This window comes from Choloepus didactylus, chromosome 18 (genome assembly GCF_015220235.1).
Source record: "Choloepus didactylus isolate mChoDid1 chromosome 18, mChoDid1.pri, whole genome shotgun sequence".
NCBI classification, from domain to species: Eukaryota; Metazoa; Chordata; class Mammalia; order Pilosa; family Megalonychidae; genus Choloepus; species Choloepus didactylus.
The window spans coordinates 11667807-11790675 of record NC_051324.1 but is presented as its reverse complement, the minus strand read 5'-3'; the positions used below and the strand labels follow the sequence as shown (position 1 = coordinate 11790675).

Below are 122869 nucleotides of genomic sequence, written 5' to 3'. Positions count from 1 at the left end.
GCACAGATCTTTTGTAGACACATGCTTTCCTTTCTCTTGGATAAATACTTAGGAAAGCAATCCCTGGATCAAGGGGGAAGTGCATGTCTAACTTTATAAGAAACTGCCAAGTAGTTTTCCAAAGTGGTTTTCCCATTTAACACCCCCTCCATATATATATATATATATATATATATATATATATATATTGCCTTTGTAACATTTAATGGAAGCATATTACAATGTCACTGTTAACCAGAGAATCCAGTTTGCATTGATTATATTTTTTCCCCAATATATTATCCCTTTTGCAACACCTTGCAAGGTTGACATTCATTTGTTCTCCCACTTGTCAAAACATTTTTATATTTGTATATTTAGTGGGCATCGTTTACCACTCTAGGTTTCACTAAGTTTTACAGTCCCAGTTTTTATTATCTAGCTTTCCTTCTGGTGCCATACATGCCCCAGCCCTCCTCTTTCAACTTTACTCAAAGACATCTTTGTTCAGTGTAGTTACAATATTGTGCTACCGTCACACACTATTGTGCCATGCATTTCTGGATCTATACAGTCAATCCTGTTGAACATTCTATACTCGTTCAGCATCAAATACCCAATCTCCACCCTCTTTGTATCTCCTGATAAACTGTGTTTTCAGCTTTAACCCTCAAAGTTTTCCCATTAATGTTAGTTCACATTAGTGAAACCATACAGTATTTGTCCTTTTGTTCCTGGCTAACTTTGATCAATATAGTGTCCTCAAGGTTCATCCACATTGTTAAATGTTCCATGACTTTGTTCTGTCTTACAGCTGCGTAATATTCCATCATATGCATATACCACAGTTTGTTTATCCACTCGTCCATTGATGGACATTTGGGCTGTTTCCATCTCTTGGCAATCGTGAATAATGCTGCTATAAACATCAGTTTACAAATGTCCATTCGTATCTTAGCTGTCAGTTTCTCTGAGACCCCCTTCTTTTTAAGAAACTTTTTATTTTGGAATAATTCCAAACGAACAGGACAGTTGCAAAAATAATATGAAAACAAAACAGAGAATTTCAATATACCCCTTAACCAGAAACCCATATGTGCCAGTTTGAATGTATTATGTCCCCCAGAAAAAGCCATATTCTTTGATGCAATCTTGTGGGGCAGACAGAATAGTGGGGATTAAGTTGGAACGTTTGAATTAGGTTGTTTGCATGGAGATGTGCCCCACCCAGCTGTGGGTGGTGACTTTGGTGGGATACTCCCATGGAGGTGTGACCCCACCCATTCAGGGTGGGCCTTGATCAGTGGAGCCATATAAAACATGCTGACTCAAAGAGACTGAACAGAGTGCAGCTGGGAGTGATGTTTTGAAGAGGAGCAAGCTTGCTAGAGAGGAACGTCCTGGGAGAAAGCCGTTTTGAGGCCGGAGCTTTGGAGCAGACGCCAGATGCCTTCCTAGCTAACAGAGGTTTTCCGGACGCCATTGGCCATCCTCCGGTGAAGGTACCCGATTGCTGAGGTGTTACCTTGGACGCTTTGTGGCCTTAAGACTGTAACTATGTAGTGAAATAAACCCCCGTTTTATAAAAGCCTATCCATCTCTGGTGTTTTGCATTCTCCAGCATTAGCAAACTAGAACACCATATTTACCAACTTTTAACATTTTGTCACATTTGCTATATTTCCTTCCTTCCTTCCATCATCTTTCTGTTTTCTAAATATTTGAGAGTAGTTTGCATACATTATGCTCCTTTAACACTTACTGCTTCCATGTACGTTTCCTGACAAGGATATTCACATATGTAACCAGATTAAGCACAACTATCAAGTTCAAGAAATTTAACATTGACATAAAGCATGCAGTCTATATTCCAATTTTTTTCAATTGTCCCAGTAATGTCCTTTTGGGCATTTTCTCCTCCGTTATTAGATCCAGTCCAGTATCATGTATTTCATTTAATTGCCATTGTCTCTCTTTTTTTAAATGCAATTTTATTAAGATATATTCACATACCATACAATCATCAGAACTGTTCAATTGTTCACGGTATCACCATAAAGCTGTGCATACATCACCATAATCTTCTAAACATTTTCATTACTCCAAAAAATAAAAATAAAAACAAGAATAAAATTAAAAACATAAAAGAACACCCAAAATATCCCATACTCCTCCTCCCCTCTATTATTCATTTACTTTTTGTCCCCATTTTTCTGCTCATCTGTTCATACACTGGACAAAGGGAGTGTGAGCCACAAAGTTTTCACAATCGCACGGTCACACCATGTAAGCTAGTTAGTTATACAATCATCTTCCAGAATCCAGGCTACTGGGTTGCAGTTCAACAGTTTCAGGCATTTCCTTCTAGCTTTTCTAATACACTAAAAACTAAAAAGGGATATCTATATAATGCATAATAACCTCCAGAATGACCTCTCATCTCCATTTAAATCTCTCATCCCCTGAAACTTTATTTTGTTTCATTTCTCTTCCCCCTTTTGGTCCAGAAGGCTTTCTCAATCCCATGATGCTGGGTCCAGGCTCATCCCCGGGAGTCATGTCCCATGTTGCCAGGGAGATTTACACCCCAGGGAGTCATGTCCCATGCAGCGGGGAGGGCAGTGAGTTCACCTGCCGAGTTGGCTTAGAGAGAGATTGCCATTGTCTCTTTAGTCTCTCTCTTTTCTAAAAATTGGAGTAACATATATCCACCATAAAACTGCCTATCCCAACCTCTCCCAAGCATACAATTCAGTGCATTATTCACATTTGCAGTGTTGTGCTGCCCTCACCACCAGCCATCACCAAGATTTTTCATCTCCCCAAATAGAAACCTTGGGCCCTGTTCTGGTTTGCTAATGCTGCCTTTATGCAAAATACCAGAAATGGATTGGCTTCTATAAAGGGGATTTATTAGGTTACAATTTACAGTTCTGAGGCCATAAAAGTGTCCAAACTAAGGCATCAACAAGAGGATACCTTCACTGAAGAATGACAGATGATGTCCTGAGCACCTCTGTCAGCTGGGAAGGCACGTGATTGGCATCTGCTGGTCCTTGCTCCCTGGTTGCATTTCAAAACAGCTTTCTCCAAAATGTCTCTGGGCTTGTTTCTCTTAGTTTCTCAGAACAAACTCAGGGCTAGCATCTCCAAATGTCTCCAAGCATCTGCTTTCAACCGCCGTCCCCTAAATGTCCCTCTCAGCTGCTCTTGGGGTGTTTTGTCCTCTCTCAGCTTCTCTAGAGCAAACTCTGGACCAGCATCTCAAAGCATCAGCAAGTATCTGGGCCTTGGCTTAGCATATCCCAGGGTGTTTTCATCTCTCTGCTCTCTGTGCGAGCTCCCTTTAAAGGACTCCAGTAAACTAATCAAGACCTACCTTGAATGGGCGGCGTCAAATCTCCATGGAAACATTCAATCAAGAGGTCACACCCTAATCAAAAAGATTAATCAATCTGCCCCCACAAGATTGCATTAAAGAATATGGTTTTTTGGGGGGTATGATTTATCCAAACTGGCACAGGACCATAATGGATTAACTCCCTATTCCTCCTCTCCCACCTCCCCCTGCCCCTGGTAAACTGTAGTCTACTTTGTCTCCATGAATTTGTGTATTCTAGTTATTTCATATAATTGGAATAATACAGTATTTGTTCTTCTGTGTCTGGCTTATTTCATTCAACATGTTGTCTTCAAGGTTCATCCATTTTATAGCATGTATGAGAACTACGTTCCTTTTTACAGCTGAATAATATTCCATTGTGTGTGTATACCACATTTTATTTATCTATTCATCTGTTGGTGAACACCTGGGTTGCTTCCACCTTTTGGCTATAATAATATCAATATAATATAATATAATATAATATAATATAATATAATATAACATAATATAATATAATATATATAATATAATATATACAAACATTGGTATACAAATATCTATTGGAGTCCCTGCTTTCAGTTCTTTGGGGTATATATCTAAAAGTGGGATCACCAGGCCACATGGTAATTCTACATTTAACTTTTTGAGGAACTGCCAAACTGCTTTCCACAGTGGCTGCACCATTTTACAGTCCCACTAGCAACACACGAAGGTTCCAATTTCTCCACATCCTTGTCAACACTTGTAATTTCCTTTTTTTATATAACAACCATCCTTGTGGTTTTGATTGCATTTCTCTGATGACTAATAATGTTGAACACTTTTTTTCATGTGTTTAATGGCCATTTATATATCTTCTTCAGAGAAGTGTCTATTCACATCCTTTAAATAGGATTGTCTTTTTGTTGTTGAAGTTTGGAAGTTCTTTCTATATACTGGACATTAAACCCTTGTCAGATATATAATTTGCAATTATTTTCTTCCATTTTGTAGGTTATCTTTTTACTTTCTTGATAATGTCCTCTAAGACACAAAAGTTTTTAATTTTGTTGAAGTCCAATTTATCTATTTTTTCTTTTGTTACTCAAGCTTTTGGTGTCATAGCTAAGAACACATTGCCAAATACAAGGACTTGAAGATTTACCCATATGTTTACTTCTATGAATTTTGTGGATTTAGCTCTTATATTTAGTTGCTTATCCATTTTGAGTTAATTTTGGTATATGGTGAAAGGTAGGGGTCTTACTTTTTCTTTCACATGTAGATTTCCGGTTGTCCGAACACCATTTATTGAAGAGACTGTTCTTTCCCCATTGAATGGACTTGGCATCTTTGTCAAAGATCAATTGGCCATAGATGCATTGTTTTATTTCTGGGCTCTCAATTCTATTCCTTTGGTATATATATCTATCTTTATGCCAGTACCACACTGTTTGATAACTCTTGCTTTGTAGTAAATTTTGAAATCGGGAAGTATAAAATCCTCCAAGTTTCTTTTTCAAAATGCTTTTGGTTATTTTGGGTCCCTTGGAATTCCAGATGAATTTGTGGATTGCCCTTTCCATTTCTGCAAAAACTGCTGGAATTTTGATAGGAATTGCATTGGATCCGTAGATTACAGAGGGCAGTACGGACATCTTAGCAATGTTAAGTCTTCCAATCCATGAACATGGGGTGTCTTGCTATTTATTTAGGTCTTCTTTTATTTCTTTCAGCAGTGTTTTGTAGTTTTCAGTACACAAGTCTTGCAACTCATTGGTTAAACTTTCTCCAAGTGCTATTGTAATTGGAATCCTTTTGTCTATTTCCATTTCAGTTTATCCTTTGCTGGTGTATAGAAACACAACTAATTTTTCATGTTAATCATTTTTTTGCATGTTACTCTTGTATCCCACAGCTTTGATGAATTTGTCTATTAGCTCTAATAGTTTCCTTGTGGATTCGTTGGGATTTTTTATATAAGGGATCATGTCATCTGTGACTAGAGATAATTTTACTTCTCCCTTTCCAGTTCGGATGCTTTTTTTTCTTTTCCTTGCCTAACTGCTCTGGCTAGGATTCCAGTACAGTGTTAAATAGCAGTGATGACACTGGACATCCTTAGGGGGAAATTTTTCAGTTTTTCACCACCAAGTTTGATGTTAGCTAGTGTTTTGGTTTGCTAAAGCTGCTGGAATGCAATATACTAGAAATGGGTTGGCTTTTACAATGGGGATTTAATGATTTACAATTTATAGTCCTAAGGCTGTGGAAATGTCCAATTCAAGGAATCAACAGGATGATACCTGGACTCTGAAGACAGGCTGCCAGCATCTGGAGCTCCTCTGTAAAACGGCAAGACACATGGTGACATCTGCTGATTCTTCTCTCTCAGATTTCGCTGCTTCCAGCTTCTGGCTTCAGTGGTCCTCTCTCAGCTTCTGTGGATGTGTCCTTATCTCTCTGCTTCTCTTAGCTTACATATGTGTTTTATTCTCTTATAAAGGACTCCAGTAAGTGAATTAAGATCCACCTCCAATGAGGTGAGTCACATCTCAGTCGAAATAACCTAACCACAAGGTCCCACTTACAACAGGTCTGTACCCACAGGAATGGATTAAAAGAACATGGCCTTTTCTGGGGGACATAATGCTCCAAACTCCCACAGCTAGGGATTTTTCAGAAATATCCTTTATCATGTTGAGCAAGTTTCTTTGCATTATTTTATTTTAACATATCCTAATATACTTGTAAACCAAGAGAAGGAGGATTTATTAGAAAGATGCCGAGGTAACTCATCCAGTCAAAGGAAGGGTTGGGCAACCAGCCTGGAAGAGGAGACAGCAAGTGTGGCCTCAGGAATTTCCGGGCCGGGGTTGGAATGGTGAAGGCTCTTGCTTGACTCTACTTGTCATCGTGTATCAGTTGCATTCTCTCTCTCTCCTCCTCAGTGACAAGAAATGAACATGGCTGCTCATGCATCCAAAGTTCATCTCCTGTGTCTCCTTAAGCAAAGACTGATTTCTTGCGTTCCTATTTGACAAAATTTGCTTGGTCTGGCTGGGGTCAGGTGTCCTCCCCTGGACCAATCAACCCTGGCCAGAGAGTGGGCTCTCGAAGTTTCTGACGGTTCCCATGTGGTCACATAGTTGAAAAAGAAAACTCGTGCTCAGTAGAAGGGAGGGTGCTGGGAAGATAAAGCACTCATTCCTTCATTTATTCGTTTACTCATTTGTTGAATAAATATGTGCAGAGCACCTACTATGCACCAAGCTCTATGCTAGACACCGTGAACAAAGAAACCCAGTAGGGTCTCAGCCATCAGGGAACTGGGTTCCACTGAGGGAGACAGTCTGCAAGCACCTCCCTGCCCTGGCTCGGGGGAACCCACTTCCACTGCAGACAAGGGAAACAAGGGGCGCTCTTTTTGTGCATGCAGAGGGGGCCCTCCACAGGCCGGTTGGGAGCTGTTTCCGCCGAGAGGGTAACTGAGGGTCTGGTAGGCCCGGCTGCCAGGGCGGCTGCAGCTGCTCCGAGTTGTCAGCCAAGAGCCAGTAGATGAAGGGAGTGGTTTCCTGTTGAGCCCAGATCTTTTGAGTCTGGCTTGTAAATTGAGGAGGTCCCAGAAACAGAATTTTCAGACAGCTGGCGGAAGGCCTGTGGAATGTTAATTACAAAAATGCAAACCCCAGCCCCGACCAGCAGGCCCGCGCCTGACTCTTCCCGTTGGCAGGAAATTGCAGGCCCGCAGGCAATCTTCACCCTGAGCAGAGGGTGAGCAGACGGGGCTCCCTCTGCCGCCAGCGCCAGTGGCTCTGGACTGCTGGGGAGTGTGCGCGTGCGTGTGTGTGTCTGTGTGTGTTGGGGGAATCCTCCAGGGGTGGGATTTCGGATGGTGCTGCCTGGTGCTGCCTCTGCAGGAGAAGCCAGGCAGCAAGCTGGGGCCCGTGGGATCCACTGGTCTGAGCAAAATCTTGACCCACAAGTTCACAGTCCCTGCCGGGGACCCTTAGCAAAGTGCTCTCCTGTGGGGTGTGATATACAGCTGGGACCAATGACCCTGCAACAGAGGGGCTTGAGGATCAAGGGGTGAGGATCTCCCCTCGCCTTCCTCTCAATCCCCACCCCCGTGGGGACCCAGGCCCCCTCCCCTCCATAGTGATTTCACTTAAAAGTCATCAGACCTCCCCAGGGGAGGGAAAAATGTATTGCTAACAATGCAGTGAAACTCGTCTCCTTCTCTGATCACTGTTGATAATCTCCACAGAGTTGTGTCACAAGACCCTGCCAAAAGCCTGTTCTCACACCCTCCTGTCCTATACCCTTGTAAACCAGCCCCCTGGCACCCTCTGCTTTTGGAGTGCTAATGTCCATCTTTCCCGGCTCCCCCCCCCCGCCACCAGGGAACAAACCACATCTCCTGTAAGTAGGTCCTATTAAATTCAGGTCTAACTCCTTGCCTGGCAAGTTCTGGGTCCTGCAACTAAGCTGGGTTGTGACACCCCCTCCACCACTCTCCTATACACAGCCTTTTGGTCCAAATGTGGTTTTGCCTTATTATTGTATTTTACATGATGTTGTGTGTGTGTGTGCGTGCATGCGTGCACAATGTATTGTTTATATATGATGCAGTGATGGTGGTTCAATTGAGGACTTCATCCTCGGGTTTGAGAATGGATGCGACTGTACTTAAACCAGATGACAAATGGACTCTGAGGCAGAGAGGTTTTTAGTGGGGTTCTGCTACAGTCACTCGTGGGAGCCAGACAAGTTTCAATCCTGCTGGGATACAGTGAATTCTCAGTTATAGTAGGTGAGAATGGGATCGTGACGTGATGGTGTCTTGGGCACAGTGTGTAGGAAGCGAGGCAAGTTCATCGGGACTGAGGGCACTGCACATGGCCCATGGGGTCCACCATACCCTCCACCCAACCCTGTGACCTTTCCCTGTCTGCCACCCCAGCCTCGTGGAATCAGGCAGGCAGCAACTGGAGCAAAGGCTGTATTTGCTGCATCTGCAGAGAGAAGCCAAGAAGTTGATTTGAGGCCAAGACCATGGTCAAATTATGCAGAAGCTACGAGAAAGTGCGGGACACTGATTACGTGCTTCAACTTGGCGGGCCTGGGCTGGGGGACCGGATCCACCCCTGGGGAGGGTAGTGGGCACGGGCGACAGCGCCCTCTACAGCCCCCCGGGCCTGGGAAAGTGAGGCCGGAGGCAGGCCCCATTTCCTCACCCAAAATACACCACTGTTAGGGGAGGCTTGCCGGAGGGAACCGCCTTTTCCCCACCCCCTTATCTTGCCCGGACACTCCCCGTTGCCAGTGCAACTCCCATCACCACCAGTGCGCATACATTGTTGCCAGACACCGTTACGGGAGCAACTCTCGCCCCTTTTCAATCAACCTCCGCGCCCTCTCAGAACCAATCCAAGCCTTTAACCTCTACAGCTACCCCGCCCTCTAAACCGCCCGATATAAGCTTGTACTCTCCCCTAATAAACGCTCTCTCTTGGTTTTCTTCATCCTAAAAGAAACGTGTCCTGCCTGTTCCTTTCTCACCGCCCTCCATACTTTGCACGCCTCCCGCCGGGGACCTGGCCAAGTCCCCCGCCTCGCCCTCGCCTCCGGGAAAGAGCCCCCGCCGCCGGTACCCTCGGAGCAATCCTGGGAGCCTAGGATTTAGCAACCGGCCGCCACCCTCCCCCAGACGAGTCAACTGCGACCGCAAGAAAGCAAACAGAAACTACACACAGAGGCAGGAGAGACACAGAGCAGAGAGAAAAGGCAGGCTGGTTGGTAGCAAGGGGGGCGCAGACAGGGCCGACAGAGACCGGGAGGGGTCATCCCCAGAGCTGCCTGGCCCTCTGGTGGGGGTCCAGTTTGTTGCAGTCCATGTATAAATCTACTGTTAATCCTAAGTATCTTGCTTTTCTTAAGACAGATCTGAGAAGATGTTTCTTATAACACAAAAAAGCTAAGTAGCACAGTAGCCTCACTGCAGTGTCCATGGCTCCTGTGTTTTGCCCTTTTGACAGTTCTGGTGTCACTGTCTGTTTCCGGGTCTCCCCCGGAAACTCCTTGAGGCCATGTCCTGTTCACCACCATAATCGCAGCATCTGGCCCTGGGCGGGAACCCATATCTGCATTTATCGGAACTTGGGGCCCAGGCCTTACCCCAGAGGCCCTGGAATGAACAGCAGCACACAAACTCTTGAGTCAGAACGCACATCAGCCATCGGCAAAGAGAGGAATTGAGTACATGGAACCCTTCGCAGGGTCTGAAATAGAAAACAAGGAAAGATGAGGCAGTTAGTAGCGGAAGCAGAGCCTTGGAGGAAGTGTGAGACCTGGACACACCACGCGGACACCCTGGTCTTTGGTGCCCTTGCTTGTAACGGGGATGATTGAGGACCTCAAAGGCAGGGGAGAAGGACCCATCTAGTTGATGGACATGAAAGTATTTTCTGAAGCATGACAAACAGGTGTACCTGATCAATAGTTGATTGGTAAGTCCCGTGCGTGATTGTCAATCTACCTGTGTGACCGTGGATCTCGGCTTTGGAGTCCTCTTCTGTATTCAGGAGAGCGGTAATTGCTTTTCTAGATTAGGGTGAGGATGTAAAAGTACTTAGCTCAGCACTTACTTCCCGGTAAGCAATACCTGGATAACTTCTAAAACATACGCATTCCTGACACCCCACCTCCTCCATCTTCCTCAAGCTGGATTTGGGGGGGGGGGCATAGAGCCTAGGAATCTTCATTTTAAATAAGCATCCCAGATGACTGATTAGGGTGGGCTGAGAAGGGGACTTCAAGAGACACTAAAAGGATTAATTAAAGTAGCAGGGGAGAGAACAGCACTATCATCTGTGGCCACAAGGTGGCAGCAGGGAGACACAAGCAGAAACCTGCAGCTCTGGCTGGTGCCAGCACCCAGGGGGGCTGGAGGTGGGCAGACCCCAGGGCCAAGTTGTGGAAGGAGGTGGGCCCTGTACTGTGGCATTGTCTCCTTCGCCAGGTGAGGTTTCTGTTATTGTCCCTGTCCCACTGCAGGGTCTTTATGGGAGACTTTTTTTTGCCGGCAGGAATTGCATGAGTGTGACGGGAACTGGGCTGTGGGTGATGACAGTGTGCGTTCCACGTGGATGAGTGTGTGAGGTGAGCAGTGAGTCACGACCCAGGTATGTTCATCACGCAGAGTCACCTACATGGGGCAGCTTACTCAAAAGACACCAGTGCATGTCAAAAGCAGGGCCCCTCCACCCCACCCCACCCCTCGCTGCCAACCTGGTGTTCCAGGTGCTGTGGAAGGACCCGCCCACCTGCACCAGTCAGGAGAGAGGCAGGTCTGTGGCTGGGAGCAGCCTGAAGAGCAGGCAAAGGATGCTGGGGCAGGGCAGGGGTAGGGGGCAGGGAATGAAGGAGGCGGCAGCTGTTTCTGGAAGCAGCCAAGAAAGATGTCCTTGGCTGCAGTAGGGCTAGGTAGAGGATTGGGTGACAGTCCCCTAACCCAGTCCGGAACTAACAGCTTCCTTCCCCTCCCACATGCCCTGGCCTGTCCCCCTCCACACCAACAAAGCTCAGAATAACCCAGAGAGCCAGACAGCAGGATGGCAGGGGCTCTGCTCTGCATCCTGCTCTTCTTGGGGCTCCTCGGTATGGACCGGAAGGCAGGGAGGCAGTCGGGGACGCACACACAGACATAGAGGGCTTATGGCAAATCAGACCAACACAGAGACAAAATATTTGGTCCACAGGCACAAAATCACTGATTCAGGAGACAGACCCTGAAAAACACACAGCTTCAGAGACAGACACAGGGATTTGGGGTGGGGGTGGGGGTAGCTTAGGAATCTGGGAAGCAGCCCCAGAGGAGGCAGGCAGGACAGGCCCTGTAGCCGCTTCATCTCTAACGAGCTCCCCCATCCCCAGACAGGGGCGAGGGGGAGAATGAGGAGTTGCGTCTTTATCACCATCTCTTCGACAACTACGATCCACAAAGCCGACCCGTGAGGGGGCCCGAGGACATTGTCACCGTCTCCCTCAAGGTCACCCTGACCAACCTCATCTCGCTGGTAAGACTCCTCTCCAGCTCCCCCAGCCCCACCCCTGGCCCTGAAATCCCGCATCCGTCACCCCAATCTCCCTTTCGCAGAACGAGAAAGACGAGACCCTCACCACCAGCGTCTGGATCGGAATCGTGAGTCAAATCTGGGGAGCAGCGCAAGGCTTGCCCATGGGCCCCCTCGCTGCTCTCCGGCATCAGGTGGGCGCCGCAGGGCAGACGTCTTACGCCCCGTGCGCCTTAGGATTGGCAGGATTACCGACTCAACTACAGCAAGGCCGACTTTGGGGGCATAGGAACCCTGCGGGTGCCTTCCGAACGCGTATGGCTGCCAGAGATCGTGCTGGAAAACAAGTGAGGACCTGGCCGTTCGCCGGGCCTGGAGACAGGGCCAGGGGCCAGGCCTGGGGGGTTGGGGACGGGGGTGGGGGGACGGGGCGGGCTGCCTGGAGGGGGCGGGCGGCGCGAACCCGTGCTGAAGCTCGGTGTCCCGGGCCGCGCAGCATCGACGGCCAGTTCGGCGTGGCCTACGAAGCGAACGTGCTGGTCCTCGAGGGCGGCTCCGTGAGCTGGCTGCCCCCGGCCATCTACCGCAGCACCTGCGCCGTGGAGGTCACCTACTTCCCCTACGATTGGCAGAACTGCTCCCTCGTTTTCCGGTGGGAAGGGGCCCTCCGAGGCCGGGCGGATCGAGCAAGAGGCCTGGAGTAGGGGGCGGAGCCAGAACGGGAGAAGCCGCGCCCCTGGGGGCGGGGCTTCGCGCCGGGGCGGAGCCAAGAGTGGGAAGGGGGTGGGGCCACCGAGCCGGGTTCTCAGCAGAGAGGGGAAAATGCGCGGTGGGGACCCGGCCTGCGCGGAGGGGTGGAGTTTATTGGGGAGCAAGCCCAGGCTCGGCCTTAGGCATGGGCCGAGGTCTGAGTTTCTGCGGCCCGGGCCGGGGCCCTGCCTCCGCAGCTCTCAGACGTACAATGCCGAAGAGGTGGAGTTCATCTTTGCTGTGGACGATGATGGCGAGACCATCAACAATATCGAGATCGACACTGAGGCCTACACCGGTGACGTCCCCTCCTGGTCCGAAAAACCCGCTTCCAGAAGGGATCCAGAATGGGGCCGCACAGACTAACCATCCCGGGAATTTGACTTTGGCAACCGGGCTTTAGCTCGCCCCTTCCCGAAATCATCCTCGATGGTCCAACTCGTCCTGCGTCTTGGCTTGCGGTCTCTCCCCGGGAATACCCTTTTCGGCCTGAACTGCCCCCATCCTGCCGGCCCATGGCTCAAGCAGTCCAGGCCACCCGCCCAACCCTCCCGGTCAGGACAGAGGCAAACTCCTCCCCCGCGCGGGGTTGCAGGCCCCGGGGGCAGATGTGGGGAGCAGGGCAGGGCGCCCCACCCGCAGCAGGCTTGACCGCGCCTCCGGTCCCGCAGAGAACGGAGAGTGGGCCATCGACTTCTGCCCCGGGGTGATCCAGGAAGGTGACTCCGCGGACGGCCGGAAGTACACTGACGTCATCTACACGCTCATCATTCGCCGGAAGCCCCTCTTCTACGTCATTAACATCATCGTGCCCTGCGTGCTCATCTCGGGCTTGGTGCTGCTCGCCTACTTCCTGCCCGCGCAGGGTGAGGAGTCACCCCCACCTTAAGCCCGGGCCCGCTCCCGGGGCCGGGGGCCGCACTCACCGAGCGCCCCCTCCAGCCGGCGGCCAGAAATGCACGGTCTCCATCAACGTCCTGCTCGCCCAGACCGTCTTCCTGTTCCTAATTGCCCAGAAGACCCCCGAGACGTCTCTGAGCGTGCCGCTGCTGGGCCGGTGAGGGCGGACCGGGTCCCTGCGGGGACCACGCGGGGGCGTGGCCACTGTGGGGGCGGGGCGAGCCTCACAGTCGAGGGGGCCGGGACCAAGATCAAAGGACTCTTATGGGACAAGTTTTATTTGGACGCGAGCTGGGGCGGGCACAGTGGTGGAGTCTCCAGTCCCCCGTCCCCCGCACTGCTGCTGGATGCCGCCTTGAGGTCTCCAGAGTATCTCTGTTGGGGGACGGTCCGGCTCAGTGGCTCTCCATCCCCGCACCCTCTGGTCCTCAACCCACCTCGCATCTGCACTCACCGGTTCCCCGGGGGGCCCGAGGCCCAGCGGGCGTCGCCACTGTTGTAGGAATGAGGCGGAGCCCTGCAGACCCCGTCCGGACAGGCAGAGCCACGCCCCCTGGAAGAGGAGCCGGGCGCTGGCGCCGGCCACAGCCCCCGCCTGTCGAGCCTCCTGCCCTGCGGCCTGGGCTACCCTGGCCAGCGCTCGACCCGGGTTCCCGGGGTCTGGAGCTGGGTCCGGGCTGCCGTCGTCGCCGTCTAGTCGCCGCGTCTCCTGTTGCAGCCACAGGGCTGAGATCTGTAAATAGGGGTGCACCGCCAGTTAGCAGGGATGCAGAGATCCCTGCTCCCCGCTGTCCTATCCCCCTTCCTCAGCTCCCCACCTCCAACAAGGTGGCGCCGAAGTTCATGACGCTGGCTGCGGCTTCTCTTAACACCAGCCCCAGGGTGGGCTCCGGGGCGGGCGGCTTCTCCCGCTGCTCCCGCTCCTTCAGCTCCCGCGGCTCCAGCGTCTTCAGCTCTCCGAATCTCTGCTCCAGATACTCATGGGCCGAAGCCAGAGCGAGTTCCAGGGAAGACAGAAGAGGGGGCTGGAGGGCCACCTGGAGAAGGAATAGGAGCTGTGGAGTCATCGGGTCACAGGGCAGGGGTCACCTGCCCAGAGGGTCTCGAGGTGCCAGCCTTGGGAGAGGCCATTGGCGTCGCCTCACCTCGGTGGAGCTGTGGAAGTGGTAGACCCACAGCAGGGTGTCCAGGGAGCTGGGGATCCCCTTCATGGTTGTCCCCGGTGGTAGGAGGGGGAGGAGGGCCAGGGGACGCATCTGTCCCCGCAGAGGGGAGCAGCTAGAGGCTGCGACCGCAGCCTCTATGGAGTGAAGAGGTGTTTGTGAGGTCAGAGGACGAGCGGTGCCCTAGTGGCCTGGGGGGGGGGAGGCTGCGACTACAGAGGAGTCGGGAGTGAGGTGACGTCACGCACCCCGGTGCCTCCAGGTACCTAATTTTCGTCATGGTGGTCGCCACGCTCATCGTCATGAACTGCGTCGTCGTGCTCAACGTGTCTTTGCGGACGCCCACCACTCACGCCGCGGCCCCGCGGCTGCGTCACGTAAGCGCGGGCGGGCGGCCGGGGCTGGGGGCGGCGAGGGAGCGAGCTCACAGCGGCCCCGCCGGCCCCCAGGTTTTGCTGGAGCTGCTGCCGCGCCTCCTGGGCTCCGGCCCGCCCCCGGAGGCCCCGAAGCGCAGCTCGCCCCCGAGGCGAGTGTCGTCGGTGGGCATCCTGCTGCGCGCCGAGGAGTTGATCCTGAAAAAGCCGCGGAGCGAGCTCGTGTTCGAGGGGCAGCGGTACCGGCACGGGGCTTGGACGGGTGAGCCAAGGGTCCCGGGCCGCCCAGTGGGGCGCCCGCGGGAGGCAGGCTTCCGCCCACCCACCCCCGGGGTCCCCCCAGCAGCTGCTCTCTGCCAGAGCCTGGGCGCCGCCGCCCCCGAAATCCGCTGCTGCGTGGAGGCGGTGAACTTCGTGGCCGAGAGTACGCGAGACCAGGAGGCCACCGGCGAGGTGAGGCGGGCGCCAGGGAGGCCCCCCCGCTTCCTCCAGGGCCGCCGCCCTCGCAGCTCCCCTCCCAGACTCGGTGTGTTGTACCCGTCCGCCCCGCAGGAGGTGTCCGAGTGGGTGCGCATGGGGAAGGCCATTGACAACATCTGCTTCTGGGCCGCGCTGGTGCTCTTCAGCGTGGGGTCGGGCCTCATCTTCCTCGGGGGCTCCCTCAACCGAGTGCCCAGCCTGCCCTTCCCCCACTGCATGCGGGTCTGAGCCCCCGCTTGGGGCTCCGCCTTCCACACCCGCCTCCAGGAAGAAGAAAAACTGCGACCACTGCTCCATTAGGTTCCCTTCCCGTTGCTGATGATAAATCTGCATTGTCTTCTCAAGTGCGGCGGTCTGCCCACCGCACAGGGGCGGGCTTTTGGGTGCCAATCCTCCAGAAAGCAGGGATCACCCTCAACCCAGCCTTGCGGCCCTCCCAGCATTCCTCGGCCCCTCCCGCACACACCTGCAGCACTTGGAACTTCTGTCTTTAGCCATTTGATAGCCAGGCAGTAGGAACCCTTTGGAGGATGTCCCCCCACCCTCACCTCCCGAGGCTGGAGAAAGGAAGACCCTTCCTTCTCTGGCCTGGCCCTGCTGGGGGGGCAGGGACCCCACATGTTCACAGGTTTGAGGATGAAGATGCCTTGACCCTCCATCAGTCACTTCTGGGTTTTCTTGGCCGAGCAGCCCCCACCCCACCCCATCTTGTCCCCTTCATCCCAGCTGTGCGCCTGGCTCTCCTCAACTAGTATCAGGGATTGTGAGACACAACAGAATAAAATGGGGCCCAAAATGGTGGGAGCTGGTTGAACTTCTTTATTAACAAAGGGTATCTCCAAGGCCACTACATTGAGGAGGGGGACAGGGAGGGGAAGGGGCTACTTGCTGCTCACACTATATACAGATGCAAGCAAGGGGGTGTGGAGGGCGAGAGCTCCCTGCTTCCTCCCTCCACCGGGGAAGGGCAGAGGCTAGAAGAGGAGATGGGTGGCTGGAAAGGGGAATGTTTTGGCTGGCGGGGTCCCCTCTCCATTCCCTGGGGTTTGGGGGGAGGGGAATCATTAAAGTGCTTTCAGAAAATGAGGAAATGGTCCCTGCCCCTGGAGTGGCTGGTGACCCCTCCCCCAAAACCTAGGGCCCATTGACCCCCCCCAGGGTCTGGTACATTCAAGGGGGGAGCCGGCTCCCCTGACGTGCAAATGAAGGGGCTCAGGGCCCTGCCCAGTCAGCAGCAGTGGGGAAAGGGGTCTGAGCCCCAAGCACTCTCCTCTTAGGTGGAGGAAAGGGGAAGAGCTGGTCCCACTCAATTCCTGGAGAGGGAAACTGTGCCTGTCCCCCCCAAATTGGGGGACAGGCACAGCTTGGGGAACAGAAAATGTTGGGGAAGAGGATGGTCACGTGATCACAAAAGCATCAGGGGTCAGAGGTCACGTTCCCAGCAGGCTCCAGTGAATCAAACCAGTAAAAGCAAAAGCCCAAGGAGGGGACAGAGGGGCGGCCTGGGAAGTCTGGCTGTGGGGGGAGAGCCGGGTCCAGTATGGGGCAGCCCCAGCCCAGGGCCCCCGTCACCAGTTCATGATGCAGTTACGGTTCAGAGTCATGAAGTAAACTTGGCTGCTGCCCCCGGAGCGGACTGAGGCAAAAAACACCTGGGGTGGGGTAGAAGAGGAGGTCACTGGGCTGGGGTGGGGGCAGGGGACTCAGTGGCTGGGAGACGGAAAGAGGGTGAGGGAGAATGTGCCACGTGTGTGTGACACACAGAGAGGGACTCATGGAGTGACCCCCACCCCTGCTGAGATGCAGAAGTGTTTGGAGAAGAGGGTACAAAGGACGCCCGGGTGGCAGAATCCGGGGAGTTCTCAGGAGTGGAAGGGGCAGGAAGGGCAGGCTGTGATTGTGCTCTGCTCCCAGGGGAGCCCCTTTCAGAAAGATACCGCTGCCCCCCTCCCCCAAACTCGGTCCAGGGCTCTGGGGCCAGGGGAGTTGGTCCAGCCAGCCTGGGGCAGGGGCCTCCCACCTTGTCATTCCGCTCACACAGGAACTTGAGCCTCTGGGCTCTTTTGTGCATGAAGACCCCGTCCAGGTGGCCAGTCTCCACCGAGCGGATCTCAATGGCTTTCTCGCCCCAGCCCATTATCTGGTTGGAGCAGATATAGGCTGGGGGAGGAGGGAGTTGGGGGCCGGTGAGTAGGTGGCAGGCCACACCCCTAACCCCGCCCAGGGCAGGTGGCGTGGAGGGTGGGCACCTCACTCACCCACAGAGGTGGGCATCTCTCCCCACTGCAGCACCACGTCCTTGATGATGCGCCCGTACGTGTTGACGTACACGCCCTCGTCCTCGTAGCACAGCAGCATCTCCAGGCCGTCGGTGTTGGGGAGAAAGATGATGGCGTGGGGAGTGATCTGGCTCTGGATCTGGCAGGAGAAGGCGCAGCAGTCGGGTCCCCAGGTCGGGTGCTGGACGGGGTGCCCCACCTGTGCCCACGGTCCTGCAAGCATACGTGCACGGGGATGTAGATGTCATAGCTGTTCCCCGAGTCCACGTCCACGGCGTGGAAGCCAGCACTGGAGCCGTAGATCACCTTGAGCCGCTGTCCCTCCTCCACTGTCAGGTCGACCAGCAGAGGGCGGTGCGGGAGGTCAGCAAAGGACTGCAGAGGAGACAAGGGCCAGGGGCTGAGGTGGGGGAGCCTCCCCTGGGACCAGGGTTGGGGGACCGAGGCTGTGATTACCTTGAAGGCCATGAATTTGTGGTAGGGTTTGGGGGCCCAGGCGTACACCTCCACAGAGTTTTTCAGAGCGATGACCAGGAACTTAATGCGCTCGTACTTCACTGGGGGAAGGAAAGAGCAGGCATGCAGGCCCTTCCCTTCTCAGGCTGCCGGCTGCCCCCTCAAGATCTGTCATTCCCCCACCTTAGTGGCTTTCCTGGCCATTAAGCCCAGGTCCTCCCGGGTGCCTTCTACTCCTGAACAATGTGCCCAGCCCCCACTGGCGTGTCCCCCTCACCGACGCGGTAGTGCCCGCAGCCCTCCATGTCCCCCACGGTGGTCCAGCCCTGCTTCTTCTCCACTTCTGGGTCGTTATGTAGAATCTTGTTCCGGAGCCAGGACAGGTAATACACTCGCAGTTTATTCCTTTTCCCTGAGGAGCAGACACACACACACACACACACATTCCTTCTCTCGGCGAGGTCCAGCTCCCCCCTTTCTGCCATCCTTTTCCTGCCAACCACAAGTGGTGAGGAAGTGTGGCCCCACCTCTGGCCCTCGGACCAAGGCTGCCTTCCCCCCAGGCTGAGAATGGTGGCAGAGCCGAGGAGCCGAGTCTCTCCCTGCTGTCCTCTTCCCCAGACTCCACTCAAGTACCTGAGATGGTGATGAGCAGGTTGAGTCCTTCCAGCACATCCATCTGCTGGAAACGTCGCCGCCCGATGAGTCCATACACCTTGCCCTGCCCACTTCGGTCCAGCAACATCAGCCCGTTCTCCGTGCCCACCAGCAGGTTGACCCCTGCAACAGGAGCCCTTGGGCAGATCAGAGGCGCAGCCAGGCCCTCACCTGGCGTGGCGTACAGGGGCCCCACCTGAACCCTTCCTTCACTCCCCAGTCCTGGCTTACCCCAAAGGGCTGCGCAGAGGATCTCGGAATTGAACCGCTTCTTGTACTTCCGAATCTCAGGGGTCTCACTGTGGGCTCGGGTGTTGGTGGGATTCACGTTGACCACAGAGCCCTTCCGCACATCGTACTGCAGCTGATCGAGCCGGCCACCCTCTCCACCCACGAGGGCTGAGGAAGAGGAGGGAGCAGGGGAGGACAGAGGACGGTGGGCTGTGGCCCACAACCCCTGTCCTTTCCTACCCCCACTTGGTCTTGGCTCCTCAGAAATTCCGAAGGAAAGGAAAAGCCTGGAGAGAGGAGGTGTGCAGGGGGTTGACACAGAACACTGAATTTGAAGTCAAAAGGCCAGGCTCAAGTCCTGGTTCTGCCAATCATTGGTTCTGAACCTTTGACCAGTTCCCTTGGCCACTCTGAACATATTTCCTCTTCTGCGAAAGGGGTTTCAGAAGCTCTTCCTTGCCTCTAAGCAGATCAGGCGCTAAGGCCCAGAGAAGAGGGCCTGGGCCTGTGCTCTGTCAAGCAGGGCTATCAGAAGCTGCAGGAGCACCAGCCTGGGCCCTGAGAGCACATGGCCGTGCCTCTGAGCCAGCTGCTTGGCAGATCCATCCTCCACTCCTCACCTGTGATGGGGATGGTGTCCCCACTGCCTCCAGGCTGGTAGATCCCTAGATCCACAAACATCGTGAACGAGCTCTTGCCGGGGGCTTTTACCAGCCCGCGAGACTGGTACTACGAGGAGGGAGGGGGCAGCAGTCAGGCAGCAGAGCAGAGTTCCGCAAGACGCCAGCCTGTGGCCGGCCCCTGCTGTCACCTCCAGGCCCCAGTCCCCCCACTGGGAAACCCTGGCCCCATCGGCTCACCAGAGAGCCTCCCCAGAACCTCCCCCAGGATCTCCGCCCAGGGATCTTCCCTTGCCCCATGGATCTGCCTCGCCCCTGCTTACGTCACTGCCTCCGTCCTTCGATGGGGGGCTTTGCCCTTTGCTGTTCTCGGTGGGAGAGTGGCTGGGCTGGACCACGTCGGGCAGGTTTGTGTAGCCGTTGCTGTCAGCATGCAGCAGGCTTCGCTCCTCCTCAGGGGTCTAAAGGAATGAGGGGAGGGGGTCACTGCTGGGGCCGAGGGGGGACAGGACAGGCCCTGGGGAAGAAAGGGCGACGGGGCGGGCGCACTCACGCGCTGGACCACCATCGTCCCACCCCCATACGGGGTCTGGGTCCCCGACATCTCCTCGACGTCATGGACCACCATGGTGCTGACACTGTCTGTGTCCCCGTCGCTGCTGTGGGAGAGAGGTGGGTCAGGAGCCCCCGGGTACCGTCCGCCACACAAGCACCACCAGAGGCAGGGGAGGGCCAGGGCCGGGCTCTCAGTGTCCTGGGCTCCGCTCTAGCTGGCGCTCCGTGCACGGCACCTGGGGAGGTTGGCAGCACCGAGGCAGAGAGGAACCTACAGGGGGCACCCCACGACTGACAACAGTTGGGGAGAGGTGGGGACACCAGCACCGCCCTCGTTTTCTAGGGAGGGGAGGATGAACTGACCGGCACTGGGGACTAGGGCTCCCCACTCCGGGAGAAGGGGAATGACCATCCCTCAGAGGGGCCACCCTGCCCCATCCCTCCTCCCTGCCTGCATCCCTTCTCTACCCCGGGCCTCTGATATGGGAAGACCCCCATACCGAGCCCCAGGGGTGTCTCTGCTCCCCTCTGATGGCTCGCCATCGCCTTCCTCCTCGTCCTCATCACTGCTCTCCACCTCCTCGCTGGACGACGAGTAGTCCATGGCCTTTTTGGGAGGCCGCGGGGCCTCGTCCAGGGTCCGCTCTTTGAGCAACACAAAATCCTGCAAGGGAGGAGATGCCTGAGGAGAGGGGGTGGTGCAAGGAGGCCAGAGGGGAGGCAGGGAAACAGGAGAGGGCTCCCGCGAGCCAGGCCCACCTCACTAACCTCACCAATTGCACGTTTATAGCTCTGGGAGGGACCACAGGGGAAGAAAGGCAGCCAGGAAGAGGCAGGAGAGAGGTTAATAAAGGTTAGTGCCATGAGAAGGGCCCGTCCCAAGTCCCACCCTTCCCCCTCACACTGGTTCACAAGTGCCCCGCCCCTGACGCCAGCTCCTGGGGCACCACATCCGGCCCCTACGCCCTGTACCAGGATGACTCACTGCGGGCCGGCCGGGCCGTGAGCGGTGGTCCTCAGGCTTGGCTTTGTTCCCAGGGGAGAGCACTGGGGAGCTGTCCAGTTTGGAGGAGGCTGGATAGAGCAGGGTGGGGGGAGGGATGTTGTGGACACCTGGCCAGGGGATGGGCCCATGGCCCACAGCCCAGCACAATTACACGGCCCCTGGGTCCCCACCTCGGCCTCCAAGAGTGACTCAGTGCAAAGTCTGTCAAAGGTAGGATCCACCTTGACCAAGTTCAGTCCCCAAGGCAGCCTGCCCTTGCCCTGGCGGGCTTACCTCCCACACGGTTTCGCTCCAGCGAGCCCGCCTGGGGGAGATGCCCATGAGAGGCCGGGAGGACACTGTCCGAGCGCTCCCAGCCAGGGTCGCTCCTCCTGAGGTCGGGGTTACTGTGGGAGGGGCAGAGTCAGGGTCAGGGAGACCGGGGCTCCCCTCTCCAGAGTGGAGCTCAACTGCAGAAGGGGCCATCACCAAGGTTGGAAAGAGCAGGTGGCAGAAGTGAGCAGGAGTGAGTGGGAACAACTCCATTACCTACAGGCGTTGGGCGGGCCAGGGGGCTGAGCAGGGGGCCCTGGAGGCTTGGGGGTCCCCCGCTCTGCCCGCCTTTGCAGATAGATTTGCCAGGCGGAGTTGCTGCGAGGTCTGTGGAGGGAGCACAGGGTGCCGGGGGGTGGGGGTGGGGGGCCAAGGTGACTGGACCGGGGCTTGCCCACCCCTGAGTGGGTAACCTGGGAAGCTCCCCTAGGCCCACCCCCGCTCCCGAGCCTGCCGCCCGACTCCACTGGGCGTTACCTGGCGCGGACAGCCTGGGCTGGCCGGGACCCTGCGGCCCCACTGGAGTTAAGGGCAGTGGCAATAGACGAGGTCCTCTGAGGCACCTGTGGAGAGAGGCAGCCGGAACCACGCTGGGCACCAGCACTTCACCCACCCTGCGCCCCTGCGAGGTGCTCTCCCAGTGTTCACGGGTGAGCACTCCGAGGTCCAAGACGTTCACTGACTTGCCCAGGGTCATGGAGCTGGGAAATGCCGAGCTGGGATTCTAACCCATAAAGTTTGTTCCTTGGTGCTCCCCAAACACCCTGGTCAATTTTCCATCCCCACACGTACCACTGGGATCAACACGACCCACTCGCATGCCTTCCAGGATCGGGGCCGGGCAGATGCTGTACCTTCCTCCCTTCCAACGCTGAGCCCCATCTCCACTTTGCCCACTTCCTTTATTCTCCCTCCTTTGCCTCCGCTTTGTCCTGGTTCCTCAGGGCTGTACTTACCTTGGGTGGAGCCTCATTATCTGGCCGGACCCAGGCTGGGGGGTTCGGGCTGGGGCCAGGCCCTTCCGAGGTGGGGTCTGAGTTCTGGCGGATGACAGCTCCTCGAGCACTGGGCGTGGCGGCGGGGCTGGGGGTGGCCGTGTCCGGGTCATGGGCGGCTGGGAAGGCAGCCAGGTTTCGGGTGGGCTGGTCCTGCAGGGACTGGGATCTGGGCACAGGTGCTGCGTATGGCTTCAGCGGGACCCGGTGTGCTACCAGGCTCTGCAGGGAGAGAGCGGGGAGGTCGGGAGCTTATGCTGGGGCCTGGGCTGCGGGAAAGGGACAAGATGCACCTCCCTGCCTCTGATTACCCATCGAAGGACAAGGGGCTCAGAGAGCGAAGCCCAGGGAGGCAATGGGAACAGACAGGAGCAGCAAGCAGTGACGGCCTCTGCCCTGTGTCCTGAGGCCTCTGATCCCGGCTAAGAGCTGAGTGTGAGCGTGTGCACGTGTGTCCGCCAGGGCTGTATGTCAAGGCAGGAATGGGGTGAGGCTCACCTTGTGTGGTCCCTCCTGGGGCTCCACCGGCCTCTGCATTGGAGGGGTTTGGGAAAGGGGTCCTGGGGGTCCAGGGGAGGCCTGGGGGATGGGGGGCTCAGGCCCTGTACTGCTTGGCTTGGTCTTGGCCAACGGAGAGTTCTGCTGCTTATTCATCCTTGTTCTCTCTTCCACCTGCGATGCCAAAGAGTGTCAAGCAGGTCAGCTCTTACCTCCCTGTTCTCAAAATGTAGGCCCCCACCTGCCCCAAAGGCTCCAGCCCTGCAGCCTGTGCTGTGTGTTGCTTTCCCCTTCTCGGGGCCTGCCACCGCGGTGCAGCTGCTTCTCAAGCACCCTGGCCCTGCAGAGTGAGATGCCGAGAATGCAGTCTGGAGGCAAGGGAGGCAGGTGGGTACCTCTCGGGCCCAGGCGGGTTTGTCGGCAGGATTAATGCCCCGGCCATAATGATACAGGGGCTTCCTGTCCCCAGGCGGGATCTGCTGCTGCTGCTGCTGCTGCTGCTGTTTCTGGAGCTGCTGCTGCTGCTGCTGCTGCTGCTGCTGCTGCAGGGACTTGAGGTAGGCATGCTCCTGCTGCAGCTGCCTCTGCAGACGTTCTGACTGCCGCTGCTCCTCCAGCTGCTTCCGCTTGTACTCCTGGGGCCAAGGGTGGGGAGAGAGGGCTCAGTGGAGTGTGGCCCTGGAAGCCAGAGCAGGCCTGCCCTTCCTTCTCTCCAACTGCGAGGGAGGAGACGTCTGCCCTTGGTGTCTGGGGAGGATCCCATACCCTGAAGTGTTCCCGTCCCATTCCAGCAAAGGAGCTGGAACAGCATCTTCCCAGAAGAAGCAAAGGGACCCCGTTACCAGCAGTAGGGCCTGTTCCTGGAGCAGCTGTTGCTGAAGGATCTCGAGCTGTCGCTGCTCCTCCTCTAGCCTGTGACGGATATATTCCTGGGGGGTGGGGGTGGGGGTGGGGGCAGAGGGCAGGGAAAGAGGAAGAGGAGGAGGAGCGGCGGCGGCGGCAGAGGCGTGGGAAGGGACCGCAGGGTGAGGATGAGGAGGGGAGGAAGGGAAGAGTAATAGAGAGGACCAGGAGGGATGAGCCCCGAAAAGGGCGACACAGCACAGATGAGAAAGAAGGAGGAAGCCAGGGCAGAGGAACCATGAGAGAAGGTGCCAGGAAGAGGGGCCAGGGGTGGGGGAGAGAGATGGGGATGAAGGCACAGAGACAGGAGGTGGGTAGGGGGCAGGGTTGGGGGTTGAAGGGTGGGAGAAAACAGAGAGAAAGAGTGAAGCTGGAAAAGATAGGAGGAATCTAGGGGTAAGGGAGAGAAGGGAAAAGGTCCTGGGGAGCAGGGGAGGCAGGCAGCAGGAGCGGGGGGCGGGGAGGCAGGGGTGTGTGAGGTGGGTGCTGGGTGCTGGGGGCGCCGTACCTGCTCCCGCTCTGCCTGCCGCCTCTCCTCCTCCCGCCGCAGGGCCTGCCGGTCCTCCAGCCGCCGCTGCTGCTCCTTCTCCTGCAGCTTCCGCTGCTCCCGCTCCCGCCGCTGTTGCTGCAGGCAGAGAGATGTGCCATGAGCCGGGGCCGCCTCCAGGGGCCTCCTGCAAAGGGGGGTCCTCCATGGCGGTGAGGGCAGGGCCCTTCCACACTGGGGGTGGTGGTAAGAGTGGCTTCCTTTGACTTAGTGTTACTGACCTACCTACCCCTGCACAAAGGTCCACAGGAGCTCGGCTCAGGAAAAACTGCTGGGCATGGGGTTGAGAGAGGCTGAGAGGCTGACCCGGATAACACCTTCCCCTGCCTGCCGGCCCGCCTCCCCAACAAACAAAACCAAGAGTCAACAACAAACCCCACACGTTCCTGGCCTCTCAGATCAACCTGTGCCTGGAAGTCTAGGGTAGGCTGTCATGCCGGCCTGTGGGCACGAGAGGGCACTAGACGCCCGTGCCCGGGAAAGCAACATTTTGATGAAAGGAAATCTAAAGGAGAGGAACTTGGCCCATCAGTCGTCCAGGTTGCACTTTGCTTTCACAATCTTTTGACCAAAGCATCTGCCTAAAACCAAAGTTATGCACAAGCTGTAAGGAGTCCTGACAGCTTGAGGGAACTTTGCTGGGCCTTTGTCTACAATGGAGGATTTTTGCAGCCTTTTCCAGGACGCCTTGTTCGATATGATTTTGTTACCCTGCTGAAAATTAAGTTTCTTTTGTTTGTTTTTAAAACCAAACAAAACAACCCTGTAGTTATTTAAAAGTAAGCCTTTCTATATTAAGTAAAACGAATTTCTCCCCACCCACCTCCAATTAATCCAAACTGACAAGACTGTACTTTAAAGAAAATTGAAACCAAAATAATCAAAAGTAAAACGAAGGAGTTTAGAAAGATCTTTTCCACATTCAGATCAGAAAGCCGCTTGGCAGAGCCAGATGCCCAGTGCCTGAAATGTTGGGGCAGCTCTCCCTCGCCACCTGGGAGTTCTGTTCCGTGAACTCAGATGTGCCCTGAGTGGATGTCTATGCAGAAACAAGGCTGGGGATGGTCTGGTCAGTGGGTACCAGTAGAGCTTTCCAGAAATCACTGATCTGGAGGGATGATGATGGCACAAGCAGCCCCACAGGGCGGCCAGGGGTGCGGGCACAGTAGGCCCAAGACTGGCCTGGCAGTGAGAACCTCTAGTAATGGGTGGTGGAGCCTTTCCATGAAAGTCCAAAAGGAAAGTTGCCGGGAGGCCCCAGCTCACTCCCTGGTCTCCTGCTGCCCTCCTGGAGCCGGGGATGGAACTACGGCCCGGCCAGTGGGCAGCCGAGGCAGGCAGTACCCAGGCCCTGGGACAGCTCACCTCCTCCACCCGCCGCCGCTCCTCCTTCTGCTCCTCTATGCGCCGCTGCCGCTGGTGCAGGAGGTGTTTGATGTGCGCCTCAGGGTCTCGCTGTTGCTGCTGCTGCAGCTGCTGCTGCTGCTTTAAAGCCTCTGAGTTGCTCTTGTTCTCCTGCTGGAGCCGGAGAAATTCCCGGCGTAGTGTGGACTCCCCGGGCACGTTCATGATGGAGCTGAGCCAGGGTGGCACAAGGGAACTTCAGGATTGGAACCCAGCCGCTTCCCACCCTCATCCCAGGGACCTGCCTGGGAGGGGATGTCCCTGGACCAACTGGCTGCCCCTGGTGGCTCCCAGGTCCTTTCCAGGCCCTCTCTTCTGCTCAGACTTTGGCCCTGCCCTCCTTTAATATCCCAGCCCACCCCTTCAGCCCCAAATCACCCTCTCCCTTCCTCCTTGCTCATTCATTCGCTCTGTCTCTCCTTAGCACTCAGGGATGCAGCTTATCCAGCTCTCTCCCCTTCATGCCCACCACCCCCAGGCCAAGTCCCTCAGCCAGCCAGCGATGGCCCCCAGCTCCCACCCCCATGTGCCAGGCCCACCTTGGTTCTCCCTCTTCTCCGTGGCTGTCATCTTCCTCTTCACTGCCGCTGTATTCATATTCCGTCTCCTCTGCAGGAGGGGAGATCACTGCTGTCTCTTCACCCAGTGCCCCAGACCCCACCCTGGGCTAGGAGACCTTGGGTGGGGATAACCAACACGGCATGTCTAGACCACCAAGCGCTGGGGTCCCCACCCACCTCCTTGGGTCTCAGGTTTGGGCCTGGACAGGCTGGAGAAGCCCCCCCAGTGGGTGGGATGTGGTGGAATGTGTATGTGCACTCACACACTTGGGGGCAACAGGAGACATCTGTAAGGACGTAAAAGGGCGACCCTCCTTCGGAGGCCAACTTTTGTCAGGTAGCAAAAGAGGAAAACCCCGTGGGGGTTGGAAGGCTAGGAGAGGAGATCCCCTAGGACAGGGGGTGCTGGGGCTGGATGGGGAGCAGGAGGGGGAGGCAGGAGGAGTCAGGGCTGGTGGAGAAGAGCAGGGGCTGAGGCGCCCCCCAAGGCCCACCGCCTCCCACCTTGCCCACTGACCCTTCTCGCCCCGCTTCTTTCGGGACCGGTCAATGTGGTCCTTGAGCTGGATGCGGACCTGCCGCTCCGTGGGCTGGTCGCGGATGAAGGGGAACTTGAGCAGCTGCTCCGTGGGCGGGCGGCTCAGGTAAGTCTTGATAAGACACGTGTCGATGAAGTCAATGAACTTCTTAGACCTGGAGGTGGTAGTGGCTCACACTGGGGGCCCCCTCGGAAGGAGGGGGCTGCAGGACGAAGAGTGTGGCTCACTCATCCCTTTTCTATGCCCCAATGTCAGGCCCAGGGTCTCCTGGCTGCAGCACTGCCCCCTCTTTATACTTCCTTCGTGGGCCCAAGCCGCCAGGACTAAATACTGAGGGTGTTAGGGTAGGGGTGGGGGCCTTGTGCAGAGACCTCCCTTCCTACGTACCAAATGCCCAGAGACCCACCATTTCTTGGACTTGAGCCTGGGAGGAGGGTTCCGAGGGATGAGGAAGAGGGCTCGCATGGGGTGCATGTCACACAGAGCTGCAACGCGGAAGAGACGGCGTCAGTCCCTCTGGCCTTGCCAAAAGCCTGAAGGACCTTCTCAACCTGCCCTCCCATGGCCACCGCCTCCCTACAGCCACTACCCGGGGCCCCCTTTCTCTGCCATCACACCCCTGCAGCCTCAGCACTTACGGGGAGCTCCTTCCGCCATCTCAATGGCTGTGATTCCTAGAGACCAAATGTCACTCTACAGAGAGGGAAGAAAGGACAGGTGAGTATTTCAGAGAACTCTGCGCAGTAAATCCTTCACCCACCAACCCAGGGCCACGCCCCTGCTGGGGGAGCGCTTGCCTCCAACCCTGCCCTGTCCTCCAACTCCTCCAATTTTCCCATCAGTACTTTCCTTGCCATAAAATGCTACTCTGCCCCTCACTGCTAACACTTTATTAACCCTTCATTCTTCTTTCCCCCAACCTGCTCAGTTCCCCAATATTTTCAATCTGCCCATCATCCCCATCTCACTTGGTGTCCGTGGCTGCCCCTGTGCTCCCTACTTCCCACCTCATACCCTGTAATCGTAGGTGGCATCGGGGTTTTCGTCACAGGCAATGACCTCCGGGGCCATCCAATAGGGGGTCCCAATGAAAGTGTTCCGCCTGCCCACGGTGCGGTCCAGCTGAGCACTCACCCCAAAATCCACTGTGAGGGCACGGAGGGAGGGGTGAGGATGGAGTCACATCTGCTCCCCTCGCCTCACACCCTGTATGCATGTGCCCCGTGACCACTGAGGTCCTTGTCCTCCCGGAGACTCCCCAGGCGCCCTGTTCTACCCCACCAACATTTTGAAGAACCTGGCCTTGTCCTCCTGGGTCTCGGGGGGAAACCAAGGTGAAGGGACCAGGGGACGGTGCTGTAACCAGACAGGCGGGGCCACAGCATCCACCTCCCCAGAGGCACCTGCACAGCCACTGGCACGTAACAGGCCACAGGCAAAAGGCTTCCCGAGTGATTTTCAGCAGGAGCAGGGCATCCCAGAGGAGGAGGAGGGAAAGGCAGGGGGCAAGCCTCCTGAGCAAACAGGAAGTTGGGCTTGAGCCACCCGAGGGGAAAAGTGGGCCTCTCATCTCTGTCCTGGAGGAAAGGGGGCCCAGGGGCCTCAGGAGGAGCCAGCGCACCTAGCTTGACCTCGGCATTCTCTGTCAGCAGCACGTTCTGCCCCTTGATGTCTCGATGGATCACCTTGTGGGCGTGGAGATGGGCTAGACCCTGAGACGGGAGAAGGGGGGAAATTAGCCTTGGTGTTAGAGGGGATGGGGAAAGGGTGAGGAGGCGGAAGGGAGCTGAAGGCAGGGGAGGCAGGTCAGTATGGACGAGGCTGGGAGGGCTGAAGGAGCAGACCCTCTCCACCCAGGGGTCCAACTGTCAGCTGCTGGAGCTTCCTCAGGGTGGTGACTCCCTGACAGTTCCCAGCAGGTGCAGGGTTACAAAGAGCTGGCAGAGCTCGGAAACAGAAGGGCCTTTGTTCCTCCAACACTCGGAAAATTCCCCAAGTCTAGGGATCTTCTCTCTCCCGTCAGACTTGGTCCTTAAGGAGGACACTGACAACCTCCTCCCCACTGCTGGGGAGGGTCTATGTCCACAATGAAGCTCCAGCTGGGGGGCACAGCCCAGGGCCCCAGCCCGTGCATTGGGGGATAGGGCTTGCGCTCACTCTGAGAATCTCCCTGCAGATGTAGGCGATACAGTCCTCCTTCAGGGCGTTCCCCTTTGTGTTCTTTACCAGGTCAGTCACAGAGCCAGCACCACAGAACTCCATCACCAGCTACAGTCCCGGGAAGGCCCCAGAAGGAAAAGTATCAGTCAGGCAAGTCCTCTCCCTCTCCCTGCTCAGGCCCCTGGAGGAGAGGGGCAGGGGACAGAGGACTGGGACTGGTGTGAATTGGAGAGCGAGGGGCAGGTGACTCCCCCACAAATACCACAGAACTTCCTGAGATTGGGAGAGAAAGGGGAAGGGAATCTAGTAGGGAAGGACGTGGCAGGCTGGGGCTGGGTTTAGAGCAGGAGTCTAAGGAACCCCCTGAAATTATAGTCAAGATTATGAGCTATGTGCATTTTCCTTGGGGAAGGGGCCAATGATTTCATCGATTTCCCTCTGGGATCTATAACCCCCACGTGGTTAAGAACTACTGCTCTGGAGGAGAGATGGGCTATGCCGTTTTTGCATAACCAGTGAGTCAGGAATGGTTTTTACATTTTAAAATGGTTAGAAAACAATCAAAAGAAGAAAAATATGTTATGACACGTGAAAATTACATGAAATTCAAATTTTAGTGCCTTAAATAAAGTTGTCTGGGATGCAGCCATGTCCATTCATTTGCATATCACCTTTGACTGTTTTTCTGGTTCAACAGCAAAGTCCAGTCGTGTGACAGAGACTTTACAGCCCTCAAAGCCTAAAATATTTACTATCTCGTCCTTTGGAGAAAAAGTTTGCCAACCCCTTATCTGGAGGCAAGAAAGAGGCCAAGAATCAGCCATTCTCCGGGTACGCTAGAGAGCGGCAGGAGGGAGCCAGGTAAGACTTCAGGAGAAGCTCCCCAAACAGACAGAGACAAGCCAGGAAGATGAGGGGCACTCCCTGTGTGCACCCTAGGGAGAGCACCACTGACTCAGAGGCGGGCGGCCAGCCCTCCTGGGGATGGGTGTGCCTGTCCAAGTGTCTTCTTCACTAGAAGTTTTCTAAAAGCAACATCCAACGCAGGAAAGGGCTGGGTGGCACACATATTTGCATATGTAATAGATGTTATTTGCATAGGCCCAGTTTGGGTCTGCCCCTTCACCAGCAGAGCAGGGGGTGGGGTGGGGGAAGACACGGACATGACTGTGCCAAACAGATCCGGAAGGGGGCGTCTGGTCCCCAGCGCCCAGACTCTGGTCCTCAGTGCTCTCCCATTACCCGCACAGGCAGGTAAACCTACCTGATGTGTTACTCATCGGTTCTTTGGGCATGTGTGTGTGTGAACCCAAAAAGACTAAGCGCCAGGGAAGCAGAACCTTGGCTCATGCTGACCTGTGCAAGGCACACAGAAGGTGCTCAATAAGTGCATGTTAGCCAGCTTCCTCCTGGGAGGAGAGACCCAGCAGGAGATCCAAAGCCCATGGCCATTGCCATGCCCCCGGCTGCCCTCTTCTTGGGCTGAGTTGAGAGCCATCAGGGGTGAGGCGAGGACGGGAAGGACGTTGGCACCAGGGCCCAGCTGGGGAGAGGAGGGACTCTTAGGAATGTCCCGGGCCAGGAGGGGATTTGGAGGAGGCCCCAAAGAGCTACAGCAGGCTCTGGCTAGAACAACCATCCCAGGGATCTGCACTGCCAGGGGGTGTCCAAGTCCTGAGGCCTCCCACAAATATTCTGGTTCTGTTGCTTTCCCAGGAGCTGTGCTCAAAGGCAGGAGAACTGATGGACTGAGCTCCCTGTGGTCTCTTCTAGCCCTTCCAGGATCAAACTGCTCACTATTTCCTAAGTTCCTGCCTGACAGCGTGTGAGGAACTGGCTATGGCCAAGGTTGGTTTGAATACCAGGGCCCCTGCCACCAAACACTCCGAGAACAAGATACTGCAATGCACCATCCTGGGCTGGAGTGTGGGCCCCATGTGAGTCATAAGGCCCCCTTGGATTCAGAGACGGGAGAGGCTGTCTACACCGCACGGTGGCAAGAAGAGACTCGGGGTCCTGGCAATGAGCTCCACAAGCAGCCTGGGGACAGGGGAGCATGAGAGGGGTGGGCAGGCAGGCGGAAGGGCACGTCTCACCCAGAGCTGGTCGTCGTTCCCAGGGGGGCTCTTCTTGATGAAGGCTCCGTAGTAGGTGGCAATGTTGCGGTGGTGAGAGTATTTTTTCAACATGTTGATCTCCTGTTTGATCTCTTCCTCCTCATCCTAGGTGAGGGGGCGGCGGTGAGCCTTGAGGTTTCCCCAACACCCCCTTCTCAGTATTCCAAGCCTCCCTCTGCCCAGGCTCCACTCCCTACCTCCGTGACATCCATGACCTTGATGGCAGCCAGCTGCCCAGTCTTGACATGTCGACCCTGCAGGACAGAGAGCCAAGCATGGAGGGATCTGAGTCTACACTCAGGGAGCAGAACGGCTGAAGGGACTGGTTCTGGGAGAGGCCACATCTTTCTTGCTGTTTTCTCTTAGAAAGTGCCCTTCATCATGGCCAGACACCTCAATTTATGTGTTGGTCATACAGGTATACAGAGGGAGAGTTCCTAAGCCATCATGAATAACAGAAAAACTACCTGGACTGTATTTTCAAGCTATAAGCGCAACAAAGATGAAGGGTCTCCTTCCATCAAAGCAAAACAACCCTCCAGAGCAATGAGGAGACACTAGGCTCTCTTCCAGCCTTTCTGTCTCGGGCTGTCTATAATTTGGAAGTTACAGCAGGGTGTAAAAGAAACTTCTCCATCCTGAGATGGAGAGTAGAGGGAGCTGGCTGGGGAAGGAGGCCTGGGAGGGAGGGGCTTCTGCATCTCTCTCTTCTTCTATACATGACAAAGAGTCTTATGCTTTCCTGCCCACTCCCCTCTAGACAGTTAGCCTCTCCCAGAGCCAACAGCATCCCCGTCCCCCAGGCTTTTTATTGTTGATAAGGAAAGAATAAAGGCAGAGCTGAGATTTTTAGAGAACTCAGGGAAACACACAGGAGCCAGCTGGCATTACCAGTCCTAATGGGAAGAAACTTCCTCTTCTAGAGCACGTCCCTGCCAATATCCCTCCCTCTGCCTTCGTCCTCCTGAAATTCCTAGCAGGAGCCACGTAAGGCCCAGACAGGAAAGGCCAAGGGTTCCTGGGGAAGAGCAGGGTGGTGGGAGGCAGCCCCGGTCGGGACGAACGTGGGTACTGCCAGCCCTTGAGTTATTTTTATCCTCAGTAGCCATTTAGGACCCCAAGCCCAGAGAAGCAGTAGAACACAGCAGAGCTACAATTTCCACGGCAACGACTAGGTGAGAGATGGGGGGGAGGGGGGGTGCCTGTTTCTCTAAAGCCTTCAAGTAAAGAAGGGGAAGAAAAAGGCAGGTGGGCCCAGTGACCCAGGAAACACAGGGAGATGCAGGGGGAATGTGTGACAATAAGATGCATCTTGTTTGGAGATAAAGTCCAGGGTGTGTGCGCCAGGGGGTCTCCCCAGCTCCAGGCAGCATCCACTTGGAAAACTCTTCCTTCCGATTGGGGCCCCTCTGCCCATCCAAGTGTGACCAGTGACAGGCCATCTGAGAGGGCTGGCCAGGCTGAAAGCTACAATCAGTGTCCAGGAAAAGACCATTTTGGTGGGGAGAGAAGCCCCCTCCAAAGCAGAAGGCCTGAGCTCTGGCTCCAGCTCTGCCACATGCCAGCTGTGGGTGTTCAGAAAGCCACTTCCCCTTGGCAGGTCACCATTAGGGCACCCCAACTCCAGGTCCTGGGTCTCTCTGTGGTCTTGAGAGGAGCCAAACTGCACCTCTTACTTTAGCTCTGACTCTGAACTCCCAGCTGAGCTCTGACATATGCATACTCCCCCCCCCCCCCCCAAAGCTCCAGGCTGCACTCCTGCTTTCCGGGCCCACACCCCAACAGGCTCCCCACCTGTTCTTGCCACGCCCGGGAATAGTGCTGGACAGAGGCCAGCAAAAACATCCCACTTCTTGCTGCTCTCTTTCCTTTTTACTTTTATTCTGCTCCCTCTCCCAGGTCCTCTCTTCCCTTTCCGAGGGTCCCCGACCCCTGTCATCTCCCAGAACTCCCCTCAAATCTCCAGACCTGAGCCCACGTCTCACAACCCCCAAGAGGGCCCAGTAGGTGTACAGGTGACACTTCTGCACCATTAGTCTCACCTTGTACACTTGTCCATAGGTCCCATTGCCAACGACCTCCACCAGCTCAAAGATTCCAGCAGGGTCCTGGGTGAGAGGGGAGGGGGGAGAAAAAAGAATGTGGTGTCAGGACTTGAGAAAAGGATTATGCAGCTGGAGCGGGGTGTGGAACAGGTATTCAGTCAGGATATGAGTGTGAAGAGTGGTCTATTTCTAGGGGGTTTGTAGAGGGAGGAAACCCTAATGGCCGGCTGTCCTGTCACGGGCTGGTTGCCAAGTTAGTGTTCTGTGGGGAGGTTAGAAGGAGGTGAGAGAAAACTAAAGCCAGAGCCTAGCTGGCTTTTCAAACCCATGTCCTAATTTCAAACTCAGTGGCAAACTCTGAGTTTGTTCCCTCATCAGTAAACTGGGGGTACTGGAGTACTGCCCTCCAGAGCTGGGGGGAATTCCAAATGAGGCAATGCCCATAAAATGCTTAAGATAGTACCTGGTACAGAGGGTGTGTTCAGTAAAAGCTCACTATCATTACTTGATTTTTAAAAAGCAGAGATGAGGAAAGCTAGCAGGGAGCAGGGATTTGAGAACTAACATTCTTCGATCCTTTTCTTCCCTTCTCATTCTCAGCAGACTTGGGGCTTCCAGGCCAGGGATTTGAGGCATTTGGGGGTAGCAGACAAGAACTCCACGGAGGGAGGGAGCAGGTGATAGAGAAAGGGCCACTAGGAGGGGGAGGCTGAGCTGGGAGAACTTTCAGGTCCTACTTTCCTAGTGGTGCCAGGAGGAGAAGGCCCAAGGGGCTCAAACAAAGCCTCCAAAGAGGCTCCTGGTCCTGGCAGGGCCTTTTTTTTTGAGAAGTGGAGCTGCAAGCCGAGAGAGAGAAACCACCCCAGGGCTGTCCACACTCCTGCAGGATGGTCCTGGGATTTCACAGGGCAGACCCCTCCCCAGCACCTGCAGAGACTGTGAGGGGAGGCAAAAGCGAGGATGGCACTTAGGAAATACCCTCTCCAGGCAACACCAGGGGCCTCTGGGCTGATAATCCTAAAAGCATGTGATCCCTGATTTTTTTTTTTTTTTTTAATATTAGAAATCTTTACTCAACTGCATTTAAGATACCACATTAATGCAAACTTGGACCATGATGGAAGCAAAAATAGTTATTTCAGGTTGTTTGCCCTTCTTAAACTTTGCTTTTTTTTAAATTCAGTTTTATTGATATATATTCAAATACCATGCAGTCATACAAAGTATACAAAGCGTTAGGGTTAGCGTTAGGGTTAGTTGTTCACAGTACCATTATATAGTTGTGCATTCATCACCAAAATTAATTTTTGAACATTTTCATTACACACACACAAAAACAATAAGAATAAAAATTAAAGTGTAAAAAGAACAATTAAAGTAAAAAAGAACCTGGGTGCCTTTTTTTTTTTTTTTTTTGCCCCCACTTTTCTACTCATCCATCCATACACTGGACAAAGGGGAGTGTGGTCCATATGGCTTTCCCAATCACACTGTCACCCCTCATAAGCTACATTTTTATACAAGCGTCTTCAAGATTCAAGAAAGACATGATGTGTTACTCATCGTTCTTTGTTGCATGTGTGCATGTGTGTGTGAACCCTGATAGTTTCAGGTATTTACTGCTAGCTATTCCAACTCATTAGAACCTAAAAAGGGTTGTCTATATTGTGTGTAAGAGTGCCCACCAGAGTGACCTCTCGGCTCCTTTCGGAATCTCTCTGCCTCTGAAGCTTATTTCATTTCCTTTCCCATCCCCCTTTTGGTCAAGAAGATGTTCTCCATCCCACAATGCCAGGTCTAGATTCCTCCCCAGGAATCCAGGGAATACCAGGGAGATTTACTTCCCTGGGTGTCAGATCCCACGTAGGGGGGAGGACAATGATTTCACCTGCTAAGTGGGCTTAGGTAGAGAGAGAGGGCCACATCTTAGCAACAAAGGCATTTGGGAGGAGGCTCTTAGGCACAATTATAGGCAGGCTTAGCCTCTCCTTTGCAGCAACAGTCTTCCCAAGGGCAAGTCCCACGGTAGAGGGCTCAGCCCATCAAACCACCAGTCCCCTATGTCTGTGAGCACATCAGCAACCATCAAGGTGGGGAAGCCCAACACTCCTGCATTCTCCACCAGCTCCTCAGGGGTGCTCTGCATATTTTTTTCATTGTTTTTGTTTTTTAATTAACTTTTTTTTTTAAATTAACTATATCAAAAAAAATTTTTTAAAACATACAATAAAAAAACATACAAAACAAACAATAACAAGGGAGTAAGAAAAAGACAACTAACCTAAAATAACCACTTTACTTTCAACATGTTCCTAATCTACCCCTAGAAAATAACCTAATATAGCAACATTTCTGTGAACTTGTTCCTATCACACCCACCAGAAATTAACAAACCATAGTCATTCCTGGGCATTCCCAGAATGTTAAATTTACCCACAATAGCTTATCTGTTCTTATTGGGTTATCATTCCCCCTTTATTAATTGCTCTCTATCGCTAGTTCCCCTACATTCTACATTATAAACCATTTATTTTACATTTTTCAATGTTCACATTAGTGGTAGCATATAATATTTCTCTTTTTGTGCCTGGCTTATTTCACTCAGCATTATGTCTTCAAGGTTCATCCACATTGTCATATGTTTCACGACATCATTCCTGATCCCTGATTGTGAAAACCAATACAGGATTTTTGAAAACAACAACAACAACAACAAACCGTCACCCACTGAGGAAGACCTTCAGGAGAAGTCTGGGCATGTTGTAGCCCAGGGAGACAGAACGTCCTCGTTGTACACTGTGTCTGTCCATTCCTCAGCGAGGGGAGCTGGAGGGCAGGCCCTGGAGTCCTGGCTCCCTGTACCCCCTGCCCCAGAGCTTGACCCTGATGCACTGTAATTGGACCTTTACTTGTCTGTAGATTCCCCAAGGAAAGGAATTGAATCCTCCTCGTTCACCAGGGTGTGCCCGGCACCCAGGCCAGGGCCTGGCATCCAGCAGCCTGAAAGGACATCCAAATCCTGCCTCCTCTGTCCTCTCCTCTCAGAGGGTGAAGGGGGTCCTTCTAGGTGCTCTGCAGGGGCCTATGCTGACTAGATCAAGAACTTCTTGGTTCTATGTTTAATTATGACGCTCTAGCTGAAGCTACTAAAACTTTTAACAGGTCCAAAAAACTGCAGCCCCACAGGAAAACGAGGAGTTTGTAGCTTGCAGTGGTGGCACTAAGGAGTGGTTCCTGAGGGCGGCAAGAGACCTGGAGGAAGTTTTGCTGCCATCTGAGATTCTAGACTTAGAGGCTCAGAGAACACAGTTCCCTAAACATCTCCCCAAAAGAAGAGCTCATCCATTCTGCGGCCCCTTATCTCTGACAGTGGGAAGTCCTTTCCTGCATCTAGCTCTCGTTTTTTTTCTCAGATGGTGGGAGACAGGAAAACGGAGATATGGTCATGATTTGCTGGAAGCTCCTAATCTCTAAGAGGGGAAATAAAATAAGATTAGCCTGTTAAGAGTCAAAATGGTACACCACCATCGCCTTGAATCTGCACAAGTAAATTTAATTTTATAATATTAACTCTCAATCTGTCTCCTCCCCACACGTTTGGGCAGCACTCAGGGATGAAAGAACAATCTCTGAGGTTAGAGACACTGGCTTCAGATATCGATTTTAGTGGTTTCGAGCCTGTTTCCTTATCCATAAGGTGAGGGAAACCACACCTACCTGAAAGGGCTGTTCTGAGAATTACGCTGAGATAGTGCAGGTAGCACACGGGCACAGTCCCTAACTCCACCGATGCCCCGCAGTGGCCTGCTCCTCTCCTCTGTTCAACAGCAGCGCCATTTTCCACACCAAAGTCCCACCTCTGCAGTATCTCCCCCTCCTCCTTCCTTCTCCACATCACAATTGCCTACTCTTGTCATTTCCCCCTTCAAAATGTCCCTGGTTTGTCTCTTTCTCTCAGTTACTGAAGCTGCTGCCCCAGACCAAGCCCTTCTCTGCTCCCTCCCGGAGCGCCTGCCTCACTACATCTTCTCTGCTGCCACTGACAGAGTTTACCCTCCTAAAATGGAGCTTTCCTAATTTTACTCTGATGCCCCAGAACCAGCATGGGCCCCCACTCCTCAAAGAAAGCCCAAATACCTCAGCCTGATTAAATTGCTCCATCACTAACCAACCAATAAAGATTTTCTGAGTGAGTGCTTGGCCAATGTTTACCCTGAACTGGACTAGATCCTAATCAGGGAAAATCCATAAGGCAACCTTATCTTATTTCATCCATCCATTATTTCTTGAGCACTAACTACATGTCCAACCCTGAATGAGGCATAATGGGGAGCTCAAAGATATATAAGAAACATTTATGTTCCCTCCAGGATCTTATGATTTTATAGATGACAAAGTACCCACACATGGATAGAAGGTGGTATATGATTATATGCCCAAAAAGCAACCGAAAGCACTAAAAAAAATGCATGGTATGGCAGAGAGAGCATTGGATTAGGAGCCTGAAAAGGGGCTTTCTAAGTGAGAACTTTGACATTCGCTGTGTGTCCCTGGGGCAAGATTTAACTGTTCTCTGGCCTCATTTTCCTCACACAAAGAGGGAACTGGATTGAGTAAAAAGTCTGCTTATGATTCCAGATGACAGAAAGGGCTTTGGAGGCTGGGTACATTTTCAGCTGGCAAGATGGGAATTTAAGAATGTGGAAGGCCCTGCCGGGCTGAGGGATAGGAGCTGGGATTTGGATGCTGAGTTTGAGATGTTAGGGAATGCATAGGAGTGAATGTCTATCAGGCAGTTAGAGACAAGGGTCTGGAGGTAAAGTTTCAGGGGTCATTTGTGAGTGTGAGAGGTGGAAATAGGAGATCAGACAAGAAATCAAGGAGAGTATCCAGAAAAGAAGAACACGAGTCAAACCTTTCATCTCAAAAGAATGGCCCCAAGCCACATATTAGAGAGCAGAAGGAGAACCGACGCCCAAGAGGAAATGGTCATGGAGGCCGCCCACCAGGAAGGACAAGGTGACTAATAGTGGTAAATGCTGCAGACTAGTCCCCTGCAGCACTGAGAGAATACCACTGTTGGAAAATGGGCCAAGGACTTGAATAGACACTTCTCCAAAGCAGATCTACAATGGCCAATGGACACATGAAAAGATGCTCTACATCATTAGCCATCAGGGAAATGCAAAACAAAACCCACGATGAGATAACCACTCCACACCCATTAGGATGGCTATTATTATTAAAAAAAAAAAAAAAAAGAAAAGAAAAAAAAAGAATATAGCAAGTATTGGCGAGGATAGAGAGAAATAGAAAAAAAAACCCACACGTTGTTGGTGGGAATGTAAAATGACATAGCTGCTGTGGAAAACAAGTCTGTCAGTATAGAATTACCCTATGACCTGGCAATCCCACTTCTACATATATACCCACAAGAACCGAAAGCAGAGACTCGAACAGATATTTGCACAATGTTCATCGCAACATTATTCACAACTGCCAAAAGATGGAAGCAGGAAGCAATCCAAGTGTCCATCAACGGATGAATGGATAAACAAAATGTGGGATGTATATACAATGGAATATTATTTGGCTATAAAAAGGAATGAAGTTTTGGTACATGCAATAATGTGGATGAACCTTGAAGATATCACATTGAGTGAAATAAGTCAGACACAAGAGGAAATATATTGTATGATCTCACTGATATGAAATAATTAGAATGAGCAAATTCATAGAGATGGAAAATAGATTACAGGTTACCAGGGGTGAAGATGGCAGTGAGGAATGGGAGTTAATTGCCAATTGGTAGAGTTTCTGTTTGGGGTAACAGAAGAGTTTTGCTAATGGATGGTAACATAACATTGTGAATGTAATTAACACCAATGAATTGTATACATGAAAGTGGTTAAAATGGGAAATGTTATGTTTGTAAATACATTAACAAAATACAAATTAAAAAAAAAAGACAAAGACCACTGGTGGTGGCACCTGGGAAACCACTGGTAACCTCTCCAGGAATTACAGCTGCGACAGAAGGCAGCCCGCGGGACTGGAGGCCTGTGGTGGGGAAGTGAAGGCAGTGGGGGCAGCACCCTGTTTGGAAAAGTATAACTTTTCAAAAGGAAGTAGCAGGGAATCAGATGATGACTACAGGAGGCAGCAGGGTCAGACAAAAGGGGTTTCAAAATAGGGAAGATCTCTCATGCTTGGGAAGGAAGAAGCCAAAAAGGGAGGAGACTGATGGTGCTCAGAAGAGAGAAGATAACTGAGAAAATGATATCTTTTATGATGTCAAATAAACATACATATTCCTTAGTACATAAACTACCTTCCACTGATTTACAGTACCGATAAAACACAGCAGTACTTATTTCTCTCTTATACACACACCCAAGGATACAGAATGCCCAAAAATGCACAACACAGCTCAAATATGATTCATGCATGGATTTGGCTCCAAACGTGGGCCCTTGAAATCCCGTGCTGTCCATGCTTGGTCACCCTCTCTGAGGGGAGCCACCAAGGCAGGTCTGGCCTGCCCCCCGCACACTGGTACAGCTCGGTGACACTGCTGCTGCACGCCTTCTCCAGCTCTTTCTCCTGAGGCTCCAATTCTTTGTTCTCAGACGTGGGAAGGGAAGGGAACATGGGGAGCTAATGAAGAGGGAGAAAGCAGGACAGGAAGAGATGAGAAGGAAAGAGACTGTGGTCTGTTGAGGCAAAGAGGAACGGAAGAAGGGGTAGCTCAGTAAATACTTGAGAGCCTTGACTTTGCTGGTTAAGTTGTAGGGAAGATCATCTGCTAAGTGGGAGTAAAGACCTGAATAAGGTAGAAAAGCTTGGGAGTAGATAATGCGCACGGTACTTTAGGATAGTGGTTTTCAAACTTCAGAATACACAAGAACCACCTGGGAAGCAAACTCCCAGGCCCCACCTCCAGAGATTCTCATTTAGCACCACAGGTCTGGGGTGAAGAACAGGAAACACCCGAGTGATTCTAATGCAGAGGTTGGGTGGGGTGGAGGACCCATTTTGAGGAACTCTGCTTTAGGAAGTTACTAGCAGGTGAGTGGAAGCTGTAGGACCATCTGGGAGCAGTAGGGATCTGAGTGAAGTCAGGCAGCCTGAGCACGTGGGGGCAGGGTGGCCAGCTCTAGGTGACCGGGACGCCTTCTCCTGTAACCGCGCTGCCACCCCACCTCTCTCCTCACTGACTCCCTTCCCAGGCACACAATACACGTCCATATTTTCCCAGGTTGATACAGCCTAAAACAAAACCCCACATTTCTTTCAGAAAGTTTTCCCTAGCTCCTCCAGGCCACCACGAGCTATCCCATCCATCAATTTCAACCTCAGTTTCACACATTAATCTCATCTCCACCAAGAGTTTAAGTTTCTCAAGAGTAAGACCAAGGATGTATATTTTTAAAAAGTAATCAGGGCAGTTAAGCAAGAAACAGAAATAAAAGGCATCCAGATTGGAAAGGGAGAAGTAACACTATCTCTATTTACAGATGATATGATCTTGTATAGAGAAAATCCTAAGAAATTCTTAAAAAAACAAAACAAAACACCCTATTAGAACTAATAAACCAGTTCAGCAAGGTTGAGGCTACAAAACTGACATACAAAAATCAATTGCATTCCCATACGCTACAGTGAATAATCCAAAAATGAAATCAAGTAAACAATTCCATATATACTAGCATCAAGAAGAATAAAAATACCTACAAAGTGTAAAACTTTAAAAACTACAAAACAATGTTGAAAGAAATTAAAGAAGACTTAAATAAATGGAAAGACACTCCATATTCATGGATCTGAAGACTTACTACTATTAATGTCTACAGATTCAATGCAATACTATCAAAGTGATCCCCACAGTCAATGTACTCCTCTCAATATCAAGATCCCAACTGGCTTATTTGCAGCAATTGACAAGCTTATCCTAAAATTCATATGGAAATGAAGGGACCCAGAATATAGAAAACAATCTTGAAAAAGAACAAAGCTGGAAGACTTACACTTCATGATTTCACAACTTACTATAAAGCTACAGTAATCAAGACCATGTGATACTGACGGACAGACATACAGACAGATCAATGGAATAGAACTGAGAAACTCCAAAATAAACTCTTATATTTATGATCAATTGATTTTTTTAATGCAGTTTTATTGAGATGTATTCACACACCATCAAACCCTCCGAAGCATACAATCACTGGCTCACATTATCATCACATAGTTATGCATACAACCACATGATCATTTTTTTTCTTTTTTTTCTTTCTTTTTTTTTTGTCAGTTGATTTCTGACAAGGGTCCCAAGCCCATTCAATGGGGGACGGGGGAAGAATACTCTTTTTTAAAAATAAATGGTGAGGGGACAATTGGATATACACATCCAAAAGAATGAAATCAGACCCCTACCTCATACCATATACAAAAATTAAAACAAAATGGATCACAGACATAAAAATAATACTCTTAAAAAGAAAACACAGAAGTAAATCTTCAGGACCTTAGAATAGGCCATGGGTTCTCAGTTATAATACCCTCAAATGAAGTAATATCAAAAGAAATGATGATAAAAAAATAGATCAGACTTCATCAAAATTTAGACTCTTGTGCTTCAAAGGGCATCATTAAGAAAGTGAAAAGTCAACCAACAGAATGGTAGAAAATATTTGTAAATCATGTATCTGATAAGGGACTTGTATCCAGAAGTAATAAAGAATTCTTACACCTCAACAATAAAAAAGATAAACAATTCAATTAAGAAAATGGGCAAAGGATCTGAATAGACATTTCAGAGATGTCTAATGATGTTGAGCATCTTTTCATGTGCATATTTGCCATGACATCATGACAATAGATGTCTTTTGTTCTCCTAGCTCCTATACTTACTTCTCCATAGCACATAAGACTCTTGTCTTGTGTTGGTGAGGATGTGGAGATATTGGAACCCTCACACATTGCTGGTGGGAATGTAAAATGGTACAGCTGCTTTGGAAAACAGATTTAGCAGTTCCTCAAAATGTTCAACATAGAGTTAGCATATATGACCCAACAATTCCATTCCTAGGTACGTATTCAAGAGAACTGAAAATGTATGTTCACATAAAAGCCCATACATGAAGGTTCACAGCAGCAATTATTCATAATAGCCAAAAAGCAGAAATAACTCAAATGATGAATGCATAAACAAAACATGGTATATCCATACAATGGACTATTATTTGGCCATAAAACAGAATGAAGTACTGACACAAGGTACAACATGGATGAACCTTGGAAACATTACACTAAGTGAAAGAAGCCAGACCCAAAAGGCCATATATTATATGATTATATATATTATATGACTCTATTTATGTGAAATGCCCAGAAAGGGCAAATCTATAGAGACACAAAGTAGATCAGGGGGTGGGGGGCGGGGCAGGGATGGGGAGGGACTGCTAATAGGTATGGGGTTTCTTTCTGGGGGTGCTGAAAATGTTCTGAAATTAAAATCATGGCGATGGTTGTGCTACTCTGCAAATAAAAAATCGCTTGGAGTTGTATACTTTAAAAGGGTGAATGGTATGTGAATTACATCTCAATAAAGCTGTTATTAAAAATAATAATGCTAAGAGCACCCACTATAGTGCTCAATATATTACTGTTGATTATAGTTTCCACTACAGGAAAGCTACCCTACTAACCTGGAAGGTTTGGGACCCCTCGAAGTGTTTCCATAGATATAACACATATGAAAAAGTACTGAGACAAAGGCAGAAAATAATAAAATAACTCACATGACCAAGTTAGTCAATTTGGTTTCTGGCCTTGGCTCTGGGGCTAACTGGAGCTACAAACTGGCTGTGTGTTGAGGGGCAAGTCATTTAAGCACTCTGGGTTCCCCTTCAACAAGATAAGAAACAAGTCCTTTCCAGTTCTTACTCGATGAGTCCAAATGCTCAAGTCCACGCTCCATGGAACTGCCAACCCTATGACTATTTATTGCTTCCTGATGGTGTTTCAGGAACTGTGCTAGGCTCGGGAATATAGTGGTGAATAAAATGAAGCCGTCTGGGCTGGAACGGTGTTTCCACTCTAGTGGGGAGACAGACATTAAACACTTCTACAAGAGTCTTATGTGCTATGGAGAAGTATAGGAGCTAGGAGAACAAACTTGACCAAGTCTGGGGAACCAGGGAAGGCTCCTCTAAGGCAGAGAGATTCAACCTGTGGTCTAAAAGCCTTCCTAGCACTCTCCTGAACAGTGAGGGCTATTTTCTGTCCCATCCCTCTGGCCCTTATCTTTATTACCTTATGTTATCTCCCATATTGTCTGTCTCAGCTCATCATTCACCCTTCCCACATCACGGTAGTAATCATAATAGGTAGCAATTTGGAGCATTTTCTTTGTTCCTGGTAGTGCTGAGTACTTTTGAAGTATGATCTCAGAATAAACTTTGAGGTAGGTACTGTTGTTAACACCCATTTTACAGGCAAAGGAAGTTTAGAACAAGCAAATGACTTGCCTAGGATTATATGCAGCTACAAGTGGTGGAGCCAAGGTTTGACCTCTAAAATTTGGTTCCAAGGCCTGCAGTGTGGTCTGCCCTGCTTACAGAAATTCCTGCCAAGGGAACATGTTTTGGAACATTTGGTCCTCTTTCTTGAGCCAGCCATAGCTTATGAGTTTATGACCCACGGGCAGCCAGTCCCAGACCGAAGAGTAAAGACGAGCCAGGGCAAATCTCCCCCTCAGCCATTCCAACTAAGAAACCCAGAGGGAAAATGACAGATAGCACATGCTCAGTCAAAACTGGAGAGGCCAGGATCGTTTTAGGTATAAGAAAGCAGAAGCTATTCATGAGCAGAGAGGGCTGGCTTATACATAGACAACCAAGAAGATGTAGAAGGAGAGCGGCTGGGAGGGGCAGAGAGGGAGATGGAGGTGAGAGAGAAACTGACTACTTGTTTCTTGCTGTCTGCAGGTGTCACCATGAATCCAGTACCACCCTACGGTTCCAGTTCCAAGAAACGGGCAATGTTGCAGTTCTTGTGCTCAGATTCCAATGAGATTCCTGATCTTAAAATAAATAAAAAATAGTATCAACAGCCAGGCCCCGCTCTAAGTGCTGATTTAATCCTCACATAACTCCATGAGGTAGAGATCTTTTATTGTCCCATTTTACAGATGAGGAAACTGAGGCTCTAGTGAAGTTAAGTAACTTGCCTAAGGTCAAACAACTAATTAAGCAATAGAGCTGGGATTCAAACCCATGAAGCCTGGCTCCAGAATCTATGCTACACTATAGCAGGTTCTCTGCAGCCAAACAAGCCAGACCACACCATCACCATTTAACTTTTTACATGACTATCTCTCATCTCCCCAAGTAGAACAGAGCTCCTCAAGGGTAGGAAAAATGTTCAAGTGCACCTGGGTATTACAGAGCATGAGAGTAATGCAGCCTTGTACTCACATGGGTGCCTGAATGAAAAATCGTGGCATTTTATCTGCCCAGCTATGAACTTATATCATACACAAAACTACTTTTGTTGTATAGTGAGCACATGTGGTAACAGTCTGTGGCTGCTTTCTTTCACTAACTAGATCTTTCATTACTAAGAATTCCTTATCTTCCCTTATTTTACATATATTAGAAATCTATAGCCCTCAGTTGATGAAGAGGCTATGGAAGGCATTATAAAAGTGCCGGGGTCAGTCACTGATGAATGGGACTCTGAAACAACTGCCAGACCCCCTCATACGTGCCAACAAATAGAGTGAAGTTAGAGTCACTGTACTTTGCTCAGGACGACGTCTGTATGACTTACAATTAATACGCACTGCTCTGTGCAGAAGTGAGGAGACAACAGTGGTGTCAACTGCAAAGACTTTCTTGGCAGGTGCGATTCCATGTATAACACAAGGGAACATGTTTCATACACATATTTACCCCTGACATACATGTAATCAATGCCATGCACTTGTTTCAGGGTTATCACCCTCGAATATAATTCAGGAACTGCCTGCAGTCTGCACCTCCTGTTCTTCTCACAGCACTAGGTGTGTATCTGAGTATGTACCATGTACTCAAACACTTGGTGATTTCATGTTTAAAGGCAGACAGAGCCTTTTGGTCAAGGAAAGTCTGTGGAAGAAATTGAGGATACAGGACTGGAAGGAGAGAAGAGGGGCAAAGCATGGTGGGCAGAGAAGACGATGCAGCCTGTGGTGGCCAGTGGGGCAGCAGTGAACCAGTTGTCTCTCCTTGATTATTTCAAGTGTGTTAATCTCCCCTGCCAGCACCCAAATTTCCCAAAGACACCTCCTTATGCTTCAGAATCCCCCCAGCCTTTGGCACATGAAGATGCTGAATAAATACTGGCTGTGCAATGCCCAGCCAGGACACCTCGACCCTTTCTGAGCCATCAGCAAACACCATGGTGGAGGGCTCATGGCAGTCAGCCCAGGAGGGGCCCAGGCACACACTGGCTTGAGCTCTTTCTTCCTTGCCCTGCCCACCCTCAAGGGACTCTCTGGGCTTCTTCCACAGTTCACAGCTGGAGAAAGGGCAAGGGGGGAATGAAAAGCGCAGCTCTGACGAAAAGCAAGGCAGCAGTAAGCCTGATGTAAAATACAGTAAATTATAATTATCCCTCACAGCTGGCACGTGGATACCTAGGAACGTACAGGAGAACTCTGCAGTCAGAGGAATCCAGGATGAAAGGGGTGGGTGACAGGATGGGCAAAAGGAGGCAAGCACTTTGGGTTTGGGGCCAGCTCTCTTGGAGGTGGCCCAGAGCTGGAAGATTTGAACCCTGGCCTCCAGTCCTCATTGCACTAATACTTCCTCTTCTCTCAGTGTGCCTCTCCCCTCGGTGCTTCAGATTGCTCATCACAAATGGGAACAGAATTCATGCTGTGTCTGCTGTACATGTGGATGAAATCCCTGGAGGGATAAAGTTTGTTTTTTTTTCCCCCAAGTGCGTTAACAAACTGTTATTATCAATATTAGCCAGCATCTTTATTAAGTGCCTGTCAAAGAATGTCTCCTTAAACTTAGTTCTACCCTCTGGGAGCTTATAAATCAGACACCAACACAGAGAGAAGAGAATGAACATGTGGAGAAGAGTTACACATGCTAAACTATGAGGGGGGAGATTGCCTGTGAAGCAACTGTAGAAGCAACTAGCACAGGAAAACGCAGCCCCACTTTTTTGCTCATCCCTGAGACTTATAATTATATAATTTCAGACCTGGAAAGAACCATTAAAGGTTCCAGGAGATGCTAGGAGGCTACTGGAATGGGAGAAAGAGGCGGAACCATAAATCCTGGTGGGCAGGGCTGGAAGTCCTTGGGATAGGGACATAAAAAAAAGTCCAGTGGAGACAAGGGGAGGACTGGTCCCTCCTGTGCCTCGAGCCCGGCAACAACTATTCCCTCGGATATGCCCCGGCAGGTTCCCAAAGCCAGGCGAGTACCATCCTACCCCCGGCAGGGAACAGCGCCAGCGGGTGGGGCTGCCACAGGGTGTGGGGGGACAGGAGGACAAGTCAGGGTGAGCCAACTATGAGACAGGGAGGAGGGAGAGCCTCCCTTCCAGCTCCGCACCTTAGAGAAGACAGGCCCACCCCTCCCTGCTGATTACCACCACCACCCACCCCCTGCTCCCACAGGACAGCTCAGAGGACAGGAAGGACTCAGAGAAACCTGGAATAGAGAAGAACAGGTGGGGGAAGGGGGAAAAAAGAACTATGGGCCCAGTAGGGAAGGGGAATGGGAACCTGTGGTCTAAACGGGGAACCAACAAGAGCTGGCATGAAAGAGCCTCCAGCCGACACCACTCTTGCCCTGGGAGAGAGCATGGCTGCCGGGCAGGGAGCCTCCATTTCTCGGATCCCATTTCAAAGGAGAGGGAGCCTGGGCCGGGCAGAGAGGCCCTCCCTCTCTCCTAGAAGAAAATAATAGGCCTGTTTTCCGGAGCTCTTCCTGTAATCCAGAAGGCCCTTGTAAGAGGAAGAGGGTGGTAAAGGCAGTGTCCAACCTACCAAGAGACGGCCTGGGGAAAGGGGTCTTTAACCTTCCATAGGCTCTATCAGCCCCCTCAAAGCCAACCCCCCAAAAATCTCCAGCAATTTAAGTACTAAGACAGTGACTGCCATGCAAAAGCAGCTTTAAAGCCCATCCCTTAGTGCCACTACCAACCATATTCTTAACCCTAAACTCCTTCTTTAGGAGATACACTGAAGCCACCACTGGGTGAGGGTCTAAGCCCAGAGAGACGGGGGCAGACAGGATTTCCCAAGAAGAGCCCAGGCCTTACCTGGCACTGGTGGAGAATATGGAAGGGGGTGGGGGCGGGCAAGTGGTCTTCGTGGAAAATGAGACATCCTTCAATCACTATGAGAAGCTAAAGAATGCGCAAGAACGAGAAGAAAATATGGAAGAGTATGTGTGTATCTGAGAAGGACAGAGAGAGTAGGTAAGTGTGGGTGTGCAAGAGAGAGAGAAAACAGGAGCAGGTTTGTGGACAGGGGTAAGAGGATTGGCAAGAGAAGTCTTATCAGGTGGCCTCCTCTGTCCCACCCAAGCAAAGAAACCAGACGCAGCCCCCAAGGACCCAAAGGGAAGCTAGAGAGCCAGGCAGCAGCCTTTCTAAACAGGATGCCTAAGTCAGTCTCCATCTACCCCAAAGCCAGCCAGGAGAAATATGTAGCATTACCTCCATTCCAACCCCAGAGGGCTCAGTGCGGAAAGCAGGCCGAAAGCCAAAGCATGAAAGACAGATGAAATATTCCTATGATGAGAAAGGAAGTACATAGAGGAAAAGGGGTTATCAGAGCATCTCTTAATTGAGCCAATAAACTGGAAGGAAGAGAGAACGGAGGGAAGGTTAAAACCCTCCTCAATTCCCTATTGCCCATCACATCCAATAATAAATTGGACTCTTTAATGAAGCCTTCAAAAAATCTCTTCCCAGCTTTCCTTACTCTAAAACTGACAGTCCACTCAGCTTTGGGTTAACCCCACCTCTCACACTGTGGAACCTAATCAAATCCCTTTTATTCTGATTATGCACTGTGATGTACTAGTCCTCTGTTTATCAACCACTATACATGTTTGAAGTGCTTTTATGGGAATGGTGGACAGGAGTAAAGGAAATTAAATCAAGTAGGCCCCAGGAGTAGAGGGGAGGGGGAAAAAAAAATCCAGGGAAGATATTTGTGTGCTGAGGGGTGGAGAAGGCAGGTGGTTTTTAAGTCACTCCTCCTGGGTCCTGCGCCCAAAGGACCTATAACACACATGGAAGGACACACACATACACACACACACACACACACTTGCCAATACACGCAGAGGCAGAAACAAGTTCAGACACAGCACATACATGAACATAAATACCATTCTCATCAGAGACCAGGCAGAGCAGAGGGGGCCCTGCCTAGAGCAAGCAGGCTACAATAGCTCCCCTCCTCCTTCACCAAGTCGATGTTGCCACCTCCATGCCTGGGTTCCCCACAGATCCAGCTGCCTCGGGCGGGGACCCCAGGGCGGTGGCTTGATCCTGACTGGAGGTCTTCACAGATGGACAGGCCCACAGGTGGGCAGCTGACACAGGGAGGGAGCTAGAGGAGAGAGGTTTTAGAGGGGAGGGCAGAGCAGAGAAAGTCAGGCTGGGTGTGGGGGGCGGGTGGGGGATGAGGACCAGAATTTGTGCAGCCATGTGCTGTTCTAAAATGGCCGCAGATGAGGCAGGGGACAGACGGTCCCTTCCTGATGCCACCCCGGGGAAGCGGGGAAAGGGAAAAGGAAAAAATAAATACCATCACAGTCAGAAATTTAAAAATAAACGAAAAAACCTAAAAAATAAACAGCTTGCTTCTGAGTTCCCACTTGCCTCTAGAGCCTTCTAAGGAAAGCAGAGAACCACAGGCCTGGGTCTGAAAACTGCTGGAGGTCATTCTAGCCATCCCCAACCTTGCAAAGACCTCCAGGCAGCCGAGAGGGCATCGCACCTTTCCATCCCTAACACTCACTTCCCAAGTCTCACCATAAGTAAGGCCTTTGCTTTAAAAATGTTACAAGCTGTCAGAGCAGCTTGATTCTGCCTCTTCTCAAGAGGTGTAGGGCTGATGTGTACTTTACAGCAACTACCTAAAAGGTTTTGGGAATCGGGTTCCATCAGTGGCCAGCAGGACAACCTCACTGCCTCACAACTGCTGCCACCCCCACCGCCCAGCACTTTGCAATCTACAAGGTGCATTCAGTCGTCATTCCGTGTGGGTCCCAGCCCTGTGGAGAAGCAGGGCAGGATGAGAAGTTAACTGTTTGTCAGGGTATAGCGAGAACTCAAGCCTGGTTAGTCTTCTGAGGGCAAACGCAAGTTGTCTTCTCATGGCACACACCGCACTGCCTCCCCAGAGCTTTGTTCCTTAGATTCCATTTGCCATCTGTGGGCCACAGTTTCTTCCTTGGGCTCTGATTTGATTGCCTTACAGAGGATTTTCCCAGGGATGGCATATCTGGAGCCCTAACAATTCCTGTCTTGGTGCATCTGGCTTCCTGCGAATGCAGGAATCAGGCTGAGAGACAGGAGCCCTGCACTCGACTGGATTTCTCTCCATTCTTCTAACACGACATGTTCTCCCCTCTGGGTCTTAGCACATGCCGCTCATTCTTCCAAGTACATTAATCTCCCCTCCTCTCCTGGATGCCTCATGCCCATCTTTCCGGACCTCTACTCGGACATAACCTCCTCCAGGAAGTCTCTCTGACTATCCCTCTGCTCCCGCAGCACCCTAAACTGCCCTTCCACCCCCACCCTGCTCCGTGGCACCAATTTTAGTTCTGTGATTGCTTCTTTACTTGTCTGTCTCCTCTGCTCAACTAAATTCTCAGTGTCTGTACTGTACTCAGTGCCTGCCTGTTGAATGGATATATGGATAAAAGAAAGTTAGTCTACTTGTGAAATCATACTTTGAAAGTTATCACTGTTATGCATATAGGTTAAAGTTCACAATAAAAAAAATAATAAGAGCTGATATCTGATTTTAAAAAAAAAAAAAAAAGTGCACTGGGGCCACACCATGCCAAGCCCTAACTAACAGTTGTCCCAAAATACCTAGGTCCCTACCTGAGATTCTACAAAAGCTTCACTCACTAAGTTTATCTCTCAGAAACTTAAATCCACCAGAGTGTTTCAATGCCAGACAAGTCCTAAAACCCAGAGACAATAGCCTCTTTAAGAACAACAACTAGATGCAGCCCCTTCCCCATAATGTGACACCTCTTTTCAATATGAACAAGTTAGGGTGGTCACTGCCTAGACACCCCAGAAGATCGAGAAAGTGATTAAAGGAGAGGAAGGGGTAGCAACAGACAAGACAGGATTTAACAAAGGATTATGAATACTGAATCTTTATATAAATATTTTTTTAGATGCTAGGGTATTAGAAAAGCTAGAAGGAAATAACTGAAACTGTTGAACTGTAACCCATAACATTCTTTGAAATTACCTATATAACTACTTGTTAAACTGTACTTTGAAAGTTATCACCTTTCTGTATATATGTTATATTTCACAAAAAGGAAACAACTGAAATTGTGGAACTGTAACCCATAACATTCTTTGAAATTTGCTAACTACTTGTTAAATCATATTTTGAAAGTTATCACGCGAATATATGTTAAATTTCACAATAAAAAATGTATTAAAAAAGAAAAACAAACAAAAATAAGTGTTATCTAGAAACACCTTCCCCTCCCCTTAACGCAGTGTTTTCTAACATTAGCTTTGGCTTCTCTCCATCCTTCCAAAATGATCTGTGAATATTCACTTAAATGCAATGCACTAGGGCAGCCAATAAAAGCTAATCCTTTTTTGTCATGTGAATTAGTGCCCCGTAATTTACTTGCTTAGTAAATATATATTACAGAAAGTGGACTTTCTTAAAGCAGGAAACTCCTAAGCAGTCAGCAAAAAACAAATGGGAACACTAATAAGGACAGTGGCACAAGAAGATGAAGGGAAGGCTTCCTGGAGGATTACAAGTTAAGTATTTCGGAAAGGACAACAAAATGGGCAGAGGCTGGCCTAGGTGAGAAGGGCAGAAGAGGGTCCAGCCTCACTAGGAGGATGAACTTACGGGAAGTTTAAAAGTGTAAGAGGATAACGCAAAGACAGACGTTCTTAGCTGAAGCAGAAAGGAAGAAGAACAAGCCAGAAGCACAGCAAGATGGGTTGACAGAGACTGGTTAACCGGTTACAAGGCACTAAGAGTCAGAAAGCCCAGGCACTGGTAGTGGGTCTTCATGTTAACTGGCAAATCAGCAAATCACTTACCCTTTCAGGGCCTGTTTTCTTCTCTACCCATCCCATCTTACAAGAATTTATGGATGTAAAAACATTTTGAAAACCAGATGAAGTGCTACAAATTTGCATAGAGTCATTAGGAAGAGCAAGGAAAACTGTGTCAAATGGTGATTTACTAAGACCATTGATGTCACTGGGATTTAGGGTGAAGGGTGGGCAGCTCAGGAGAATAGAAACAAGATTTAAAGTTAGGATTGAGAGAAAGGCAAGTGAGAGAGAAGGGAGAAAAAAGATCGACAGCATCAGAGGCAGGGCTGGAAGGGGCAGGAGGAGGGGCCGTCCCGTAAGGCAGACCCAAGATTGAGCAGGAAAGGGCAGAATGAGGAGCCAGGGGAGCAGGCAGGGAGACGTCAAGCCCGTTCAGGCTGCAGACACCAAGCTAACGGAGGAGAACAACACCAGTAATCAGGGGTTGGATAATAACAAGGTTTCTCACTGCTGGTTTTCAATTGTAGCACAAACAAATCATTATACTTCATTGCCAACCTCCTTCTGGGGGATTCAGGTGTCCACAAACCCAAGAGAAGTGAGTGGGGAAGGTTCACGACCAAGGAAATCCAGGCCTTGTCCCACCCCCATATCACTTCTAACTCCAGGGAGTGGTGGGGGACAATCAGACGCCATGAGGGGGAAATTTGGGAAGAAACCGATGAAAGTCTAGGGGGCTCTGAAGAGGGAACCTGGAAGGAAGAGTAGAGGGTGCAAAACTGAGTCAGCTGGGAGAGGAGCAGGCAAGGGTGGGGCCAGCAGACAGGGGGAGGAAGGACTGAATCATAGACTTAGAAAGGAAGATCAGGGTTATTCTCCAAAGGGTGGAGACCACATATTCTCTGGCCCCACCAAGGACCAGCCCAGAATAAATTGCAGCAGAAGGGACGTAGGTGAGATAGCAGGAGGAACTTCCTCACCAGCAGGCTGGAGCAAACATGCTCACCCGACTTTCCACCAGGCCTGTCCCTCCTTCTCTGTCTCCTGAGAAACCTTCCCTGACTCCATTCATCCCAACCCCAGGGCCTGGTTAACCGGTTTACGTATTCATTATATAAACACAGAGTGCCTGCTACGTACCAGGCACTGCTAGATATTAGAATATGGCCATGAACAAAATAGAAATGGTTCCTTCCTTCATGGAGCTTACAGTCCAGTCCAAGGAGCAGATATTAAAGACATAATGACACAAAGAACTACAGAAGTACAACTGTGATAAAGACTCTGATAAAAAACAAAAGAACTATCAAAGTGTAATGGGAAGACATGGGGAGGGGGCGGTTGTCGGGAAGGGCCTGCTGGGGAAGTGATATTTATACTAGGACCTAAAGGACAAAAAGTAAGAGTTAGCTCAGTAACGGCCAGGGTGGGGTGGGGTGGCCCGAAGGACCCAAAGGCAGGAAAGAGTCTTAAATGTCCTGGCAGGGCTGTGGGAGGAGCCGAGCATTCCCAGCCACCCAGTCCTGATTCTGTGCCTTTCAACAAAGCGCTCTACAGGTTTTTATACCAAGGTCCCATCTCTCACATCAGAAAGAAGCCCTGTGTCCCCACCAGAATGTCCCCAAAGGTGAGGCATGGCTTTTCTCCCCCAGGATGAGGAGTGCTTCCTCTGGGTGGGCCCAGAGCGAATACACAAAAGGGCGCACAGGCCTGGAGCAACTCCCTGCCGGAATTCCTGACTCAGGGGGCAGGACAAACAGGAGTTTCATGTTCAGATACAAGATTCTGAAGTTACTTTTATTCCCAGGGAAGCTGGAAGGCGTTCAGGAGGGTAGAGATGGCAGAAGGCTCGAGGACAGGGAACGAGGAGTCCGGCTCCCAGAGGTCCATGCCTACACCTGGGGGCCTGGTGACTCACCCACAGCCATAAGGATTGAAATCAATAGGCTGGATGGTTTTCTCTTTCTCAAACAGAACACTCATCCTGGAGGAGAGGAAGGTTGTGAGAACCCCAGGAGACACTCTTTCTGGGCACTTTCCTCAGTAAGAGAAGTGAGGCAGCTCCATCCAGCTAATGGACATTGAACAGGCCATGCCCTTTACATACCTTTTTATTTAATCCTCTCAAAACCCTATTAGGTGGGTCTTGTTACCCTCATTTTACAACTGATAAAAATAAGGCAGGGGGTATTAACTACTTGCCAAATGTCACACAGTCAAGAAGTGACAGAACTGGGATTTGAATCGGACTCTGTCTCCAAGGCCTGTGCTAACCCCTATGCTTTACTACTGGGGGGCAAGTGTTGATGGGGAGGGCCCCACCTCCCTCCCTATTCTCAAAACCCACAGGTTCCCTCTCTTCCCAGGGCAATCCTCACCTGGTTCTGACTGCTCTCCCCCCACTGCACTAAGACTTGGAGGCTCAGGAAACTGTCTTAGGAATGCACATGGACTAGAGTTCCCACTTCAAATAGCCCTTCAGGCCTTTCTCTGAATCTTCCCTTTATTTTGTGTCCTCCCACAGGGGCCCAGCCCCAGGCCCACACCCCAACAATGCCCCACCCTGAGACCCCTGCACAGTAGGTACCGGGGTTTCCCGGAGTGGCTCTGAGACAGCCACCCTCAGTCACCCCACCCTGGTCAGCTCCCCACACAGTCACCACCTGGTAAGTGCACCTTTGCAAACCACACATCTGATCTACCCACACGTTTGGGTCAGTGCTGAAAACAAACAGCACAGCACACAGTGGGCACGCAGAGACCTGGGAAGGGAGGGAAGAAAGTGGGGAGGCAGAGGACCCCTAGGTCAGGGAGGAAACTTAGAGACCATCAGGTCCAGCAGTTCTCAATCACCTGGGGAAACACAGGCATCAGGGCCCCACCCTGGATCCACTGAATCACCTCTGGGGCAGGCCCTGGGTATATGCAGGTTCCAGAAGCTCCCCACCTGGGTGATTCTGATTGTGCCTCTGATTAGCCACTATTCTTAGTCCCTAATCTTGCAGGTGAGGGAAGTCGGGAGAGAAGAGGCTCATCCTGTAAACTAGAGGTGGAACTGAAACAGAACCAGGTCTCCCAGCTCCCAATGCCAGGCCCGCTCCATGCACCATGCTGCGTCGGAGACCTATATGATGGCCCCTCAGTTGGAGGCCTACCTGGGGGCTCTCTAAAGAAGGGTCACTGCACCCCCCAGGGAGGTTATGGGGCCAGGGCAGGGGGTGTGGGCAGTAGATGGGGCATTCGTCACTGACTTGTGAAACACACTTCACCTGCACAGACTGCCCTGTGGGGCCCAGGCGGACTCAGCAGATGTGAGCCACTAGTTTCTGGTGGGGACTGGGTAAGGTGTGAGTATCAGAGACAAATCTAACTAGCTCTGAGACCTTGGCCTACTGCTGGCACCTTCTTTTTCCCCTTTAAACTTTTTATTTTTAAATAATTTCAAACCTACAGGGCAATTGCAGAAATAATCCAAAACCCACATTGAGAACTTCAACCTACTCACCCTGCCCCGTCCCTGCCAGATAACCAGATCCACCAATCTTAACATTTTGCCACATATCATTCAATCTGTCCATCTATCCACCTATCAATCCAATGTGGGCACCTCTTAATATGTTAGATGGCCCGTGGATGCCCTGCTTTAAACATAGGCACTTATATCCCACTTTTTACTTTTGTTAATGATGGTGATGACAGCAATATCCAGGCAGTGCATAATGCCAGACTACAGGATAACACCTAAAAAGGACAGTGTTTCGAGGGCTGAGTGACTGGAACATTCTGTCATTTAAACTTTGAGCACCAGGGTAGGGTGGACAAGCCTCAGTCCAATGAAAACAATCGACCTGATTCATCACACCTGGCTCAATCTAAGAAAAGAGCAGGCTTTCCATTGCAGCGAGAGGAACTGTGGCGAGAAGGGCCACGCAGTACTGGGTGGCCCTCGAAAGGTAATGCCAAATGTGTGGCCTCCTCTAAGGCCGTGCACAGGGGACAGAGAAAAGGTCCTATGATCCTCCAGCTTTCCCTCAATCCTTGGGACCCAACACTATTTTAAGGAAATGCAGAGGTCTCCTGCTGCAAGCTTTTGCCTGGTGAGCTCAGGACACAGTCCCAAACGGTGGACCCCTAAATTACCACCCCAAGCTACCAGCTAGAGGTCTTTGGGGCCTGGGCTTTCACTTCTAAGTCATGGGGTTCTCCGGTGCTCCTCCTCCCCAGTGACTTGGGTGCCAAGTCTGTCTCTCCTTTCCCTTTCCCTCTTCCAGTGCGAAAGTCAATGAAGAAACTGTAAATGACATGGCCAAGGGAAAATAAGGAGGTAGGCAGGCCATTGAATTGGTCACCTCTATTCTAAGAAATCCAGTTCAATTCTAGGTCACGCTTTGGGTCTGCCCAGGGGTGTGGACACCTCAGAGGGATCCAGAGCATGACGTGACTCCAAAGTGTCCAAGACTGGAGGCCCAGGAAGTTGACATCAAAGGGGCCTCAAAGGCAACCCACAGTTTACCAAGAACATCTTTAACAGCCAACTGCCTCTTTCCTCCCTTAAAAATGTAGGCCTTGTACATGGCCCATCAACCCTAGGAGAAAAGTATCGGAGTTTCCAATTCCAAATGAAAAGCCTCCCTTCCCTTTGCTTGATACTTCTGTACATGTATGGGCTTTCACACTGAGAACAACACTAGCAATCAATAAATAGACGTTTGTTGAATAAAGCTTCCTGCCAGAGATGCACCACTGGTCACTCCTGGGAAAGCTGGATGACAAGAAGGACAAAAGAAACTCTTTCCAGTCCAAGGTACTCATCAAAGGGGATTTATCTCACTTCCAGGGGAGACTCCCCTTTTACACATGTGTCCCCTCACACACACATACAGAAATGCTACTAAGTTTTATCATCTTCATCCCCTAAATGACCTTCTTTCCAACTTCCTCTAGCCCCTACACACCAGACCCCCAGATGAGAAAAACTAAGAGGCTACGAACAACCAAGATGATGAATATAAGTACAAAAGCAGAATCAGAAGCAAGGTATAGCTGGGAGATGGCAAAAGGAGCTGAGGATGAAAGAAACCTTTAACTTCTCCTTCCACTCCCAGTGGTCTTGTAGATGGCATGCAACTAATTCAACAAAAATCCTGTTCGGAGCCCTATCACCTTGCATTGGAGCCCAGAGGGAGAGGAGTGTCCTGGGTTGGCTGATGACACACAGACTTCTGAGACAGTTCACCTCACCTGACTCAACAAATATTAAGCATCTACTATGTCCAGCGCCCTGCTCAACTCTGCACACACAACAAGAGACGAGGCGGCCTTCCTCTCCTCCCTTGGAAGAACAGACCTTCCTCCACATCATTCCACGCTCTTTTCTCCATACCAAATCTTCTGAATTTCTTTTCATGTCTGTCTCCTATGATCAGAGTGCTCAGCCTGGCAGCCAAAATCCAGAAATCTCTGTCAGCTCTGGGCCGAGCCCCCACAGAGCTCTGAATCCCCAGCATGTGCTAGGCACCGTCAGCCCACCAAGGCCAACCTGCTAGCAGGTGCCAAAGGCTCAGGCCAGAGGCACTCACTCCCTTCTTCCCCCAGAAATCTGCCCGGTCTATGAATGAAAGCACAGACCCAGACCATGTGCTCCCGGAGGGCAGGAGCCATTTCTCACACTGGCTGGTTCAAATCCATGAAACAGGCCATATTCCCTAAGTCTCCCAATTCCTTACATGGAAACATTATGGATGGTGTATTGCCCTAAGCAAGTACACAAAGCCTGTTTACTGCAGGTCACTGAAATATTAGACGTTTACAATTAAAGAGAGTAGAAAACAATACTACTCGAAGCACACAATCTAGGATGTCAGCTACACACTGCCCTCCTGGCTTCCCCTGAGCCTGGGAGCAGGCCTCCACCAGCACAGGGGAAATAAGCTCAGGCTTTGGAGTGAGTCAGACCTGACTCTGAATCTGGGCCCCACCTCTTACAGGTTATCCAACCTCAGGCAACTTATTAACCTCCAAGCCGACTTCTTTAAGCCTTGATTTCTTCACCTCAAAAACGAGTATAATATCGTACACCTCAGAAAGGTAGCATGAGGCATAATGGCATTATATAAAGCAAAAACCTAGCACACAAAATTGAGCCAAAGGGTAAAGGTTGAAACTGACCGTGTGTTAAAACTTCGACTTCCATGCGAGACCAAGGGAAGAGATGTTTATTTGGTGCAAGATCTATATCTTCTAAACAATATAACTTCTACAGTCATTTGTTCAAATACCACAATTACATTGAACTTTGAATAGGAAGTGAGATACGGTAGGTTTGTACAGGTTGGAGTGAAATAGCAACACATTCCAAAGTAATTTGGGCAGAGAATAAAAATATATATGCAGGGGCCCCCTGAGGAGCTGGGGGGAAATGCAGAGGTGTTGGACTTCCCCTCCTGGATTGTTGCTGCTGTTCTCACAAACACTGAGGACTGGCGGTTTGGTATGCCGAGCCCTCTATCTCAGGACTTGCCCTTATGAAGCTCATTATTGCAAAGGAGAGGCTAAACCTGCTTATAATTGTGCCTAAGAGTCTCCCCCTGAGTGACTCTTTGTTGCTCACATGTGGCCCTCTCTCTCTAACTAAGCCACCTTTGCAGGTGACCTCACTGCCCTCCCCACTACATGGGACCTGACTCCCAGGGGTGTAAATCTCCCTGGCAATGCAGAATATAACTCCCGGGGATGAATCTGGACCCGGCATCATGGGATTGAGAACAACTTCATGACCAAAAGGGGGATGTGAAATGAAACGAAATAAAGCGTCAGTGGCTGAGAGATTTCAAATGGAGTTGAGCAGTCACTCTGGTGGACATTCTTATGCACTATATAGATAACCCTATTTAGGTTTTAATGTATTGGAATAGCTAGAAGTAAATACCTGAAACTATCAAACTCCAACCTCAGTAGCCTTGACTCTTGAAGACGACTGTATCACAATACAACTTACAAGGGGTGACAGTGTGATTGTGAAAACCTTGTAGATCATACTCCCTTTATCCAGTGTATGGATGGAGGAGTAGAAAAATGGGGACAAAAACTAAATGAAAAATAGGGTGGGATGGGGCAAGTGATTCGGGTGTTCTTTTTTACTTTTATTTCTGATTCTGATTCTTTCTGGTGTAAGGAAAATGTGCAAAAATAGAATGGGGTGATGGATGCATAACTATATGATGGTACTGTAAACAGCTGATTGTACACCATGGATGACTGTATGGTATGTGAATATATTTCAATAAAACTGAATTAAAAACAAAAAAACCTAGTGCACAGTTAGTGCTCACTGCTATTCTTATTCTAACCCCAAAACCCCTTCTAATATAAATCCACATTAAAATATAAATGACTTGTATCAGAGCAATTTTTGTTTCAAACTGACAAAAGAAAAAGGGTTTACTAGGGGTCTGAAGGGATAAAGGAACCGACAAACTTTCGATCCATTTGGTGCCTGTCATACCCCCACCTCCCCATGTTTTTACCTGTGGATATAAGATCATTTCCATGGTGAACAGTCACCTTATTAAGGTTAGAGGGATTTTCTCCAGCTTCTCCAAACCTTAACTAGATAAGGCCAAGAGCCTATCAAGTTCTGCTCTCCTGGCTCTGATGTGGAGATAGTAAGAAGTGGGACGGCAGCTATACTGCACAGCAGCTTCAGCCGCTTGTCCTGGTCAGCTGCTCTACTCCTAGCCACTCACTCATCTCAAAGCCTTGTTTTCTCTGAAGGATATACAATGGCAAGGTGCCTTCTACCTTCTGGTAGCCCCCTGGCTCCCCCAGATTAGAGTAAGGACACCTATTCACATTCCTGCCTTCAAGGGGACAACCCCGGGATGAACAGACCTGAGAGTAGAGACAAATATGCTGGCCTCCTCTTTCAAACACTGCATGCCCATACCTCTCTCTGCCTCCTCCTGCTTTGGCTTTGGGACACCCCATCCAATGGTTTTCTTCAAGATGCTTTCCTGAGCCACCTAAGAATTAAACACCAAGTACCAAAAGCTTCAGCCACATTTCACAAATGTGCCTTGAAAGAAAGAGTGGGTGGGTGGTGAGGAGAGAACACGAAATTCTTCTTCCTTAAAGCCTGGCTCGGAGCCTGTCCATTTTACCTTCAGAGGTGTGCTGTCAAGACATAGCAAAGCTGTTGAAGAGCTATATGCCACACACAAAAGTAACTTAGAGTCTCCATTCCTCACTCCACCCAGAAAGCAGTAAACAAGGGGACTTAGAGACTACTCTTGACTTCATGGAAGAAACCTATCTAGTCCTTCCTCTGGCCTTTCTCATGTCCAAGACAAGTTCACAAAAGGCACTGTTGGCATTTGGGAGTGGAATAACAATTCTTCAATGCACTGTCCCAGACACTGTATGGCTTTGTGTCCCCAAGGGCATCTACCAGGCACCGTTCAATTACTTGTGGATTGAATCTAGTGGGAAAGGACAAGTCACAAGACAACTTATCTCTTAGCAAGTAAATAATTACTGAATCCGTACCATGTGCTCAGCATTTGTGTAGGCACTGTACAGGATCAATAGAAAAGGTATGGATCATGGTCCCATACACAAGGAAGTGGTGGGAAATACAAGGTCATAAAACATTATTCATCGGTACATGGCAATACATAATCAAACACTAAACTGTAAGGTCCATGAGAAGGTGAAGAAGGTGATCATTGAGAGCTGGCGTAGTCAGAAGAGATTTCCTGGGAAAAAACGGAAGTTGAGGTGGTTCTTGAAGGAGGCTTATTAATCCTCAATCTGTCCCAGCAAGGACTGCTTTTCATGGGAAACTCCTCCAAATCTGTGGTTTCAGGAGCAATGTAGCAACCTGAGCCCTTCAAAGCTCATCCTCAAATGGTCCCTGGTAGGAGAGGGTGTGAGAACTTTTCCCATTCTCCCCCAGAAATAAGGGAGGAATGAGTGAGAAAAGGCTCTGTCCAAGACAAACTCCCTGGGGCCTGCAGAATTGGGAGCAAAGAGAAAAACCTGAACCATTGTACCCTTTTTCTCCAGGAAGGGAAAGACAAGGAATGGCTGAAGCTGCTAGATCTGCTTAAGTCAGGCCTGCTTTTGAAGGCCTTTTCATTCTAACGACAAGGCAGAGGTGCTCAAGTCTGAACCAAAAGTACTCACTGCCACATGTACTTACTGAGTCACAGACTGAATGGAGGGGGTTCCCAGTTGTGACTGCAGAAATTCCCCACTTTGCCTGGCATCTCTGACCCTGTAAGACTGACCTGCCACGGATACATACACTTACCAAAGAGGTCTGAGGTCCACCTAGTACATCCCCTGCCAAAGGTCTTGCCTCCTCCCTTCTCAACCATCACCACTTTTCTTAGGCATATGGTCTCCATTTCCTCCATTCACCTCTCTCCAGCCATGAGGGCTCCACCCCAGGGCTATGCTACCAATCACTGCTCACCCTCCTGACATTCAAGCTGCTCCTAGAGTCTGGCTCTTCCCAGAACCCCAAGACTTGTGGCTTCCCCAACCCTGTTTCATTTTAAACATGTAAAATCAGTAACACTCCCCCTACACACCCACTCATCCTTACTTCTACGTGTACACAATGTAAATTGAGAATCTCATCTGTTTATGTACAGTATCTATTTAATGTTGGGAAGAATCCCACTTCCCACAGACCACAGGCCTGAGGCTGGGCCTCCTTGTTTTTATTTCTCTGAGGCTCACTTACCTTCCAAAGCACTCAGGCTAGTAACATCTCGTGATACACCCTTTTCCCTCACATACCAACGCTAGACAACTTGCACACTCCCCAGGCCTCTGCAGAGCCACACAAGAGCCCACAGACCCAGTGCTCAGAGATCTCCCCCCCAAAAGTAAAAAAATGAGGGTCATATGAGTCATATGCCCTTTCCACACATGCTCTTACCCTTGGAAACAAATAAACATTTCCCCCTCACAGGAAGGTTCAGAAGAAATCCTTTTGGAAGTGCAGCTTGGAGTTCCCACCCCACCCTCAGGCTCCTGGCCTTGGTCTTTGCCCAAATGCTCCACCCTAAGAATGGCCCCATTTCAGGGTCTCCCAATCCTGGCCATCCACAAATTCTATCTGCTGGCTCACCTCTACCTTCCCTTTCTGTGGCAATGCCAGTCTGGCTTTCTGACATGTGACTTATTTCTCTTTTATCAAGAAACCAAATATTTTGTCTTGTTATATGTTTCCATGGTATCCTAAAGTTCTCCTCCACAGTGTTCATCATGGTTTGCAATTTGATAGACAGATAGATAGGGAGACAGACAGACAGATAACAGATAGATATTATTTAAGTAATGTGCCTCCTCCTACTAGGCTGTAGGAGAACCACATCTGTCCTGTTTGCCACTGTGTCCTCTGCTTAGTGCTAGAATCTTTCCCTCAAACAGACAGGAAATCCTACCCAGACTGAGCCAAGTACATCCCCAGGCTGTCGGCCACTGGACAAAATCTCCAGCACTTCCCATGGGTCATTACATTATTCCATCTCTTCTTCTTCGTTCCTCCCTCCTCCATCCCCTATCCCTATTAAGAACACAGAGCCTCAAATACCTATTCAGTTACTCTCTGGAGGAGCTTCCTAAAGTTGGGAGAATCTCAGACTGGTTGGCTGGGAGGAGAATGGAACAGTATGTACTTCAGTGAAATAGCGAGACAAAGAGAATGAATGTGAGCTGAGGAAGAGTCCAAGTCTTCTACCAAGTCACATTTTTGTATCTTCTCATATTCTGTGGGCATTTCTCAAAGAAATGCTCTGAGAGTTGACTTACTAACCTGGTTAATCTTTGTTCTATTTTTTCAACCTTAGGGAAGAAAACACTGAGAGAGATGGGGGTGTAAAGTGGGCGTTCGGGGAGAGAAAGTGAGTATCAGATTTCAAGCCACTATGCTCCCTAAACCACAGACCACAGGACAGCAGAAAATGAGTATAATTCATGGCAATCAGATTTAACAAAAACTTCCCGATTCTAAGATATTGAGGGAAGCAAAATAGTTAAGAAAACAATTAAGAAAAGGGGAGCCTACGCTTGCAAAGGCACTCCTTAGGTGGTTGCACCCAGAGCTCTGATTAAATAGCTGAGCACAATAAGACATAGTTCATAATATCTAGAACCCAATTCTCAATACAGCGATTGACTTAATGATTGACTGATGCAGGAAAGGATTTTCCTGATAATCTCTGGAGGCAGGAAGATTAGGCAAGCCAACTATCTCAATGGCTTCTGGACATGCTCTCCAGTCTTAGAAGAGTTTTAGGTTTCCAGGTTGTGAGGTTACTGCATTCTTTATAGACCTACACCAGAATGCACGCTTGTAGAGGACAGCTATCTACTTCCTGCCATCTTGTGCCCTAGATGACAAGTGAGGACATTTTACATATCCAAGCTGTGTGAACTACCCTGACCCAGGCAGAGTTCAAAGTTGAAAGGAAAAGCAGCCAGATTTGAAATCAGGATTCTACACAGCACAGTGGTAACTGAGCTCTTGAGGCAAGACAGCTGGCTCCTCCTATTATCACCTTAATTGTCTGAACCTCACTGTACCAAAGAACATCCTCTCCATGTATCACTAAGGTCTATGACACGCTGTCCTGTCCCATACCATAAAGGGTGGTGGAGTCAATCCCCTTGCTTGGGGAATAGCTGAATACTTAGTTCCAGCACAATTCTCTACAACCTTCCTTTCATCATTTTGCCCAAGACCCATTTCACTGCACTCCAAATGCCACCAGCTCCCCAAACCACTCCTGTCCCCATTATTTGCAGTGCTCTAGGGAAAAAAGACATTACTTAATGTTATTACTTCTGTTGCAGGTCAGTCTCCCCATTCCCTTGCCTAAGTCATCTCTCATCAATATCTGGACAGCTAGCACATCGGAACACAGAGGCAGCCTAGAAATGCATGCCCAGAACTGTCAGCTTTCCAAGTGGTGCTAGCTCCACAGCCACATGAAGAAGGAAGGAAGGGAAAGAGACTTCTCCAAAGAACAGACACAATCACAAAAAATCAGTTGAAAAAGAACATCTCTGTCAGCAACTACCACCTAGCAACAAGTCCCTCTTGACAGTGTTCCATGACATTCTTTCAACACAGCGACAGTGAGCACAGCTCCACAGTTGCAAGAGCACTGCAGTTTAAAACTTCTAGCTGGTTCGACAGTAAAGAGAAGCTGTTTGATTCATGAAGTGGGTCAACCAAAAGGAGGAATGCAAAAGGAAAGAGGTCAGCCTGGGATCTTTCTTTTCGTCTCATTCACTTCCGCCAATACTTATCCCTTATGAGAAGCCAAGAGTTCCAAGTCAGAAGATTCTCCTGGAATATAACCAAGCTTAGTCTCAGAGAAGGTTTGAAACAAGAGGCCCAAATTTTTCTCTTAGATGATCCTAACTTTACTTCAAGGGCATCTCTCAGACGGAAGCTTCCAGAACTCTGTGATTCCAAAAACAACTCAGAAAAATTCATTCTTAATTGTGTGTATATAAAAGAGGGGCAAGAGGAAGCCTAACAAGCCTGACTAGTGAATTCTTTCTCTAAGCAAGCATTGCACTAAGAGCTTTCACTTGTTGTAACATGCAGTTATTCAACAAATATTTCAGCCCCCATTAGAGGCACCCGGGATGCAAAGATGAACAAAACAGCCAAAGTCCTCGCTCTCATTGAGCTTACATTCTAGTCAGGGTGGGCAGAAATAAATACATGTCAGCTGCTGATAAGTACTCTGAAGAAAAATAGAGCAAAGGGAGTACTATATAAAATTTTACATAAAATGTCATATGAAAATAAAGCAGGGAAGGGAGTGTTACTTTAGATGCAATTGTCCCAGAAGGCTTCTCTGATTGCCATTTGATAGCAATAATAACAATAAAGGCCACCATAGGGTCACTGGACTAAGATCTTAACATGCAGTATTTCATTTATTCCTCAACAACGAGTATGGTATTATCACCATCCCCACTAAATAGATGAGCAAATGGAGCTTTAGAGAGTCAAGATTCTATGCAGAATCTGTAGCGAGTTAAAGGAGAAGGGGGAGCGAGGCCAAGGTTACAGATTAAGTGAGGAAGCCGGGACTTGAACTCAGGATTCAATGCTGTGCTGGCAGAGCAATGAAGCTTTGCAGAGGTCAAGCGGGGCTGTGGGTCACAAAGTTGCAGGGCCATCCAGTCTCCACACACATGGCTAAGAGTTTAGTGAAATTCAATCATCCTTAATATCAGACTATCACTCTCATCAGCAGCTGAAAACCAAGCCTTATCTTGAAACAAGAGGAGAAAGACAACTTGGGCTCTTTAAGGCCAGCTAATAAATGCTGAATATGTTCCTCTCCTGTCCCCCACCCCCACCCCTCAACACAAGATGATGTAGGGAAGGGAAACATTTTTTGCTGCTAATTCTCCAGGTTTCCATTTCTCACTGGAAAACAGGCAGGAACAGAACAGAAGATGATGGAGCTAGCAAGAGATGACAATGCCACGGTAGTTTTCTAAGATGGAGTGGAGGGGAAAGGCTCTGGGAAAAAAAAAAAAAAAAAAGGTCAGCAGCAAGGAGAAAGCAGGCCCTCTCTAGCCCCATTTGGAAAAAAGCACAGCTCTCCCTCAAGCTCTGGAGTACTGGGGTGGGAAGGGGAAAGGGGAACATTTTCCTAAGAAACATGAGTCAAGACAGACAGAAGCCCTGGGAGCAGGTCACCTGGCTCTCCTGAGCGGAAGGAGAGAATAAGAAAGCAGGAAGCAATTGAGGAGGGAGGCTCACACTGCTTCAAGCAGAGAAGTCCAGAAGGGAAATACCACATCCAAGGTCAGGGGATACTTGCAGAATTGCTGGAAATCCCAAGTTGAGGGTCCAGGCCAAACTACCACGGGAGGCTAAAGGGAAAAAGAAGTCCAAGCAGAGTCCTACAAGGTTCAAACCAAAGGTCATGGTTTGGACCCACCCATTTTTAATTGTATTTCAGTTACTGAGGCCACCGGAACCTGTATAGCCAGAGTTAATCAACAACCAAGATGGGAAGGGAAGGTGGGGGTTCATCCCGGAGAGGAGCACATTAAGGGTCTTTTACTCAGTCCGGATTTCCATCCCATACCCCAACTGACTTAAGAATCCCAGTTTAAACTCTGGTGAGCAAATCTTAAGAATCTTCCTCCTAAAGCCTTCAGGCCCTCCATGTGCTGCCGCCCCCACCCCCCAGCAATTCAAAGCTCAGTCTTCCATGCCAAAAACTTATCACTTTATCTCCAGCAAGTCAGAGCTCATAGCCCAACACTGCACCAAACAAATTATGACCTGAATGGCAAGGAAAAAACTGTGTCACCTAGAGAAACCCAATTAACGACGTGACTCTGCTCTCTTCAATTCCCCTCTCCCCTCCAGTCATATCCGGGGCACCTGCGTGACTGACCGCCTTTTCCCGCCACTGGCCATTTCCCTGGCTAACTCAGAAGTCAGTTTGAACAGGACCTCCAGAGAAGCCAACTGAAAGATGAGAAACCCTGCTCTCTCCACACTTTGGCCTGTTGAGAAAGCTCCAAGGGCAAAGGACCCAAACACCACCTGGCTGGCAGTCTGGAGTGTTCACCTTGAACTCACTAAGTTGCCCCTTAAGCCAAAGCTCCCTGCTGAAGGAAAACGCAGAAACACTGCTGAAAGCTCCTAAATGTAAGTGCCCCCACGAGAGGCAACCAACGGGTATTTCGAAGAAATTCCTGCCGCAGTTGTTTTCCCTCACCCACCTTGCTCATTATTCCCTCCCCTGGGAGATCTCCAGTGCCTGCCCCCCACCAGCCAATATGCCCACTGCTATTCCAAACCTCCCGATGACCACATGCAGCATGTTTTGTGTGTATGTGTGTGTGTGTGTGTGTGTGTGCATATAAACATCCTCTTCCCAGCCCATGCTTGAGTTCTGAAGAGAAGAAATGCTTCCCTCCTCCCGCATTGCACTTGTCTCTCTCCAGGTCCCACACGGCTGCAGAGATGGTAATGTAATATTCAGGGACCCTGAGACCGGAAATGCCTGGTTCTGGACTGCTGCACTTGAAACACGAGAGAAGGCATAGGGAAAACCGAGCAGGGAGACGAGGGAGAAGGCAGAAGGTGTGGGGTGGCGTGGGGAGGCTGCAATTCCGACCAAGGGAGAGATGCAGTTCAGGGGTGGGTGAGGAAAAGACAAAGTGATGAGGGGGAGGCTGTCAAGACGAGTTGCAAAGTCAAAATTTTCGTAGGGGAGAAAGGGGAGGAGGAGGAAGAAGATAAGTAAGGGCAAGAGTGGCGAGAGGGCCAAGGGGAGGTATGGGGCCAGGTAAGAGTCTGCAGGTGATGGAGGCCGTAAGTTCAGCGGAACTAGAGGGTGGCCCTCAAACTGGGAGGAAGGGGGGTCCCGTACCTCCGGGTAAAGGTAGGGGTGGCAGGGAAGTGTGGGGGCGAGGCACCACAGGGTGGGGACCAAATTGGCTCCCCAAATCTGCGGCGAGTGAGGAGAGAAGGGGAGCAGAGGGCGGGGGCCCAGCAGCAGCGGGATCCCGGGAGAGGGATAGGGGTCGCCGAGGGGCGCGAGGCTGACGGAGGGGGCGCCGGGCGAGCACGTGAGGCGTGCGGCCACCCCGCTCCCCTGCGGCGGGGGTGCGGACTAGGGCGAGGCTTGGGGGGCGGCGCGCTCACCCGCAGGGCGGACAGGTCGATGTCGTCCAGGCTGCGGGCGGGGGCTGGGTCGCCCATGGCCTCCGCCGGGAAAGGGGCCCCGGGGCCTCTCACGCTCCGGCTCGGTTATTCCACTGCCGCCGTCGCCGCTTCTCCCCCATCGGGGGACCACGGGGTCGGGCTCCACCGCGCCTCCCCCAGAGATCGGGGAGGGGGGAAGGCCGGCAAGAGGACCGACCAGCCGGCTGACAGGAGATATCGCCCCGGAGCCTGCAACCCGAGCCGCCCGACTCTCCTGCGCAGGCGCAGAGCGACGGTGCACCCGGAGGGTGGAAGAGGGAACGTGATGCGAGCGCGCCGGGTTCCCCCTCCCCCTAGGCGCCGACACCTGCGCGCAGGCGCAGGAGAGAGAGAGAGAGAGAGAGAGAGAGAGAGAGAGAGAGAGAGAGAGAGAGAGAGAGAGAGAGAGAGAGAGAGAGAGAGAGAGAGAGAGAGAGAGAGAGAGAGAGAGAGAGAGCGAGAGAGAGCGAAGGGCGCGCGCGAGGACTAAGAGACCGCGCGAGCCTGGCGTGAAAGAAGTGGGCGGTGGCCGAGGCGGCCGCGGAGCGCGCCCACCAGCTGGCGCGCGTGCGCACACGCGTTTCCTTTCCTTTCCCGATTTTTTTTGCCCTCCCTCCCCCATTTCCCTGTTAGATCTCTGTTGGCTCCTTTCCTTTCCTTTCCTTCCCCTCCTTTCGTGTGCCCAGCTGCCAATCAAGCCACCCACCTATCTAGTTGCGGGGGAAGGGGGGCGGAATCCAACCCCCTCTATTTCTAGGGGGGTTGTTATGGAAACTCCCCACGCGAGGGCTGCGTGGTCTCTAGATGGGATGGGCTGTCTGCCCACCCACCCAGTTGCCATGGCAACAGTCGAGCCGCTGGAGGAAGGGCACCTCAGTGAGAACCTGGACTGGAGAAGCCACGAAGTGGGTGGGGGGCGACTGGCTGCTTCAGGAAAAACCTTGACCCCCTTCCCTGCCTGGCTGGGGAGCGTTGAGGACATCTCAGATGTCAGGATAGGGATTCCTACCGCAGACCTGTACCTCTGCACTTTTCGTAATAAAGTGTTCTGCACAAAGGAACTGTTTGAACACTTATTCATTGATCACTGGAGCTGCGCGGGGGGAGGGGTGTCGGGGAGAGGCTGAGGGGAAAAGGAGGAACCTGTCACCCGCTCCCTCAAATCTTGCTTGGGTCACCTTAGATCTAGTCATGTTGGCACAATGCCCCCAGCCATTAGCCTCACTGGAGGCTGGGAAAGTCTACCTAAAGAACAAGGAGTCATGTTCTGCAACTGATATGCTGTGTGACCTCGAGCAAGTTGCTTTGCTTCTTTGGGCTTTTCTTTCACTAAAGTTGAGGAGGAAAGCTGTATGATCCCTAAAATCCCTTCTACCGTGTGAACACTGTCTCTGAAAAAAACCACCACCTGCCTTAATATAAACATCACTTAGGAGAGTTTGAAATAAAAGTCTTCGGAAAGACGCTCTCCCTCCTAAATCCTTCTTGGCACATTTGGATGAACATCCAGTCTTGCCCTCCCTCCCAACTCCTGTTTTCAGTGCCATTGTCCTCATCCAAGCCACATTCACCGCTCGCCTCCACTACTGTCAGCCTCCTATCTGGCCTCCCTCAAATCAATTCTCCATGCCCCCAGGTAGAGTCAAAGACTCAAGATTCTGCCTTTTTCTTCTGCCTTGGGTTTTTTGTTTGGTTGGTTGGTTGGGTTTTTTGGGGCATTTTACAGAAAAACCATGCAGAAAGTAGAGTTCCCATATAGCAATCCCCCTCATGCACACAGTTTTCTCTGTTGTTATAATTTTGCAAGTGTGGTAACTTTGTTACAATTGAAGAACCATGGTTAGTATAATTATATTATTAATTTTAGTCCATAGGTTACATTAGGGTTCACTCTTTGTGTTGTACAGTTCTATGTGGTATTTATTCTGGTAACATAGGTAACATAATATTCCCCATTATAACCACTTTCAAGTACGCAGTTCAGTGGTGTTAATTACAATCACAATGTTGTGCTACCATCAATACCACCCACTACCAAAACTTTTCCATCACTCCAAACAGAAACTCTACTATTGAGCATTGGCTCCTCACACTCTATCCATCCCCCACCCCCGAAACCTGTATTCTAATTTCTGACTCTTAAGAATTTGCATATTCTAATTATTTCTTATACGAGAGATCATACAACATTTGTCCTTTTGTGTCTCATTTCATTTGACAAGGTTCATCCATGTTGTTGCATGTATCAGCACTTCATTCCGTTTTACCGCTGAATAATATTCCATCGCATGTGAATGCCACATTTTGTTTACCCATTCATTGATTGATGGACACATGGATTGCCTCCACCTTTTGACAATTATGAATAATGCTGCTATGCAACATTGGTGTAGGAGTCCCTGCTTTCAGTTATTCTGGGTATATATCTAGAAGTGGAATTGCTGTGCATTTGGTAATCCTATACTTTTTTTTTAATTCAATTTTATTGAGATATATTCACATACCATACAATCATCCATGGTATACAATCAACTGTTCACAGTATCATCATATAGTTGTGCATCCATCACCCCAATCTATTTTTGAACATTTTCCTTGCACCAGAAAGAATCAGAATAAGAATAAAAAATAAAAATAAATAAGAACACCCAAATCATCCCCCCCATCCCACTCTATTTTCCATTTAGTTTTTGTCCCCATTTTTCTACTCCTCCATCCATACACCGGATAAAGGGAGTGCGATCCACAAGGTTTTCACAATCTCACTGTCACCCATTGTAAGCTACACTGTTGTACAATCGTCTTCAAGAGTCAAGGCTACTGGGTTGGAGTTTGGTAGTTTCAGGTATTTACTTCTAACTATTCCAGTGCATTAAAACCTAAAAAGGGTTGTCTATATAGTGCATAAGAATGCCCAACCGAGTGACCTCTCGACTCCATTTGGAATCTCTCAGCCACTGAAACTTTATTTTGTTTCATTTCGCATCCTCCTTTCGGTCAAGAAGATGTTCTCAATCCCACGATGCCAGGTCGCGATTCATCCCTGGGAGTCATATCCCGAGTTGCCAGGGAGATTTACACCCCTGGGAGTCAGATCCCATGTAGCGGGGAGGGCAGTGAGTTCACCTGCCGAGTTTGGTTTAGCTAGAGAGAGAGGGCCACATCTGAACAACAGAGGTACTCAGGGGGAGACTCTTAGGCACAGTTATAAGCAGCTTTAGCCTCTCCTCTGCAGTAACGAAGCTACCTTATTTTTTAATACTCCTCCACTCAACCTGATCTATTCCAGCCCTACTGAACTACTCTACTCACAGTTTCCAGAACTCAGCATACTCTGCTCTAGCTTTGCGCTTACTGTGTCTTCTCCCTGGAATGCTCCCCACCTCCCAACCAACTCACTTTCATCGCCCTTTGGCTTGCCTTACATGTCTAAATTGCCTCCTCCAGGAAGCCTTCCTTGACCCAGTAAGACTGAGTCTGGCTCCTCTTCTGTCTCAGCTGCCAGGCTTAAGCCCACGGTAACATTTAACAATTTGAATTGTAAATGCCTTGTTGAATCTCCTTTAAGGCAGGAATGAAGTCAGTCTTGTTCAGCAGAGGGCCTGGCACCCACTAGAGGGTCGATAACATTCAGGTGGTTGAAGGCATCCTGTTGTCTGGGTAGGCACTGTGATAATATGGTAATTCAAGGTCAAGACCATTGGCTAGTACATAAAAACAGAATTTGAAGTTAGGACTTTGGGCAAATCACTTAACCTCTCTGAGGTTGCATTCCATCATGTATAAAATAGGGATGATAATTTCTACCTTATGGAGGTTAGGATAAAATAAAAATTTGGATGTTAAGCACTTGGTATATATTAGGTCCTCCATAAATTTACTAGTGCCCGACACATAGACTGATTAATTTAGAAATACTGAATAATTGAGCAAATCAAGATTACAGGGATGGGATGAATGGTTACCAAACTCAAGAGACAATGTCGTCTGGGGTTTTAAGGGGATACAGAGGCAAGATGAACCCTGAGCTGATAATTTTTGAAGCCAGATGATGGTGTGATACTTAGATACGTGCGGGTTTATTATTCTAGTCTCTACTTTTGTATTTATTTGAAATTTTCCATAATAAAACCTTTAAAAGAGACAATGTGGTGGAGTGGAGGGAGCCCTGGACCGTGTAGCCTCCATTCGAGAAACTCCAGGCTTTATGGCCGGAGGGCAGATAGATGGAAAGACAGTGGAAAGAAGCAGAAGCCCCCCTTAGCCCCTGGCCCAGCCTGGGGCAGCTGCTGCCTGCCCCCCCCGCCCCCCACTCCTCAGCTAACAAGGTAAAGGCCCCCCTAGGGAAGAGGCACTTAGTGCTGATAATGAGGCTAATTAGCAGAATGCCAATTAGCACCAGGGGACCACTACAGGTGGGAGGGGGGCTTTCTTGTGTGGAAGTGGCTGCTACAGAGGGACTGGACTCAGGAGGCTTGCCTCGGGGGGAAAGGATGGGGGCCCTGCAAAAGTGTTGCCTCTCTTCACAGCATCACCCCATCTAACACTTCCTGCTTCCAGGGAAGCTCCCTAACGTCTCACTACTCCCCTCAGTGTCTTCATGCTTCTGTGCTCAATTCTGAAACTTTTGGAGGAGTGAGGCTGCAGAAATGAAGGGCAGCAGCCAGGACTTGCGCTAAAACTTTTAAAAAAATTATTATTTCAAAATATTCCAGACATCCAAAAAGATGCTATGTTTGTAAAATAAAAATCCACCTACCCACCACTCAGTTTAAGAAATAAGTTACCAGTTCAGGGAAGGCTCTCGATATACTTCTCTGTTATCTTGTCCCTGGCAACCACCATCCTCAGTCCAGCGGGTGCTATCCTCTTGCATAGACCGTGCCATTTAATTCTTTCTCCCCTCTAGCACAGTGCCGTCCCACAGAACTTTCTGCAGTGATAGAAATAGCCCCGGTCTGAGCTGTCCAACCTGCTGGCCATTGGCCACAGTGGCTATTGAGCTCTTGAAATGGGGCTGGTGCAACTGAGGAATTAAATTTTTAATTTTTTTCTAAGTTTAGCTAATTTAAATTGAAACAATCCAACGTGGCTACAGGCTACTGTATTGGACAGGAATGCCCCGGAACACGGCGCTACACGAGTGGGGACCTTGTTGTACTCACTTCTGAGAGTCGAGAATGGTGCCTGGGTGCAAATACTGGGTGCTCAAGAAATGTTTTAAGTCAATGACTGAATCTTTACAGCAAGCCAGGCAGGTAAGTATTATTCTCATTTGCGACCCTCGAGGCCCAGAGAGGTGATGTGGCTGGACAAGGTCAAGCGGACAAATGCAGGATGTGGGCCCCGTCCTTCCTGACCTGAACCTTCCTTCCTATACCCTGAACGGCTCCCACTGGCGTGTCCCTAAGCCTCTCCCAGCGCTGTCACTTGAGAAACAAGAGGCAGCTTCTCCGGGCCCTTCTCAGGGCACATCCCTCTCTGCAGCTCCAAGGTCAGCACCCCGATTCTCCAAGGGCTTCTCCCCCAGGATCGCAGTGTGAACACCTTCTCCACCCAGCAGCCAGGTGACTGCGATCCTGAAACCACAGTCAAGTACAGCAGAGATGGAGAGAGAAGGAAGAAAGGAACAGGGTGGAGAAGTTCCTCCTTCCAGGGATGAGGCGAAGGGCACTGGGGTCACGCATAGGCAGGGGTGGTGGGGTGGCTGAGACAGCACTCAGTTCCGCCAATGAAGAGGCAGGGAACTTTTCTTTGCTTTTATTTATGAAACGCTTATTGGACTGATACAAAGTTAGTGTCTGTCAGTAGGCTGGTGGAGGGCGTTAGTGTGGCTTCAGGTCGGGGCTGAAGTCCTGCAGTGGCTTCATCCTCCCCCCCACCTCGACAGTAATGGGCTGGGAGAAGCCCTCGAGCAGGGAGGGAGGGGGTTCACGGGCAGGAGGAGGGGAGAGATGGAGATGGCCCAGCATGAGAGGCTGCACCCTGGCTTCCTGCTCCTCTGTAGCAGTGGTTGAACTGGGCAATGGGGAGGATGCTCTGCTCTGGGACCCTCTCCGGCCTCCCCAGCCTGGGGGTGGGCGTGCCCTCTATGGCCGCATCCCCAAGGAAGGGTCCTCTGTGACTTCTCCAGTCCCCTCGGCGATGCCTGCCTCCCCAGGCCTCCAAGGGCACTGCCCGCAGTCGTCAGGATTGAGGGGCAGGGAGCCAGACGGGGTGGGGTCTAGTGGCTGGTGGCCTCCCCCGTCTGGAGCCTTGGCTATGTCCACACTTCCAGGGGCATCACACCCTCCTTGCTGCCCAGTGGGGGCAGCAAAGACTCATCCTCCAGAAACTTGAGCGGGAAGTGCACCAGGTGGCCTTGGACCTGGGTGAGCTCAGACCGTGCCAAGGGAGGGCTGACCACAGCCAAGGGCTCCACAGCCACGTACTCCCGGAGCGCCCGCATGGAGCGCGTGGCATTGCACGGCAGGCAGCGGAAGATCTGTGGGGGGGAGGACATGGAAGCAGATGAGGCTTGGGGAGACTTTCCCAAGAGTCCCAGTCCAGAGCTGGACTCCTCCCCCTTCCACACACACACACACACACCATCTCTCGATACCCTCCACCTTGACCACAGGCCACTGAAGCCCAAGATCGTGACTGCCCCCCAGACCCACACCCCCCTCCTGAGAATGGCTGTATGATGGGGCTTCTCTCCATCCCACCCTGAGCAGAATGCCCCATAAATTCCCCCCGGGCCAGCCCCTCTCAGCCCCCACCTGCTCGTAGATATTGGCGTTGTTCTCAGCCGTCTCTTGCCACAGCTGGAAGAAGTCATCACAGACAGGGTCCCGGAGATCGAGATCTGGTCGGGTGTCTGTCCCGAGGATCACGCTAGGGGAGAAAGGGGTCCCAGCAAGCTCAAATTACAACCCTTGGGGAACCTGCATACCCAAAAAGTTCAGTTGCCCCTACCCAGGGAATTCAAAATAGATGCAACATGAAACAGGAAAATAAGTGTAAAGGAGTCCAATAAAGTTTTAATTTGTTTCTACTTTGGTGGCTACTTTGATGCTTTAAAAATATATATGTTTTAAAGACTTTTTCTCATTTTTTTGGTGTCCTACTGTGCCGGAACCCTAATGGGGTGAGTCTGCCTATGGGGAAAGTCGGTGCTACTTCTAAGCAACCCTCATACCTGGTTCAAAAAGCAGATGTTCCCCGACCCCCTCACTGCAGCACCCCACCCCAACCCTACCTGAAGCAGTGTTTCCGCAAACTCAAGGCAAACCGGCCCGCCTGATACTCTGCCCCATCCATGAGGGACGGCTCCATCTCTGTGTCCTCGATCAGCACAGCCAGCTCACTGTCCCGCTTCCCCAGCAAGCTCCGGTCATTGATGTTTGCAGAGCCTGGGATGGGCATAGCACAGACCATGTCTGCCCGGGCCCAGGGGGACCCCTCACCCCATCTCCACCAGAGCAACACCCCTTCTTTGGCTCCCATTCCCAATTGGGTCTCAGCTCCAGTCTCCATCACCCCACCCCTCATCCCTGACCCCCAGGTGGGCCCTCCTCCACCCATCCCCCCTCTTCCTGCTGCCAGGGGCCCTGATCCAGCACTGACCGATGATGACCGTCCGGTCGTCTGCAATGAGCATCTTGCTGTGAATATAGATGAGCTCGGAGACTGGGTGCCCGCCCAGCTCCCCATGTGTGCGGAGCCCGCAGATGGAGATATAGTCTCGCCACGCTGTCCCCACTGCATGCGAGAGAGATGGTGCAGGGGTTGGGGAGAGACGGGTCCTCTGTGCTCAGATGGAACCCTATCCGCCCCCCTCCTAGAGTCGGGTCTATAAACTTCTCCCCGCAGTGAAAGGCCACCTGTGGTCCCAGGTGGGTCACCCCTGAGGCACACAAGAGTGACAGCCTCCTCCCGGACCTCTAGCTCCCAATCCCCCCCCTCCCCAGGGATCCAGAACTTCAACCCCCGGTCCCCAGCACTCACTGGCTGCTTTGAGGCGATGTAGGATTGAATACTCCCCACGACACAGGGTCCTGAGGGAAGAGAAAGGATGAGGAAGGTAGGGGTTGGGGGGAGGAGGGAGGGATGCCAGGCAGACCTCAAAGGTCCAGCAGGAAGGGATCAGGATGGAGTCAGGAGTGGGGACTGATAGGATGGGGCCACAGAGACATGGAATCTGGCTGGGGTGGGCGTGGGGGTGTCACCTGTAAGTGAAGTGCAGAATGGCCTGGATGGAATTCCCACCACCTGCAGAGATGTCCCCCTCAAAGCCGGGGAGCAGGGGCAAAAGCACGTAAATGCGGAAGCACTGCCCCTGTCTGGGAGGAGGGGTGGAGTCAGAGGCGAGCCCCTCCCTCAGCCCCGCCCCCTCCAGCTGAGCTTCACCCCCAGCCCCCATGCGCCACCTTCCTGCCAGTCCTTACTCATGGGCCTTCAGGATTCTGTCCACAATCTCGTCGCCCACCTTGTTCAGAACCGTCCGCCCATCTGAGCAGCTAATGAAGAACTGATTCTGGTGCAGGAACCGAAGAGAGAGATCAGCGTCTTGGCCTCTGCCCCCTGGCTCCAGACCCCAGCCCAGGACCTGGCCCCAGGCCTGGCTACCCCAGTGCTCCATCATCCCAAGTGACATCGTAAGTCTCTCTCCTGGGACATCGCCTCCATCCTCTACTATCACCCCAGTCAGACCTCAATGTAGAGAAAGTGCTGGCTCTCCCTGATGGTGTGCAGGTAGGCATTGAGGATGGAGTTCTCCAACGTCCCCGCTGACCAGCGGTCCACTGAGCGCAAGACCTAAGGGGAACGGTGAAGGTGATGTAGCCAAGGAGGTTCCTAACCCAGGAGAGAAGTCTGGGGGGCTCTCGTATCAGGGACAGTAGGCTGAAGGGTGGGGGCAGAAGACCCCTACCTGCACAGTGACGCACTGCCCCCCAGGCAGTGTAAAGGGGAGCTGGTGGGCAGTGTTGGCAGACTTGGGCAGCAGGTAGGGGTACGTGGGTATCTTGTACTTGGCCTTGGTGGTCTGAGGTGTCAATGGGATGGTGGAGTCAATGGAAGGGGCCAAGCTCCCCCTGGGCTCCCTCCTAACCTTCAGCCCCCAGAGGAAGGAATGAGCACCTTGGTGAAGTTCCAGCGCTGGATGAAGTGCCGGGCAAGGTCCCGGGCGGGTGGGCCATGCACGACCACCCCAACGTCCCGCCATGGCATCCGAGGTGTGGTCTCCCTGTCAATGAAATCTGGGGGTCCCAGGAGAGTCAGGAGAGAGGTCAGGGCTGGTTCTGTGGGGAGTCTTGGGGCAAGACCCTGCCAGAGGGAAGGCTGCACCATCTTTGACCCATCTCACCACATTCTCAGTCCCAGCCCCAATGTCCTCCCCTGCGCCCAGTTCTTGGGGGATTTAGAGGAGGGAGGCCCTCACCCTCAAAAGGCCGGTCCAGTTGCACCCAGTCCTTGGTGATAAGATTGCTGTAGTCCTTGCCCAGCCAGAAGAATTGGTTGTGAGAGAGGTCTGGGGTGGTGGGAGAGCCTGGGCACAGGGTCGGAGGCTGTAGGGGGAACACACCCAAGCCAGGGGCAAGGGGAGGGTCATGGGGGCCATACAGAGCCAAGGCATAAAGAAGCTGGGAGCACTGAAAGACTGTGAGACAGACAGACAGAGGGACACAGAGTAAGAGCAAAACAGTGCATTCGATATCCCTACAGGAACGGGGGTGGCTGGGTAATGGAAATGGGGAAGGGGCTGGGTTATAGTATCTTCAAAGTGGGTTACTGGGGTCCCAGAAAGACCAAGGAATTTGGAGGATAGAAAGTGCCTGGAATAGCTGGAAGGAGAAGACTGGAGCTGGGAAGGGGGTGGAGTTTAGGTTAGCCGAGCTCGGGAAAGCTCAGGAAGGTCTGGGGGATCACCTGTGGGGTGGCTGATTCAGAGGAGTCCCCAGTGTCAGTCAGCCGGTAGTGCAGGTCATCCCAGCGGCCATAGGCGAGGTCTAGTCCCCCCAAGAAGGCCACCACTTGGTCCACCACCAGGAGCTTCTCATGATGGGCCCACAGCGTCACCTGGTCTGGGTGGCGCATCACCTGGGGCAGGTACGAGGGAGCTCATGAGGTTGGGTTTAGGTGACAGAAGGCAGAGGAGGCCCTGGGAGGGAGCATGGAAAGAAGGAAGGGTGAGGTATTCAGGGGAAGGGAGAGTTGTGGAGAGGTGGGGTGTAGTGGGGTAGGATCACCTTTACATTGGGGTGCAGCAGCATCAGAGCCCTCTTGCTATAGCCACTGTTGATGCCCAAGGCCAACTCCACTTCTTTAAACAGCAGGATGGACACACGGACACCCTCCTCCTGGTGGTGAATGGGGGAGCCAGATCCTAATGTTTCTTCTAGAATTTCCCCTCCCCACCTTCCCAAAGTCCTATCCCATGCTCAGGATTCCTATATGTCCCTCCAACCTACCAGATGAGCCCACATGCCCTGCCACTTCCTCCCTGCTTTGATGCTTGCTGCAAACTTAGAATGAATGTCTCTATCTGCTCGCCCACTCATCCATCCACACATCCGCTACCCGTCTATCCCCCATCTACCCTCTCACCCATCTATCCACTCATCCACCCACCTCTTTTCATAATCTATCCATCCATCTCCCCAACCACTGACTCATCCCCCTACCTGCCTTCTATCATTCAACTGTCTACCTACCCACCCCCGGTCTATTCACCTTTCCAATCTCATATCCTTCCATCCATCTCCCTTTCTATTATCTACCCATCCACTCACCCAGCCACCCTCCATCACCCATATATCTGCAGATGCCCTCTACATAGCAGACACTGTGCCTTCTGCTGGAGCTATGATTTTTTATTTTTATTGTGGAATATAACATATTTACATACAAGTGATAACTTCCCAAGTGCAATTTAACAAGTGGTTAGAGGGCAAATTACAAAGAATGTTATGGGTTACTGGAGCTGTGATTTTAATCAACCACTCCCTCCTCTTCGGGAACTATAAGTCTAGTGAGAGAGACAAATATGTACACCCCTGGGGTACACAATAAAGTACTACTGGGACTGGAAGAGAAATCTCTACCAGGTAGGGGGGGAGCACGAAGAGGGAGGTGTCAGTTCTCCCTATGGAAGAAGGTGATGTTGGCCAGACACTGAACCAGGCTGGGCAGGTTTCCTCCCCGTGAAACCTCAGATTCCCTACTTTCTCCCATGCTACAGGCCTTTCTAAGCAGCCTGCACCCACAAGCAACCCCCAAAGCACCCCTCTCCAGCCTGACCCCTCTCCTCACCGCCTTCCTCTTGAGCATAATGTCCAGTCTCCAGTCATCTGAGTGGGCAGGACGTTTCAGGTAAATCTCAGGACTCAACCTGGGATTGAGGGCAGAGGAGGAGGAGCAAACTAAGCCCCAAATAACCAGCCACTCCTTCCCCTCCACTCCTTCCTCTATCCTCCAGGCCCTATCCCACCCCTTCTTGCTTGGGCCTTTGCTCTGACTCACCACCAGTCTGTGATGAAAATCTCCTCTTGAGCTCGCAGGATGGCATCTGCCACAGCCGCAAAGTAACCTGCCCCATTCACAAACCTGGGGGGAGGCCAAGCCAAGGAGGTCAGGGGAGTCAGAAGCCAAAAAACTCTAAGAAGTGAAGACTGGAGGACAGTCATGGGTAAGAAGTGACAGCAGGGTCAGAGACCAGGAGTGATCAGAGAGGTCAGATGGCATCAGATATATCGAAGGGGATGGATTTTCCAGTATGAGCTAAAGAAAAACAAACATTACAGAAGATGCAGAAAATTAAGAAAATGACAGGTCGATTGGGAGGATTAACACATCATACATAAAGAGCTCCAACAAATCAATAAGAAAAAGACATATAAGCCAACTGAAATTTGAGTAAATAAGAACTGACAGTTCACAGAGGATATTAAAATGGTCAATTGTAGGAAAAGATGTTCAGTTTCACTAGCAAATAAGGAAACTGAAATTAAAATGAAATAACATTTTTTATCCCCTATATTGGCAAAAATTAAAATCACTGGTAGTGTGTGATATTAGCATATGGGGAAATGGGTATTCCCATAGAGTATGGGAATATACACTGATCGCAGCCTTTTTAGAGGAAAATTTGGCAGTATCTATCAAAATATTAAATGTACATATCCTTTAACACAATAATTCTATTTCTAGGAATACATCCTATAAAATGCTTAGGCAAAGACTGTGTTCATCTCAGCATTATTTATAAGGGTAAGAAATTGGAAATAACCTAAATGTCTAATCTCTAGCAAAAGTAGTAAGTGAAAAAATAAGCCACAGAATAGTGTATGATCTCATTTATGTTAAAACAAAGTAGACATATGTGCATGCACGTATGAAAAGATGTAGAAAAAAGAGCTGGGAGTTTCCATCAACTGATGAATGGATAAATAAAATGTGGTGTATACATATAACAGAATATTATTCAGCTGTAAAAAGGAATGAAGTCCTGATGCATGAGACAACATGGATGAACCTTGAAGACATCATGTTGAGTGAAATAAGCCAGACACAAAGGGAAAAATATTGTATGAACTCACTGACTTGAAGTAATTACAATAAGTAAACTCGTCGAGTCAGAATCTAGAATACAGGTTACCAGAGGATGGGGTAGGGTATAGGAACGGGAAGTTAAGGCTTAAAATGTACAGGGTTCCTATTTGGAATGACGGAATGTTTTGGTAATGGATGATGGTGATGGTAGCAAAACATTGTGAACATAATTAACAGCACTGAATATATACCTGAACGTGATTAAAAGCGGAAATGTTAGATTGTACATATGGTAACAGAATAAAAACTAAAAAGCAAAACAAAACATGGAACTACACTACACAAACAGTGAACCCTAAGTTAAACCATGAACTAGTACCATTAATAATACAATTTAAAAATGTGCCAATCATGAATTGTAACAAATGTTCCACACCAAGGCAAGGTGTTAATAATAGGGTGGTATATGATTGTTCTGTAAACCCACAACTTCTCTAATAATGAAAAAAAAAGAGTTGGGAGGACACATTTCAAACTGTTTCCAGGGTTACTTCTGGGGAGACAAGCGGGATGGTTGAGGCAGGGTGCTGGGTGGGAGTAAGGAGGAGAAAGGGGTGTGCAATGAATGAGAATTTTAATTTTTTCATTTAATGTGCTCCTGTATTGGTTGACTTTTTAATAACTAACTGCCTACTATGGTGGTTAAGAGCAGGGTCTCGACCCAGACTGCTTGGATTTGAATCCCAGTTCCACCGTTTACAGGGTGCGTGACCTTGGGCAAGTTACTTAACCTCTCCTTGCCTGTTTCCTCATCTGTCAAATGGAGTTAATTTTATAGGTGTGTCGTGAGGATTCAATGAGTTAACACATGTAAAACACTTCTTAACACACAGGAAGTACTACATTAATTATTAGCTACTATTTGTTCTTATGGAAAAGAAAAATCACAAAACCACCTGCAACCAAAAATTCCTTCCATGACTCCCCAAACTCTTCTCTGACAGCTCCTCCTCACACTAACGATCAACCTTCGATCAACCTTCGTGGTTTCCAAACACACCAAGTTATTTCTATTCTCTCTGCTAGACCATCCGTCTCCATTTTCCTTATCATGCTAATGCTAGCCTTCTGGAAGCCTGTCTGGACATCCCCACGCTGGGGCAGATGCTCCTCCTCCGAGCTCATTTTCCTACATCTATCACCAGTAGAGCAAGTTCACATTGTTTCGTAGTTGAATCACCTACTAATTCCTGAAACCAGAGAAGCCTGTGTCTGATTTCCAGCATTGGACCTGGTACATAGTAGGTGCTTAAAAAGCTGTTCACTAAATGAATGAATAAATCAGAGAGATTTAAGGACAGTACAGAGAACAGAGGGAATCAGTGGGGCAAAAGGGGGTTAAAAGGTCACAGGAGGTCAGAGAGGTCAGAGGTCAGAGGAGATGACCACATTTGGGGGCCACAAGGATTAAGACCAGAAAGATCAGAGGGGAGTCAGAGAGATCAGCGTGGTTAAAGCAGTCAGGGAGTCGGGGAGATACAAGGAGATAAAGGGGGGCCATCAAGTTCACAAGGGGTGAGAGGAGATAAAAGAGAGGAAGGATCAAGGAGTCAGGGGATACCAAGGGGATCAAGAAGGCCATAGATAAACTCAGAAGGACATCAGTGTCTCACCACCGGGCCAGGGTCCCAGGCCGGGGTGGTGCATAGCTGTCGTGCCGGTGCAGCTGTAGGAAGTCTCTACCTGGACCCTGAGCCAGCTCCGTGATCTCCTGGCCCCACCACCGTGCCTGCCGGTAGCTGTTGCACTTGAGAATCAAGGACCTGGACAGAGAACCATGAGCTGGACCACCCATCCTCCCCCTCCACACCTCTGGCCTTGCACAGAGACCACCCCAGTTGGGCTAGCACCTCTTTCCCACCTGCTCCCTTAGTCCCTAACTCACAACTCCATAGGGACAGGGCAGACATCTGCCTCATTTATGGTTGGGTTTTCAGCACCTGGTGCTGTGCCAGGCCCTCAGGTTTGTTGAATGAAGAACCACTGAATGAATGAAGTTCCTTTTCTTTTATATCAGGAGCCCCTCCCCCAAGCTTGTTCTCAACCCCCTTTCTCTGAGTCCAAACTCTAAGAGCAGCCCAAGCATCTGGCTGGACCAGCTCCCTGTTTCAAATCCATGGCCAGATCCAGGGGGACGGGAACTCTGTCTCTTCCACCGTCTCTCCCCCTCGGGGCTCTAGGACTGGCTCTCCACTCACTAGAGGGGGCCTTACCTGTGGGAGGTATCGATCCGGACCCCATACCGTGCCTCCGTGCTCCTCTTCCCCACCTGCACCTCGAAGCCAGGGTCAAAGAGCTGAACAAACGAGATGGCGCCAGTCTCGAGGCACATGTACAGCAGGAAGGAGTCCTTCACCACCAGCCACCTGGAGCAGAAGGGCCCCGTCCATTCCTCCCTGCCTTCGGGATCTCCTTCCTCACCCCCAGCCACTGCCCGGCTGCTCCGCTCGAGCCCTCACCTCTTGGACCAGCGGTAACAAGCTTGGTCTCGGCCACAGCAGGTGAGGCCAGGCACCCGGTGGCCCCCTGAGCGCTTCCGGATCACCCCCTCCCTGTGGGGAAAATCAGGAAGAGATGCTGGGACTGAGGAATCCAGACCCCCCCAGCACATCCTGCACAGTCTCCTCCATTCACAGGACAGGGAGAGATCCAGAGAGATGTTTGCAGATGGCTGGGTGAAGGGTATGAGACACTCACAGGCCTTTGCAGCCAAGATCTGGAATGAAGGAGAGCTGACTGACTTCCAGGAACTCCGTCTGCAGAGGGAGACAAAGGCTCAGGGGAGAGAGACCCCAGCTTTCAGCCCCTCAGCCCTCAGCAACCTGGGCCCTCTGCTCCCTTGGGAGTCTGATAAGCCTGCTCCCCCTCAAAGGACCCAGGCATCCAGCCCCTGAACCTTACCATGGCATGGTAGTTGCGGTAAAAAGACATGGCCAGGAGGCAGTTGAGATAATTCTCCAGGTATTTCTGGAGTGGGGATGGAGGAGAGAGAGACAGACAGATGGGCCCAGAGCCATTTCCACACCAAACCCATCCCAGAGACCCTGCTGCTGTTCATCACACCTGTTTGCTGGCTGCATGTCTGGTGGAGCCCTCGGGACCCACTCGGGGTAGAGAGGGAATCTCCCTGTCGCCTGCCTCCCGGGCTGGAGAATAGGCAACGGCAAAGCTGTGGAAGGGATGGCGGAGGGTCAGGGAGAGCTGGTTCCTGGATCTCTGGCCCACTGGAGGTGGGACCCTTGGGGAGGGCAGGAGGCCAAGAGGCTGGCAAAAGGAAACCCCCCACCCCCACCCCCACCCCTGGGAATGGAGACAAGGGAAGGGGGGAAGCTGCCAGGGGCATTTTGGGCATCCAGCCCGGCTAAGATCCTGGTACAGAACCATGGAGAGGGAGAGCTGGGCTGGGAAGGTTTCCTGGCAGTCAGGGGAAGGGGCCCAGCGGCCAGAGTTGAGGGGAAGGAAAATGTCTGGGGGTGAAAGAGGAAGAGAAAGGAGTGAAGGGGGCTGGGGCAGGCCATGCTGCCAGAGCGAGGGGCAACCCGCCCTCCACCACAAGCACTTCACTCCCCCTCACCGAGCCAGAGGGAGCAGACTCATTAAGACTTTGTGTCGCAGGAGGTCCCGGTGCAACTCCTGGAAATGGCGAAACTTCTTTTTGGTTGTCCAGGTGAAGCCTCCATGCGTCAAGCGGACAGAGTACAGAGTGCAGGTTCCCACCTGGGCGGAGGGTGGGGAGGAACTGAATCGATGTCCCCCGTCGGGTCCCAGCTGTCCACTCTGGCCACCCCTCCCTCTGCCCGCCTCCCTGGTGCCAGCCCAGCCACCTTGGATCCACTGGTGTATCTTTCGGTGCCCACCACCTGGGCGGTGACAGGGACTCCAGCGGCAAACACCAAGGGGTGCGTTTTCAGAGGCTGGAGGTCGTAGATGGCCAGAAAGGGGTGCATTCGGTCAGCTGGGAGGAAAGAAAGCAGAAGATGGTGAATCCCAGGAGGCCACAGTGCCCTGGACCTCCCTTCCCTGAGGGTTATCCCTGAGTACCTGGGTCCTCGTCATCCTTCAGAGTGTCCACCACATCGGGCTCCATCTGTAACTGGCTTGAGTCCAGGTCATCCCCAGTGTAGAATGGGCTCACCGGGGTCGCCATCATCCTAGGAATACCGGGAGACCTGCCTTTAAAAATCTCCCCCCCATCCCAACCCCAAAGGACCCCCGACTCCCATGGGCCCTCTTCTCCCCCTACCTGGTCCCCGCTGACCCCAACCTCTAATTAGCCCCCTAAGGGGCTGCAAAGCCCTGCAGCCTCCCCCTGACCTCCATCCCCTGCCTCAGTCCTTCATCCCGAATCCCTCAGCCCCGCCCCCTGTCCCGTAACTAGGGCACCACCGAGGGGCACCCAGCCAGGTCCGGAGGGGGCAGAGCAGAGGCCGGGGGGACGGACCCGGGGTAGTCGGAGGGGCCTGGGGCCGCCAGGGCTGAAGCTGGGCTCGGCCAGCCTGGGAGAGGGGGTCCGGGCGGGAGTGAGGAAGTTACGCGCTCCCCGCCGGGGAGGGAAACCCCGAAATCTGAGAGCGGGGCTGAGCTGCGAGGCCGGGCAGCCCAGCGCAGCCCGGTCCCGCCCGATTTCCGGGACCCTGGACTTTCGGAGGCGACCCCACCCCGGCCCCCTCACCCTGGCAGCCGGCGCCGACGCGCGCGCGGGGGTTCGCGGGCGCAGGGAAGCAGGGCGGAGAGCCGGAGCCGAGCCGGAGCCTCCACCCCAGCGGGCCCGGGCGGGGCCGGGGCTGGGGATCTGCCCTCGGAGGCGGGACGGTCCCCGGCCTCACCTCCGCGGGATTCTCGTCGGGCCTGTCCCGCCCCCGCCGTCTTCGGCCCGCCCTCGCCGTGCAGCGCGGCGCCCTGGGCGGGGGGCCGCCTTCTGCCCCGTGGGGCGGCCCTCGCGGCTCGGGGGTCCGGCTGGCGGCTGGCCACGGGTCTGTCGGTCCTTCCCGCGTCGTCGGTCCCACCGGACCTTGCCGCTGCGCTGGTCCTCCGCCCGGACGCCCGGCCCTCGCCACCCCGCGGGCGACGTCTGGGCTCCTGGCAGGACGCGCCTCGGTGGCGGGGGGCTGCGAGCGCCCCCTTCCCCAGCCGGCTGCGAACCACGTCTGGCCTAGCCCAGCTTGCGAAGTAGATGGAAGGAATGAGGAACTCAGGCTCGGGGGATAATGGCTACAAATGCATGCTTGCATTCATTCGTTCAGCAAACTTGTGCACCCACCCCAGGTCGGACAGCGTGCACTAGGGAACCGTCTCTCCTGGAAATTTCTGTCTAGGGGGAGACAGGAAAATCCTCAGATCCTAAAAGAAAGAAAGAAAGAAATATAGATAGATGATAGATAGATAGGTGAATTTCTCTCTCCTCCTTTTGAGGGATATTTAGATTGTTTCTAGGTTCTGGCTATTATGAATAAAGCTCTTTTACATGTCTATGTGTGGTTTTGTGTTGTTTTTTTTTTTCCTTTTGGGTAATTAGCTAGAAGTGGAGTTGCTGGGTTATAAAATGATATAAGAAACTGTCAGACTGCTTTCCAAAATGATTGTTTCATTTTACTCCTCCATAATCAAGGTATGAAAGCTCCAGTTGTTTCACAGCATCGCTGACACTTGATATTGTCAGTCTTTTCAATGTTAGCTATTCTAAGAGGTGTAAAGTGATTTGTCGTTGTGGTTATATTTGAGTTTCTCTAATGATTAATAATGTTGACCATCTTTCCCTGTGTGCTTACTAGCCATTTGTGTATCTTCTTTTGTGAAGTGTCAGTTCATGTCTGTTGCCAATTCTTTTTTCTTTATCAGAGAAGTTATGTGTTTACAGGACAGTCATGCATAAAATACAGGAATCCCATACACCACCCCACCACCACCACTTGCATTGGTGTGGAACATTTGTTACGACTGACGATAGCACATTTTTATAACTACTATCAACTAAAGTTCATGGTTTAACAGGGTTCACTGTGTAGTGTAGTTCCACGGATTTTTTAAAATTTTTATTCTGTTACCATATATACAATCTACCATTTCCCCTTTTAATCATATTCAGATATATGTTTCGGTGTTAATTGCATTCAGCCAATTAAAAAAAAATAATGTCATTTGTCTAATCATCGAATTGTAAGAGTTCTTTATATTTTTTGGATTTAAGTCCTTTATCAGATATATGTACTGAAAATATTTTCTCCCAGAAGGTGTTTTGTCTTTTCATTTTCTTAATAATGGTGTCTTTTGAAGAGCAGAAGTTTTACATTTTGATTAATTTGTGAAAGTGAATGATCTGTAAAATGATGCAGCCACTTTGAGAAAGTCTGACAGTTTCTCAAAATGTTAACAATAGGGTTGCCATGTGACCCAGCTATTCCACTCCTAGGTACATATCCAAGAGAACTGAAAACATAGGTCCACACAAAAGCTTGTACTTAAATAGTCATAGTAGCATTATTCATAATAGCCAAAGAGTGGGAACAACCCAAATATCAACGAATGAATGCATAAACAAATGTGGTCTATCAATACAATGGAATATTATTCAGCCATAAAAAGGAATAAAGTACTGATAAATGCTACACCATGAACAAACCTTTAAAACATTATGCAAATGAAAGAAACCACACGCAAAAGGCCTTTCTGTCCAGAATGGCAAAAAGTAGATTAATGGTTACTAGGGGTTGGAGGAGGGGAGGAATGGGAAGTAACTACTAGTGAGTATGGGGTTCCTTTTGAGGGTGATAGAAATGTTACAAAATTAGTGGCAATTGCTGCTCAATTCCATGAATACACAAAAGCCCACTGAGTCGTATATTTTAAAAGGGTGAATTTTTTGGCATGTGAAGTATATCTCAATAAACCTGTTATTGGAAAAAAACACACAAATGAACTGTTAATAAATGCAACAACATACATGAATCTCAAAACCATCATGCTGAAAGAAACCAGACACAAAAGAGTAATACTATTATGATTCCGCTTATATAAAATCCTAAAACAGGTAAAATCCATCTGTAGTGATGGAAATCAGATCAGTGGTTGCCTGGAGCAGTGAGTGGGAAAAAGATCGTCTGTGAAGAGGCACACAAAGGAACTTTCTGATAATGTCCTACAGCTTCATTGGGGTGGTGACTAGATGGACATTTACACTTGTCAAAACTCATGCAACTGTATATTAAGATGTATGCATTAAATTGTACATAAACTTTTACTTCGATGAAATTAATTAAAAAAAAAAAACACAAAAAACAAACTGATTCCTGGGTCAGGAACTACAGTGCATCAGCAGTGCTTCCCAACTGTCCACACACCCCGGCACCCTCAGGGAATGATGATAGGGCATTTGCACAGTTTGGTTACAGAGCATTCAGGGTCCCTGGCTGAGCAGTGGTGGATCTGAAGCTCCCAGCTTGGTCTCTGACCACCAGACACCTGGCCGAGGGGATCAGTGCCTGCCAGGGACGTGCTGCTTGGGAAGCTCAGTGTGGTGGTGAACAGTGGGCCCTGGGGTCAAACTGGCCTGCGGTGGGGTCCCCATCTCACTGATGCTGCCCATGTGGGCCTTGGGCAAGTTTCCTAACCTGTCAGTGCCTCTGCAGAATCCTTAACTGTAAAATCAGGGTAGTCATAACACTTACCTCAAAAGATCATCGACAAGATTAAATGAGATGAGAGCACATGTAAAAGTCCCCAGCATCCACCTGGCATGGCATAATTAATCAATTTCAACTATTTTCATAAAAGGGCACAAGCACTGCTAGGCCATTTAATGAGAACATAAGATTTTTCTTGCTAGTCAAGTTTCTTATTCTAAAACAAAACAAACCAAAACAAAAAAAACATTCTTTAAAATTTTACCTCTTGAGCACTCCAAATTTTCATTCTAAGGAAAATCTAAAATACAAATGAAGCCCTAGCAGTACCCAGCCTGGCACCAGGAAGACGTGCTTCCTGCTGTACTGAATTGTCACTGCAAATGTCTTTCCCAGTACTTCTGCCTGGCCGCCCTTCTCAATCTCCTGCTTCTCCATGTGGTTCAGAGACATCAAGAGGGCACAAAAAGGACAGGTGTTTGGATGGTAGGATCTCCCCCACCTCTTCTCCCCTCACCCCCTCCTCCTATCCCCTGGCGCCTATAATCACTGGGTGGTCTGAAGCTAAGTGGTAGTTCTGTCCACAGTGGTGGTGCTGGTGGTGCGTGTCTAGAAACCACACCCCTCACCAGGGGCCTCCTGGCCACTCCCAGCATCCCAGCCTCCGCCATTGCTGAGATGGGTCTGAAGGGGGCATGGTGTTTCCCATGGTGTGGGTGCCAGAGACAGCGGGGGACTGAAAAAGGAGCAGGTATGGAGGCAGACTGAGCCAAAAGGGGGGCTGCCAGGCAGACAGACAGATAACCACCTTGGGGAGAAAGATAAACGTTCAAGCCAACTAAGGGGAAAGGGCAATCTACCTTCCTGGGTGGCGCGTGGATCCCTCACTTGCTGAATAATTTGCAGTGCCCAGTGTGAAATGAAAAACCAGGGTCCCTGTTTTAAAAAGTGAGGATTTCAAGATGGTGACAGCAGAATGCCTCACTAAGAGTGGGGCCTTTCCATGGGCCTGCCCATGGGGCCTGCCCATGAGGCCAGCCCTGTTCCCTCAGTATCCTTCCTCCCTATGTTTGCTGCTATGACCACTACATTCTCTCCCCCAGCCCCTCAGGCATCTTCCCCGGGTGGGGCACGGGGGTTGGAGGAGATGAACACCAACCCACAACTCCCTTCTTTCCCCACCAATCTCCCTTTTAGGCTTGGATCCAGCTGCCCCTCCAGATCCCAGTCCTGCCATAGCCCCCATCGTGGCTGAGGGAGGGCTACCCTCCCCAGGAGCTGGCGCCTACTTCGGCAGGAAAGCTCGACTCTCCTTTCGTCACCAGCTGCATGATATAGCTTTGGCCAATGACTCCACCATTTGAAGGGGACAACCAGGGCTGAACTGGCAGGAGGCCTCGGGCCAGTTTTGCTCCCCCCACTTCTTAGTGATCCTGGTGTCCAACTCCCCCAGTCTTTCCTGACCTTCTCATTAAATATGTTCAGAGTTGCCAAGTGTGTGTTTGTGAGGGGGGTGGGGTAGGGGGCGGGCTGGGGTATGGAGCTGAGGTGGGAGTGGGGCCATAGGAGCTGGTAAATGTGAGGCAGCTGCACTAATGCAGAGCCCAGGTGTGGCTGCCAGGAAGTCAGTTTGTTTGAATCCAGCTTCAGAGCCGGGTTGTGGGAGAGCAGTTTGGGGACGTTGCAGGCCAGGCAGGACAGTAGATTGTGCTGGGGAGCATATTTATTCAATAAATATCAAAGGTCTGCTTCCTGCCAGGCAGAGGGTATGTATCAGTGAACCAGGAAGAAAGAGTCATCTCTTCTCACTGAGCTTACCTTCTGGTAGAGGGAAGCAGACAATAAACAATTCAACTGAAACAGGATGGCATTTCTTTAATTTCTAGTGGTCAGGAAAGGCCTTTCTGATGAGCTGACATTTAAGCTGAGACCTGAAAATCAGGGAAGAGCAATCCCAGACAGAGAAAACAGCAAGTGGAGTGCAAAAGCCCTGAGGTTCTAGGAACAGAAAAAAAAAAAAAAGCCAGTGACTGAAAGTGTCAAGACTGAGGGGACCTGTTGGGTCTTCAAGGACATGGTAAGGAATTTTATTCTAGGTGGAATAAGCCAATGGAGAATGTTGGCCATATGGGGATAGGATTGTAAAAGGCAAATGAGGAAGCAGCAAGCTCATTTAGGAAGTTGTTGGCATCATCCAGGCAAGAGATGAGTGGCTTGGATCAGGACAGTTGCGTGGGGACGGTGAGAGGTAGAGGTAGATGGATTCCACATTCTCGGAGAGTTTTCAGGACTTACTGTTAGAATGAATGTGGAGCGCAACTGGATGGAGAGGACTGAGAGAACAGTTTTGGGCAGGAAAATTAAAAGTTTTGCCTTGGAGGGAAGAGATGTTTATTTGGTTCAGGATCTGTGTTTTCTGCGGCACACTAAATAATTTAACTTTTATGTTCGTTTTATTCAAACACCATAAGTACATGGAGCTTTGAATAAGAAGTGAGATCTGATAGGTTTGTGCGGGTTAGTGTGAAATCCCAATACATCCCAACATGATTTGGGCAGAGAATAAAAATGTATTTGCAGGGCCCCCCTGAGGAACTGGGGGAGAAGGGGGAAATGTTGGACTTCTCCACCTGAATTATTACTGATATTCTCACAGACATTGAGAACTAACAGTTTAGTAGGCCAAGCCCTCAGTTTTGGGGCTTGCCTTATGAAGCCTGTTACTGCAAACGAGAGGCTAAGCCTGCTTATAATTGTGCCTAAGAGCCTCCCCCAGAGAAACTCTTTGTTGCTCAGATGTGGCCTCTGTCTAAGCTCACACAGTAGGTGAACTCACTGCAGTCCCCGCTATGTGGGACATGACTCCTAGGGGTGTAAATTTCCCTGGCAACATGGGATATGACCCCCAGGAATAAGCCTGGACCCAGAATTGTGGGATTGAGAAAATCTTGACCAAAAGGGGGAAGAGAAATGAAACAAAATAAAGTTTCAGTGGTTGAGAGATTTCAAATGAAGTTGAGATCACTCTGGAGGGCATTCTTATGTGCTAGATAGCTATCCTTTTTTAGTTTTTAGTGTATTGGAATAGCTAGAAGGAAATACCTGAAGCTGTTGAACTGCAATCCAGTAGCCTTGATTCTTGAAGGCGATTGCATAACTATTATAGCTTACATGGTATGACTGCGTGACTGTGAAAACTTTGTGGCTCACACTCCCTTTATCCAGTGTATGAATGGATGAGTAGAAAAATGGAGACAAAAACTAAATGAAAAATAAGGTGGGATAGGGTGGTGGTGGAATGTTTTAGATTTTCTTTTTTACTTTTATTTATTTATTTGGAGTAAGGAAAATGTTCAAAAATGGATTTTAGTGATGAATGCACAACTATATGATGGTACTGTGAATAATTGATTGTACACTGTGGATGATTGTAGAGTATGTTAGTACATCTCAAGCACATTGTTTTTAAAAAAATGTTTTGCATTTGTTATTTTAAGTTTGAAGTACATAGGTTTGGGGCAGAGATCCTTTTCTGCTCTTCTTCGCTTAATCCAAGATCTCCCCACCTCCTTAGGAAGCCTCCTTCCTACCAAACCTTTCAGGGTAAGGTTTCATGCTAGAACAAGGTTTTCAAATGTGGCTTCCACATATCCTTGATCCGTAGTCTGGAGTAAAAAAGATTGGGGGAAGGTTGAGAATGTCAGTCATTGTCACTGAGAACCACTGAGCTCCTTTAGGTCCTTGGCTTGAGTAAAGACAGTCTTAGAAGGGCCAGAGAAGTCCACTCTCAGCCTCCCAACCAAGGGACTGAAGACTGCCTTACCATCACACCCCCATGGGAACAGTGGCTTCCAGAGCTGGCCCACAGCACTCTCAGGGGCTGCCCTATCCTATTCAATGTACACCTCTCTCCCCAAACCCAAGGAAGTCACATTGCTGCTCCTGACCACAAGATGAGGTGAATGTGGAGAGAAGGGACCATGAGGCTGGGTTGGAAGAGAGCTGGAGTCAATCTGGCCTTAAGGCTGGTAGTCACCCATGAAGACTGGCAGGAAGCAGGCTGAGGGCAGGTGACCCGTCTCAGCCAGAATTCTGAGTTCCACCTTAGGCCCCCACATCAACCACACACTGGTGGCGTGAGGACCTGGATACAGTGAGTTAGTGTGGGAGAAGAAGGTAGTCTGGAGAAAGAGGTTTGAAAACCACCTGTCCGGTGGCTTAACAGGGAATGGTACATTTAAAAACTCCCTTCATCTCTCCAACTCTCTCTGGGCTCAGCATAATGGTTTGCACAAACACAAGTGGGTCAGACAAGTTCAGGCTTGAGGTCAGGAAAAAAATCTCAAGACACACAGATTCTTTTTGACAAACTGTTTATTGAATTTTGGGTCCTTATGGGGTATCTCATTATATTCTAGAATCTCAGTATTTAGGGGGTGGTAAAGTAGCAATGGTGAATTTGGGAATCTGGTCTCCCAAAAGTACCTGCCGCTCTACCCCTGATTCTTCAATGGCTGCCAGGCGGATCACCCCTCCACTGGAGCCATCCCGTTCCATGGCCAAAGCAAGAGCTGTGGATAGAAGGAGAAAGTTAGGGTTAGATGCTGGGCTTACTGCAAGGGATGAAGAATGTTGGGCTGGTTGAGTTGGGGAGTTGAAGCTCACAGGCCCAGAAGCCCAAGTTCTCACCATTGGCAGTGAAGTGCAGACACTCTTCCTTGTCCATGCCCTCCCGGTAGGTAGCATCGACATAACCATAGATATAGGAGCTCCCGGAGCCTCCGATGGCAAAGGACTGCCTTACCATCATACCCCCCATGGGCACTGAGTACACCTGCCAGAGAAGGGGAGGAGTAGAATCAACAGTTGTACCCTCCCCTGACCCATGTACACTCACCTGTCCAGCATGGGATTGGTCTGGGGAGAAATAATAATAGGAAGAAGTAAGGTAGAGACTAAAAGGAGAAATAGAAAGTAGCTATGGTGGGGAGAGGATCAAAGGCATGGCTCCAGTGTGTCATCCTCCTGGGGGTCTGACCTGCCCTCCTTCTTGCGGGTCCCAACCGGCGATGATGATTCCTGCCATCAAGTCTTCCCGGTATCGGTAACACATCTCCTTGAAGAGGCTGGCTGCTGTGTGTACCAGTGGAGGCTCATTCAGCTCAATGCTAAAGAGTGAGGGGAATCAGAGGGAAGGCAAGGTGTCAGAACCTGGGAGTCAGGCCATTTAACTCCTTAGGCCCCAACTCCCTTCAGATATTTTTCCCTCCTTTGCCCATAAGCACCTGTGGAAGCCAAGCTGGTAAGTGACAGCATCAGCTACTGCCTGGGTATCAGCTGCTGAGCCTGAACGGCAGCAAAAAATTCGGTCATGAATGGGAGTCAGCTTGTCAGTCACGCGATTGGCGATGTAGGACCTGCAGGATGGCAGAATGGGTGGGTAAGGGGAGCACTCCATTAATCTCTCACCTCCATTTCAACACCATCCGACTCCCTCAAGGCTCTAGTACAGGCATACTTCCGAGATGTTGCAGGTTTGGTTCCAAACTAATGCAGTAAAGTATCTCAATATAACAAATTCTTTGGTTTCCCAGTGCATATAAAAGTTGTGTTTACACTATTAAGTGGCAATAGCATTATGTCTAAAAGAACAATGTACATACCTTAATTAAAATGAGACACAGAAACATGAAGTGAAACATATTATTGGGAAAATGGTATTGAAAGACTTTCTCGATGCAGGATTGCTACAAACCTTCAATTTGTAAAAGATACAATATCTGCAAAGTGCAATAAAACGAGGTATGCCTGTATTGCCTATTAGTTCTCATCCAAACGGAGGCTGGAGGGAGAAGACTTTCGTAAGGATTTCACCAAAAGGTGAGGGGAGCTGGAAAGGAGTAGAAGCTGGCACAAATCCTTATCTACCTTCCCACAGTGTTCTATGTAGGGCAAAGGATGGGTAGGCAGAACGACAGGAAGAGAAAGATGAGAGGACCTTTAACACATTTGTCCCGAGCTCACCCAGTGGTTGTCCTGGAGTCGGCCCCCAGAACCACGCCCCCATCAAATTGCACAGCCATGATAGTGGTCTGGGAAAAGGGAGAAAGGGGTGAGTCTGGGCCTTTCCTCGTTCTCTAACACTCATAAACCCCCATGATCACTCTATCTAGTCCCCAGAGTACGAACCCGTGCGCCTCTAACCCATTTTCAAATCTCACGGGGGCCTCCTCTGTCTCCCAAACCCAGAACAGTGTCCCAGAATTCCATCTCCCAAATCCCAAAGGCCTTTCCTGGTTTTAATCCCTGGGGCTTCACTCGTCCCCCAAGATTCCAGAATTCCATGCTTCAGCCCACTCTCCACCTCCCACTACGAACGTCTACACAGCTCCAGCATCCTCGGAAAACCTGTCCCCCTGCCTGGACCATATCGCAGACCACTCTACCCCCCAAGCTCTTCCAACCCACTCAGCCCTTATCCTTTCCATACACAAGCTTGTGTACATCTTCAGAACCCCGACCTCTTCCTCACCCCTGTGGAGACTTCCCGGTTTTCCCAGTCGGGAGCGAGCGCCTCCGGCCCCCAAGCCGGTACTGGGCGGGATCCTCGAGCAGCTACTAAGGTTGCCGCCATCTTCCTCCTCCGGGCTGCCACAAAGCAACTGTCGTAAAGCGCTAGGTCACTGTCTCTCTAGTCGTGCTCTGAGGCCTTCCGGAATCGAAGCTGCGCCATGGTTGACGGCAGAAGGGAAAAGAACAGGATATGGACGATTCTTTTGCGACAGTGAGCACTTGATGGCAGCGTGGCAGGCAATACATTTGTTTAAGAAGTCTTCAATGACTACATTTCCTACAGGCCCGCGCGGTTCTCATCTGACCGGAGTTGTAGTTCGCAGGTCCCTCAAAATGCACTTGAGAATCTCTGGGTCGCAAGGTCCGCACTGAGATTCCGAAGAAATTGAAGGATCCCAAGCAAATTCTGTTTCTTGGCTTCTTCTCTATTAATAATTTCCTAATCTGACTAATGCTTTATATTTATAATGCTTTCCTTCATTAGATCCTGGCAACAGGATTGAATGTGATGCATGTGGAGAAAGAAGAGCAGGTGTTTTGTTTGTTTTTTAATATTCTGCTTTGCTTAGTTTTTCTCTTATTTTACATAAGTAGTGATAGGTCAAAAGAGGTTAATTGACTTTGATACATTCGCATAACAAAGTAGTAGCAGAGTCTGACTAAAACCTAGGTAGGCACAGAGTCTTTTTCTACACTTTCACTAAATAGTCATTGCTCCTTGCTGACCCCAAACCAGTGGTTCAAGACTGGGGGGATTTTGCCATACACATACCTCCATGGGGATATTTGGCAACGTCTGGAGACATTTTTAGTTATCACAGTGGAGGTGTGGGGGGTTTGGGGGGACTACTACTGGCACCTAGGGGGTAGAAGCCAGAGATGCTGCTAAAACCCTACAATAGATAGAACTGTCTCCTACAACAAAGAATTATCCTGCCTAAAAATTCAATAATGCTGAGATTGAGAAAACTTGCCCTAAACCAAACAATGAGGTTTCAATATAATTAAATGGGCTCCCTGCCATACTCTTTCACCTCCATCAAACCTTTCTGTATGGCCATAGCCCGTTTTTATGCCTTGAAAATCTGATCCAGACAGCCCTCTGCTTAAAATGAGCTTTTAGGATAAGGTCCAAACTTAATATGGTTTATAAGGCCCTTCATGATTGTTCTGGTTTGCTAATGCTGCTGTTGTGCGAAATACCAGAAATGGATAGGCTTTTATAAAGGGAGTTTATTAGATCACATATTTACAGTTTGAAGGCCATATAATTGTCCAGACTAAGGCATTGACTAGATGATAGCTTCACTGAAGAACAGCTGATGGCATTTGGAACACCTCTGTCAGCTGGGAAGGCTCGTGACTGGAGTCTGCTGGTCCTTTGCTCCAGGTTGTGTTTCAAAGTGGCTTTCTCCAAAATGTCTCTGGGCTCCTATCTCAGCTCCTGTGTGCCCTTTCTTCTTTCTCCTGGGGCGTTTCTCTGTAAGCATATGGGGGTCCTCTCTTAGCTTCTCTGGAGCAAACTCTGGGCTTCATCTCTTAACTTAGCATCTCCAAACATCCTTTGTTCCACATCTCCAAGCATCTCCAAGCGTAGTGAAGCATCTGGGTCTGTGTTGCCTCTTAGCTTCTCTCTTAAGTACTCCAGTGAACTAATCAAGACCTACCCTGAATAGGTGGGGCCACACATCCCTGGAAACAATCTAATCAAAAGTATCACCCACAATTGGGTGAGTCACATCTCCATGGAAACAATCAATCAAAAGTTTCCACCCTAATAAAAAAGACTAATAAATCTGCCTTCACAAGGTTGCACTAAAGAACACGGCTTTTGGGAGGACATAATACATCCAAACTGGCACAATGATCTTGCTTCTGCCCCCTGTCCAGAATCATATCCCCCTTTTTTCTTTACTCTCTTGTCTCCAGGCACCTAAAGTATTTGTAGTGCCCATTCATTCAACACAAAATTATTGAATGTCCGCTAGGGGCCAGGAACTGTTTTAGGCACTGGCGGTACTTCAGGGAACAAAATAAAAATTCTACCCTCCATTGAGTTTACATTCCATTGAGGGGGACAAAACAAACAAATTAAAATGTAAAATATACTATATGTTAGATAGTGTGTCAAACTACAAGAAAAACAAAACAGGGAAGGGAGATAGGAAGTGTGTTGGGGGGGGTATTAAAATTTTAGGAAGAGTAGTAATCAGGGATGGCATCACTGAGGAGGCAACATTTGAATAAAGACCAGAAGGAAGTGAGGGGGGATGCCATTTGGCTATTGGGCAGAAGAGTCTTCTGGACAGAGGGAAGAGCAAATGTAAAGGTCTTGAGGCAGGAACCTGCCTGGCATGTTCAGTGAACACTGAATGTGGCTAGAGCAGAATCAAATCATGTAGGACCTTTAAGGAAACTTTTGTCTTACTCAACTGAAAATATAATCCAGAAAAGTCTCCTGCCTAAAATTCTTAAAATGTTCTGAGATGGTGTGCCAGTTTGAATGTATTATGTCCCCCAGAAAAAGCCATATTCTTTGATGCAGTCTTGCGGGGCAGATGTTTTGGTGCTGATTAGATTTGCATGGAAACACACCCCACCCAACTGTAGGTGATAAGATATTTCCATGGAGGCATGACCCCACCCATTCAGGGTGGGCCTTGATCATTGGAGCCATATAAATGAGCTGATGGAACTCAGTGCAGCTGTGAGTAATACTTTGAAGAGGAGCTACAGCCAAGAAGGACACTTTGAAGAAAGCACAGGAGCTGCAGATGAGAGACATTTTGAAGATGGCCATTGAAAGCAGACTCTTGCTCCAGAGAAACTAAGAGAGGACAAATACTTCAAGAGCAACTAAGAGTGACATTTTTGAGGAACTGCAGCCTAGAGAGGAACTTCCTGGGAGAAAGCCATTTTGAAACCAGAACTTTGGAGCAGACACCAGCTATGTGCCTTCCCAGCTAACAGAGGTTTTCCGGACACCATTGGCCATCCTCCAGTGAAGGTACCTGACTGTTGATGCCTTACCTTGGACACTTTATGGCCTTAAGACTGTAACTGTGTAACCAAATAAACCCCCTTTATAAAAGCCAATCCAAGTCAGACGGGGGACAGAGATGCTTCTGGAAGAACCATCGCGATGGCCACCCAAGGAGAACCCCAAGTTCAGTTTGAACTTGTATTGGTTGGCGATGGTGGTACTGGAAAAACTACATTTGTGAAACGTCATTCGACTGATGAATTTGAGAAGTATGTAGCCACCTTGGGCGTGGAGGTCCATCCCCTTGTGTTCCATACCAACAGAGGGCCTATTAAATTTAATGTGTGGGACACGGCTGGTCAGGAGAAATTCAGTGGCCTGAGAGATGGCTGTTACACCCAAGCCCGGTGTGCCATTATAATGTTTGATGTAACATGAAGAGTTACTTACAAGAATGTGCCTAACTGGCATAGAGATCTGGTACGAGTGTGTGAAAACATCCCCATCGTGTTGTGTGGCAACAAAGTGGATATTAAGGACAGGAAAGTTAAGGCAAAATCCATCGTCTTCCACTGAAAGAAGACTCTTCAGTACTATGACATTTCTGCCAAAAGTAGCTAGAAATTTGAAAAGCCCTTCTTTTGGCTTGCTAGAAAACTGATTGGAGACCCTAACTTGGAGTTTGGCCATGCCTGCTCTTGCCCCACCAGAGGTTGTCATGGACCCAGCTTTGGCAGCACAGTGTGAACATGACTTAGAGGTTGCTCAGACCACTGCTCTGCCGGATGAGGATGACAACCTGTGAGAAAGTGAAGCTGGAGCCCAGCGTCAGAAGTCTAGTTTTATAGGCAACTGTCCTGTGATGTCAGTGGTGCAGTGTGTTTGCCACTTTATTATATAGCTAAGCAGAACATGTACTTAATCTTTGGGATGCTGAAGGAGATGAATGAGCTTCAGAGTGAATGTGGCAGTTAAAAAAAAAAACCTTCATTTTTTGGATCTGCATATTAGCTGTTTTGGAACACAGTTGTTTCCTTTTTGAGTTTCAAATATAAGACTGGTACAATCACATCACACACACACACAAAAAAGCCAATCCATTTCTGATGTTTTGCATTCTGGCAGCATTAGCAAACTAGAACAGATGGGAAGCCATTGGAAGGTTTTGAGCAGGGGAGTGGCAAGTTATAACCTACATTTAAAAGATCACTTTCACTGCTCTAGGAACCATACAACGTATGGAGGGCAAGGATGGACACAGAAAGACAATTAGGAAGCACCTGCAATAATCCAGGTGACAGAGAAGGATAGCTTGGAGGAGGGTGGTAACAGTAGACATGCTAATTAATGGTCAGATTCTGGCTGTATTTTAAAGGTAGAGCCACCATGATTTACTTACAGATTGGATGCACATGGGATGAGAGAGAAAGGTAAGAGTCAAGGATCTGCAAGGTGTTTGATCTAAGAACCCGAAAGAACGAATTGTTAATGTAAGAATATTGGGGACCTAGTGATGGACAGTAGCTAGTGAGGGGAACGAGAGTCTAATATGTTCAGATAAGTTAGTGATGGTGAATTCAAAGGTGTGGTAATGGATATGGGTGTTTGTTATTGGGATTGTAAGTATCAGAGCTGTTTTGTAGGTGAAGAGGAATGAAAGGGGTTGTTTAAAGGCATGTTTTGCACAGATCAGCACCACAAATATAGATAGATGCTTGCATGATATACTTCTAAGGTATGCACTGGCACAGTGTTGACAACAGAAGAGTACATGGGAAAAATCTGCACCTTGCATACTAGGGACTACGATTAATAGGAATACCATACTCTATAAAAGTTTCGCTCACTAAGTTTATTCATCAGAAACTTAAATTCTCCAGAGTGCTCCTATGCCAGCTAAGTCCTGAAACCCAGAGGCAATAGCCTCTTCAAGAACATCAACTAGATAAGTCCCCTTTGCTCATAAAGTTGACACCCTTTTTCAACATGAACAGGTTAGGGTGGTCACTGCCTAGACATCCCTGAAGATCAGGTAAGTGATTAAACTAGAGGAAGGGGTAGCTACAGACAAGATGGAATTTAACAAAGGCTTATGAATACTGGATTTTTATATAATTTTCCTTAGTTGCTAGGGTATTAGAATAGTTAGAAGGAAAAAACTGAAATGCTGGAATTGTAACCCATAGCATCCTTTGAGATTTGTTCTATAGCTACTTGTTAAATTGTAATTTGAAAGCTATTATCTTTGTGTAGATATGTTAGATTTCACAATGAGGAAATGGCAGAAACTATGGTACTATAACTCAAATCACTTTGGAAATATGCTGTATACTCGTTAAATCATACTGTGAAAGATATTGCTTTTTTATAAATATATTTCATAGTAAGGAAATAACTGAAACTGTGGAGTTGTAACCTATACTATTCTTTGAAATTTGCTAACTACTTGTCAAATTGCACTTGGAAAGTTATCACTTTTATGTATATATGTTCTATTCTACTGCAAAAAAAGATGATAAAAAAAGAATAAATTGTCATTTACTGAGCTAGCAAAGGCTATGAGGGGAGCGGGTTGGAGGGGGTGGGGGGTAGTTGCCATCAGAAGCTCCCTTTTGGACATGCTAAATTTGCTACGTTTAGTCGACGTGCAAGTTCAGCCTGGAATCCAGGGGAAAGTGGGTTGGAATTATAACTTGGAAATTATCAGTATATAAAATGGCCAAGCTCTTTCGTTTTCTCGTTGCGTGTCATTTATTAAATATACATTTTTGGAGCTTGCTTGGTGTGAGGCATGACAACCAGTTTTCAGGTTTGGGTAGCTGAAGATGAAATGATGGTACCGTCCCATTATTCACGCAGGGAGAAAGAAAGGGAACACAGGAGGAGGCGCCGGTTCTGCGGGGAGGTGGCGGGCTCCCTGTGGAACCTGCTATGTTTGAGGGGCTTGTAGGAAAGACTTGGCTATACCGGTCTGGAGCTCAGGGTACAGGTCTGAGCTGGAGACTTGGCAACTAGTTGGCAACTGAAGTCATGGGAGTGAGTGGCTGAGATAGGCCGGGAGAAGCGTGCGTCCCTTGGCTGCCGAGAAGAGGGATGACACATCCATCTGCATCCAATTTTTTCTCTTTCCCTTCAGTGCTTGCTGTCGTCACACAAAACGCCCCGCATCGACCGCTGCCAAAAAATACCATTTATTCTCCACAGTTCCTCCCATCCACCCTGGAGCTACGCATGGTGGGAGGAGCCCAAAATTATCCCCGGCCAGGGGCGGGCCTTCGCGGCGGTGACGCGCCCCCAAGGAGGCGGGGCTTGCGAGGGAGGCCCCGCCCCCTAGCGGCGGAGACTAGCCTTGCTGGCGCGACCTGCGGCTGCGCGGACCTCGCCCCCGCGCGTCCCGCGCTCCCTCGCTCTCAGGCCGGCCGTCCTCAGGCCAGCTGGAGCAGGCCGCGCTCAGCAAGCAGACCCTGGGTGCGTTTGTAGACGTCCTCCAGGGTGCTCGCGACCCGGGCTACCGCAGCCCGCGCCTCCGCCTCTCGGCTTCCGGGACACGCCAGCGCGAGCAACTGGCCCCGACCCGGGAAGGCGAGGAAGGCGAGGCTGGCAGCCTGCCGGATGAGCCAGGGGTGGTGCGGGGCCAGGGCCGTGCCGTAGGCGTCGCTGCACTGCGTGCCGGCGTCCGGGCCTCCGACCGTCCCGGTCGCCACCCGGTGGAGGCAGAGCTGGGACCAGCGCAGCGCGCGGTGCAGCAGGAGCATCGTTCTGGAGCCCGAGGTCAAGGGCTGCTGCTCCAGCACTCCCGCCCGCCGCTCCCACGCCGCCATGGCCGCCAGCGTCGTGTAGTGTGCGGCCTCCGGGCCGCGCACCCGGGCTTCGAGGGCTGTGACCTTGCTGGAGACCTCGCTTGTGGCGAAGGCGAAGATGGAGCCGAGGGGAATCAGGAGCCTAGGTGTTGGGTGGTGGTGGGGATGGGGAAGATGATTTGAGACAGGGCCATGGTGCCATACAGAGGCGGGGAGTGGATTAGGGGAGGCGACCACTCACTTGACCAGCTCCCTCCATCCGGCCAGGTACTCAGACAGCTGCACATCCCCTTCCGTGTTCAGGCTGGCGCGGAACTGCCCCACCAGGCGGCCTAGCAAACCCTGGGGGCTCAGACAAGGAGGCTGTTCCCTCCCCGGGGCCTCCAGGGGTCCCGACTCTTGCCGGACCTGGGCGTGGGGTAGGTGGGAGGGTGGGAAGACATGACAGGGAGGGAGTGAGGGCAGATCCCCCAGACTGCTAGGCCTCCTAAGCCAAGCAGACCAGTTGGACTATAAAGAAATTGTTCCTAAGGTCTAGCTGGCGTCAGTCCTGCTGTGCCTTCTTAGAGGAGAGAGAAAACGAGGGGAGGACCTGCCCTTCCCCAGATCTTCAAGCTGGCTCCACTTCCCCCTGCTCCGGGTCCCACCTGGCGCTCCCTGTCCTAGCCCTGCCCAGAGCGTACCTGCAAGGGTAGCGGTCTCTCAGGAACGCAGGACCGTGCCCCGGATCCGCAACCCGACAGCCCCCCTGGAAAGAGGAGAGACAGAGCCGTGAGGGCTCAAGGAGGAAGTTTGAGTCCAGAGGGCCTGGACTTCTGGGTTCCTTCCCCAGCGGGTGGGGGAAGGGGCCACTCACGGAGGCTCCGAGCACTGAGATAAAGAAGCAGCAGCGCGAAGACAGCGAGAGGGACTGCGTGGCGGACCCAGCGCCGCGGGACCGGGGGCGGCAGCGCGACGCCCATGGCTGCTGCTGGGACCACCGCCCCCGCACCGGCCCCTAGCCAGTGCGTGTCCCTCCGCCTCCAGGAGGGGAGAGAAGCCCGCGGTCCCCTGAGGCGCTAAGGGTTAATAATTAATCTCCTAAGGCCCCCTCCCCGGTGCCTTGTGCCCTTTGCCCCAGAGGACAGCTACACAGGGGTGAGGATCGGATAAAGACGATTTGGGGGACCCGGAGGCAATGGCACATTTCTGCATTTCCATTCCTTGTAGGGCTGGCTTGCAGTAAGAGGCAGTCTGGGTATTGGGAAGAGAGGCTGGGGCCAGCACCAGCTCCCCCACTGAGCAATGGTGTGTGCCCTGAGTTCTCGTCATGGTAAATTGAGGAGGATAATAGGGACTTTGTAGGCCTGGTGTGAGGATTAAGTGATAACGTATGTGAAACACTGTAAATGGAAAAGCTTACTACAATTTGGGATCCAGGGAACACCCACTTCTAGATTCTCCATCCTGTCCCCAGGATGTCTTGATCTGGGTACATGACATCTCAATTATATACTTCAGGCTTTACCTTTTTACATTTTTGTGGTTTAAAATTTTAAACTCCAGATTAGCTCCTCATTCAGTCATTGAACTAACCTTTATTAACCGCTTCCCCACACCAGGCCCTATGCTAGACTTCAAGAATACAAAGGTGCTTTCACAGAGCTCAAGGTCCACTGGGGAGAATTTATTTATCATCCCTCTCCCTCACTGGAATGTGAGCCCTGGGGAAGACCCAGTTCTATTTGTTTTTCCAGGTTGCTGATCTATTTCCAGCACTTAAAATATTGCCTGGGCCCAAATACGTTGCTGCTAAACAAATATTTATCGAAAAAATGACTGTGGATGAGGGACAGACAAATGAGGGGTTGCCCCCTAACAAGTTGGAGCCAAGTTTTTTAGGCAAATTAGGAGTCCACCTGGTGGTCAGAGTGGGGAGGCATTCCAGGAGAGGAAATGAGAAGTGGCAGAAACAGCCTCTCGTGCTCTCACAGGTTCTCAGTCCCTTTAATTTCTTAATTCCTCTCTGTGTGTGTATATATACATATTTTTTTCTGGCCAGAGGAGGGGTGTTTCAGATTCTCAAGGGATCAGGTCCCCAATGTCTAAGATCTTTCCCAGTTTACCCTATCTGTCAGTCTGATAATCCCCCCACCATCCTGGATGGAGGTTCCTGTGGTTGATCCAGACCCATCCCGGCACTGGTGGGATTCAGGGGCCATCACTACCAACCCCACTCCAGGTTCCACATTTCCCTGTGTTGGAATGATTCCCAGTTTGCTGGCTTTGACTTTATGGGAAGCGGCTTTTTCTTTCTGGGTTCCAATGACCTCTTCAAAAGAGGAAGGTGGGATTAAATTCAATAGTTCTGCAAAGCAGTTAACACAATTCCTGGCCTAGAGTCAACCTAAACTGGCGCTGGGAGCCTGGGCCTCCGGGCAGGGAACCAAGTCTGCAAGGTTCACGGAACGGATTAGTTTTGGGTATCACAGTCTTCGTGGCTGTTCCGCAATCCGAGCCCTCGTGGAGGAGATGATATAAAGCCGCGTTAACGCGCCCTGCGCTCCGTGGCTGCGAGATGAAGAGGGTCGCGGGAGCCAAACTGCTGCTGCTGCTGCTGTGGATGACGCGCTGCGGACACGTAGGGTCGGGTGGGCCGAGCGGCCACACGTCGGTCATCGAGGTGACCAACGGGGGCCCCTGGGGCGACTGGGCCTGGCCTGAGATGTGTCCTGACGGGTTTTTCGCCAGCGGGTTCTCAACCAAGGTGGGTCTGGAGAGGGCGGAGGCGCGCCAGACCTCAGAACCGAGGGCGGCAGTGCTCTGACTCTCCCTCTCCCCTCCTTGTCGCCCAGGTGGAGCCCCAGCAAGGGATTCCTGGCGACGACACCGCTCTGAATGGGATCCGGCTACACTGCGCACGCGGAAACGCAGAACGCAACACGCACGTGGTGGAGTCGCAATCTGGAAGGTGGGGGGCAGGGACCAAGGATCCCCTAGGGTGGGGTATGTCCCTTACTCTCCATTACAAACCCTTTCTGCCCGCGGGCAAGCTCTTCCAAAGATGTGCTGCAGTTTAGGCCTGGGCGGGGTGTACATGGACTACCTCCCGACGCCACCTCCTTGGGGGTCAGGTGACCAGACCTAACCACCTGGGTCGCCTAGCCTGGAGGAGGGGTGAGGGAGCCCGCGAGCCAGGGCGATTCCATTTTCTTCGCAGATGGGGCGTGTGGAGTGAGCCTCTGTGGTGTCCCCGCGGCGGCTACTTAGTGGCCTTCTCGCTTCGGGTGGAGGCTCCCGTGACCCCCGGGGACAATACGGCGGCGAACAACTTGCGCTTCCGCTGCTCCGACGGTGCGGAGCTGGAAGGGCCTGGCCTGGCCTGGGGAGAATTTGGAGATTGGAGCGATTCGTGTCCCAAAGGCGTGTGCGGTTTGCAGACCAAGATCGAGCCTCCTAGGGGTCTCCGCGATGACACCGCGCTTAACGACGTGCGCTTATTCTGCTGCAGTAGTTGATACCCTCATCGTCCTCTCCCCACCACCAAGGCCTGTCCCACCTCCCTCTATTAAAGCTTCTGCGTGTTGTCTGTGGTCTTGCTTGTTTTAGGGGTGGGTTTCCTTGTCTTCCTCCCGAACCTAGTATTGGGCTGGGCCCCACTTCAGGTTTGGTTTCAGGGGTCCAAAGGAGACCATAATCCAAAAAATCCAAAAACTCTCACTCAACACAATTTTCCATACAAGTTAAGGAAGTCCCTGGCTTTCTGAGAGTGTCCGTAGAACATCACACTCCCCTTAAGAGCCTAGGTTGTCTCCTTTCTGAAACAACATGCCCCTAGATTAGGAAACTTCCACAAATAAGGAGGTGACAAAGCTAGAAGGGCCATAAGGCTTCCTTTTCTAGACTGTAAGAGGCTAAAGTGTCTTTTCCATAGTTTTCTCCCCCCCCACCCCACCCTTGCAAAGCCAAACAGTGGCCTTTCAAACTACTGATTCTCACTTTAAGACCTATGTCCTGGCTGTTTGCTCTGCCTGGAATCCCGCAGCCATTCAGATGGTTGTTAAGCCCATTTTGCAGCTCAATTTTCACCAGATTTCAGCTCGAATTTCACTTTCTCGGAGAAATTTTACTTACCGTGTAAAAATATAGCCCCGCCATCAGTTAATGTCTATCCCATTGCCAAGGCAATTTTTGAAAGTGCTATCACCAATTAAAACAATCTATTGCCTCTTTTAAAAATTGCCCACCTCCCACACCTGCATTGTTAAGTTCTTTGAGCTCGTTGAACTTGTCTGTCTTGTTTACCACCGTGTTACCAGCGCACACCATTTGTTATTTAGGAAAATAAGCAGGGTGCAAGGGCCCCAAACACGAGGGACAAAGCCCGGGTGCATCCAGGGTCCCTAGGGCACTCGACGCAGAGGGCACAATCTGAGACGAGGAAGAGCTCAAAGCAGTTTATTCCGGCTAGCCAGGAGCCAGGAAGTGGGAGACAGGCCAGAAGAGCGTCCAGGAGCCATCAGGTGCAATGGGGCGTTCAGCCGAGCCTCAGCGAGGGGCGCCCTGCGGAAAGAGAAACTTGAGAACGCATCCAGGAGCAAGCAGGTTCCCGCTCCATCCCCGCCTCACGGCGCCCCACCTCCTTCTTCCTGCAATCGCCACAGAAGACACCAACGACCGCGTTCACCAGCTGCACCCCGCACAGAGCCAACTCCAGGCACGAGGCAGCCACGAGCAGCGAGAAGAGCGTCACATTCCAGGCGACCACGCGAGGCGGCTGCAGACACCAACTCCACAGAGTTTCATTGACCAGGTAAGTCCCCCTGTGGGCGGGGCAGGGTGACAGGAGGGAAGGAGGCCACGTGGATGGGAAATTGCCAAGGGCTCGCTTGGCCCGCATGGAGGGAACTCTCTCCAAGCCGAGTCCCGCTCCGGCTTTCCGGTCCTCGAGGGAAGGGCAGGTGGGGGAAAGGAGAGAATGGGGGGCACGAATGCGGGCTAAGACTTACGAGAGTTCTTTGAAGGGATATTCCCACGTGAGGTTGGTTAAGCATTTGGGTCCAATTTGGAGCCCGGCTCCGGATACCCCGAGACAGTAGATGGCGCCAAACACTCCGAACGCCGAGGAGAAGATGGAGCGCAGCATCTGCATGTGCAGTGGAAGGTGAGAGAGTCAAGCCTCTGAGCTTGGCTCCGTGCCCCGCATTACCAAGCCGGCCTCGAATCACATTAAAAATACATTTCCCGTCAGACCGTGCGGCTTGGGGTTAGGCTAATCCTAAGAGCCAGCAGCCAAGGGGCTTATGGGGATTGTAGTACCCTCTGCTGCAGCCCACAGAGACTTAACACTTGAGAGTGCCAGGGAGGGTTGAGGTGGGGTCTGAGGCTCTGCAAGTAAGCTTATGGAGCCCGGAGCTCTGTAGAGGGGAAAGCCTTTAGCTGTGGCTGTCCAGGATGAGTTCAAAGCTGGGTCCTGAATCCCGCCTTAATTTGGATCTTACCCTGCAGCGATTTCCACAGCAGCCCGCTCCACAGCAGCCCTTACCCCCTGCCCGAACAGCTGTAATTCCTGTACACAATACCTGTGGAAGGAGAGTCAGTGTGATAGCCTGTACCCCCAGATCCTCAAGTCCTTGCTTTCATCGATGCTTACTTCCTCCAGGAAGCCACCTGTGATACCCTGGCCCTTTGGACCTTATCTATACTTCTGCTGGAGCCCTGTTGGCCAGTACCTTCATTATTGTTATTTATATGCCTACCTTATCTCTGTCCAGATTGTGGCCTCCCGGAGGGTAGGGTCCAATTTCATTATATCCCCTGTACATTTTGACACATAGTAGGATGCCAACCCTGTACTCATTTCACACTACATGAATTAATTCACGTCTCTGGGTCTCAGTTTCATCCTGTGTAACACGGGTCTGCAAGACCTACCTCACAGGGCTGTTCCCAGGATTCAGTGAGCTAACTGGTTGACTTGAGGTCAAGACTGGCTCACAGTAAATGGCCAGTAACTGTAAATTTCCTCCTTTCTCCTCAGCAGCTGGAAGCTAGGAAGGGATAGTGGTGTTGGCATGTCTGGTGAAGTGGGGTTATGATGAGAGGGTAGAGAAGTATCTTAGTGGAGACTCTGATGTGGAGTGTAGGATTCTCCGAGATTCAGCCCCTGGTCATCTGTTCTTTCTTTTTCCCCGTGGCATTCCTCATAAAGCCTGTCCTCTCCAAGAGTGTCAGCTGTTCCCCCTGCCAACAGTCACCTCCTCAATTGACACTTCTAGATACAAATCGAACTGCCTGCATGGTATATTCATTCAAATGTCTTGGTTTCATCTTGAATTCAACCAATCTCATACTGACCTCATGATATTCCCCAAACTCATCTCTCTTGACTTTCCTGTCTTCAACAGTGGAAATAGCATCCTTCAGGGCACCCAAGCTGGAAAACTACAGTAGGATCCTCCTACACCCAGCCAGACCTCAAATCTTGTCAACTTTTCCTTCAATGGCTCTTGAATCTGTCTGTCCCTCCTTTTTCAGAGACAGCCCCTCATCACCTTGCATTGGAATGATTTTTCTCAGCCTCCCTAACAGATCCCCAAATCTCTTGACCCAGACCACCCCCCACTTCATCCTACATGCCACCACCAGATTAAAGTCACTTTCACCTCATCTTTCCTCTCCTCAAATCCTTTAGGGTCTTCTTACAGAGTGGCCCACCAAGATTGAGCTTTTATAAGGCACTTGAGGCATCTTGGCTCTGACCTTATCTTTTTGCACCAGGCCAGGTTCTTTGCCCATCTCCCGTCGGAATTCCACAACTGTCTTTGCCTCCTTTTGTCTCCCTGGGTCTGACACACACAGTTCAAGGCAGAATTTTGTTCTTCTCCAGGGAAGAGCTGAGAGTTTTAGTTCTATCGTACCAACCCTCAGCCGCCTCACAGAAACACCTGCTGAATTGAATTGACTTTGCCCCAGACAAGGCTCTTTCCTCCCTGTTCTAGATCTCATGGCAGGTCCAGGGTCAGTGCTGACCCTCTGGCTGAGCCTCTCCAGTTAGATCACTTACTGGGGAGGCTCCTAGATCCAAAGACAAATAGAATTGCCTTTCATATTTACAAATTTTGGATGGTCTACCTGTTTGAGATTTTTACTTTGTTGTCTGAGCTTCTCTGTGGCGCTGCCATCTGCTTGTCTTAGTGTAAAAAGTAGGATCATGTGCAAATGACTTTTCTCTGTCTCTATGGCCACTGGCCAAGCCACTATCATTTCTCCTGGGCAACTGCAGTAACCTCAGTCTGGTCTTCCTGCATCTGTTGACCTCCTACTAATCATTCTCCTCACAGCAGCCAGAAGGATCTTAAATCCCTCCAACAGAATGTGGAGAAACTGGACCTTTCATCCATTGTGGGTGGGGATGAACTTGGTACAAGATCCTTGGCAAACTGGCAGTAGCCATTAGCACTGAATATTTGCATACTTTATGAATCAGCAGTTCTACTCCTGGGTATATACCCAGCAGACATGCACACATATGTCACCTAGACATCTACAGGCATGTTTATAACATCAGTATTTGTAACAGACCCTCACTGTAAACTATCCAAGTGTCCATCATCAGTAGAATGCTTAAATAAATGGTGATCTATTCTCACACTGGAATGCATAAGAAATAATAAACTACAACTATACATAATAATATAGATTGACTCTCACAAACTTCATTTGAGCTAAAGAAGCCAGATTCAAAAGAGTACGTACTGCATGATTCCATTCATATAAAGTACAAAACAGGCAAAACTAAACTACCGTGTTAGAAGTCAGGATAATGGTTACCTTTGTTGGTCAGGAGGGAGGGGTTTAGTGCCTGGTGAAAGGTATATCTAGGATTTTAGTAACAGTCTGTTTCTTGATCTGGGTGCTAGTCCCATGGGTGTGTTCACTTTGTGAAAATTCCTCAAGGATCTGGGCATTTGTCTGCATGACTTAAATTATAAGTTCAAAAAAAGTTGAAAAATTTCACAAAAGGTCAAAATAAATCCTTCAGTAGTTTTCTCTTGTAGTTACAATAAGATCCAAATTCCTTGCTGTGGCTTTCAGGGGTTTCCACGGTCTGTTCCCTGCCTGCCTCGTTTCTCTCATTAAACCTCAGTCCCACTGGCCGCCTGTCCGACCCTGAGATGTGCGGGGCCTGTGGCCTCAGGCTTTTGTACTTGCCACCCCCCCCCCATTCCTTTTGTCCTTCTGGCAGGTATCAGTTCAGACACCACATTTAGAAACCTTCCTTGAAAATGCGTAAAAATTGCCTCCTATCGTGCTCTAGGAAGTCTTTAAAACAGCAAGCTGCTTTATTTTCTTGATGGTCCCTACAGCTGTCTGAAGTCATCTTGCTTATTCATTTCCTTCATTCATTCAATGACTATTAATCAGGTGTCTGTTAACGGCGAGGGTACACAGCAGCCAACAAAGCGGGCAGTCCCCGCTCTCCTGGAGCGTGCCATCTTGCATCCTTGACACTTAGCCTCACCCACGGGGACACACGCCTCAGGATGTGCAGGGACTTCATCTGTATCCCAGAGATGCCTCACGGTGCTGTGCGAATAAATTCTGAGAAAGCTGTCTCCAGACTGCCCGTGGGCTTGGTGGTGGTGGTAGGGAGGCAGCTGTGAATGGGTTTGCTGGGAGGGCGTACTGGGAGATCTCCCCTGAAGCAGGCTCCTTGGACTGGGGAGAGTGTGTGTTTGGGGGTGATTTAGGCTGGAGAAGGGGCATGAGGTGAGTGTGTAGACCTGGGAAGACTGTGCCATGTCAGAGTGAGCTGAGGCCATCAATCCATGCAGGAAGGAGTAGGAGAAAAGGCCCCAGAGGGTAGGAGGGAATTGTGGGTTTAAAGAGAACCCCATTTAACTAATAGAGGTGTGACCAAGGAAAGGGACAAAGGTCAGACTTCTCAGAGAACCTTCATCAGTCAGCTGTCCTGGGAATGGGGATGGAGCTGGGCAGGTCTTTTGTCTTCATCCTATGAAGATGTTAAACTGGCTCGACCTATACAAAGTTCCCTTACATGGGGAGGGAGTTAGAAGTCCTGGAAATCTGTGTCTCCCCTCCTTCCACTTCTCCTGACAGAGCTGGTCTCAGGGAAGCCTGGGGGCACCGTCTCCATCACACTGACCAAGGTTCTGAGTTTCTTCTTAGCACCCAGCACAGGGCGGGCAGCCAGCATGGTGGACAAAGAATGGATGTGGGGGGTGGGGAGGGTGACGCTGAGGCCATAGATAGATGGGACAGATCCGTGATGTCGCTCCCTGGCTCCAGACATTTTCGCTGCACACCTCACTTCCCATGCCCGTTATTATCCTGCCCTGATAACCTCCCTCCCCCACAGCCAGCTGTTCCTTCTCGCCTTGCGGTGAGGTGTCCCCAGCATCAGCTCACAGTGGTGGGGTTGGGGGGGTGGGTAGGACACACTCCCGACCCAGAAGGGAGAAGTGAGGCTCCCTTCCTTCTCCTTCCCCTCAGCTCAGGATCTGGGGTTCTGCCCCGGGACATCCTACAGAGCGCCAGTGTGGGGGTCTGGGTGGGGGGGAACTCTCATAAGTCAGCTGTCCTGGGAAATGGGAACTGTGCTGGGGAGGGAGAGGGGAGTGGAAGGGAGAGGGAGTGGGGAAGAGAAGGGAGACGGGGAGGGCTCTGTCCCCAACAAGCTGTTGCCAGCTCCTCCCTGCGCTCTGTCCCTCTCCCTCCCGTCCAGAGCCCCTTAGAGTGGCCCCAGGCCCGCGCCCCCCGCCCCAGCCTCCTCACCATCAGGCCCCCGCCGAGGAAGCCGGCCATGAGCCAGACGTGGAGGCTGAGGTGTCCAGTCCAGCAGGTCTCTCCATTGGGCACCAGCAGGAGGGCGTTGGCCACGATGCAGACCAGGGCGAGGGGGATGAGGGAGAGCCCCACGCAGCGGGCGCACTTTCCCGTGCACATGGCGAGCGGCGAGTGAAAGTGAGCCTGTGAGTCTCCGGTCCAGAGGAAAACAAAGCTGGAGCGAGGAGCAAAGGTCGGGGAAGAGGTGTGGCAGAAACCGGCAGGATGAGAATGATAAGGGAGAGAGGCAGGAGACAAGCACCGAGGAGGTGGGGGCCGAGGGGCTGCAGCCTGGTGAGGGGAAGGGGAGGATGTGGTGGAGGAGATGAGGGAGCTTGACACACAAAGGAAGTTGCTTGGGGTCAGTGCTTTCTTCCTCTTCTCTGCACACACGACACGTCTCCACAGCCTGCAGTTCCTTACCCACGGTGGCTTGGCCCAGCCCCTCAGTGTCCCTATGTCTCGGTTGCCTCATTTGTACCAAGGGTATGGTCATGAAATTTGCCTCTCGGGCCAGTGGTGAGGATTAATTGGGACACAGTGAAAAGTATTTGGTAAACTAGGAGGCACTAAGCAGATGTCCGGTGACCTCATTGTTTCTGTCAGTAGTTGCACAGAGAGAATTCCTCCTGGGAAGAAACTGAGACAATGGCAGTGGGCACGCATTGTCCTTTACAATGTTCATTTTTTCTGGTAGGAAGCATCTCAGCATGTCCTTGTTGAGCCCTCCTTCTGCTAAGGCCACCCCATGTTTCTCCTGACTGACTTCTGGTTGATTGGATCATTCCACCCCACTGGTCTCAGTGTTGACTCAGCCGTGGCCATCTGGTCTACACCAGTCTCCTGAGAATCAATTTCTGTGTTTTTATTGGCATTCCGAGGTAAAGAAGTTCTGTTTGGGTTGGGATGCTGACGCTGCTGGTGGCATTTTGTCACCTGAGGGAATGAAGTCAAAACCGAGGAAAGGACAGTCACAAGATGGAGAGAAGCCAAGTCCTGGTGCCATCGTTTGAGCCTGCAGGTGCAGCTGACCCTGAAGCCTGATCATTCCATTCCTGGGACAGTTTTGATGATGTGAGCCGATTTGAGTTGTGTTTCTGTCAATTACAACTTAAAGAGTCTCCTTTGTTGCAACGATTAATTCATGAAGCCCTTGCCATGGATAGGCGATAGGAATTCGGAGCTGCACGCGTGAGATCCAGACGTGGGCCTTGGGAGCAGAATTAACCCAAGCCCGAGTGGGATGTGGCAGAGCCGTGGAAGAGGTGAGGGTAGCAGGTGGTACTGCAACTCTTCAGAGGGGGCCCGGGGAGGATGTCACACAGAAAGTGGCATCTGGCCGGTGGCCTTTGACATAACCTCTTGCAATGTCCCACACAAACCGCTATGGAGACATGGAAAATGGAGGAAACTTACCACTCACACCAAATGTGGTTTGTAACTGTGCACACACCAGAAAATCATGTTCTGAAATCTACTCCATTCCTGTGGGCATGAACTTCAGCTAAGATGTGGCCCAGGGTGGGTCTTAATCCTCTTCCTGGAGTCCTTTATGAAAGAATGAAATTCAGACAAAGAGAGAAAGCCACAGAAGCACGAAGCTGAAAGTGACGAAACCCAGAAAAGAAGGCAGAGACCAGCAGATGCCGCCATGTGCCTTGCCCTGTGGGAGAGGAGCCAAGGATCGCCAGCAGCGGGTTTTGGAGAGACAGCATTGCCTTGATGATGCCTTGATTTGACCTCAAACTGTAAGCCAATAATTCCCATTGTTTAAGCCAACCCATTTCATGGTGTCTGCTCTGAGAAGCCTAGCAAACTAAAACACCAAATGTCAGCTTCTGGGGGCAATTCCCAACCATTTATAAGACAGAAGGAGCTGGATTGAGAAAAATTGATGAAGAATTTACTGAAGGACACCTGAAGCAAAGAAAATATTTTGAACCTCCCTCACTGTCTGCTTCTGACTCATAGACAATGTATTAGTTAGGGTTCTCTAGGAAACAGAATCAAAACATATGCCTATAAATATAAGATTTGTAAAAGTGTCTCATGCAACTGTGGGTATGCACGAGTCCAGATTCCGTAGGGCAGGCAGCAAACTGGCAACTCCAATGAGGATGTTCGATGAACTCCTCAGGCAGTGAACTGGCAACATCAATGAACGTGTTCGATGAACTCCTCAGGAAACGAACTGGCAACCTTGATGAACTCCTCAGGAAATGCTCCGCTGGTCAGCAGAAGAAGAAGTGAGGGTCCTCTATCTGTCTCGCGTAAAAGTCTTCAACTGATTGGATTAAATCCAGTTGATTGCCGTCTCTCATTGTGGAAGACATGCTCTTCATTGATGTCATCGGTCACAGCTGCAGCCAATTGACTGATGAGTCAACAAACCAGCCATCTGGTTTATCAAGCAGCCACAAACATCCTCGCAACAACTGTTAGGCCAGTGCTTGCTTGACCAGACACCTGGGCACCATCACCTGGCCAAGTTGACACATGAACCTAGCCATCACAGACAGTTATTGTGATATCTGATATTTGGTCTTGCTTCTGTTGTCTTATTTAATGGTTTTCATTTTTTATCTTTTTTGTTGTTTCTAATGTTTTCTGTCTCTTTTCATTAAGAGTTCTAATATTCTCCTGTGTTTTGTGTTCTCCTGGCCCATTATCCAGGCCACAGCTAATTGATCTGGGAATGGGTACCTGACCTAAAAGCAGGCACTTAGAGACCTGTGGGAGGTAGCTTAAGGTGAGAGCTCTGCCTATCAGAGGTACCCGAACTGCATGATGACTGCTCAACCATATGGGCCAGTTTGGATGTATTATGTCCCCCAGAACTCCATGTTCTTTGATGCAATCTTGTGTGGGCAGACGTATTAGTGTTGATTGGGTTGGAACCTATTGGTTCAGTGTTTCCATAGAGAGGTGACCCAATCAACTGTGGGCGAGAACTTTCATTGGATTATTTCTATGGAGGTGTTGCCCCACCCATTCTGGGTGGGTCTTTATTGGATCACTGGGATACTTTAAAAAGAACCACACAGGCCCAGAAGCAGAGCAGCTATGAGCGATGTTTAAGAGAGCAACTGAGAGTGACATTTTGAAGAGGAGCTGCAGCCTAGAGAGGAATATCCTGGGAGAAAGCCATTTTTAAACCAGAACTCTGGAGCAGATGCCAGCCATGTGTCTTCCCGGCTAACAGAGGTTTTCCAGACACCATTGGCCATCCTTCAGTGAAGGTGATACTTGTTGATGCCATAGCTTGAAAACTTTTATGGCCTTAAGATTGTAACTTCGTAACCAAATAAACTCCCTTTATAGAAGCTAATCCATTTCTGGTATTTTGCATAACAGGCAGTATTAGCAAACTGGAACACCAGGGATCCTCATTCTTGGGAAAGCTGACTGTGAGACAGTCTGAGAGACTCAGCAGAGAGTGGGGTGGCCTAAAACGGAGAGACGTCCAAAAGAAAGGAGGAGCCAAAGCAGTGAGGCAACTGAAACCACAAATGAGCAGAAGCCGTAAGGAAGAGAACTGTGTAGAGAAGTTACTTGGAAACAGTGCAGGAGGAAGACATGCAAGGACTGGATCCCAGGGGAGCTGCTGGGTCCCCAGAACCAATGCTGGACTACTTGCAAGCAGCTATCATGTCCCCAAACAGTGGGCCCAGGGCGCTCTCAGCATTGCTCTGATGGACAGAGAGTGGGGACAAGAGCAGGCCTCGCATCTGTCTGCAAGGTGATAGGACTGAATCTGAGGGATGCTACTTCTTTTAGGAAAAGTAAAGAGAAGGAAAGAAAAAAGCAAGCATGGGGTGACTTACCCCTACTCATTTTGTTGTTTTTTAATACACATCTGTATGCATGAAATAGTGTTAATAATGTTACGAATCATTAAAGGGATTCTGAAAAACTTCTTCATAACAAGGGAAAGGACATATCATCCTGCAGACTGAAAGAAAGGGCAGAACTCTGGAGAAATATTGACTGTAGGATTTAGAAGAAATTCTCAGGAAGATTTCTGGCGACCTCACTAGAATATTCCGAGGTGGGGGCTGAGTACTTGAGAAGGAAAAGGCTGAGATGAAAAGGCGCCAACATGTATTTGGAGGAGAAAAGAAAGAATTGCAAGAAAACTGGAAAGCACAAAGCGAATTGTGGCTCTCATCAAAAGTACTACAGAACAGAATTGCAACTGGGGAAAAGCAGAGTGATGCGGAGGACAGACCTGAGAAATTCTCAAATTCAGAGAAACAAGAGGAAAAGACCAGAAAAAAAAGACCAGAGATTAAAACAGTGAAAGGGAAGATGATTGATGTGGGGAGAGAATAGAGAAATAGGGTAAAGAAAATGGCTGCTCCCAAAGACGAGAATGGAGCGGCTGGATGTGGTGCCACAGATTAAAAATCTGTCCTGGGAGGAAATTTCACTGAGTTTAGATCAGCTCAGATTAGCAGGTTGAAAGGCAAACTGTGTTGCAAGTTGGTTATTAAAAGTGAACTGAACCTACTCATCCTGGAAAAATACTCGAATTAAAGGATACATCTAGGCAGAATTAAGAAGGCTACTTCAAAAGGAACACAAGGCAGTTATTGCTGACAGGGTGACGCAGGACTGAGACACGGACACAAAGCTAAGAGTTAAGGGAGCAGGGGGCCCACTGCCTCTAGGGCGAGCGGACGACAATGCATCTTTGCTCCAGCTATTTATCAGAGCAGATCACGTGCATATGCTCAAGGTACATCAGGTGTAGTTACATCAGGTGTGCACATCTTGTTTACATCAGGAACGTCATAGTCACATGACTTACATCAGGTGTATATCCTCATCATCATAGTCACAAGTTACACATCTTTACAGGGCGGGCCTGCATGGTATTCTATGCAGGCCTGCGGCTCAGCGTTCTAAGCCACCACCCTAGATATGCCTCAGGTAGCATGGAAGGCTCAGTTTCCCACAGGCAGTCTGTCCTGAGACCTCTCTGCTGTATTAAATGTCAGAAGACCAAGGATTTTTTCAGGAAAAAAGTAATGACTCAATTATGGTTTATATACCCAAGTTGTTTTTTGCATGTGAAGGGCAACAGAATTGCGTTTCTAAGAATGCTCAGGTTCGGAAATAAAACTGTGTTCTTTTCTTTCTCCTTATTGTTATTATCTTTAAATTATTTTAACTCACCAAGAGATGAAATAAAAAATCCCAAATGGGTAAGTCTGGTATAAGTCTAAGTAATTTTTTTATAAATTTGCTTATGAAACAATGTAGGTTTAAAAAAATCATTTTAAAAAGAAAAATATAATGTAAATTCTAAAAATTATATCAACAGTTATATATTATATGTCACATATGTTATATATGTTATGTATATTATATATTGACAGTATTAAAACTGTCAATTATTTGTTGCCTACCATGCCCCAAATCATCTATTTTTTAAAAATGGTGGTAACATATAGAACATAAAATTGCCATTTTAACTATTTTTTTTAAATTATGAAATAAATAGATTTTTCATTTTATTCCTCATTCACTTTTTTTTAAAAGACATGTATTCATTGTCATGATCAGACTATTACATTTAGCAATGTACAATCTGGATACAAAAAAAAAACTACATTGAAGTTTTTGTTGGAAAGCTTTCCACTTTCCACAGATCAGAAACTAAAATAACCTGTTACACAATTAGTCACAAATACAGGCCTCTACAATTAATCACAAATATGGTCCTCGAGCTTTTTGCCCATCCGGAAAAGTATTGTCTAAAGCATTTCTTCATGTAGCAGCTCTGCCCTGCTACCACTGTGCTTGGCTGAGTTCACAAATGTGTTGTAACTTGTAGCTTTCCTGTCACTTCTCAGGCTCCCCTCCCCTGCTAAGCTTTATTTACTGGCAGTAATTAAAACCTTCTGCCACTTCCACAGCTACTGCTCTTGCTGGAACCACCATAGCTACCGTGGTTTTGTGGTTTGACAGAATATTGGCCTCCACCACATAAGGGCCAGAGTTTCTGCCTCCAAAGTTTCCTCCCTTTGTGGGTCCAACATTTGAAGATTGATTGTTGTAATTGCCAGAATCATTGTAGTTTCCACTACCTCCAAAATTGCTTTCATCACTACCAAATCCATTACAGTCATCAACACTGCCACCATATCAACCACCACCTCAGCTACCACCAATGCCACCACAAACGCTGAAATTTTCTCCACTACCAAAGCTGTCATTCTCACCAAAGACACCTCCACAGTCACCCCCAAAGTTTCCAGAACCGCTTCAACCTCTTTGGCTGAATGAAGCACTGCCCATCTCCTGCTTAGACAGTGCCTTCCTTACTTCACAGTTTTGGCCATTCACAGTCTGGTATTTCTGAATGATGGTCTCATCCACAAAGTCATGGTTGTCAAAGCATTTTGACTATTTTATGATTCAGTGGCTTTAATTACATTTACAGTGTTGTGCTGTCCCCAACACCAGCTATTACCAAAACTTTTTCATCACCCAAACAGACACTGAACCCATTAAGCAGTAACTCTCCCTTCTGCCTCCCTCCAGCCCCTGGTAACCTCAAATCTACTTTCTGTGTCTAAGATTTGCCTATTCTAGATAGTTCATTTAGGGAATCATGCAATTCTTGTCCTGGTGTTTGGCTTCTCTGCAGCAGTTCCAGATCTCATGTCCTTACACCACACCATCAAAAGGGAAAGAATCTTTTCTGGTAGCTTTCCCTGAGGAGAGAAGAAGTTTTTTTTCCAGGTATCCCAGCAAGTCCCTCCTTAGTCGGCTTTGGGTTTTGTGCCTGTCCTGGACCCAGTTCACTGTGGCCAGGGGTAGAACATGCTAATTGGCTAAAGTCAGTCAGGGACCATTCTAGAACAGGAGGAGTTGTCAGTGCCATCTGTGGTGGGCTGTCATGCACCCCAACAAACACACGTTCTTTATCTTAATCCGTATCCCTGTGGATGTGAACCCATTGTTAAAAGGACTTTTTGAAGATGTTACTTTTAGTTGAGATGTTGTGGACTGAACTGGATGGGTCTTAATTTGGGTTACTGGAGGCCTTCTAAGAAGACAGCTACAGGGAGAAGCAGGAAGTCTGCAGGTACCTGGAATAGAAAGGAGAGGATATTGTCATGTGACAGGAAAGCCAAGGAACCCTGAGGATTGCCTACAGCTGGCACCAGAATACCACAGTCTTCGGGGAGAAAGCAAGCCTTGCTAATATCTAGATTTTGGACTTCTAGCCTCAAAACCGTGAGCTCTGCTTGCCCATATGGCACTCGTTACTGCAAAGGAGAGGCTAAACCTGCTTATAATTGTGCCTAAGGGTCTCCCCCTGAGTACGTCTTTGTTGCTCAGATGTGGCCTCTCTCTCTAGCTAAGCTGACTCAGCAGGTGAACTCACTGCCCTCTCCTCTATGTGGGATCTGACTCCCAGGGGTGTAGATCCCCTTGCAATGCGGGAAATGACTCCCGGGGATGAATCTGGAACTAACATTGTGGGATTGAGAACATCTTCTTGACCAAAAGGGGGATGCGAAATGAAATGAAATAAAGTTTCAGTGGCTGAGAGATTCCAAATGGAGTCGAGAAGTCACTCTGGTGGACTATATAGATAACCCTTTTTAGGTTTTAATGTACTGGAATAGCTAGAAGTAAATACCTGAAACTATCAAACTGCAATCCAGTAGCCTTGGCTCTTGCAGACGATTGTATAACAATGTAGCTTATAAGGGGTGACAGTGTGATTGTGAAAGCCTTGTGGATCGCACTCCCTTTATCCAGTGTATGGATGGATGAGTAGAAAAATGGGGACAAAAACTAAATGAAAAATAGGGTGGGGGGATGGCTTGGGTGTTCTTTTTTACTTTTATTTTTTATTCTTATTTTTACTTTTTTCAGGTATAAGGAAAATGTTCAAAAAATAGACTGGGGTGATGAATGCACAACTATATGATGGTACTGTGAACAGGTGATTGTACACCATGGATGATTGTATGATATATGTATATATTGCAACAAAACTGAATTTAAAAACAAAAAAACAACAAAAACCATGAGCCCTGGCTTAACAAATTCCTGTTGTTAAACCAGAACCAGTTTGTGGTGTTTGTGATAGCAGTTCTTGTGAACCAAGACATCTAAACCACATGGCAGGGAAATTTGGGGTACGCTTAGAAAGAAGGAAGAGGGGACTGAATGAGAGGGAGACATCCTCTCCAGGGAACCTGTCTAACTTGCTTGACCCCATAGCTGAGTCGACCAGAGGGGCACACCCAACCCAATATCTGGCAGAGAGAGTGAATTGGCCTCATTCTCTTCTTATATATTAGGAGACTTTTTAGCTTGGCACATGGCTGCTCAGTTAAAGACTATATTTCCCAGCATCTCTTGCAGCTAACTGTGGCCATGTGACCAAGTTATGGTTCACGAGAAGGGACAGAAATGGTATGTTCAACTTTGATGGTGCACTCTAGGGAAGGAGCATGCCCTCCCCTTCCCTTTCTTGCTAGCTGGAAGATGGGCCTGGAGGTGAACCTTTTGGACTGTGTAGATGAAGGCAACCCCTAGAGATGGATCAACACTATCACTCTTGACTCTGGGTCCCTGGACCGTCTTGAGGAGCAGAAGCACTGTCCCAGCTGAGGACCACCAGCCTCCTGTGGTTCTGTGAAAAAGAAGTAAACTTCTGTCCTGTTTGAGACATTGTTACTTTGGGTCTCTGTTACAAGCAGCCAAAGGTATGTCCTAAATAATACACAGAGGCCAGCAATCCATAAACTGTACAAAAGCTCAATACCTGGGCCAGTAGATTCGCTTTCACTTGGATATATACTGAGAAAAACAGGAAATTTCCTGTTATCTCTGGACCTGAATTGTTGATAATAAGGATGCCGTGAGATTAAGTCGTTCATTCCTTAAACATTTAACCACATTTCCTAAATTCTAAGTCATGCACTTTTGCACATTTTAGTGTTTTTTAGAATAGGATATGTCACACAGTGATTTTTTTAAAATTCAGTTTTATTGAGATATATTCACAAACCATACAATCATCTGCAGTGTACAATCAGTTCACAGTACCATCATATAGTTGTGCATTTGCACAGTGACGTTTTACAAGCAGAGAACATACGTACATATGACCTGCCTTTGTGAGTGCTTCATCATCCCTGTTCATGTTGCCATCACTTCAACCCAGTTATGCATCCTATTGGTGCTACACTTCTTGAATTAAATTCCTGTTTAAAATGTCTTCAGAAAGATTACACTGTAGCTTAAAGTTGAAACCAAAGGTTCATTATGTATTTAGAAAAGCAAGGAAACAAAGTAGTGGGGCAAAAATTTGCTGTTAGTGAAGGTGTCAGGTCCATTGATTGACACCATCAGGTGAAACCAGGAAGTGCTAGCATCAACACTTGCAGAAAGTGCTAGCAGCTTGGAGGAACATCTTGGAGACAGCGGAGAAGCAGTCTGCATCACCAGTGCTCTTGATGGCTCAGAAGACAATATTGTGTGGAAAAACACAGACATAGGTAGCTCGGTCAGAAAGCGATCAGGAAGAGAAATTCTGAAGAAACTTTTGGAATGTTTTAGCCAATTTATTTTACTTCTCCTTTACGTTTTATATATGCACTGGGAGATGATAAAAGATAAAAGGTTAAAACAGCTTTTCATTATTCTGAGTTGAAGTTTCATATGTAGGAGAGCTATCTCGCATTTTGCGATCTATTGAAAGTCAGCCCTTGACACAAGGGTTTGTAACAAAAGAGCAAACATAAAATAGTAAAAAAAGAGAGAGAAATATTTTTAAATAATTTTTTAATTAAAAGAGCTTTTCATTAGTACAAAGTAATTTTAAGTGTTAAAGAAGCATCGCATCACAGTTTAACTGAAAGCATTTTTTTCCTTCTTAGTGGTACGTAAAATAATGTCTGTGTTACAATTGAAAGTGTCTTAGATTCCATGAAATTCAGGAGTGAGCACTTTCTCTGTAGAGGCTTAGCCCTGAACCTGATGGATACAGCACTAAACTTGACAGACAAGTTCCCTCCCTGTGGTTTGGGGAGACAGGCAGTAAGCCAGAAATTAGTGATTACATCTCCTTGTATGAAGGAAGTAAACAGGGTGACATGATGGAGGGTGACTGGAGTGGTGGCTGCCCCAGACTCAGTACTCAGGGAGTCAGAACCACACTCAGATCTGGGCAAGAGGGGTCTGTGCTGTCGTTCAGAGCTTCTCAAACTTCAATGTGCATACAAGTCTCCTGGGGATCTTGTTAAAATGCAGATTCTGATTTGGTAGGTCTGGGATATGTCCAGACATTTTGTATTTCCAACAAGCTCCCAAGGGACGCTGATGCTGCTTTCCCCAGAGATCACACTTTGGGTTGCAAGGCTGCAGAGGACCCTGCATGTCACAGTGGAGCTGTCTGCAGGCGTGGGTGTTGGAGGGTCTCATCAACCATGCAGGCATCTGGGCCCAGAGCTGCTTCTGCCTGCCCCTGGGCTGTGAGGACAATCCCAGGTGAGCAGGCTCAGGATGCAACTGAGGGCCAGACCTTGGCCATGGGTTGATTTATACATTTAAATTTTTAGACTGACGGTATCTGGGCCTCCATTTGGGCTGCTGTCCTGGGCCTGACTGATGTCAGCTGTGGACCCACAACATTAAGAGAAATAATAATAATTATGGATAACCTGTAAGCCAGGCTCTGTTACTAGATTTTACAGGTATTAACTCTCCTCATTCTCATAACAAGCCTATGAGGAATCAGAACTAGCATCATCATCTCCGTTTTGCAGGTGAGGAAACCAGGAGAGGCAGGATTCCGATCGAGGCCAGCTGGCTGCGAAGTCTGCACCCTTGTCCACCTGCTGTGGCCCTGCGCTGGGGGAACCCCTTCTGAAGGACACTGGGAAGGGCAGTGATGAGCGGAGGAAGGACATGTTCCGGGTTGAGGGGAGAAAGCACTTGCATTAAGGAACCAAAAGAAGGCCAGTGTTATTAGAGTCAAGGACGGGGACAGATGGGGTCAGACAGGTGGACAGGGCTGGGTCACGTAGGGCCTTGTGAGGTGTTTAGAGGCCATCAGAGGGTTTTAAGCAGAGGAGTGACATGACTTTAATTATTATTATTTTTTTATGATCATAAAGAAGCCATTGTTTTTATTGACAATTCAATCCCTATACACATACAGTATTGTGTAAATCATAAGTGGATCAACAATTATATTAACAACACAAAACTCATGAGCATTTACAGAAAACTGCTGTTCCAGGTTCTGTGCCTTCTGAGCCAGGTATGTGAGTGAATATAACAAATAAAGAAACTGGGGCACTACTTGAATCCATGAGAATTAGCTTTCAAAATAAAGCATATTTGCCATCTCACTATGTCAAACCCAGAAAAATCAATAGCTAAATGACAAAATGAACACTGTTAAAGAAAATTTGGTGATGAAAACACTAGGTTAAAATGTTAAGTTTAAAATGTTAGCAATTGGGTTTAAGGTCCAGAAAGTAAGCACACTGGGAATTTTAAGAAAAGACCCCCAAGTTCTGCTTCACAGTTACTACTACATTCTAAAAGAATATTTCTGGGCTACCGTAACATTTTCCCTGCTAGTGTAAACCATTGTTTCCTGATTTCATGGAAGAAACAAGATGGTAATTCACATACATAGATTTTAAAGTAAGATTCTGACCATTCAAAATAAAACAAAAACTTACATGATCTTCATGGAATTACTAAAAAATTTTATCACAGTGTTGACCGGACAGGGGAGCCAGATCACCATTTAACTCTCCTGCCTGCCTAAGAGCGCAGAGAACGCATCACTTACAACGGGGAGACCTGAAGTTGAGTCCTGGTGCTGCCCTGACTTATAGTGTGAGGTTGGACAGGTTGCAGCTTCTCTGGGGTTCCTGGGTTCTGCTTACTCGGCTGTAGAACTGAGCAGGGCATGGGCTAGATGGCTTTTAAGAGACATCCCAACTAAAAGAATCTAAGTCAGCTTCAGCCCCCATTTTGAGCAGACACTTAGGGTGGTAAAAGAATGGATCCAGAAACAGGTGGTGGAGTATTTTCTATCTTTTGTACCATCATTCAGTTCTAGAAAATCTTTGCCCAAAACTTTCATCTAATGGCTGGCACTGTTTAAGGGCAGGCTAGTGAGGCATTTGGCAATGGCAGTTTTTATTAAAACTTAAAAAGGCCGTGCCAAATTTGGGCAGAAAAGGAATGCACTACCACATTACTACAAGTGGTCAGGATTTCTTGCCCCTGAACTTCAAGTGCCATCAATATGGTTTGGAAAATGCCCAGGGGGTTGCACAATTCAAGTCATTTGAAGAGATCTACTTGAAATCCTACCACTAAGGCAACTTCAGTAAAACCAGTTCTAATAGAAAGGATGCGAGAGAGTTAAGTGAAGGGTAGGATTTTTCTTTTTC

At 49.9% G+C, this 122869-nt stretch overlaps 8 protein-coding genes and 2 pseudogenes across 19 annotated transcripts; 3 read left to right on the top strand and 7 right to left on the bottom strand.

Annotated features, from left to right (window-relative positions):
• Positions 1–5587: 5587 nt before the first annotated feature.
• C18H17orf107 (chromosome 18 C17orf107 homolog) lies at positions 5588–15592 on the bottom strand. The gene is made up of 6 exons (XM_037808376.1): positions 14214–15592; positions 13887–14105; positions 11525–13801; positions 9882–9946; positions 9521–9624; positions 5588–7000 (listed from the first exon to the last, which is right to left on the bottom strand). Exons 1-3 carry the CDS (start codon positions 14322–14324, stop codon positions 13331–13333), a joined length of 801 nt encoding a protein of 266 aa, XP_037664304.1. The 5' UTR covers positions 14325–15592; the 3' UTR covers positions 5588–7000; positions 9521–9624; positions 9882–9946; positions 11525–13330.
• Positions 10957–15884, top strand: CHRNE (cholinergic receptor nicotinic epsilon subunit). The gene is made up of 12 exons (XM_037810441.1): positions 10957–11002; positions 11279–11421; positions 11502–11546; positions 11656–11765; positions 11915–12070; positions 12366–12466; positions 12840–13034; positions 13111–13225; positions 14494–14608; positions 14681–14867; positions 14949–15058; positions 15158–15884. Exons 1-12 carry the CDS (start codon positions 10957–10959, stop codon positions 15311–15313), a joined length of 1479 nt encoding a protein of 492 aa, XP_037666369.1. The 3' UTR covers positions 15314–15884.
• On the bottom strand, positions 15885–67298 carry MINK1 (misshapen like kinase 1). 11 transcript variants are annotated; one of them, XM_037808292.1, is made up of 34 exons: positions 66985–67298; positions 32967–33032; positions 31122–31178; positions 30904–31029; positions 28805–28915; positions 28269–28359; positions 27662–27792; positions 27286–27340; positions 27054–27132; positions 26626–26801; positions 26088–26157; positions 25510–25720; positions 24106–24222; positions 23537–23623; positions 23090–23329; positions 22695–22868; positions 22158–22418; positions 21679–21764; positions 21418–21528; positions 21163–21275; positions 20869–20957; positions 20652–20675; positions 20384–20547; positions 19882–19984; positions 19652–19789; positions 19329–19437; positions 18709–18876; positions 18457–18600; positions 18098–18232; positions 17821–17921; positions 17590–17739; positions 17344–17503; positions 17106–17245; positions 15885–16737 (listed from the first exon to the last, which is right to left on the bottom strand). In XM_037808292.1, the coding sequence occupies exons 1-34, from the start codon at positions 67039–67041 to the stop codon at positions 16654–16656; spliced, it is 4128 nt and encodes a 1375-aa protein (XP_037664220.1). In that variant the 5' UTR covers positions 67042–67298; the 3' UTR covers positions 15885–16653. The 11 variants fall into 11 exon arrangements, with proteins under 11 accessions (XP_037664220.1, XP_037664219.1, XP_037664222.1 ...); XM_037808291.1 differs by having other exon boundaries at positions 19882–19987; positions 66985–67297; XM_037808294.1 differs by lacking the exon at positions 20652–20675.
• A 5469-nt stretch (positions 67299–72767) lies between these two features.
• PLD2 (phospholipase D2) lies at positions 72768–84423 on the bottom strand. The gene is made up of 25 exons (XM_037808316.1): positions 84290–84423; positions 83659–83768; positions 83442–83572; positions 83192–83334; positions 82681–82786; positions 82519–82584; positions 82315–82373; positions 82077–82169; positions 81831–81983; positions 81231–81380; positions 78529–78612; positions 78319–78397; positions 77256–77366; positions 76936–77106; positions 76448–76574; positions 76147–76265; positions 75938–76051; positions 75718–75822; positions 75453–75541; positions 75234–75347; positions 75013–75062; positions 74632–74766; positions 74264–74417; positions 73785–73899; positions 72768–73507 (listed from the first exon to the last, which is right to left on the bottom strand). The coding sequence occupies exons 2-25, from the start codon at positions 83765–83767 to the stop codon at positions 73283–73285; spliced, it is 2802 nt and encodes a 933-aa protein (XP_037664244.1). The 5' UTR covers position 83768; positions 84290–84423; the 3' UTR covers positions 72768–73282.
• A 7169-nt stretch (positions 84424–91592) lies between these two features.
• PSMB6 (proteasome 20S subunit beta 6) lies at positions 91593–93919 on the bottom strand. Of its 2 annotated transcripts, none has more exons than XM_037808349.1 (6): positions 93769–93919; positions 93261–93328; positions 92522–92653; positions 92275–92404; positions 91926–92070; positions 91593–91807 (listed from the first exon to the last, which is right to left on the bottom strand). In XM_037808349.1, exons 1-6 carry the CDS (start codon positions 93868–93870, stop codon positions 91659–91661), a joined length of 726 nt encoding a protein of 241 aa, XP_037664277.1. In that variant the 5' UTR covers positions 93871–93919; the 3' UTR covers positions 91593–91658. The 2 variants fall into 2 exon arrangements, with proteins under 2 accessions (XP_037664277.1, XP_037664278.1); XM_037808350.1 differs by having other exon boundaries at positions 91625–91845.
• Positions 93920–96951: 3032 nt separating this feature from the next.
• LOC119513293 lies at positions 96952–97597 on the top strand (annotated as a pseudogene).
• Positions 97598–99521: 1924 nt separating this feature from the next.
• On the bottom strand, positions 99522–101642 carry GLTPD2 (glycolipid transfer protein domain containing 2). The gene is made up of 4 exons (XM_037808344.1): positions 101449–101642; positions 101276–101340; positions 100834–101000; positions 99522–100734 (listed from the first exon to the last, which is right to left on the bottom strand). Exons 1-4 carry the CDS (start codon positions 101552–101554, stop codon positions 100218–100220), a joined length of 855 nt encoding a protein of 284 aa, XP_037664272.1. The 5' UTR covers positions 101555–101642; the 3' UTR covers positions 99522–100217.
• Positions 100172–104160, top strand: VMO1 (vitelline membrane outer layer 1 homolog). Its single transcript, XM_037808365.1, has 3 exons — positions 100172–103338; positions 103427–103542; positions 103792–104160. Exons 1-3 carry the CDS (start codon positions 103150–103152, stop codon positions 104087–104089), a joined length of 603 nt encoding a protein of 200 aa, XP_037664293.1. The 5' UTR covers positions 100172–103149; the 3' UTR covers positions 104090–104160.
• Positions 104161–105013: 853 nt separating this feature from the next.
• TM4SF5 (transmembrane 4 L six family member 5) lies at positions 105014–110753 on the bottom strand. Its single transcript, XM_037808366.1, has 5 exons — positions 110370–110753; positions 106073–106153; positions 105581–105717; positions 105211–105394; positions 105014–105134 (listed from the first exon to the last, which is right to left on the bottom strand). The coding sequence occupies exons 1-5, from the start codon at positions 110538–110540 to the stop codon at positions 105120–105122; spliced, it is 588 nt and encodes a 195-aa protein (XP_037664294.1). The 5' UTR covers positions 110541–110753; the 3' UTR covers positions 105014–105119.
• A 5563-nt stretch (positions 110754–116316) lies between these two features.
• LOC119514614 lies at positions 116317–119595 on the bottom strand (annotated as a pseudogene).
• Positions 119596–122869: the final 3274 nt, after the last annotated feature.

What these genes read in the sequence shown, in the direction of transcription:
- CHRNE (XM_037810441.1), top strand. Translation starts at nt 10,957, where the DNA reads ATGGCAGGGGCTCTGCTCTGCATCCTGCTCTTCTTGGGGCTCCTCG. An exon ending in CTACTTCCTGCCCGCGCAGG is followed by an intron (nt 13,035 to 13,110) that starts GTGAGGAGTCAC and finishes CGCCCCCTCCAG; the next exon opens with CCGGCGGCCAGAAATGCACG. An exon ending in CCGGCACGGGGCTTGGACGG is followed by an intron (nt 14,868 to 14,948) that starts GTGAGCCAAGGG and finishes GGGTCCCCCCAG; the next exon opens with CAGCTGCTCTCTGCCAGAGC.
- C18H17orf107 (XM_037808376.1), bottom strand. Translation starts at nt 14,324, where the DNA reads ATGCGTCCCCTGGCCCTCCTCCCCCTCCTACCACCGGGGACAACCATG. An exon ending in ACTTCCACAGCTCCACCGAG is followed by an intron (nt 14,106 to 14,213) that starts GTGAGGCGACGC and finishes TTCCTTCTCCAG; the next exon opens with GTGGCCCTCCAGCCCCCTCT. An exon ending in TCGGCGCCACCTTGTTGGAG is followed by an intron (nt 13,802 to 13,886) that starts GTGGGGAGCTGA and finishes CCCTATTTACAG; the next exon opens with ATCTCAGCCCTGTGGCTGCA.
- MINK1 (XM_037808291.1), bottom strand. Translation starts at nt 67,041, where the DNA reads ATGGGCGACCCAGCCCCCGCCCGCAGCCTGGACGACATCGACCTGTCC. An exon ending in CGAAGGACGGAGGCAGTGAC is followed by an intron (nt 19,438 to 19,651) that starts GTAAGCAGGGGC and finishes CCCTCCTCGTAG; the next exon opens with TACCAGTCTCGCGGGCTGGT. An exon ending in AGAGATGCCCACCTCTGTGG is followed by an intron (nt 17,246 to 17,343) that starts GTGAGTGAGGTG and finishes CTCCTCCCCCAG; the next exon opens with CCTATATCTGCTCCAACCAG.
- PLD2 (XM_037808316.1), bottom strand. Translation starts at nt 83,767, where the DNA reads ATGATGGCGACCCCGGTGAGCCCATTCTACACTGGGGATGACCTGGAC. An exon ending in ACCGCAACTACCATGCCATG is followed by an intron (nt 82,374 to 82,518) that starts GTAAGGTTCAGG and finishes CTCCCTCTGCAG; the next exon opens with ACGGAGTTCCTGGAAGTCAG. An exon ending in ACTGGACCGGCCTTTTGAGG is followed by an intron (nt 76,266 to 76,447) that starts GTGAGGGCCTCC and finishes TGGGACCCCCAG; the next exon opens with ATTTCATTGACAGGGAGACC.
- PSMB6 (XM_037808349.1), bottom strand. Translation starts at nt 93,870, where the DNA reads ATGGCGGCAACCTTAGTAGCTGCTCGAGGATCCCGCCCAGTACCGGCT. An exon ending in ACCGGGAAGTCTCCACAGGG is followed by an intron (nt 93,329 to 93,768) that starts GTGAGGAAGAGG and finishes CCCTTTTCCCAG; the next exon opens with ACCACTATCATGGCTGTGCA. An exon ending in TACCAGCTTGGCTTCCACAG is followed by an intron (nt 92,405 to 92,521) that starts GTGCTTATGGGC and finishes CTCACTCTTTAG; the next exon opens with CATTGAGCTGAATGAGCCTC.
- GLTPD2 (XM_037808344.1), bottom strand. Translation starts at nt 101,554, where the DNA reads ATGGGCGTCGCGCTGCCGCCCCCGGTCCCGCGGCGCTGGGTCCGCCAC. An exon ending in TCTCAGTGCTCGGAGCCTCC is followed by an intron (nt 101,341 to 101,448) that starts GTGAGTGGCCCC and finishes TCCTCTTTCCAG; the next exon opens with GGGGGCTGTCGGGTTGCGGA. An exon ending in GGATGGAGGGAGCTGGTCAA is followed by an intron (nt 100,735 to 100,833) that starts GTGAGTGGTCGC and finishes CCCAACACCTAG; the next exon opens with GCTCCTGATTCCCCTCGGCT.
- VMO1 (XM_037808365.1), top strand. Translation starts at nt 103,150, where the DNA reads ATGAAGAGGGTCGCGGGAGCCAAACTGCTGCTGCTGCTGCTGTGGATG. An exon ending in CCAGCGGGTTCTCAACCAAG is followed by an intron (nt 103,339 to 103,426) that starts GTGGGTCTGGAG and finishes CTTGTCGCCCAG; the next exon opens with GTGGAGCCCCAGCAAGGGAT. An exon ending in GTGGAGTCGCAATCTGGAAG is followed by an intron (nt 103,543 to 103,791) that starts GTGGGGGGCAGG and finishes TTTTCTTCGCAG; the next exon opens with ATGGGGCGTGTGGAGTGAGC.
- TM4SF5 (XM_037808366.1), bottom strand. Translation starts at nt 110,540, where the DNA reads ATGTGCACGGGAAAGTGCGCCCGCTGCGTGGGGCTCTCCCTCATCCCC. An exon ending in TCCTCGGCGGGGGCCTGATG is followed by an intron (nt 106,154 to 110,369) that starts GTGAGGAGGCTG and finishes CTCCTTCCACAG; the next exon opens with GTATTGTGTACAGGAATTAC. An exon ending in TATCCCTTCAAAGAACTCTC is followed by an intron (nt 105,395 to 105,580) that starts GTAAGTCTTAGC and finishes CCCCGCCCACAG; the next exon opens with GGGGACTTACCTGGTCAATG.